Source organism: Manihot esculenta, chromosome 3 (genome assembly GCF_001659605.2).
Source record: "Manihot esculenta cultivar AM560-2 chromosome 3, M.esculenta_v8, whole genome shotgun sequence".
NCBI lineage: Eukaryota > Viridiplantae > Streptophyta > Magnoliopsida > Malpighiales > Euphorbiaceae > Manihot > Manihot esculenta.
The window spans coordinates 26,257,380-26,395,461 of record NC_035163.2 but is presented as its reverse complement, the minus strand read 5'-3'; the positions used below and the strand labels follow the sequence as shown (position 1 = coordinate 26,395,461).

At 33.4% G+C, this 138,082-nt stretch overlaps 22 protein-coding genes, 1 long non-coding RNA gene, 1 other non-coding gene and 1 pseudogene across 31 annotated transcripts; 18 read left to right on the top strand and 7 right to left on the bottom strand.

Moving 5' to 3' along the window:
• Nucleotides 1-167: 167 nt before the first annotated feature.
• Nucleotides 168-2,966, top strand: LOC122723345 (scarecrow-like protein 21). The gene is made up of 2 exons (XM_043955370.1): nt 168-298; nt 1,007-2,966. The coding sequence occupies exon 2, from the start codon at nt 1,208-1,210 to the stop codon at nt 2,816-2,818; it is 1,611 nt and encodes a 536-aa protein (XP_043811305.1). The 5' UTR covers nt 168-298; nt 1,007-1,207; the 3' UTR covers nt 2,819-2,966.
• A 77-nt stretch (nt 2,967-3,043) lies between these two features.
• On the bottom strand, nt 3,044-4,806 carry LOC122723346. The gene is made up of 2 exons (XM_043955371.1): nt 4,472-4,806; nt 3,044-3,789 (listed from the first exon to the last, which is right to left on the bottom strand). The coding sequence occupies exons 1-2, from the start codon at nt 4,674-4,676 to the stop codon at nt 3,188-3,190; spliced, it is 807 nt and encodes a 268-aa protein (XP_043811306.1). The 5' UTR covers nt 4,677-4,806; the 3' UTR covers nt 3,044-3,187.
• Nucleotides 4,807-6,578: 1,772 nt separating this feature from the next.
• Nucleotides 6,579-12,137, bottom strand: LOC110611799 (probable WRKY transcription factor 20). The gene is made up of 6 exons (XM_021752284.2): nt 11,858-12,137; nt 10,354-10,509; nt 9,238-9,772; nt 8,999-9,134; nt 8,758-8,916; nt 6,579-7,431 (listed from the first exon to the last, which is right to left on the bottom strand). Exons 1-6 carry the CDS (start codon nt 12,098-12,100, stop codon nt 6,936-6,938), a joined length of 1,725 nt encoding a protein of 574 aa, XP_021607976.2. The 5' UTR covers nt 12,101-12,137; the 3' UTR covers nt 6,579-6,935.
• Nucleotides 12,138-23,716: 11,579 nt separating this feature from the next.
• LOC110610488 (probable serine/threonine-protein kinase WNK11) lies at nt 23,717-25,506 on the top strand. The gene is made up of 3 exons (XM_021750422.2): nt 23,717-23,968; nt 24,446-24,949; nt 25,029-25,506. The coding sequence occupies exons 2-3, from the start codon at nt 24,446-24,448 to the stop codon at nt 25,422-25,424; spliced, it is 900 nt and encodes a 299-aa protein (XP_021606114.1). The 5' UTR covers nt 23,717-23,968; the 3' UTR covers nt 25,425-25,506.
• Nucleotides 25,507-25,662: 156 nt separating this feature from the next.
• On the top strand, nt 25,663-29,648 carry LOC110611642 (putative inactive receptor-like protein kinase At1g64210). Its single transcript, XM_021752031.2, has 2 exons — nt 25,663-28,711; nt 28,808-29,648. Exons 1-2 carry the CDS (start codon nt 27,511-27,513, stop codon nt 29,458-29,460), a joined length of 1,854 nt encoding a protein of 617 aa, XP_021607723.2. The 5' UTR covers nt 25,663-27,510; the 3' UTR covers nt 29,461-29,648.
• A 6,051-nt stretch (nt 29,649-35,699) lies between these two features.
• On the top strand, nt 35,700-39,923 carry LOC110608293 (heterogeneous nuclear ribonucleoprotein 1). Its single transcript, XM_021747513.2, has 5 exons — nt 35,700-35,862; nt 35,974-36,097; nt 36,392-36,619; nt 37,084-38,287; nt 39,225-39,923. The coding sequence occupies exons 3-5, from the start codon at nt 36,398-36,400 to the stop codon at nt 39,236-39,238; spliced, it is 1,440 nt and encodes a 479-aa protein (XP_021603205.2). The 5' UTR covers nt 35,700-35,862; nt 35,974-36,097; nt 36,392-36,397; the 3' UTR covers nt 39,239-39,923.
• A 3,255-nt stretch (nt 39,924-43,178) lies between these two features.
• LOC110608294 lies at nt 43,179-46,254 on the bottom strand. Of its 4 annotated transcripts, XM_043955320.1 has the most exons (4): nt 46,105-46,254; nt 45,921-45,982; nt 45,731-45,833; nt 43,179-44,693 (listed from the first exon to the last, which is right to left on the bottom strand). In XM_043955320.1, the coding sequence occupies exon 4, from the start codon at nt 44,669-44,671 to the stop codon at nt 43,406-43,408; it is 1,266 nt and encodes a 421-aa protein (XP_043811255.1). In that variant the 5' UTR covers nt 44,672-44,693; nt 45,731-45,833; nt 45,921-45,982; nt 46,105-46,254; the 3' UTR covers nt 43,179-43,405. The 4 variants fall into 4 exon arrangements, with proteins under 4 accessions (XP_043811255.1, XP_021603207.1, XP_021603209.1 ...); XM_021747515.2 differs by lacking the exons at nt 45,731-45,833; nt 45,921-45,982; nt 46,105-46,254 and adding an exon at nt 45,303-45,468; XM_021747517.2 differs by lacking the exons at nt 45,731-45,833; nt 45,921-45,982; nt 46,105-46,254 and adding an exon at nt 45,122-45,296.
• Nucleotides 46,255-53,166: 6,912 nt separating this feature from the next.
• Nucleotides 53,167-59,718, top strand: LOC110610420 (kinesin-like protein KIN-12F). Its single transcript, XM_021750334.2, has 17 exons — nt 53,167-53,621; nt 53,704-53,766; nt 53,872-54,009; nt 54,625-54,708; nt 54,822-54,947; nt 55,038-55,097; nt 55,194-55,247; nt 55,362-55,454; nt 55,628-55,723; nt 56,022-56,170; nt 56,436-56,585; nt 56,775-56,904; nt 57,011-58,021; nt 58,125-58,223; nt 58,307-58,429; nt 58,549-59,265; nt 59,363-59,718. The coding sequence occupies exons 1-17, from the start codon at nt 53,331-53,333 to the stop codon at nt 59,600-59,602; spliced, it is 3,624 nt and encodes a 1,207-aa protein (XP_021606026.2). The 5' UTR covers nt 53,167-53,330; the 3' UTR covers nt 59,603-59,718.
• Nucleotides 59,719-68,632: 8,914 nt separating this feature from the next.
• Nucleotides 68,633-72,380, top strand: LOC110612348 (chloroplastic import inner membrane translocase subunit TIM22-2). 2 transcript variants are annotated; one of them, XM_021753114.2, is made up of 5 exons: nt 68,633-68,892; nt 70,726-70,790; nt 71,081-71,153; nt 71,237-71,290; nt 71,909-72,380. In XM_021753114.2, the coding sequence occupies exons 1-5, from the start codon at nt 68,712-68,714 to the stop codon at nt 72,214-72,216; spliced, it is 681 nt and encodes a 226-aa protein (XP_021608806.2). In that variant the 5' UTR covers nt 68,633-68,711; the 3' UTR covers nt 72,217-72,380. The 2 variants fall into 2 exon arrangements, with proteins under 2 accessions (XP_021608806.2, XP_021608807.2); XM_021753115.2 differs by lacking the exon at nt 68,633-68,892 and adding an exon at nt 68,908-70,569.
• Nucleotides 72,381-72,516: 136 nt separating this feature from the next.
• LOC122723243 lies at nt 72,517-73,784 on the top strand (annotated as a pseudogene).
• An 836-nt stretch (nt 73,785-74,620) lies between these two features.
• LOC110611076 (probable cytokinin riboside 5'-monophosphate phosphoribohydrolase LOGL10) lies at nt 74,621-77,288 on the bottom strand. 3 transcript variants are annotated; one of them, XM_021751186.2, is made up of 5 exons: nt 77,139-77,288; nt 76,807-77,061; nt 75,663-75,791; nt 75,305-75,489; nt 74,621-75,220 (listed from the first exon to the last, which is right to left on the bottom strand). In XM_021751186.2, exons 2-5 carry the CDS (start codon nt 77,008-77,010, stop codon nt 74,875-74,877), a joined length of 864 nt encoding a protein of 287 aa, XP_021606878.2. In that variant the 5' UTR covers nt 77,011-77,061; nt 77,139-77,288; the 3' UTR covers nt 74,621-74,874. The 3 variants fall into 3 exon arrangements, with proteins under 3 accessions (XP_021606878.2, XP_021606879.2, XP_043810892.1); XM_021751187.2 differs by having other exon boundaries at nt 76,807-77,037; nt 77,139-77,268; XM_043954957.1 differs by lacking the exon at nt 76,807-77,061 and having other exon boundaries at nt 75,663-75,786; nt 77,139-77,281.
• A 200-nt stretch (nt 77,289-77,488) lies between these two features.
• LOC110611077 (40S ribosomal protein S8) lies at nt 77,489-81,153 on the top strand. The gene is made up of 5 exons (XM_021751188.2): nt 77,489-77,634; nt 77,742-77,814; nt 78,244-78,574; nt 80,093-80,262; nt 80,904-81,153. The coding sequence occupies exons 1-5, from the start codon at nt 77,631-77,633 to the stop codon at nt 80,983-80,985; spliced, it is 660 nt and encodes a 219-aa protein (XP_021606880.2). The 5' UTR covers nt 77,489-77,630; the 3' UTR covers nt 80,986-81,153.
• Nucleotides 81,154-81,342: 189 nt separating this feature from the next.
• Nucleotides 81,343-82,529, bottom strand: LOC110611078. 2 transcript variants are annotated; one of them, XR_002487312.2, is made up of 3 exons: nt 82,253-82,529; nt 81,972-82,018; nt 81,343-81,857 (listed from the first exon to the last, which is right to left on the bottom strand). It is a non-coding gene; the product is annotated as an uncharacterized LOC110611078 (long non-coding RNA). The 2 variants fall into 2 exon arrangements; XR_002487313.2 differs by having other exon boundaries at nt 81,343-81,851; nt 82,253-82,496.
• Nucleotides 82,530-82,863: 334 nt separating this feature from the next.
• Nucleotides 82,864-82,936, top strand: TRNAA-AGC. The gene has a single exon. It is a non-coding gene; the product is annotated as a tRNA-Ala (tRNA).
• Nucleotides 82,912-86,211, top strand: LOC110611638 (phosphoribosylglycinamide formyltransferase, chloroplastic). The gene is made up of 6 exons (XM_043955392.1): nt 82,912-83,444; nt 83,646-83,757; nt 84,576-84,752; nt 84,938-85,064; nt 85,449-85,573; nt 85,680-86,211. The coding sequence occupies exons 1-5, from the start codon at nt 83,060-83,062 to the stop codon at nt 85,560-85,562; spliced, it is 915 nt and encodes a 304-aa protein (XP_043811327.1). The 5' UTR covers nt 82,912-83,059; the 3' UTR covers nt 85,563-85,573; nt 85,680-86,211.
• Nucleotides 86,212-86,268: 57 nt separating this feature from the next.
• On the bottom strand, nt 86,269-88,586 carry LOC110612321 (pirin-like protein). The gene is made up of 6 exons (XM_021753075.2): nt 88,243-88,586; nt 88,108-88,157; nt 87,939-87,977; nt 87,810-87,838; nt 86,998-87,164; nt 86,269-86,913 (listed from the first exon to the last, which is right to left on the bottom strand). Exons 1-6 carry the CDS (start codon nt 88,356-88,358, stop codon nt 86,409-86,411), a joined length of 906 nt encoding a protein of 301 aa, XP_021608767.1. The 5' UTR covers nt 88,359-88,586; the 3' UTR covers nt 86,269-86,408.
• A 3,657-nt stretch (nt 88,587-92,243) lies between these two features.
• Nucleotides 92,244-101,582, bottom strand: LOC110612049 (glycerophosphodiester phosphodiesterase GDPDL3). The gene is made up of 9 exons (XM_021752689.2): nt 101,309-101,582; nt 99,525-99,821; nt 97,396-97,508; nt 96,722-97,223; nt 96,103-96,141; nt 95,716-96,000; nt 95,020-95,162; nt 93,737-94,211; nt 92,244-92,857 (listed from the first exon to the last, which is right to left on the bottom strand). The coding sequence occupies exons 1-9, from the start codon at nt 101,448-101,450 to the stop codon at nt 92,550-92,552; spliced, it is 2,304 nt and encodes a 767-aa protein (XP_021608381.1). The 5' UTR covers nt 101,451-101,582; the 3' UTR covers nt 92,244-92,549.
• Nucleotides 101,583-105,367: 3,785 nt separating this feature from the next.
• Nucleotides 105,368-108,651, top strand: LOC110611149 (sodium/hydrogen exchanger 4). The gene is made up of 14 exons (XM_021751296.2): nt 105,368-105,623; nt 105,795-105,913; nt 106,004-106,101; nt 106,198-106,257; nt 106,352-106,398; nt 106,479-106,673; nt 106,844-106,890; nt 107,004-107,070; nt 107,163-107,263; nt 107,341-107,442; nt 107,636-107,774; nt 107,884-107,946; nt 108,052-108,135; nt 108,235-108,651. The coding sequence occupies exons 1-14, from the start codon at nt 105,465-105,467 to the stop codon at nt 108,514-108,516; spliced, it is 1,563 nt and encodes a 520-aa protein (XP_021606988.2). The 5' UTR covers nt 105,368-105,464; the 3' UTR covers nt 108,517-108,651.
• Nucleotides 108,652-110,167: 1,516 nt separating this feature from the next.
• LOC122721232 (fimbrin-1-like) lies at nt 110,168-116,330 on the top strand. The gene is made up of 15 exons (XM_021751266.2): nt 110,168-110,373; nt 110,814-110,988; nt 111,111-111,281; nt 111,450-111,688; nt 111,772-111,943; nt 112,036-112,074; nt 112,276-112,344; nt 112,452-112,568; nt 112,996-113,207; nt 113,867-114,022; nt 114,336-114,535; nt 114,936-115,093; nt 115,189-115,285; nt 115,426-115,517; nt 115,725-116,330. Exons 2-15 carry the CDS (start codon nt 110,902-110,904, stop codon nt 116,031-116,033), a joined length of 2,118 nt encoding a protein of 705 aa, XP_021606958.1. The 5' UTR covers nt 110,168-110,373; nt 110,814-110,901; the 3' UTR covers nt 116,034-116,330.
• A 419-nt stretch (nt 116,331-116,749) lies between these two features.
• Nucleotides 116,750-117,920, top strand: LOC122723194 (probable long-chain-alcohol O-fatty-acyltransferase 1). Its single transcript, XM_043954661.1, has one exon. The coding sequence runs from the start codon at nt 116,798-116,800 to the stop codon at nt 117,896-117,898; it is 1,101 nt and encodes a 366-aa protein (XP_043810596.1). The 5' UTR covers nt 116,750-116,797; the 3' UTR covers nt 117,899-117,920.
• A 32-nt stretch (nt 117,921-117,952) lies between these two features.
• Nucleotides 117,953-119,301, top strand: LOC122723193 (probable long-chain-alcohol O-fatty-acyltransferase 1). Its single transcript, XM_043954660.1, has one exon. It carries the CDS (start codon nt 118,101-118,103, stop codon nt 119,211-119,213), a length of 1,113 nt encoding a protein of 370 aa, XP_043810595.1. The 5' UTR covers nt 117,953-118,100; the 3' UTR covers nt 119,214-119,301.
• A 2,716-nt stretch (nt 119,302-122,017) lies between these two features.
• Nucleotides 122,018-123,100, top strand: LOC122723360 (probable long-chain-alcohol O-fatty-acyltransferase 1). The gene has a single exon (XM_043955430.1). It carries the CDS (start codon nt 122,019-122,021, stop codon nt 123,057-123,059), a length of 1,041 nt encoding a protein of 346 aa, XP_043811365.1. The 5' UTR covers nt 122,018; the 3' UTR covers nt 123,060-123,100.
• Nucleotides 123,101-123,445: 345 nt separating this feature from the next.
• LOC122723311 (probable long-chain-alcohol O-fatty-acyltransferase 1) lies at nt 123,446-124,565 on the top strand. The gene has a single exon (XM_043955107.1). It carries the CDS (start codon nt 123,534-123,536, stop codon nt 124,563-124,565), a length of 1,032 nt encoding a protein of 343 aa, XP_043811042.1. The 5' UTR covers nt 123,446-123,533.
• Nucleotides 124,566-125,964: 1,399 nt separating this feature from the next.
• Nucleotides 125,965-126,981, top strand: LOC122723310 (probable long-chain-alcohol O-fatty-acyltransferase 1). Its single transcript, XM_043955106.1, has one exon. The coding sequence runs from the start codon at nt 125,965-125,967 to the stop codon at nt 126,979-126,981; it is 1,017 nt and encodes a 338-aa protein (XP_043811041.1).
• Nucleotides 126,982-131,063: 4,082 nt separating this feature from the next.
• Nucleotides 131,064-137,770, top strand: LOC122723336 (DNA topoisomerase 1 alpha-like). The gene is made up of 16 exons (XM_043955302.1): nt 131,064-131,308; nt 131,653-132,802; nt 132,963-133,157; nt 133,550-133,630; nt 133,829-133,888; nt 134,038-134,132; nt 134,235-134,391; nt 134,476-134,601; nt 135,448-135,531; nt 135,785-135,875; nt 135,949-136,082; nt 136,484-136,552; nt 136,644-136,733; nt 137,013-137,116; nt 137,203-137,371; nt 137,501-137,770. Exons 1-16 carry the CDS (start codon nt 131,250-131,252, stop codon nt 137,567-137,569), a joined length of 2,733 nt encoding a protein of 910 aa, XP_043811237.1. The 5' UTR covers nt 131,064-131,249; the 3' UTR covers nt 137,570-137,770.
• The last annotated feature ends 312 nt before the right edge of the window (nt 137,771-138,082 follow it).

Sequence of the window (138,082 nt, the reverse complement as noted above, 5' to 3'; positions counted from 1 at the left end):
ATAATTCTTAAATATCTGACATTCAAAAACATATACATAGTTTAATTACCAGTAGTTAATATGTGTAATTTTATTATGTATAATTTCTCAATTTATTCCATATCCAGTGGCAGAATTGTAATTCCTGTTCATAGAAAGGTCAATGGTGAGAATCAATTGCTATAAAAGTATAATTTATTCTGGTAAAAGGAGACCATGTACTTGCTGGGAATCAAGATCTTTGGCTTCAATCACTGCTTCTGAGGTTAAGGCAAAGCAAACCCAAGAAACCAAACCAAAGAAGAGTTCAAGTAACACGGTATGTAAAAGATAGAACTCCATTAAAATTGATGGTGAAGTTGATAAGTGGGTCTATTCTGCTGTCACCCTTTGATTCTGAATCTTGGCTTGGTCCAGAAAAAAGGATACTTGTAGTCTTCTTTTTCTCTTTATGGATAAAGTTATGGCTTTAGATTCATGTACCTCTCTCTCTCTCTGTCTGTTCCTGGCTTTGATCCTTTTGGGGTTTCCCAATTCACAATGGAAATTTCCCTTCTGTAAATTTTTGGTGGGAGAGAAGAATTTAAATTCTTGGAGGTTCAAAATTCAATATTACTGGGCAAAACCCAATTCAACTTAATTTCTCCTTTAAGGCCTTCACCTCCACACATCTCTCTCCCTCTCTCTGAGTTTTAGCCTGAAGCTAGATGTGGTGATTTGATTTCCTTTATGAGATTGACTTTAAGACCATATTGTTGTTGTTTTATGTTTAATTTGAGGATAAGAGACTAACAAAAGTGATTTTTCATTCAAGTTCCAAGCTAATGATGTTTGTCTCCAAATAAATGATCCAACTTCCTGGGTGTGCCAACTCAAATTTATTCCATCTGCTTAGTGCTGCCCATGGATAAATTTTTGTACAAGTCTTCATGTTTGCAATCTGCTGCAATAATCTATACACCATGAATTGCCTTGTTTTTCATCACACTCACTCTAATGATCATGTTACTCTTCTCTTTTATGTCAGCTCTGCAGTTTATCATCTGTTTCAAGCAGGATATGTTCATAAGATAGCAAAAGCTTATGGATTCTCATGCTTCACTTGAAACAAGTTTTGTAGTTCATCCTGTCATTTGGGTTTGAGAAAATCTCTGCCATAAAGCTTTCCTGGTGTTACTACTGCGAGTCACCAAAAGTTGTGCCAAATCAAAGAATTAGCTATTGTTCAATGCAATCATCTAAGAAAACTACAATTATGGATGGATCTCAGAGGTTCTATGACCAAACTATGCGAGATCAGGAGTCATATTGCTGGCATCCGAATCAGAATGTAGGCCACTACCCATTTTCTGATGATCGCAGCCAAGAGATGCACCTTTCAGTGGAGACTTTTGAACAGCAGTGCACTCTAGAATCTTCATCTGGAACTAGTAGTTACCCTGTTCACAATTCTCCATCTACCGGTAGTTTCTCCCCAAATGAAAGTGCAATATCTCAGCTAAATTCTCAATCATGCCTGTTGGATCTGCATGATTCCTCTGAGAATACCAGTTGTTCACCAGATAGGGACTCTTATGTTACCCACAAGCTTAGAGAACTGGAAACTGCAATGCTGGGTCCTATAGATGATCTTGACATATATAATATAACGACTCCGGCGAGCCAAATCACATCCGAGGAAGAGAAGTTTAAATTTTTGGTAGAGATGATGTCCAGAGGAGACTTAAAAGCAGCACTTTGTGCTTGTGCTCAAGCAGTTGCAAACAATGATATGCTTACATTTGAATGGCTAATGACAGAGTTACGCCAGAAGGTATCAGTTTCCGGTGAGCCAATTCAACGTTTGGGAGCCTACATGGTGGAAGGTCTTGTTGCAAGGTTGGCATCTTCAGGAAGTAGCATCTACAAAGCGCTAAGATGCAAGGAGCCTGCAAGTGCTGAGCTTTTCTCTTACATGCACATACTCTATGAAGTTTGCCCATACTTCAAGTTTGGGTATATGTCAGCAAATGGAGCAATTGCTGAAGCAATGAAAGATGAAAGAAAAGTTCACATAATTGATTTTCAAATTTCACAGGGCAGCCAGTGGGTCACCTTAATCCAGGCTCTTGCTGCTCAACCTGGAGGGCCTCCACATATTCGACTTACAGGCATTGATGATTCAACATCAGCATATGCTCGTGGAGGAGGACTTGATATAGTGGGGCAAAGACTATCGAGGCTTGCCAAGTCATGTAAAGTACCCTTCGAGTTCCATGCTGCTGCAGTTTCTGCTTCTGAAATTCAACTGGAGAATCTTGGAATTCGACCTGGTGAAGCTCTTGCAGTTAATTTTGCATTAACACTTCATCATTTGCCCGATGAAAGTGTGGGTACTCAAAATCACCGAGACAGGCTGTTGAGGTTGGTTAAGAGCTTATCTCCCAAGGTGGTAACTCTCGTTGAGCAAGAATCAAATACTAATACTGCCCCTTTTCTTCTCCGTTTCACCGAGGCATTAAACTATTATTTGGCTGTATTTGAATCAATTGATGTTACTCTACCAAGGGAGCACAAGGAGAGGATCAATGTTGAGCAGCACTGTCTTGCTCGGGAGGTTGTCAACATTATAGCATGTGAGGGTGCTGAGAGAGTGGAACGACATGAACCTCTGGGTAAGTGGAGATCACGGTTCACCATGGCTGGGTTTACACCATACCCATTAAGCACTTATGTGAATGCTACTATCAAAACTTTGCTCGAGAGCTACTCCAATAAGTACACACTTGAAGAACGAGACGGAGCTTTATATCTTGGCTGGATGAACCGGCCTTTGGTTGCTTCTTGTGCATGGAGGTGATAAGCAGAATACTCGAGAGACTTGTATGCTTCAGACAGCTTTTGAGGCAAGATCATTTCATCATGTTCTTTGTAGTCTAAATAGCATAACAATGTTGAAACATTAACGGATTATCTAGCAATAATGAATTCGCTAATTTGCAATATAAGCGCTCTGATCAAGCATGTGATCTTTCTGAAGTGTATCTGCAGTACAATTATCGCTTAGTCAATTTCAAACCACTTGTTAGGCTGATCTTCCGAAGAATTTAACTGAAAGCTTATTTAGCAGAAACACGTTTAGCTTAGCTAATGTAGGAATATTACAATGTTCCCAGCCCCGGTTTTGATTTAACTACAAAAAGAACACATTTACAGATATCAGAAAATCTCATGAGAAAACTATGACAAAGCAGGGAAGTACAGCACTGGGATTTCTTACAATCAAAGATTCTGACTCAGAATACTGGGCTTCACTCACTATAGAATCACACTCTTCTTTTAACCCATTGTTAACCTTATTATCAACTGTGCCTGCAATTATCCTGCATACTATTGCAGCCCTTTCCATTTTCAACATTGACAAGGTAATCATGTTTTCACTTAGTTCCTCACTATTTGTACTTAATCGAATCCCATTCTTCTTGGTATACTCTGTGTCGAAATTAGATTGAATCATTCTGCAGACTCTGCAAGTGGGATCTTTACACAGCTCTGAAACTCGCATCGATTTTTCACTGCAGCAGGACATTGTCGTGCCATAGAATCGCAGAAGCTCATTTCCGTCTACAATGCTTCTTGGATGTGTCTTTTGTTGCTTATAGGCACTCTCCTTTACTTTCTCTCTATATTTCTCAAACCTTTCAAGAATTTCAATGGAGTTCTTCACCCTTAAGACCTTTTGGATCTTCCTTGACGGCTTTGATGGGTATGTTGATGCCCTCTGGAAGATCATCTCAGTGATATTTCTTGCTGGGTCACCCATTTTGAGCTCTGCTCAAAATGCAAGAAAATAATCCAGAATCAGAAACAGAAATTTCATTTTCATAAGCTCCAGAAATAATCAAGCTTGTATCACGTTACTGATATTTTATTCCTTTTCTATATTTGCATTTCATTTTTTTTTTCCATATTTTATCAATATTGCAACCAAATTCACAAATCATCACACATTAAAGGGACCAGTATGCATACCTTTGAGCTGGAAGCTTACAAAAACGTCCCTATGTCCCTTCAATTAGAGGGTCTCCTGTAATCATATGGTAGGCCAGCCACGTTTTGTTCGCTAGCTGACCTTTCAGTGAATTGGACTGTGTGATGTATTACTAGGAAGGACATTAGTCATTTGAGTCTAATTAAGTCTCTCATTTCACTTAATTCCATGTTTAAACACACAGTAAGTAGACCCTTGGTGATTAAATTTCCTCAACTCTGTTGATTATCAGTTGAAAGCCATTGAACTAGAAGCATTGCCATTTCTATGACAATGCTCGATTCCCCAATTAGCGAGGCTCAAGAGAACCTCTGAAATAGCATCTTAATATTAGATGCTAAGTCTTATGTTTGATGCAGCATGAAGAAGTTAGCTATGAATACGAAGAACAACCCAAATAGCGCAGTAACCAGCAAGAAGACAAATGCAAAATGCAACAGAGGAGGAATAATGGAGACTTACCCAAGTACCTTGTTCGTGTGTGGTATCCCTTGATAATCACATCTCCAAATGATTTTCTCGTATGACGAATGAGTTTCCTGTCAAAATTTTCCTTTTCATAACTGCTGCTCCTTCTCCCATTGCATTTTTCTGGGTGGGCAACCACGTTAATTAGCTTGCTCCCACAGTTGGCATTCTCCTTCAAGGACAGCCACAGAGCCTGCATCTTTGCTTCTTCCTCCGTGCTAAGTAGATGAGAGTAGAGAGAGGTGTTTTTGTGAATTTGGCGCGTTGGCTCCGGTGGAGATATACGCCATAACGTGGCTGCATAATTTCACCAGTTGGTGCTAAAGCAAGGACAAAAATGGTGAATTTAAGGGCTTTTGTATGCTATCTACAGCGCATTTATAATCTGAGCCCCACCCAGCAGTCACAAGAAGTGTTCAACGATCCTTCAAGAGAAACTTTTAACCAAAAAACGCAGAGGCATTTTCCAAATCCAATTTTTTGATATCTCATAGCTTGCTTTTTTTTGCTTTTTACCGAATCCAACCTTCTGGGCTGGAACAACGTCCCATCACCTCAGTCCCCACTTGGATGACAAGCTCGCGCTACTGAGCTCGGCATATCTCATAGCTTTCTTTTTCTCCATTATGAGTTTCCGTAATTTTCAATAGCATAAATATATATATATATATATACGTGAGATAGAATCCAATTTGACAATGTCAACCAATCATTTGATGGTCACAACTGGAAGTCTTCGATATTTCTGATTGAAATTATCTTGAAACATTAATTCATAGTTATTTTTGGGAAAACAAAATTTCCCTTCATTTCTTTTTTTTTTTAAATCATTTTTTATTTTTCATAAAATAAGGGAAAATATGTAAAATGTGTTCATTTATTAATAACAAAAATAATTTTGTGATTCAAAAACTTTTCCAAAAAAAAATCATATTTTTCATTGTATAAAAAATAAATCATTATAGTGTATATTTTAAAATATAATTTAATTCATAGAAATATCAATATTTTTCATTTGCAAAACATCATTTTATTATAAAGAAAAACAATGGAGAACTACTTATGACTATTTCTAAATTGTGGTCAAAATCTTGAATAAAAAATAGTACAAATAAAAATAAAAATCTATTCTAAATTTTTTAAAATCTTTTTTAAATAACTACTCTATTCTACTCTACATCAATTATGCTAACAAATAAGTTCATCCATGGAGCATTAACTTCTGAAAAAATATTTCAAATACTATGCTTATTGATCCCAATGGATTGAGCTCAAGGATTTTGATTCATAACTAAATAGAACTGAAATTAAAACTTTTAAATTAATTTAGATAAAAGAATATAAAATCTCGATAATTATAAAATGAAATTGAATATATAATAAAAAATTAAAAAGAAATCTGGAGTTAAAAGTTCAAAAGTTAATATTGATAGAACTCGAGTTCTCCGGGGCCCTAGCCTCTACCATAGAATTTATGGTGCGGTTACCTTGCATGTCACCTTTTACCTTCCCTCCCTAGACCTGCAAAATCCAAGAATTCCCTATTTGCCATTTGTTGGGTACTTTTCATTTTAGATTTGTACTTTGTGATTTGCATATTGCACAGCCGCAATAAATTACTATCAATACAAAATTGATAATTGTTAAAGGGAGCCAATAACATTGCCAAAGGCATGGGAAAAAAAAAAAAAAAAAAAGACAATTATAAAAATAATAAATAATTTTTAAAAAAATTGTTAATTAATTATTATATTTTTAAGTTCACTATTATATAATTATTTATTTTTTATTAGAATTATCCCCAAAAGACCCTCCTGACTCCTATACACCAAAAGTCAAATTAACTTATGGCTGGATCCCACTTCGACAATGATAACTGTTGTTTGCTCCTCCAAACAGATTTCAAGATTCCATTTTCTCTCTAGAATTAAGGCCAAATGTTTATTTCCACTTAGAGATGTTCTAAGCCAAAATTTTTCATTCAAAGATAATGAAATATCAAAATCCAGAAAAAATAATAATCATTAAGCCCTACATCAACCCAAGTAGAGTACGATTACGTATAAAAAGAAAATGAAAAGAAAAGATTTAAAAGGAAAAGGAAAGAAAAAGAAATTAAATTTCATTTCAAAACACCAAGGGAAACCAAAATGAACCCCGTTTCAAGCACTCATTTTACAGTAGAGTTTCTTTCAGGAAATAAATACCTGTGTTACTTTCATATTTGTACAATGCTTTGTGCTCAGCAAAGTTGATTGATACAGTAATTGGCGACAGCAGAATTTGCAACAAGTTAATACGGATATCAGCCCCAACAGTCGCAACAATTCAAATTTTCAGTACAGATTCTAACCTTTTTGGCATGTAACAGCTCAAATGGAAGGACAAATGAAATATCTCCACAGGATGATTTCTTTTTTTTATTTTTTTCAATTTCCAGACTTCATTTGAAAGAAATTTATGGACCCGTTAATAATCTTCCCATGTTCTGAGGATATGGGTAAGAAGAATGGCTTAAAGCTGGAATTTCAACACTTCGGCCTTCATTAGGATTTTGTCTAGATCCATACTGATTCACCCCACCATTTAGAACACTATAGGAAGGTGCAATCGGGATTCTTGGAACTATTCTGAAACCGGAACCACTTGTTTGGGTTTGGCTTTTGGTAAGCTCAGCATGTGGCCCATGTTGCTGGTCGGTAGATCTATTTTCAGCAGTTGAACTGATCCCAACCCCAAGATCAAGGCTAATCGTCTCATTTTCGTCTGATCTAATCCTTGATGACCCATTCACAAGTGTTGGTCCTACTGTATCGTGACTACTGCTCCTTGCTGTAGGTACATCATGATTGTGTTTCCCCTCGTAAGTGGTTATGACTGCTTTAGGATCATGAGATGCCCTCTCCACATGTTTCCTAACTGGGCATCCAGCATTTGTGCATTTGTAGTAACTCCTGCACAATAACGTATCCATGAATTATCAGGAAGTCCTTGTGAACACATCTGTTGTATGGTGTTACTATTAAATTGAGTCTAGAGCTTAATTCAGTTATATCAAGTAGGTCTAAAATCATAGATACCAAAGAATAAAGGTATATATACATATATTAAAGCCCCACAAGAGTCCAAACAAGATGTTAACTGTCTTGTAGCACAGTTGTCACTAACATTTAACATAAGGGTCCAAAAATAGCAGCTGCACGGCAGCCAGCAACAACAAAATGTGTATTTTACTCCAAAAGCCAGAAATACCACCAATAAAATTGATATGCTCGCTTTTTATAGAAATTTAAGACATGTTTTCCATCCTTTTTCCCTTACAAATAACTAGTTGCTATTTTGTTAGTGCTTTACTTAATTTGTTTGGTCTTTATGATTTTATACTTAAGAGTGTTTTTTCTTACTTCTATAAGAAAATGTAGTTTATTTTATTTAGAAGTTTTAATTGATTGGTACTCAGTACTCACTAATTACAGGTGGAATTAGGGTCGTAATCCTAATGTAACTAGTGTTACAAAATTCTATAAATAGGACTTAGGATCTCTACATATTTACAGATTTGATTATTATGATACTACTGTCAATTGAAATTTAAATTAGATTTTGCAAATTAATTCTCCGTAGAATTTGTTTTCTCTTTTAAAAATTGATTCCTTGGTTCTCCTGTTCCATATCAAAAACGTTATTGTGTGCTCAAACCAATGGATTAAACTTGCACCTTACACAAATAGAGATGCCCGCACCAAAACATAAAACTCAATGTAAGTGACAGGATTGAGAAAATAAAGAGAGATTAAACTTTCCTAATTAACTTTTTTCCTTGCAGGCTCCAACTTCATAGAACAATATGGATTGCCCAACGGGGTGAATAACGTTATCCTCAAAGATTGCAAGCAAATAAGTTTAACTAGAGTCTATAGTTTGGGTGGGGTGATCTACTTATACTTCATTGAGCATCCTTTCTTAGTACTATTTCACATTTAAAACTATCTTTATGATATTTCAATCAACAAAGTAATTCATAAATCATGGTGATTTCATAGCATCAGATTCCTAAGAAGAAATGTATTGGTCATATGCATGAGAAATTTTATCAGGTCATTCCATCACAGGACCCATTGTTCATACGATGAAGCAAAGGTCAAGTTTAATTCTCATCATCAATATTGGTCAAATGTTTGCCAAATAATGAAACAAACAAGAATAAAAGAAGAAGCAGAACAGCAAGAGAATCTGAAAGCATTTAATTCTCATCATCGATATTGAAAACTGTAGCATACCTTGGATTAGGATTACCTCTCACTACCTTCTGCCCATATTTGCGCCACCGGTACCCATCATCCAATATGTCAACCTCACTGAGAGTTTGGACAACAACACGTGGTTCCCGTATAGGCTTAATCACTGGAGTAACATCAAAACCCCCGGTATCCATTTTCCTGTTGGATATAAGTACATTGTCTGTTGGTCAGTACATGTGTTTACCACTCAGTAATAAGTTAAGACTCTGCTCAACAATACCTCCTTTTTGAGAAGGAATCATCCTCGTCTTCAGCACCTTCAATGCTATCATCATTTGTCATAACAGGAGACAGTTCAGGAGCGTTATTTGGCTCAATAGTGTTCGGCACTTGGCCAAATGCACTAGATGACTTGTCTAAAATGTGAATAACCCAAAAGAAAGGAAGAATATTAGTTAATCCTCCAAAAATTTAATAAAAAAAGGAAGAGAACAAATTAGACCATAAAGTTTTGCCTACCATCTCCTCCAGGTAAAGATGAAATTTTGTCAGATCTATCTTCTTGCATGGACAAAACAGCACCAGCAGCATATCGGCGGCTGGGTTGAGGCTTAGGATGATCATGTGTACCCTTATATACAATCTCTGTTATCTGTCCATCATGAGAGCGCTCAAATAACTTTTTCACTTCACAGTTAGGATGTGTACATTTGTAATAGCTGCGTGGGAATTCACTTCCTTTAACATGTTTCTGACCATATTTCCTCCAGTTATATCCATCATCAGATGGCATTGAAATACCATTTCCGCCTTTATGATCAGATTGTGATGCCTGAAGCCCACTATTGGAGATCCCCATCTGGTTTAGTTCATCTGAATCAATTTCAGTAGGAGCACTAACCCCTGATGTAACCGTGGGAAGTGGTGCTGTCAAGCTGAATTCATTTGAGGGGACGGCCATCTCATTTTTTACTGCAGGTGATGGTGGATGTGACTGAGACTGGCACTGACCTTGAACGCATTCACTTCTTTGGTGGTTCATATCTGCAGGAACCTTGAAATTAATGAAACATGTTAGGAAAACAATACTTTCCGACCAGCAAAAGCCATATACAGTAATATGATGAACTCAAATGTGAAAATCAGTTGATAGGAACTCCGAAAGTGGGGAAACAGACAGTTTAGGTCAAATAGATGTTTCATCATCTATCTACTCCTTATGGCATCCTTGTGCAAGTATTGTCAGAACAAGCAAACACAGATAAAACTCATGGCGTGAAGGTTAATGTGAAAAAAAAAAAAAACAATTAATTGGTCCTCAAATAGTCTACAAAATCAGTATGGCATTTGATAGTTTGAGCTTGCAGGCATATGCTAACAATAATCAAACTCAATTGTAACTGCTTGTGCTTCCACTGGATAACTGTTATGTCAACTGGCTGAAGTTAGGAATGAATGTAAAATTTGTTTAATTATAAAATTGGGTAAGGCTTCATTGGATATGCATCAAAGAGAAACCTGATTTTAGCTATCTAGCATGCTGTTTCAGTCAAGGAAAAATCAGGTTGAATCTCTCGGTTGCTAAGTATATAAAGACAATTAGTAACACCATTTCATATTTCATTAGGAATTTACCAAGTTTGATCTAGCATGGGGTCTAAACTCAAAGCAGCTGTATTTTCTTTCTTCTAAGGCATTTGAGGGAACTTTCATTGAATATGTGTTCGAGCCAAGAAAGCCATGTTCCATTTGAGGTTTAGTTAAGGAACCAGTAGTTGGAGAAGGCTCTACCTGCAAAACCAAGAAAATATTAAAAACTTGCTCATTTGAAGCTTTTTCAATTATTCACAACTGAAATACAGAAAAAAATATCAAGTAACAGCATACTTAGCAAACAAAAGAAAAAAGAAAGGGAACATAGATGATGAATCAACAGATAATTCTGATATCATTTCACACCATTATCCCCATTTTTTGCCCACATCGGCTGAGCTTTTTGAAATCTCTTCTTATCAGCATCAGTAAGTAGACAAGCTGACAAAGATCGGCTCATCTAATAAGGTAACATACACACGCATACACACTTACAGCAGGAGGCACGGTATCATTCAATCTCGAAAAGAGACTATGAATACTTTGACAGGAGACGCCTCAATCACCAAACGCTTGACCAAATACATATTTTTGTTATCATATTCAGCTTTGTGTAGTTCATAATCGAATAAAGTTATAGCCTTTGAATTTCTAGAAAATTGAAATTATTCTCACTCCGCTTAACCCACACTTGCTTTCTAGCTCTTGTTCCTCTCATTATATGTGGCACCTTTAATTTTTCTTCTTTTTTTTTAAATATCGACCTCCTTGTTAATGCATTTATTCTATATTCTAAGCATACAATGATAAAAGTGCATCTTTTCTGCAGCCAATACAACCGTTAAAACATTGAAAAGAAAAAGCACCAAGAAATGGGCAGAGATTCATTATGTGAAAAAACAACACTGACATTAAAAAATAGCTCTCATACTTCTACTGAAAAGATATATTCTCCAAACAAATTCCAATAGAACAATCTATGCGGACAGAACGCCAATACAGAGTTTTATATCATCAAGAATCAGAATCTAACCTCAGGTTCCAATACGAGCACTCCAAATATATATTACTATTTTTTAACAGCAGGGAGAAGAAGACAAACAGAACAAATGTAGTAAATAGAATTTCGAATTTTAAGATATTAAGGCAAAACAAAGAGCATATGATTAACTAAAACTTTAAGTCAACATCACACAATGAATTAATTCATTCACGTCCCTTCAAATTGTCCACTTAAAAGCTGAAAAACTACCGTTATTTCGATGACTGTGAAATGGTTAAAGGGGATTTTTGGGAACTTTAAAACAGAAAAAAGACAAAGAAAGTACAAGTCTGCGCTTGGCTGCGAAAAGAACTATATTCTCAAAAATTACAAAAATTAGCAGTCCTTTTACTTTGCTCTACTTCCCTTAGCTGACAAAAAAGATCATCAAGTCTCTAAGAAGTCGCTTTTAGTCCCAATTTCAGATAGCACAGCCAGCCAAGCCAAACAACAATTTACTATCATTTTCTAAGCAACCAAAAACTTGATCCAAGCTACACTGACCTTAACATTTGAGAGCAGAACAGGAGACTCAAGAAACGACGTCGGACTAAGACCCGGAGGGATCGTGATGCAGGGTGACCTTGAGATCGGGAGCTTCGCCGGTGACATCAGCTTGTACCTGGCACCACCAGAGCCAGCAACACCAGCGGCGTCAGATTCATGCCGCATCGGATCGCCGGAGTCGGACACTCCGTGGGAAGGTCCGCAAAGTTGAAGCTCAGACTCAGAGCTACTATTGTCCATTGCAAGAGAGGCGTTGGCGTGGAGAGTCAAATAGAAGAGGAGAGAAGAGGATTGCTAAAAAGGGATGTGGAGGGGTAGTTTGGTAAATCCGAGAAGGGTAGTGTTCGTGTAGGTGAGAGCTTGTTTGCGACTGTGGTGTGTTTGTGAAGTAAAAGTTATGTCTGTCAGGGAAAGACGTAGTTGACTTGTTACATTGGATCTGGAGGTGTGTCATTGGCCTGTCATTTTAATTTGGTCCCAATCAGTGGTTCAAACGCGTTTCACTCTGCCTTTTTTTTAACCTTGTACATTATAAGCTTATTTTATTTTTAAATATTTTATATAATAATTATTAAAATGAATTAATAAATAATAATAAGAAGAAGAAAAAGAAAAAGAATAGTTGATAGATCTGTTTTTATGAAAGTCTAAATTTTTTTTATTTTGTAATTTAATTTAAAATTTTAAAATTGATAAAGTTGTTTAAATTTATTAATTTTATTATAATTATATTTAATTTTAAAATTTAAATTTATGAGAGTATTTTGTTAACATGATAATATAACATCAATTATTTTATTATATTCATTTGTAATATAAATAAATCTTATTAATTTAAAAAAAATTTAAATTTTAAATTATTTTATAATTTAATCTAAAATTTTAAAAATTAATATAATATAACACAAATTTCTTTTTTTTTAAATCAATTTAACACAAATTTCTTAAATTTATACTCTAAATTTTTAAAATCTTATTATTATACTTCATTCTCATTTATTTAATTTAAAAAATTATAATATGATATTTTTTAATTTTTTTTAATTTTGATCGTTCTAATTCTTTTAGGTTTTAATTATATTTATTCTTAATATAATATTTGTATTATATTTTTAAGTGTTAGTTTATAACTATTCAGTAATAATAGAAGTTTAATAGCACAATGGCTAGATAGTAAGATTAAAATTTTTATTTTTTATACATTAATATAATTTATTATAACAAATATAATAAAATTTATTGTAAAAAATACCTGATAAAAATATTTATAGAATAATAAGTTAATAAATATAAAATTTATTGTAATTTCTGTTGAAATTAATATAAAATAAAAAAAAATAAAATTATTATTTTCTATGTCAAATTATACGGAAATGAAAAAAAAATTAGAGATTTTGAGTTAAATTATATAAATTTTTAAAAATTTAAATTAAATTACAAAATAATATAAAATTTTAATTTTTTATATCAATAGTCTTTATCTATCTCTCGTAATATTACATTAAAATAATATATATGATATTGTCACGTTAATAAATTATATTATTTCTAATTTAAATTTTAAATTTAAATATAATTATTATAAAAGTTATAATTTTAGATAATTTTATAAAATTTTAAAATTTTAGTTTAAATTATAAAGTAGTGAAAATTTTAATATAAAATTACTTGTTAAATTCACATTTATTATAAAAAAAATTAGTATTTTTATTAACACGTAAATAAATTAAATTGCATCGAAATGGCCCCGAAAACATGCCTTATTTACACCGGAGCAAAGAAGATCCAACCTAACCCATATATTAATAGAAACTCAACCCATAAACGAAATTAGCCATATAGCAAACCCAACCGAAACACAGCACAGCTGTTCAGATGCACCGATTTTCAAGCCTCATCGATACGGTAACGTTCTGATGGTACAACCAAACGTACAAGCATACAACACGAGAAGAATTGAACATATTTAATATGACACGGTTTTATTAGTGTGATGATAATTTTTAAATGACAGAGCATAATTAAAAAAAATTGTAATTTAATTAATAATTTTTAAAAAAAATTACAAAAGTTTAAAAAATATAGAATTATTTATACTATTCATAACCACTGGATTTCTCTATTCTGGTCTGGAACCAAACCCACGACACCAGCCCATCATCTGGAGGCCCTCAAGCCTCATCACATGTATCAAGTCCGGTCCACTCAGTCTGGAGATCGGACTCCCATCAATCCCCTCAGTCAAGCCGGCCTAGCCCTTTGGGTCCGATGAATAAGATTCTCTCTGGATTCAGCCCACATCATATCTTCCGGTCCGGTCCAGAATCAGGAAGAAGACCTACCCATCCTTCACTTGGGACCACCCGTACGCGCGTCCGGGAGAATCAAGAGCCGTTACGTATGGGGCAGCGATCTGATTTCCTCGTACGTCCATATCAACGTGATAGGGACAGGTGGCCCAATGACATGCATTCTGTTACACGTCACTAGCGGAAAAAAAAAAAACATATAAAAGAAGAAATATTCTCCTCCTCCAGGTCTAAACTTTTTCCAATTTTACAAAACTCTTGTAAAATTCTATTTTTCTGAATCTCGGATCATCAACTATCATCCCTTAATACTAAGAATGTCCTATTCTATTTGTAATTTAATTTTAATTTTTTTGATTAAATCAAAATCTGCTATCCTCTAATTATAGAAGCAACAAATTCCCAAAATGACAATATTACAAAATGTTTATTTAGCTGTTCAAAATGAAAATGGATCGCTTATATTCAAAAAAAAAAAATGTATATATTCTTCTTTACACATATCAACTATAAATAAGTATTTTTATTAAAAGATATTTCGCTTATATTTACTCATTTTTTATTTAAGATGCTTAAAATCATAATTTTTTTTATATATTTTTCATATATATATATTATAATAATATATTAATTTTAGTAATCAGTTAACAAAATTTTTAAATGATATTATTAATTTAATTAAGAAAAAGAAGATGGTTTTTAAAAGTATAATTTACTTTATGTAGAAAAAATAAATTAAATATATAAAAATTTAAAAATATTTATAAATAGAGAACATTATAATAAATATATTATATTAATATGGCTAAGAGAAAAAGTAAGTGGTTGTCATTATAAGTATTAATTTTCACGCTTAATAATGAATATATAGAAATGTGTACCTTATTCTGAGTATGTTTATTTTTATAAGATAAAGTTAGTTATTAAATTTTTTAAAAATTCATCTGATAATGGTTAAAAAATAAAAAATTCTACGATTATAAATTCAATAAAAATCTATTAGATTATATCCGGTAATTATAATTTTGTTCAATGAAAAATTCAATATGTTTGAGAGAGAGCGAGTCCTGACGGAATATCAAATATTACTATACTTTAATTTTTTTTCGTATATATGAAATTTCTACGATGGCGTGTCAACTTATCAAATATTTCTATTATATGGTAATAACTCATAATTTATTTTAAATTTAGATTTAGATTTTTTATTTAGGACAAACGGAGCAAGAATTATTATGAGCATTACAAACCCACATAAATACTACATTTTTTAAAGGACACAACCATATTTATTTATAAAATTTAAAATTTTAAACTCATATAAACTTTAAAATTAATTTATTTAAATAATAAAATCTATAATTCTAAATAATATAAAGGATTAAGAATAACAAAAAATTCATAAATTACTGTGCAAAGATGGATCAAGTTTATCTATTAACACATCTAAACTCATATTAATAATGTAAACTATTCATAATTATATATTATAAGTACAATTATGACTAATTTTTATTGTAATTATCATTGATTAAACAAAATGATTAATCCAAGCAATTTCTTCTAAACCAATCCTAAATCTAATTGGACTATCACAATTATTTTGATAATTATGAAATTAATAAGATGGGTAATTAGGGCAAAATTACAAAATTTTACTAGTTGAAAAATGGATGATGTACCTAATTAATAAATCCACCAAATAAAAATTAATTGGGTTTATCAAGTGGTAGAGAGTAGTGTAATATACTACTTCTACAACTTGCTTATCAATTTGATTGATAGGGTTTATCAACATGACCTTGTTACATTGAATTTAGATATACTTGTGTCTATTTATATTTATCATATACCAAAATCCTCCTAATTTCTTTTTATTGTTTATTTAATTTTCTTTGTTAGTAAAATAAATTATAATTTTTATGGCTTTAAATATTATATTAGCTTTTGTTTCTTGTGAGTAATTATTAATTTATTTTTTATAAATAATTAATTTTAACCTTATAGTTATAATCAATATTAATTACTTTGAAAATGTCTCTTAAACTATGATGCATGTATATGTGTATATATCATCTTTTTAATTTTTTTTAATTAAGTAATTTTATATATTTTTTAATAATAATAACAATAATAATGTGTTTGACATTATAGTAAATTTTTAATCATTGAATTATCAGCATCAGAAATAATATGATTGATTGGATTTAGAAACCATGAAAATGAGATTGGAGCTAGAAGATCATACAGTACCACATGAGAGTTTACTATAAGTTTCAAATAATATTGGAAAGAAACATCACCTCTTAAAAAAGGGACACATATATAAAATGGGTATTGTTGAGCACATAACTACTAAGTTGTCAATGTATATTGATGATCGCTGGATTTCACTATCCTAAACAGTTATTTACCTGAAGGCTTTTACGCACCTCACATGAATTAGGTCCAGTTCACTTGGTTTTTAGACCGGACTCCTTCTTAAAACTCTCAAATCGGGCCGGCCCAGTCTTTTTGGCCAGCATCTCATACCTCCCCTAGGCTTCAGGAATCAGTCATAATCTCGCCTTTCAGCCCGATCCGGAGGAAAAAAGGTGGCCAGCCCATTCACCTTGTAGGTTCATCCGCATGCGTAGTCGTTACGCATAAAGCAGAGATCTGATATTCTCATATGTCCGTATTCGTATGGCTGAGACATGTGGTCCAATAGTAGTGAGGCTGTTACACGTCACTAAAAGACAAATGAAAAGAATAAAAGGGAGAAGTATTCTCCTATCGGATCAAGCTTATACAACTCTTATAAAACCGTATTTTATGAATTTCAGATCATCATGTATTATATATATATATATATTATGGAATTAATTTGAATTCGCATAATACAAATTTATTCAAATCATTTAAAAATACTTCATACTTAAAATTTAAATTCAAAATTTTTAATGAAAAACAATTCGTATTTTTTTAATAAATATATTTAATAATAGAATAGGAGATTATGAAGCATCTATCTAAGTGATGAGATAATAAATGAATTAGATATTGTACCCATTACTTTAGGGTTGACATTACAACTTGGATGAAAAGCACAATAGGCTCTCCACATCATGTAACCATGATGAAATAGGATTAGGACATTATTATTATGTATAGGTGAACAGCTTAAGTCACATTTTCTACCCTTTATATTAGGATCCTTTGAGTTGAAATCACAACCTCAAGAAAACAATTCCAAAAAGGCTTAATCTTCAAACCTCAATTAATGCTAAATATCTAATCATCTAATTTCATATATTGTGTTTTTTTCTCATTTAATTATTTTTGCACAAACTTTGATTAATCTATTTATTTAATAAAGTCGTTTCACATTAAAAAAATATAAAAAAATTATGAAATTTATATAATTAGTTAAAAACTATTAAATATTTGGAGTTAATTATATTGGACTAAATGAATTTAAAAAATTATTTAGATTAATTTTAATCTTGGCCATTATAATTAATATTAGAGTCACATGAAATTAGACAAATTCTCAAATAAAAACCCTATTCTTAATTTGCATAAAATCTCAGATTCTCCAAATATCACATTTCTCTGTAATCCCTTAATTCCCAATCACACCCTCAACCTGTTGGCACTCAAAAGCAAAACAAGAGATAGAATCAATCATCTAAAACCCTAGAGTGGAGACCAAAGAAAACATCAACCCTTCCCACTTCGCTGCACAACCTGGCTTTTTCTGTTTTTTTGTTGCTGAACGGCATGTCGTGGAGCTGTAATTTTCAATAATTAGGTTAACGCTCAGAGTCAGTAGACCCACTTTGATAAAATAAAATTCTGGTTGGATATTTTGGGTTTTTTGTTTAAATTGATTTATATTTTTTTATGTGATAAATAGATTTATTATTTTAAAAAAGAGATATATAGTTTGGCAAACGCTTTCTTAGTCTAGGCCTCTAGGGGGTTGGGCTTAATAAGGCTAATTTGTGGTATGCCCATTCCAAGTTCAGATGGGTTGGATGAAACTTCTCTCTCCATTGAGACCTAGACATGTTTTGCAAGCCAATAAAATTCAAAATATAAATAAATTATTATGGTATTAAATAATATAATTTGAAAGAAAGTGACACATACATGTATGGTAGTGCCCCAACTGTATTCCACGCTATATATGCTTGTAAGTTGTAAATAGCAGGGGCAGGTGCCCTTCCTGCTGGCTGCTGGCTGCTCCTCAGCCTCGTACGCTTTATCAAGCCATCCCCAAGTGGGATACAAGCAATCACTTTCCGCCCCTCCCTCTACACTTTAAAATGTCCACCCACCTTCTCTACTTTCTTAATTGTTAAATCAACTGTTCCGAATGAGGCCACTTCTATAATATTATAATTTTTATTAGTAATTCAAATGATATTTTATTTCATTAATTTTCATATAATTTTAATTTCGAAATATCACAATAAATAAATATAATATAATAAATACTTTTTCTTATACATATATATGAACTTAGAGAAGAATAAGTAATTCCTGTGAATAAAAAAGTAATGAGCAAATAATTTTTATTTTATGCATTTATATTATAAAAATTAATTCATCCATTTTTATCTGTAACGTCTTTAAAAATTACTTTGTTTAAATTATTTATCAAATTAGAGATACTAAAAGGTATTAATTAAATTTATTTTCAATTTTACCTTTATTTTTATTGAATACAGAAACTATTTTTATAAATTTTTATTAATAATATGTTATTATTAAAGAAGAATTATTGAAATTTGAATAATTAGATTGTAACGACCCGAGAACCGAATCGGTACCAGCGCTAGGAACCCGTAGCAAGCCTAAGATACATCATGTCATACCTGATAAATCTCATATGTAATACCCGGCTAGATTCCGGCATCGTAATCCCTACCTTCCGGCGGAATCTCCGTTGGAATTGGGAGTTCTGAAGATGTCAGAGGCTTCTAGAGGGGTAAAATGTGTTTTCTAAAATGTTTTTACTGATTTCATGGTTTTTAAATGGAAAAGAATTTAGTTTTTGAAAAGAAAAGACCAGGTTCGGCCGCCGAAAGTGAGGTTCGACCGCCGAACCTTGACTCGTTCAAACAAGACTTTCTGAGGCCAAAGGCGCTCCCGAAACAAACTGAGATAATGAATTGTAATGTAATGCAAGTATTGTAGAGTTTTGTTATGGATTAGTACTGTACTTGACCCTAAGACTTAGTTAGTCCCTGTTTAATACATGATGTATGTAATGTTTTAGATGTTGAGTTGTGTTTGAACTAAACTGGTGGCATGTGTTGTTTACCACGCTAGTGTTTGATGAGGACCCTAGTAGTGGTCTTATGTTTGTGGTTTTTAATGCATGCACAGGTTAGTTTTGGTTCATTGGATGTGACTCCGGCTTGATGTATGTTATGTTGACCCAGCTAGAGTCTTGATGAGGGCTCTAGTAGGGGGGTTCTTTATGTTTCCAGTTATGTCGCATGCAGGTCAAGCTCGGTCTATACATCTTATGTTTAAGTTTTTATGTTAAAGTTTTGATCATGTATGGGATTTGAAGGTGATAGGAGGTATGTTTGGCTTGCTACGAGTCCCGGCGGCCTTAAGCTGATCTGGATCCTAGCGCCGGTGGCGGTTCGAGCCGTTACAGAGGGGTATCGATTTTCGGATCGTTACATCATACATGATCATATATTTGCATAAAAATTTTAAACTTTTCATACACCAAACTTAACCTGTGCATGCACCATAACTATAAACATAAAACCCCATACTAGAGCCCTCATCAAATGCTCTAATTGGGTCCACATTTTATATATCAAGCTTGATTCATCAGATAACATCATTAAAAACATTACATATAGATCATGTACAAAAAGGATTACCACTACTATTAAGGCCAAACACAATACTAATCCATAAAACATCACTCTACTTTACATTACGTTACATTATTTTACATTACATGCCCACTACTAATCTATTACATATACATAGCCTTTACCCTTACTGACTTCCTGAGCTATCTATGGCCCTGCAACCTGGGGGTTAGGGGAAAGAGGTGAGCTACTAAAGGCCAGTGAGCAGAACCGTAAAAACAGATTATTGAACACATGCTTTCATGAAATGCATCACATCACAAATAAATCACATCAAGGATGGACTTGTCACCAATGACCCTCTACATAATCCAATGTGCACGGCTCTTGACGGAACTCCTCAGGACTTTCGCTTAAACATAACATAACATATCCATAATGCCAGGGGCGTAGAATGGGTCTCAACCTCGACTTTCTCTTACTCTATGCCAGGGGCGTAGAATGGGTCTCGACCTGGACTTCCATACCATATCATATCATATCATATCATTTCAAGGGTCAATGAGTCATCCAACATCCATCCACATCAATATCATATTATGCAATGCGTCATATTCGTGAGTTCTAATGCAATACAACCTATTACATACATGGCATTTATGATGCATGAACATGCTTAAAAGTTTGAGTGCTTTTGAAAGTAAAAGAGTTAGGTTCTACTCACCTCTGGCTGACGCTGGACTGACTCTGATACAGCTAACACTGCGGGCCTTCTCGGTTCCTCGGGTCCGATCCTACAAAGGTGGACTCAAATGAGGGACTAAATATACTCTAACATGACTCTAAACATCTCCCCAAAAATCCCCTAAAACATGCATGCAAAACAAGCAAATGAAGGCTGGGCAGGGGACTTTCGGCGGCAGGTTCGGCGGCCGAAGGTCCCTACAGATCCGAAAGTCAGGCACTTTCGGGGGCAGGTTCGACGGCCGAAACTCCCCTCCAGAGCCGAAAGTCCAACTTTCGGGGGCGAGTTTAGGCGGCCTAAAGCTGTCTCCACAGGCAGGTTCGGCGGCCGAACCTTGCTTCGGCTGCCGAACCTTACTTCGGCGGCCGAACCTGGGTTCTCCAGAATCGCAGAATCCGATTCTGCCTCTCTCATCCAGCCACCCAAAACCCTTACAACTCATACTCAACTTCTCAAAACATGGATAAACACATATTCAAGCATATAGGGGTATAAAACTAGTCTAAACCCCAACAAACAACAACATATCAACACATAAACATACATTTATCATTTAACTAATATAAACCCTAACATTTAACAACTAACCTAAACATGCATTAAACACCCTTAAAACCCCTTAAAACTTACTTAAACCATAAAAGAATGCGAGGATCTGCACTTATCTCTTGAAGATCGAGATGAGATGTGATCCAAACTTGGAGATTAGGAGGATAGGTCTCTGGAGGTCTCCAAACTTCTAAAACCTTGATTTTAGCTCAAAAATCTTCAAAATAGAGTAAAAACTCATCAAAACTTGAAGGGATTGAAGAAAAACACAAAATCAACTATGGGAGGGCGAAATCTCACCTATGCCTGAAAATAGAGACAGAAAACTCGCTCATTTTCGGATAAGGGGCCTTTTATAGGTGGCTGGCCAAATAACCTTCGGGGGCCAAAAGAGCTTCCGCAAGCTCCCCATGTTCAGCGGCCGAACCTGAGTTTTTCCTCCATGACTTTTTCTTTCAAAACTCAATTTTCTTTCTTCATTAAAACTATAAAAACATATAAAAACATTTTATAAAAACATATTTTACCCTTCTAGAGGGTCCCGACATTCGAGATTCCACCGGAAAGTAGAAATTCCGATGCCGGGATCTAGCCGGATATTACATAGATTAAATGAAAGAATAAGTTAATTATGTTGAATATTATTTTATTATAATTTAAGTGATTCGTAATTTTTTCTTTAAAAAAAGAATTTTAGAGGCATAGAGTCGAACAAGTTGCAAACAAATTTTTTTTTATAATTTTTGTCGAAGATAATAGATGGTTTTAAGATTAAAACTAACAGAATCTCCTGGCAAATATAGAAAAAATCCGATTGATTTAGAGTTTTTTTAGCCAAATAATGCGTTTTAGAGTTTCCTTTTATTTTGATGAAATCGAAGGAGATAAGACTTGAAAAGTTCCGAACAATTGATTATTTGAGAAGCATGCTTCACAATCCACGTCACATGTCTAACATAAACATATTACGGCAAAGAGTGGCGGAAGCCAACTTCTATAATCACATGTTCCTTACCCTTTTCATAATTATTCATACCAAATACTTACGTATATTTATTACAAGAAAATGTTTTTTTTTTCGTTATATTTTCAGTTATTTTTAATTGAATAAAATTTGATGTTAACTCACTATTGAATTGAATTATTTTGATAATTCGATCATTAAATTAAAATTAAAGATAAATTCGATAATTTTAATCTCATTCAAAATGATTATTCACCTCGTTCAAAATGATTATTCACCTCGTATAGTTAAGATTTCGATATTAAGAGAAGAATTTCTTCTCAATCGGTTAAGGTTTTGGTACTAATTGAAATATTGAAATGATTAAAAAAAATAATAATAAATAATATAAATATTAATTGGTTTGAATTTAATCATATTATCAATGATTATAAAATTATTACGCTAATATCTGCTCGTCTTATGTTATGGGTTGCTATATATTATACTCGCATTGATATTTAGTTTATTTAACCAGACTTTTTTTTTTATAAAATTTATAATTTTATAATTTAATTTTATGCTTAATATATTAATTTTTTTTAAAATTATTCTAATACTATTGAATTAAAATTATTCATTAATTTTTTAATTATAATAAATTTCATGATATTTGATGGTAAAATTAAAATTTCAGAGTAATATATTTTGAGAATCTAATATTGTTGGCATTCTAATTGCAATACTGTAATTTAAATAATAATATGAATTGGTATGATAATCCAGTGTCAGAATTAAAAAAAATAAAAATTAAATAAAATATATACTCTTTTTATTTTTTTTTAAATTATTATTATTATTTTTAAATTATAATAACATATAAATTAATTATTATAATTTTATTTAATATTATCTTATTTTTTAAAAAAAATTTAAAATATTTTTTAACATTTAATAAAATTTAATATTTTCAAATGAATATAATTAAAAAATAATAAAAAATTATATTTTTAATATATATAAAAAATAAAATAAATAAAATTATAGAATAAAATAAATATTTTATTAATAATATAACAATTTCTCAATCTGAAAAAGTTTTATTTATTTATTTTTAAACTTTTCGATTAAAAAAATTAAAATAAAAACTACCATGAAAAAGATTTTCGAGACTCCGTGAGAATACCCAGTCAAGCTCCAGCTGTTGTTGCTTGTTGACTTGTTCAAGTCTTCCATATTTGCTGGAACGCTCTAACGAAATCTGGACCGTTCATGCTATTTAGGACCCACCATCACCTCGGCACATGCTGACATGTACGACCCAGATCGTAAAACAACCACATCTGGCAAAAAAATTGTATTTTGTTTATTAAGCCCAATACACAATGACACAAAGAAAAAACCGCGAAAGTACCATAAACTCCCCGAAGACTTTTTGGAAAAACAAGTATCCTCCACGACAACTACTTTCTCCAAGACTTCAGCAGGGAATCGGATTTTACTGCCATTAATCCAATCCTGAAACGCTTCGGATTTTTGTCAATCAAGCAGTTAACTGTGGTTGAAATTCACCTAATCCATCTCCCTATAAATACCCATATCTCAAATCCTCGTGAGCTTTTCCATGCTTCCTGCTGTGGCCGCCTTGCTTTTTCAAACACAAGTTTCTGCTTAACGCAGAGCTTTATCTTCCTCGACAAGAGCTTTGTTAGCTCTTCCGTCGGAATTTTTCTAAAGGTAAATACTTTTCTCTTCTCTATCTCTCTCCCTCTCTCTCTTTTTTTCTTTTCTTTTTGGAATGAAAATTTCCTTTTCTTTTGTTGTTAGTTTGAGCAAATCAATATATGGTGTTTATTCAATTGCTTTATATAAACTTTTAATGGGTTCTCGTTTAGGTTTTCCGCGTTTGATCCTTTTTTCTAGAAAAAAAATTATATTGACGGTTTTCTTTCTTGTTTCCGTTCAGTTGGTCTTAGAACTTAATTAGATTAATTTAAGCTTTGTTTCAGTTTTCTTCTCTGGATTGATCAACTTGTCTGGTGTTATTGTGTGAGAAATTAATTATGAGTAATTGGGTTTGTGTGAGATTCTACGTTAATTTCTTGATGAAAGTTGGTAATTTAAGCTTAAGAATTGCGTTTAAATTTTTATTTCTTGACGAGAAGTAGAGTGCATGCTGTTTTGACTAATATTCTCGTGTGCTTTTCCATGAAGATGCCTAGCGTCATCCCTGATCCATCCGATAAGGATTCAGAGCCCTTTGTTGAGGTCGATCCCACCGGACGCTACGGCCGTTATGCTGAACTGCTAGGCTCCGGCGCGGTGAAAAAAGTTTACCGGGCATTTGATCAAGAAGAAGGAATAGAGGTTGCATGGAATCAAGTCAAGTTAAGAAACTTCTCTAACGATCCAACGATGATCGATAGACTTTATTCAGAAGTCCGATTGTTGAGAAGCTTAACCAACAAGAACATTATTTCTTTCTATAATGTATGGCGTGACGAAGATCATAATACTTTGAATTTCATAACTGAAGTTTGTACTTCTGGGAATTTGAGGGAATATAGAAAGAAACACAGGCATGTTTCAATGAAGGCACTCAAGAAATGGTCCAAACAAATCCTGAAAGGTTTGAATTATTTGCATACACATGAGCCTTGCATCATACACAGAGATCTCAACTGCAGCAACTTGTTTGTCAATGGCAATATAGGCCAGGTACTGATAGTAAGGCAGTGTCTGATTCATATGTTCTCATCTTTTTAAAGAAAGTTTATTGATTTTTTTGTTTTAATAGGTTAAGATTGGTGATCTTGGTCTGGCTGCTACAGTGGGGAAGAGTCATGCAGCACATACAATTCTTGGGACACCAGAATATATGGCACCAGAGCTGTATGAGGAAGATTACACAGAAATGGTGGACATATATTCATTCGGTATGTGTGTGTTAGAGATGGTGACTTTGCAAATTCCATATAGTGAGTGTGAAAATGTTGCAAGAATATACAAGAAGGTTTCCTCTGGAATTAGGCCTCAGGCTTTAAACAAGGTTAGGGACCCTGAAGTTAGAGCATTCATTGAGAAATGCCTTGCTCAGCCTAAAGCAAGACCTTCTGCTGCAGATCTCCTCAAAGATCCATTCTTTGATGGAATTGTTGATGATGACGATAATGATGATAATTCTTGTTCGTGATACATATTATTATTAATATTGATTATTGTATTTTGTTAATGATACCAATCAATTTTAGAAGTGTATGCCTCAATAAGCTTTAGATAATTCTTCTTATTTCTTGTTTCTTTTTCATTTCTGATGATTGGAGGCACATGCGGAGGATAGATTGTGCTTTGAAATTTCTTTCCTTTTATCTTTGTATTCTTTGAAAAGAGAAAATTGGGTAGAGAATAAATTTGATGAAAAGAGAAAATGTGAGGGAGCAATCATCATTCAGAGATGGATGATAATGTTTGTAAAAAGTTGAAGCATGTAAAGCAATTAATCATGAGATAAGCTTGTGGGTATTTTATTTTTCTTTAAATTTTGTAATGCAGTTTTTCATGGTGAAGGCTAATTAAAGTCTATAGCTTTCAAGATTTGAGTTGGTTGGGGCGCCATTGAAGTAATGTCCAACCAACGGAAAGTGCAAGTCAAATGGTTGAACAACAAGGTAATGAATGTAGCCAAGCTGTGGAGATTGTGGCCCACAAGCAAATGACCTTTCAAACTTCGCAAAGCCGCAACTAGGCATGGAGCCTGTTCAGACTAATAATTATTAATAACAGTAATGGCAAGTGGGTTGATAAAGAAGCCTTCTTGTCTTTCTGTCACCCAAAGTTGTTTGCCTAATAGGCTCCCATTTCCACAAGGAAAAACGTTGCAGAAATTTAGGTAATGGTATTTAATTATATAAGTAAATATTGTTATCAAATAAAAGACTTTGGAAGAATAAATTCAATAGATATTGTTATATCATGGTGGTGGGGGTAGGTATAGCTTGTGAACACGTTTTGGCTCTTAAGAAGATAATAGAGGATTTATTTATTTAGAATGTGATGAACGAGGAACAAAAGGAGATTTGACAACATTAGTTGAGGAGTTGGAATTTGACTTCCAATTTTCATAGTTTCAGTTGCATTCGTTGCCTTGCAGTACAAGATATCAGAATTGAGTTCAAATTCAGACAATCAGAACTAAGTTCTATTTACCCCATATAATAATTAAAAAAAATTGTAATTGATGATCCGTTAGAACAAAGCAGAAGACTTATGAAGGGATTGAATAGTTGACAATTGTTCTGGTTTACTTGGCAGCTAATAATTTAGACTTTAAATATAAAAGACAAGTCAAAATTCTAATATTCCAGCTAAATAGTGAAAATTTAAGATTTTTCTTCATAATTTTTTCTTCCTTTATCAATTTTAATCATTTGTTTAAATTTCAAAGCTGCCAAACTGTACTAATTAATGCACGTTGATATCTCACATGAGAACAGGAAAAGCTGTGTATATGGTATTTCTTTATGATCTCTTTCTAATGGCAAAGTTATAGAAAACAGAAAATGAATTTGACGATCACAGCAGAAGAACTAATTATACTTTATTCTTAATTTTCTGTTTATTATTATATTATATTTTCAATTTTTATCAGTACTTTAATAATCAAAAGTGTTCATATGCTTGGCTCTGCTTCAACTTCTCATATATGTCCATTTTCCCACCTGGGTTTTGTCGAGATAAGCTTCTCTTGCAATGCGATTTTTTTTTTTTTTTTGAGAGCTGAGAAGCTCCAAAATACACTTGCTTTGGTTTCTCCGAAGACCTGTCTGTAATTCTTCTATACGATAATGATTTTCTGCAATAATTAAGGTTTTTCCAACTGCAATATTCTCAAGCTTAACTTTGAACTGTTATCATTAGCCAGGTTCAAAACCTTATATAGATAATGACTCAATTTCTATACTACTTTTAACTGAACCCTGGAATCATCCTCTACATATGCCTCGGTGTGAATTGACGATAACGAGGTATTGAACATCTGAAACATAGGTTGTGTCTATGATGAATAGGCACAAAACTTAGGAAACTGTGAAAGAAATGTCGGCTTCTGATCAACCAAAACAAAATGAGTCAATACTGTAAGATGATTCTGTGCCTGTGACTTGACACACTCTTTAAAGAACTTAGCAAAAAAAAAAAAAAAAAAAACTTATCAAACGATTCATTTTGATCAAGTTATAGTCAGTTTCTGAAGATCCAACAAAGAAATCCAGGATACCGACATGCGGATAAGGAAGTTTGAACTGTTCTTGAAGGCACTGACACATATTACTGTGTTTCTCCTGATCACAGAATGTCTTGGGAAAGAGTTGTCTGAAACTGAAGCTTTTTTCAAGTTCATCAGAGCTGTTGATCCCCAAAATGTGCTACAAGAAAGCTGGAATGGGACAGTGCCGCATCCCTGCTCAAATAAGTGGAAGGGCGTCAACTGCAATTTGCAGACTAATACTATAGCAGAAATCAGGCTTGAAAATTTGTATCTTAGTGGGATAATTGATGCAGATTCCCTTTGCAAGCTCCAAAATCTTCAGGTTCTAAGCTTAGCAAAGAATCTCATCCATGGAAATATTCCTCATTCAATTTCAAAATGCAGAAGCATCACGTATTTGAATTTAAGCAGCAATCTTTTGACTGGGAGAGTGTTTGTGGATCTAACCAAGTTGAAACATCTCCAGACTTTGGACATCTCTCGCAATCATTTTACAGGTGCTATCCCTCTTTCCAGACAGGGATTCAAGGATCCAGATGAAGATGTCATGAAACAAAGTGCAACTCAGACATATAATCTTCGAAAATTGTTAAGGGCCGTGGATCATGAAGCTGTGGGTGATAGCAGCACGGATTATGGTGATTCGGAGCCTCCAATTGGTAGTGAACCTGCAGATTCTGGCAAAAACCCATGGTACAAGCAACTCTTTGAATTGATGCCATTTATTCTTGGCATTGCTATTGTCATCTTGTTCTTCGTGGTGGTCTACTTTGTGACTAGGAATGTTTCAGAAGCGGCCAAAGAGAAGGAGATCCTGAAATCTCTAGCACATTCTCCTAAGAATAGTCCTCCACCTGTGCACAAAGAAGATATAATAAAGCCTGATGAAGAAGGACGTTCAGAGCTTGTGTTCTTTGTTGAAGAGCAAGAAACTTTCAAATTGGATGATCTCTTTGAAGCCACAGCTGACTTACGGAGCCAGACCCTTTACAGCAGCCTTTATAAGGTGACACTCAAGAACAATGCTGTTTACGCTGTCAAAAGATTGAAGAAACTGCAGGTTTCCTTCGACGAGTTTGGCCAAATCATGAAGCAAATAGGGAACTTGAAACATCCAAACATTCTACCTCTGGTTGGCTACAATTCTACCAGTGAAGAAAAACTTCTAATCTACAAGTATCAAAGCAACGGAAGCCTTCTAAATCTGCTAGAGGGTAAGTTCGCAGCATTAACAAACTCCCATTTCTGAAATCTTATCTTCTTACCTATATGTCTGAGAAACCAGGTTGTTTGCTGATAATAATCTGCAGACTACATCGAGGGCAAGAAGGTGTTCCCATGGAAACTTCGTCTGTCTATAGCAAGCGGCATTGCAAAGGCCTTGGATTTCATCTACCAGAATAAATTTCACAACAAGGGGACAATTTCTCATGGAAATATCAAGTCTTCAAACATACTCCTGGGCGAAAACGACGAACCTCTAATCAGCGAGTACGGCTTTACAAAATTTCTAGACCCGACGAAAGCTTCCTTGTTTTCATCCAACGGCTACACAGCACCTGAGAAAACATCATCAGAGCAAGGAGATATATTCAGCTTTGGGATAATTCTTCTCGAGCTACTAACAGGAAAAACAGTGGAGAAAAGTGGAATTGATCTTCCTAAATGGGTGAGGTCCATGGTGAGAGAAGAATGGACAGGAGAAGTTTTTGACAAGGAGGTTAACAATGCTGCAAGAGAATCTGCATTTCCTCTGTTGAATATTGCCCTGAAATGTGTATCAAATAAAGCCGAAGATCGACCATCTATGGCAGAAGTGATGGAGAAGATAGAAGAAATAGTGAATGTACATGATGATGTGTCTATTTCATCCATGGCTTCTCTAGAATCCAGCCCACAGGATTGCTGTTTACTTCACACTGTCATCCCTGAAACCTGGGACACTCCAGGCTCAAATTATTAATGTATTGGTGCAGTGTTTTTGTTTGGTGTAGTTTTTTTGTTATGCATGAAGGCCTTGAATGCTAGAATCTAATAAACTTACTTGTTTCTGTATAAGCCTTTACGCAAAGGCTGAACCAATGTGCATAGTTTTTCTTTTCTTTTCTTTTCTTTTCTTTTCTTTTCTTTTTGTAACTTGTAAAAGCTTAAAATGTTGTATGTCTTCAAAATCCGAGTAGTTTTCTGAAAGAATATTTTTAAACAAATTTTTTAAAAAATGGAATTTTGTGTTTACATATGCTAATTTTCTAAATGAAAAACATTTTTCTGCTTTTCAAAATTTTATTAAGAGTTGTGAAATAAATTTAAATTATTTTCTTTTATTTTTTATTTATTGTCTAAAAAAACAAAGTTTTAATTTGTTGAGGCTACCAACCAAGATGCCCTTCCATATTTACTACATGAAAATTAGGGTTACACAACTAAACTTAATTTACAAGCCAAAAACATCATATCCCACTTGGCTTCCCTTCATCCACTTGATCTTGACAATTAAACTTCAATGTTTGGGACATTTCTCATCTCTCTACTCACTTGACAATTTGTCAATTCCATTGAAACCCTATCTAATTTATAATAATAATAATAATTAATATTTTCTGTACTTGTTTATTTCTAATTTTAAACCTACTCCATTATTGTTGATTCATTTGAAGAGGTTGCTTAGTTTATGCCCTAATTAAGTATTAAAGCATCATCCTAGCTAATACACTTGTGTTTAATTATACTATAAACAATCACCTAATTCTTGTAGTACCAAAACACTCATTTCTCCTCATTAAATACCTGAAATAATGCTTTTTCAACAATATAAAGCCAACCTCATACAGATCAAAACAGCCCATTTGTCATTCTCATTGCCAAACCATCAATTAGGGCAAACCCAAAAAATAAATTATTATAATAAAGAATTAAAAAAACTTTATTTTTAAATTATATAACGGAAACTAAAAATTTAAATTTCATATTTCAATTCAAATAATTTACTTCTTATTTATTATTAAACGGGTTAAATAAAATTAAATAATTTTAATCTTGCTATTTAATTCAATTTGATCGGTGAATATTTTTTAATAAATTTTTTATTTTTTTATTATTTTTAGTATTTTAAAATTCAATTAAAATATTTTAATTTTGATTATAATATAATCTCTTTATATTATCAAAAATATTATATTATTATCAGATTTATTTTTTTTATATTAAAATTAAATTAAATTAAATTAAAATTTTAAAAATTAAAAATTAAATTAAAATAAATAAAAATTAAACTAAAATTTTAAATTAAATTAATTTAATTAATTTTTTCAATTTAAATCGAATACGATGAATCCTAAATTAAACTCCACATTATATTAATTTGTTTGATATTTTAGAAAGAAGAGAACTACCCGCAATAATCACCCTCCAATATTCTCTATTTTATTAAATAAAAATATTTATTATATTTTTAAATTATTTATAAATTTTTTTTAAAGAATAAATTATTTTATAAATTTTAATAATCTTATTAATATCATTAGTTTTTTTATACATATATTTTATTAATATCACGTATTTTTTAATATTATAAAAAACTATTTAAAAATAATATTTTTTTAAAAAAATATTTGACACATATAAATTATTTTTCACTAAATAAATGGAGCTTAGCTAAAAATTATTTTAGTTAACCATTGAAATTTACTATATTATGTTTATATTTTACTTAATAGTTTAGTTAATCATAAGCTTTTATTTCCAATTTTATATCATAATTGCAATACAGCAAAGAGGAAACAAATTTATTTAATCTTAATTTTTAATCTTATTTAAGAGAAAAACTTAATTTACTATTTAAAATTACAATAAAAAGAAAAACTTAATTTACTATATAAAATTAATTTATTTTAAATAATATTAGAATAAAAATTATCAATTTTAAAATTCTTATTATATTAGAATTTTAATTGAGTTATGATAATTTTTATTAAAAGAATTAATAAATTTAAAAAAAATAATAAGAAGAAAACGTACATGTACTTAATTATTAATTATGACCTGAAATTTAACAAGCTAAAATAAAATAATAAAAAACAAATCAAATATATTAAATATTACAAACTTTTAAAAATATTATTTCATAAATATAAAATGGAAAAACTGTGACTTAATTTTTAATTGAGTGATCTTTAGCAGGTGTGCATCCATAGTTTACTTTAAAATCAAATCGAATTAAATAAATTGAAAATTAAAATTTTAGTATTTATAAAAATTGAATCGAATCAATTTTAATCAGAAATTAAATTAATTTGAATCAATCTGATTCAATTTGATTTGAATTTTTAATAATTTTTTTACTTTATTTATCGTATTTTAAATTTTAATTATAATATTTTAATTTTAATATGATTTAATCTCCCTATATTATTGAAAATAATATATTATTATCATTAATCGAATCAATTCGATTTTTAAAACTGAACTGAATCAAAATAACTGAAATTTTTAAAATTAAAAATCGAATCGAACTGAAATAAATAAAAAATAAATAAAAATTAAACTGAATTTTAAATTAATTCGATTAAATTTATTTTTTCGATTTAAACGGGATACTGCTAGCCACTAATCTTTAATAATATAAATAAAATAATTTTAATTCAGTTATGATATGAAAAGGTCATATGTAGCTAATAATTAAATATAGTGAGAATTTTAATTCTATTTTGAGTGATATGAAAATTCTTAATATTATAATATAACATTATATTATAAAAATTTCTACAACTGTCTTAGTTTTTATTTTAAATTAAAATTACCAGAATAATTGAATTAAAATATAAATATATATGACTATATTATTTATATTAATAACAATTAAAGAACTTTTCAGCCATATGTTTTGATTTAAAGAAAAAAAATATTTTCAATAATTATAAAACAATTAAAGGTGTATGCATATATACAAATTCTAAAAATTATGCTACTATAAGTATTAAATTTGATGCTTTAAAAATTCTTAAATTAGTTTGATTATTTTTTATATTAAAAATTAATTATTTTGACATGGTTATTTTATGTATTTATAATTTGAAACATGTTTTCATGTTTATAATGAGCTTAATTATTATAATATATAAAAACAAATTTTCATTTAAATTACTTTTAAAATAAATAAAAAGAAAAGTCTAGAGGAGACTTGAAGATTGTGCATTTATTAATAAACAAAATACAAATTATAGCCATTTTTATATAAATACTCCAGCTACTAGTTATAGTATTCTACCCATTTTTAAAATTATTTATCATATTAGTATAAATATAATATAGAAAAATATGATAATAATATTATATTATATAAAAATAATTACAAATTATACTATATAAATATATAATATGAATATAAATAACATGTAGCACATCATAAAAAATTAATATAAATAAAAATATAAACAAAAAAATCATAATTAAGATGAACTATTACCATAATGCAATTTTATTAAATTATTAACCACAGCGTTAAAAAATAATAAAACAGTTGTTTTTTTTTTTCAGGATAAAATTATTGTATTCATTTTGATATGTGATAATTGATATAATATAATAATCGTTTATAGTAGATTATATACTGACATTTGAAAATAAAATCACATAAGAGTTTGATAAGTGATATTCGGTACCACAAAAGAAAAAGAAAATTCGGACGCTTCAGATCTTAACTTTTCATCAAGATTTGCTCTTTCAATCATAGGACGAAACTTCATGAGAAATTACTATTAGAGAACGCAATCTAATAGATTTTTATTATACCTATAATCAGAGAATTTCATATCCACTAATCGGTGTTAATCAGATTTCCAATAAATGTAATAACTAATTTTATCATCTAACAGTATAAATGTAAATGAATATATAAATCAAGAGACACAATTCTTATATAATTACTATTAAATTTAAAATATTACATTACACTCCCTTTTATTTTAAATTTATTAATTTAAATATTACAGTGACTGTTACAGACCGATTATTTTACGCTGTTTTAGATTCACCAATTATAATATAATTTTATTTCAGTAATATTAGTATGAGATGAGAAATAATATAGTTCAGATAATAATTCTTATAATTTTTTACTATGTTATTAACAATGTGACGAATTAAACTATTATTAGGAATTATGAAAATATATATTATTTTTATGTTGTTTGCTTGGGACAGTAGTTTTTCTTCTCTGAAACAATTCTAGCAGCTCCCACCAAGAGGCACTTTAAAGTTTATTTGTCATGATGCCCGGTTGCTGCCTTGTATAATGCGTTGAGTTTCTGCTAGCTGCTGTGGATAAGAAGCCAGAAATCCCTCAATTTCAAGGAGAAAAAATATATTTAGAAAAAAAAAAACTATTTAGCTTCCGAAAATTTTATTTATTTATCTTTAAAAAATATATTAAAATAGTTTTAGATTTTAAGAAAAATATCTTTTATTCTCCTCTGCCAATTTCCACTTGAATATAATTGGGATTTTGTTTTGTATATCTTTTAAAAGTTGTTTATTTATTATTTTTTAAATAATTTGTTTCAAGTATTTCTTTATTTGTAATTTTTTTATTTTTTAAAAGTAATTGTTATCTACTTGGAAAGAAAATCATTAAAATCTTTTGTTTTATTTATTTTTTAATTTTTTTTTGAAAAACGTTTCTAAACTAGGTTTTCTTTGTATTTGTTTTTTTGAGCCCTTGGGACTTTTATGAGGAATAGTTATTTTTTCTGAAATTTTTAATTGAATCTACAAAATAATTTTTAAATAAGAATTATTTATCAGTATAAAAAAATAAAAAAATAATTTAAATTGTTATAAAACAATAAACGTAGTGTTCTTATATAAGACAATAAAATTTGTATATTCTTTTTTATATAATATAATAAATAAATAAGAATTATTTAGAACAAATAAAACTAACATTTATTAATTATTAATTTCATAAAATTTTATTTTATTGAAATTTTAATATATAATTCAAATACTATTTTATAAAATGTTAGGGAGTAAAGAGATAAGTTTTAAAAATATAAAAAATATAAATATAAATTTCACAGAATAATATTGTAATTTTTTTCATTATTGTTTTGAAATTTTAATTATAAAAATATAAAATTACCCTTTACTTGGTTAGTAAAACGGGTTAATATTTTAATTTCCAAAATTTGAAATTTAATTCTTATAAATAAAAAAATCCATTTTTAAATCAATAAAAAATATTCCTGGAAAACATTTTTTCAATAAATTAAAAAGTAAGAGAAAAAAAAAAAAAGATTGTATGTGATTCTAACATGCAATCCAAGCAAAGAATAGTATGCAAAATTTTTCCACCATCCTTTTGATTCATTCTAAGAGAGTGGCAAATAAAATAAGTAAATTAATAATTAAATAATCAAATAATATGCAAATAAAATATTGTTAAATATATTTATATTTTTATTAATATAATTAAAAATATTAAATAAATAAATTTTACAAAAAAGATATATTTTTTTTATCATCATTCATTGGCTACTCCAAATATTCTTGCACAAGAGCATTACCAATCTCTCTCCTTTCTTTTTATTTATATTCTCTCACTTTCTCTTTAAATTTGTTTTAGATAAAATAGTAAAAAAATAAATTCAATTTTTACATTTTATTACCAAATATAAAAATTTTTCTCTTATCAATAAATTAAAGTCTAATGTATAATATTACTCGCTCGGATTTTACGGTTGATATTATCTCTAATAAACAACCACCATTTTTGTAATACTGAATCAAACACTTTTGGTAATTTTAAAATAATAATTTAATAAAAAATAATTATTAAAAATAGTAAAATTTTAATAATACAGAGAAAAAATTACTAAAAAAATAAATAAAATGTAGGTCAAAGTCCATATCCAAAGAATGAATTAACATGTTTTTCATACTTTTTTTTTTCCTAGTGAAATGGTTAATCAAAGTAAATTACTTTTTTTTTAATATATTAATATTTTTTTTAAAAAAATAAAGATATTATTTAGTGATTATGACATTGTCAAGTAATATTTAATATAAAAAAATAAATTAGATCAAAATAAATCATAAGGGCGTCTGTGATATGGGAGATAAAAAAAGGTACTAAAAAGAAATTTTTATTTTCTTTTTTAATTTAATTAAGAGGAGTGGAATAAACAAAGAAAAGATAAAAAAGAACAGAGAAGAGAAGGGGAACAGAGATAAAAGCCTCTCTAATAGACACAGAGAAAGAGAAAGAGAAAGAGAAAGCATAAGCACCTCCTCCTCTGTTACCATTTCCAAAATACTTCGTCTTAGATCTTAGTTTCTCTGAATTTCCTATCTGCTTCTCTCCAAAATGGTAAAATTCTCTATCTTTTTTGCTCTTCCTTTGTCTTGATCTCTCTCAAACATTTTCTGGGTCTTGATCTGTATCAATTCTATGCTTAATTTTCATTGTTTGGATAATCAGGAATGCTGGGTTGAGTTCTGATTGGTGCTAGAAGCATCAGGTGATCCCAGATTGGATTTAACAAACACCCACTTTGGTTTTTTGATTGGGCACCAATCAGATTCTATCTTTATTATCATTTAAGGTATGGTTCTTAGTTTCTCTATTGTTATTCCTAATTTGATCCGTTTCTATGCTCTTTTTGTTTGCTGGAAATCGTGGATTTTCGCTTTTTGTGGCAATCAAGTGCCCATCAGCGATGCAAATTGCATCATATTGGTTGGTTGAATACTAAGGAAGCTAGATATGTTGGCTTATCATTAGATTCTTCATTAACTTACCAATTTCGTTGAATTGGTGTCATGTTCTGAACTTGTGTTATGTTTTGGGATTCGTTTTGGTGTTTGATGTGGCAATTTGTTGGAATGGTTGATTGCAGAAAAAGATGGAATCAGATCTTGGTAAGCTCTTCGTTGGTGGGATTTCTTGGGACACGGATGAGGAACGTCTCAAGGAATACTTTAGCAAGTATGGGGAAGTGGTGGAGGCGGTGATCATGAGAGATAGAACAACGGGCCGTGCTCGTGGCTTTGGTTTCGTGGTCTTCGCGGATCCTGCCGTCGCGGAGAGGGTCATTATTGATAAGCACATGATTGATGGACGCACGGTGAGTAGTTTGATCGCAAACATTTTACATGCATTGTGAATTTTATTGACTTGATGTTGGCTTTCTTCTTCCAGTTCGGTTTTTCAAGTAGTAAAATTTCTAAATCAATTAACTAAGAGATAGTCTCTGTCACTAGTTCAACTCTAAATTCACATTTCACTTTCTGAGATAAAAATTAGAATCTTTTCATGTTTATTTTTGGAATTGACTTGCAAATGTCTTAAACTTTTAACTTGGGAAACATTTTTATTCCTCAATTATCTTGTGAGTTCTGACTTCGTAGAGTGGTTAAAGATTAAAGTTGTTACTCATTCTCCCTCTCTAAAGTACAAAGTCCTGAATTTGAAATGACTTGTACAATCTAATTTAGCTTGGTTTTGTTTAGAATTTGGCTCTCATTGTTTGCTTTGAACTGAGAATCACATGTAATTGATTGATTTAGTTACTGCATTCTCAATTTTCAGGTTGAAGCTAAGAAGGCTGTTCCGAGGGATGATCAACACATTTTGAATAGAAGTACTAGTAGTGTTCATGGTTCTCCTGGACCTGGACGCACCAAGAAGATTTTTGTTGGAGGTCTGGCTTCTACTGTAACAGACAGTGACTTCAAGAAGTACTTTGAGCAGTTTGGCAATATCACTGATGTTGTTGTGATGTATGATCACAACACGCAGAGGCCAAGAGGCTTTGGCTTCATCACTTATGATTCAGAGGACACTGTGGATAGAGTTCTGCATAAAACATTTCATGAACTTAATGGTAAAATGGTTGAGGTCAAGAGAGCAGTCCCTAAGGAGCTATCCCCAGGGCCTAGTCGAAGCCCTTTGATAGGATATAACTATGGTTTAAGTAGGACCAACAACTTCCTTAATGCATATGCTCAGGGATACAATATGAACTCAATTGGAGGTTTTGGAATGAGGATGGATAGTAGGTTTAGTCCTCTTGCCAGTGGTCGAAGTGGATTTCCTCCTTTTGGTACTACTGGTTATGGAATGGGTATGAATTTAGAGCCAGGGTTAAGTCCAAGCTATGGTGGGGGCTCCAATTTTGGCAACAATCCAGCGTATGGGCGAATGTTAAATCCCTATTACAGTGGGAATTCAACCAGGTATAGTACTCCAATAGGTTATGGTGTGGGGAATGCAAGGAATGATTCTGTTATAAGCCCAACTACTCGGAATGTCTGGGGAAATGGGGGTCTCAATACTGCTGCTAATCCTGCCAGCCCTGGTGCTTTCTTGGGCTCTGGAAACGGAAATTTTGGAGTTTCATTTGGGAACAGTGGAGCCAGTTGGGGACCTTCACATGTTTCAGCTCAAGGTGCAGGAAGTGCTTCTGGTTATACCAGTGGAAGCATGGGTTATGGGAGTGGTGGTGATAGCAGCTACGGGTTGGGTGGGGGAGGGTATGGAAGGACCAGTGGTGCTGTTGCAGCACCAACTTCATCATTTGCTGGGTCAACTGGTGTTTATGAAGGGTCCTATGGGGACTTGTACCGCAGTGGTTCAGTTTATGGTGATTCGACTTGGCGGTCTGGCACTCCTGAGCTAGATGGTGCTGGATCATTTGGTTATGGGCTTGGCAATATAGGTTCAGATGTTACTGCAAAAAATTCTGAGGGTTATATTGGAAGTTATGGTGTTACAAGTAGACAAGCTAATAGAGGTAATTTTTTTCTGTGGCTTCATTAAATAATTTTCTTGAATTTTCTTTGAACTTCTACATTATAAACAGTCACTCAGAGAACAAACATATGTATTACAGCTTTATATAGGATTAACTGGTCGGATTACTGAAACTTTAAAGGAAGTTGATATTGAATACTTGTATGCAATTGCATTTCTTTTCTTTTATCTTGATTTTCAAAGGTAAAATTCATTGAGGCTGAGTTAGTAAAGGAAAGAACGCTCATGCCACAACCTCATACAGATGTTACTGACTTCTTGTGTGAATAATTTATTAAAGTTAAAAATATTGGGAAGTTTACACATGGCCCTTAGTCTGGAATTATAATTGAAAGGGTGTTAAGTGCTTCTAGTTACTTGTTTTATGTGTGTTGTGATGTGATGTAGCCGAACGCATCTAATAGATGTTATAATTGCTTAGTCTGACTTCTTTTTGTGTTTTATGCCTGAAATTGCCAAATGATTTGTATCAATCATTTATCAGAACTCCAGTTGTTGGTATTAAATTAGAATTAATTAATTATACAACTCCCATACATTGGAGTACACACTTCACTTCTGCCCCACACCCCACACTTTCCTCCTTCTCTCCCTCTGTAAGAGTTGGCTCAGCAAAAATTTCAACTTTTAATGTGTTTATTGTCTTCATCTCTAACTGCCTGAAGTGAAATTCTAGACTTACAATAACAATTCAAGATTATTCTCTTGTTGCTTTTGACTGTGAGTTCGCCTATTATATATTTGGTGCTTCATGTGTGTGTAATTAGTTTGTCAAGAAGCATGTGCTTGAGTGAATGGTAATCGGTAGCATGAATTGCACCTTATTTGAGCTTTTTTTATTTTTCAATAATAAGTCAATGGTGATTGCTAGCATGGTATACTAATTTTTTTTCCTCTTTAATAATTTTATGCTTCAGGAATTGCTACCTAGGAGATCTGTCATTGGATGTCACAGGATAATTGTAGGAGAAGGGAATCTGGATAAACAGGTGAAGGGTTGTGAATTTCATACATCTCTCTCCTGAACATATTCAGCGTACAAGGAAATTGATCTATAGTGCTAACGAGGGTTCTTGATTTGAATTATACACAATCAGAGTGAAAGCAGTTACAAGGATTTTGTGTAAGGTTTGAGATTTGAATTTCCTTTTTGTCTTTTGTTACTTCTTTTAAATTAGCGATAAACTTAGGTTCCTTCTTGGCATTTGAGTGAGGTGTAAAATCAGATTGCGGAATATATACTCAGGAAGATTGGTTCCCATAGAAGTGTTGTGCATCTCCGGCGCGGCATGCCAGTGGTAGTACACTTTAAAAAAAAAAAAATAGGGTATTAAATTTTTTCTATTTTTTTCTTTTTGAGTAATGCCTGAAGAAGGTGCTGGTTGGTGTTCGTATATTTTTCTTTCTCTTTATTTGGGATTTGTCTGTCTACCAGAGATTGTATGCAAGCTTCTGTTTGATCTACTTGTGTGAAACATTAAGGGATTCTCTTTCATGTTCCCCTGCAAATAAGTTACAAATATTCCGATTCATTTTTTATTCGACGGTGTATCAGAACAATTTAGATGAATATTAGACTTCATTTGTGGTTGCTGCAGTTGATCAGCTGCTATTAATATCTGGATTTTATCACAGTATGTTTATGAACCATGTCTGCATTCTAATGTACTTTATAATGATGATGAAGTTAGCTGTGGTAAGGTTGAGAATCCCAACTGGCTAGAATATTGGGATTTTTTTTTTTTTTTTTTTTTTGCATGCCTACAACTATGCATTTAAAGCCTTTTTGGTAGTATCTATCATGGGTTTCCATCTGCTAATAGCTATTCAATTTCTGATCTTTGAGAGCTATTCTGTGTGGTCATTCCATCTCTTATCCAAACCTCTAATTGGATATGTTTTGCTTCAACTTGAAATCATTTTCTCCTGAATTTTTCATTTTTATAATTACCTCAAAACACATATTATATGCGGTCCTCCTCCTCTCTCTCTCTCTCTTTCTGTCTCTCTCTGACACAGAATTTGTGAATTTGAAACCTGTACTGATGATTTTCAGGACATAATTTTTCTTTGTTACTTCTACTTTTTCCTTGTTATTTTTCTTCCATAATTTTGCCCTTTTTTTTCTTTGAAATCTACTAGGACTCAAATGTAAAACCTTATAATAGATCTTAAACAATTTCAATATTATTGAGCTAAATTTGTTTGAAAATCTGAAAAAAAAAAGAAGGAATTTAAACAATGTTAAATAGTTCAGTTCAATTGGATATACATCTAGTCAAATCAAGGTTCAGCATCATTTTCTAGGATTTAACTTGACATGATAAACTCCAATTGAGGGATTAGAATGTAATTGTCTGTTATAGCATCCACCATAACCCAAACTTTTTGCAGAAATGGACTATTTAGGGGTTTCAATTGTGGCTAAGGCCTAGAGGGACCAAGTCAGGGTCCATTGATGTGGACTTGGGTCCATGAATCTTTGGGTGCAGGAACCATAGCTGAGGTCATTGATTTGATTTTGCCTTTTGAAAGTTGTATGTATTTTGATTCTTAGGAACAATTAATGCCCAAATCTCATCATCTAAAAATCCCTTTTTCCCCCATTTCAAAAAAAAAAACCCTTTTCCCCCTCTTTTTTACAGGAACATCTAAAACTACATTAGCAAACCCACCATTGCCTTTTCTACTTTATGTACTGTAGTATTCTTTTAGGGGACCAAGATGGCAAGAAACACATTTTGGACGGTCCTGATCATCGCTGGGTGGGGACAGGTGGGTCCATCACACCCTTGACAGTTGACCATTACCATTGAGGGCCCCATTATGAGCTGCTGCCAGCAAATCCAGAAGGATGACTGACAGGTGCCATGTCTCATGGGGTGTTTGGTTGGAAGAATATCTTAGATTTGGTGCACATTTTTTTCGTTCTACTACTACTTCTCTCTCAAACTTAATATTATATTCATTAAAAGGGCCACCAGGCCTACAAACAAAGAAATAAGCCCTTGGCCAAACAATACACCAGCCCATGGATCTATAGCCTTAAAAAAAAAAACAATTCGAGATATCCAAACTCTAGACCCAAAAAAGCTACTCGACCCGACACTCAGACTCGAGACCACTCCAAAAAAACGCATTGCACCAACACCTCTGATTCCTCCGGCTGCCATTGTTGGTTGGACCATGGTTAGAAAAGGGTTAACTCTATTAATCGTAGCCAAGGCTATGATAAACAAAAAGGAGAAAACTGGCATCGCCAAACAACCCATAGTCAAGCTTCTAGATTCAAAGGAAAGCAGACACTCACTACAAGAAACACATACACTGCTAGATTAGGTGTTAGCAACGGACACCAAATGCCAAGGAGGAAGTTGAACCTAGACCTTTTGCTTCTTTCATTGTTTACCTTCACCTACTCTCTCAGTTTTGAGTGAAATTTAATTACACTATAATTAAATTTTATTTACAATAAATTTCACTGTGATATTAATTCAAAATACACAATTTAATTAAGTCCATATAATTCATATTTAGAATAGTTTCTAATTTTAGTTTATTTACTTTTATTTCCTTAATTATCATGAGAGTAAAATTAAAAAGTTATAATTTTCCATTCTATAAAAAATAGTATACGTAATAAATAAATTTTTAACAATTAATAAGTATCATATGTTAATAAATATAAAATAAACCAATATAGGAGACATACAATAACTTAACTTGTCATGAACTTAGAAAAATAAAATATTTTAAATTGTTGTTTGCATGCCATATAAAAATAATTCAATATGGTATTTTAATTTAAAAAAATATTATTATATAAATTTAATAGAATTCAAAATTAATATTTAATTCTCACTAGCTAAATTTCAATTCCGTTTGAATCCAGACATCTTCATATAGAATAACGAATATGAAGCTACCCAAAAAGCCAAAAAAAGAAAAAAAAAGCCATCTCGAAATAAGCATCAATGGCGTCTCTCCATCAGGATAGAACTTGGAGGGCAGTTGGGATACTACATTGATGTTCTTGCCTGCTCCACCAAGAATTTGATGGATAACCCATTCATCAGCGCTCGTAATTCCTGCAATCCAATTATCCAAACTCAGCGTCAGGGTGTTGCTGAATGTAACTTATGCAGGTTGATAACAAAAGGCAGTGAAAAGTTTGGCTCCACATATGGATAAAAACAAAAATCATGGCATTTGCTGTCAAGATAGGAGCTCGTCTAGCATCCGGAATGGGAGAAATAGTACTAGATTTTAGCAGAGAAGTTGCTAATCTGATTGGCTCTTCCCTTGTGTATGGGCCTGCAGGAGCAGTTGCCGCTGGAGATGCGGGGGGCTGCAGCTATGGGAATGGAACAAGTGAACAGAATCCAGAGCAGAAGCAAGAATGTAAAAAGCTCGAGGGACATCAAGAAGATGCAAAGAGCAAACAAATTGCAGAGAAGTTCGGATTGTGAAGAGTGAGGTACGAGGATGATGAACAAATTGCATGGCTCGAAGGAGCAAACAAAACAATTTAAGTACCCATCGAAACTGTGAATGTGCCAGGAGCATGAAAAAGTTTAAATTTTTTAGCACTTCTCGTTGTTATTTATGCCTTTTCTTTTATGGGAATTCTTGTAATGCTCCTAAAACTTCTTGTAATTGGTTCAACTTAAGGAAGCAAAAGCTTCGTTTATCAGAATCTCACAAAAGCGAATCGTGGATTCTCCAGCCTTGTCTATCTTGTGCCTTAAATAGCCATGTGAATGTGAGTCCTTCTAATGTATTCATCATTCTTATGTAAAAAGAAAGAATTTTGATCTCGTAATCACTGAAAGTTGATGAAACAAGCAAGAACAGAGTGAAGCGAGTAAAAATTGAAAAGGAAATTTCCATGTACACTAACAGCAGTTGTTATAAAACGAAGTTGATGATAACACATGGAATTCATGATTTCCCGTCCTAACTCATCTAAACATCTGAAAATACAAAAGGAAAACACCACACTACATGATTCATTATTAGATTTCACTATTAGTATTAGTCTCCGTGCTACAAACTAAAGTCACCTGTGTGTTCTCCTCTGAACCAGTGGAACAAAGGCTCAGAAGAAAGCCCTGCTCCCATAAAACACTCGGGAGCCACTGTTCTTTGATGACTGCATTTTCTGATCAGAAGTTGAACTTCCTGAACTTGTTGGTCCACTATCAATGTCCAGTGGAAGCTTCATCTTTGCCAATGACTCCGTGAATTGCTGCATGCTCTTCATGTACATATCCACTATGTCCTGTTGTACAACATTCTGCTCTGGTTCAATATTAACCGTAATAACTGGCTTTGCAATTTTCTCACTTTGTTCCCCACCAGAGGAATCAGTCTCACCATCTCCAGCATCTCCACCCTTCTTCTCTTTTTGAGCAGATTCTTTCTCCTGGTTTGCTGGTTTTGGAGCTGGAGCATCAGATGTATCAGAGCTTGCAGCAACAGACGGAGAAGAAACCCCGTTTGTTGACACACTGCTAGGAGGAGAATCAGGCTTTGGAACTTTAATGGAGTCCACGGTAGCAGCCGAGGAACTTTCCATGGCGTGAACACCCATGTCTGAACTAACATGATTTTCAACATCACAGGTGTCCAAACTCTCAGACTTTTCAGAATCCACACTCGTACATGAGATCCCAAAATACTCTGAAACCATCATCTGGTTTTCATTCACAATTTTTGGATCTGGGAACTCAATCTTTTCAAATTCACAAGGCAGTGATTCCTGTATTTCTACATCTGAAGCAGTACGCATGGCAGGAATTGCCATAACATCTGGTGAAGCTCCACTGTACGACAGAGATAACTGAACAAACCCTGCAGGAGAGTGGAATAAATCAGTTGAAGAAAGAGAGAACTCTTTCTCCAGCTTCCCATTCTTGATTAGAACATCAGACAGGGGCACCAAGGCAAATCCCAGCAACTGATCCTCAAGATAATTCTTCACCCTGCTCATCATGAATATCTCACATTTAAGAGAGCAATCAATAGTCTTAACATTGAGCCGGAGATTATCATTGAAGACTGGGTTCCTCCCACCACCATTGATAATTTTGGTGGAGACCGTGTTTTCAGGATCACTGGTCAGACAAAGCTTAGCATAAACATCTTGCTTGTGGTAAATGCATATGTTATGGATGTCCCTAGCCTGATGTACGTAGACCTCAAGGGTACCAATAAAATCTTCCATGTTGCCTACCGTTGCTTCCTTCCTCTGGAACCCAGTTCCCTTGGATAAACCACCAGAAGTCCGAACTCCATAATCAGATTCTGGTTCAACAACAATAGAACTCTTGAATGGTGATACAACAGATTGAGGGGAATCCATTATCACGCTCAGAAAAATGTACCTGCCACAGAAAAAGACAAGATCTATTAACAAAATAAGTAAACTGGATGGAAATCCTATAGAGAAACGTCCTCTTTCCCTGTCTGACCTTAAAAGAACCAAAGCCCAGGAATTTAAGCTAAATTGATAAGAATTATGACACTCTTCCTCCAGTAAAACCGCAAGTTTTTTAATACCCTAAAGTGAAGCACAATTCTCAAAAATGTTATGAAACTAGCTGCTTTAAAACTCGGCACAAAAAACCAAAGTTGCAGGTTTCTGAGCCGAAACAAGTACAACTGAATTCAAGAGAAAGATGAAGCCAACAGGTCAAACTGAGAATCAAACTCAAACCTAGCTTAAGCTGAAGTGCAGCACAAAATTCTGAGAACCTGGAAACGAGAGCTTTAGCAACCAAAACCTGAACTTAAAACTAAAACAGAATCTAACCTGAGAGACAACAGCTAGATCCAAAGTAAAAGCTGAAAACCCCCGAAAACCCAGAAACTGTTGAGACGTGGGACAAGAACTACAAAATCCAGACTCCCAACTCAAAAAACAGCGAGAAACTGAACCCGTGAATTGTAACCAAACCTACAGCCCAAAATAAAGAAAATAGCAGAAGCCAAACCCTTTCCGGTGAGCCACTCCCAGGCTGCCCAAACTTAAAGCCCGTCAACAGTTATACCACAAGATCAGGTTCCAATAAAGCTATCAACTTTTCCACAAGGAAACCGGAATCCAAGGAGAGTTAAAACGAGTAAAGCACACGGCACAGTAATCAAGATTACGATACAAAATTCAAAACAAACCTCCAGAAAAAACATCTCCTATGAACCCCACAACACCAGACTTACAAACGCGGGAAGTGGCTAAAAGCCAAAGATGGCACAATAACCCAGGTTCATCACTCAAAAATAAAAGAGAAACCCACTAAAATTCTCCTCAAAAGCACAAAGAAATGAACTCACCAATTATTTCAGAACAAAAAAAAAAATCAAGAAATTGACAAAAAAAACAAGAAAACAAAATATGGGTGTTGTTTAATCCCGCCTTTACCTCCAAAGTCAAAGTGATTTGAGTAGAATCTGTGGCTCTAATCCAAGATCCGGCCAAACCCAGTTCGTAAACCGAGGTCCTATTTTTTGCTTTTCAGCTTTCTCTGTTGAACTTAAAAGAAAGACAGCAAGTAAGTGAAGTGCTCTGAAAAGCAAGAAATAAAATCCTATATGATGATAATTGATAATACTCTGCTGAGAGAGGGAGAGAGTTGAAGATGCCCGTATGGATAACTGTCGCTTGTCGGGTAGGCTGCGGATAATACATATATGATATATCAGTGAACACGCATAGTACAAAAAAGGGATTGATAATTTCTCGTAATAGGGATTTTATCTACAAGAAAATTACAAACAAAGAAAGAAAGGCCTTACTCTTTACAGACACAGGAGAGACGCCACCCCACGCGATTGCGAGGAAGGAACCGATTACCAATGAGAGGAGAGATTGGTGCGTTTTTGTAGGTGGGGACATTGAAACATCTCAGCCTGCCAATTCTTTATATACTGTTCCCACCCTGGAATTTGTCCTGTTCCGAGCTGTGCCTCAAGCTTTTGATATTTTCTTTCTTGGGGTCCGCTTAATTTTCTTCTTCCTTTACGAGAAAAGAAAATTCAATTTGAATCCCATTATGGATATTTTATCTTTCTTTCTTACACTACTTTTTTCGACAATTTTTGTTTAGTCCTTTAGTCGGTAATGAATTCAATAAATAAATAAAAGAAGGAAAAAAAGGAAATTATTGATTGGTTGAAAAATCATAAAGACAGTCATCATAGCATTATGCATGTTGCTTGCTCAGTTCATAAAGGACAATGGCAAATTTAGGGCAAACATTTTACCAAAGCTCCCATTGTTTCTTAGAGAATATTTTTATATTTTTTGATATTTAAAGTACTTCAAAATTTTAATTAAAAAATATTTTTTATTAAATAATTAATTTTTTATTATTTTAAATGTTAAAAAATAATTTTTAAAAAGAAAAAAAAAAAGGAGTATAAAATGGATGATCCATTTCAATAAACAAGTTGGGATTCTCTTGTGTGTTGATGACAATAAATGCTATTACGATTTTGGGTTTGAAATATTTAATATGAATCTCCATAAAGAGTCAATTGTTAGGTAGATGTTAGACAATTCAACCTTCTTTCAGCCTAATTAATTAAGACAGCATTTGAAGGGAACAATAACAATTATAGGTAAACAACAAACACATCAATATATGTTAATGTTATTGTTGTCTTGTCTGTTTATTTCTCTATGTCTAATTTCAAACCCACGGTTAGATTTCCATTAAAGACCTATTATTATTATTTGGTATTTCCATAAGAAATATTAATTGCGAAAGTAGTATTCTCTCTACGATTCTAGAGTGATAAATTTCTCTTTGAACTCTCCTTCACCTTTGTGCTCTTGATGTTGGAAGACGCCGAGCTTTTTTCTCAGAGCTTGCATAGGTTCCTTTTGTCTTCTTCAGCCGATGGTGGTCTTTTCTCTTCTCGACGTGGTGTTGTTTTGCGGCTCTATTTTTTTTTCTTTACTTTACTTTATTTTTATATCTGAATTGTATATAGTAGGAATTAGATTGTAGATCTAATGTCTCTGTTTATGGCGAAGGCTTAATTTATTTTTTTAAAGGATTTTTTTTCAATTAAATTATAATACGATTATAACCGTAAGATTATTATTATATTTAAAAAATATTTTTAAATATTTATAATTAATATTTTTATCATCCAATTAATGATTAGACCCATTGAATTATATTATTTTATTTCCGTATCAATTATATTATTTTCTTTTAGGAACAGCTACGTAATTTCAGTACAATTTAGATTTTATTTTTAAAAACTATATTTTTAAGTAAATTTTGGTATAATTCTAAAACTTTTAGTACGGTTTGGTTTATTTTTAATTTTTATTTTAATTTTTTTAACTTTAATTTTTATTTTAATTTCAATTTAAATATTAATTTTTATAAATAAATTATAATATTATTACATTTATTTTAAAATAGTATATATCAATATCGAACTAATAATATAAATAATAATATTAATATTAAATAATAATATTATTAATATTAATACATATTTTATATAATTTTCAATAAAAATATTATATTATTTTACATATAATTATTAATTATATATTTTTATTTAAAAATATATGTGTAATTAATATATAAAGATATATTATATTATTATATGATTCAATATTAATTATGCTAAAATTCATGAATTGAATTGTAATTTATACGATATAAAATATTTTAGTCACGTTAGCAAAAATTTATAAATATTTATAAAATTGTTTTAGTTATTTGAAATATTTTTTTTTGACTTATTTACTAATGAAATTATAGATTAAAATACATATTATTTGAATAGACTGATTATAAAATATCAATTGAAATGTTCAATTTTAAAAATATAAAAATCGATTCATTAATTATTCTAAAATTTAAAAATTAAAATATAATTTATCTTGAAATATATTACTAAAATTATTTAAAAATATATGTATAATATCAATTTTTTAATATAATATTAATACAATTCTTAATAAAAAATTTGAAATTAAAATTAAATAACTAAATAAATTCTATTTAATTTTTGTTTTTTTTAAGTTTTAAGACTCTTATAAATTTAAATTTTGTGAATTTTTGAAGGAAAAAAAAAAAGTTCACCAAGGTAAAAATTTCTGAATTCGTAAAAGGAAGACAGCCCATAGAAAAGAAAAAAGCTGAAATGGTATTCCGGTGCACCCTCTTTTGAAGACAACAGTTTATAAGTGTATTAAGGTTGGGAAATCTCGAATTTGCAGGAAAAAGAGGAGTTGAATTAAATTTGTAAACAAATATAAAAATTAAAAATCAAAATTTAAAACCTAAAATAACTTGAAATTGAAATAATTTACACTTCTTTCAAATACTTTTTTTTTTTATTGTGCTTTAAACATCACATCATTGATTTTTGTCTTTTTCTTCTTTTGCCTTTTAATTAATGATAAAAAGCAAAAGAAAATTAAGTTAAAAAAAACAGATGCTAAATCAATCAATAATTACCTAAAAGTTACAAGAATTTATAGAATTAAATTCCTACTTTAATAGCAAAAATTAGCGAGAATTAGGTGACCATTCGGTCGGTTCAATTTAAAATCGAATCGAACTGAATAAACTGAAAATTGAAATTTTTGTGTTTATGAAAATCAAATCGAATCGATTTTAATTAAAAACCGAATCGAATCGAACCGTTCTGATTCGATTCGATTTAATCGATTTCGATTTTTAATAAATTTTTTATTTTTTACTTTATTTTTAATATTTTAAAATTTAATTAAAATATTTTAATTTTAATATTTTAATTTTAATATGATTTAATTTCTCAATATTATTGAAAAAACATATTATTATCACTAATCGGTTCGATTCGATTTTTTCAGTTTTTTTCAGATTAAAATCGAACCGAATCGAAATAATCGAAAATTTTAAAATTAAAAATTGAATCAAACTAAAATATATAAAAAACCAAACCAAATTTTCAAATCGATTCAGTTCGATCGATTTTTTTAATTTGAACCGAATACTGCTCACCCCTTGCCAGAACGATTGACCTATAGCATTTTCAATACTTGTTAGCCATAGAATTACCTTGAGAAGCCAATCAACTCCGGTTTCGAAGACCATCGATCCATGCCCGTCTGACATCGCGCAACAGCTTGCAGGCAAGATAAAATTTAGACGAGCAGAAATTAAAACAGTTCAGATTCATAAAAATTCTCCCAAAAAACCGAAAAGACATTTCAAAACAAATAGACTGCTGCCGTCAAAGAGTAACAGAGCCATCGAAAATTCACTCACCTTGTCTATTTCTCTCTCTCCTTAAACAAACTGATATTCTCTACGCTTTAAAAAAAAAATATTAAAAATGAAACGCATTTTCAATAATATTAAACTTACAGTAATCATCATCCCTTGTTTTTTCCCATAAGAAATCGGTTAACTATGGAAGGGATTTTTGCTTTTTTTTTTTTTTAAAGTTCAATTTAAAAATTGATTTTTCCTAGGGGAATAATTCAAATGGACATGAATAGGGACCACTCTTCAATGATCCCAACTATCTGTTTGAAAATCATATAATCCATCCAAATTAGACTTTTGAGGAGTTGTAAACTAAATATGTGTCCTTTTCCCCATCTCCCTCTCTTGGGTGATGCAATTGCTTAGACATAAAAAGAATCTCTCCATCGTAGACATGTACATGAAATTTTCTTTGTACAAAATGCGCCTTGTTCATTTTATTTTTGAAAAAATTAATGATATACAAAAATTGATTTTTTAATTTTTTAAAAAATATTAAAACACTTTCAATATTTTAAAAAATCTTTTAATTAATTTATCTATTAATTTTAATTGTTAAATATTTTATTATTTATAATTTTAAAAAATTTATTAATTGATTTTTTCAATTTTTAAAAAATTTATTAATTAATCCTTTTATATTAAAATATTTTAATATTTTTATAATATTTAATCGTTTAAATTAATGAAAATATTTATTAATAAACTTTTAAAAATGTTTTTAATTAATTTTTTTTAAATAAAGGAAATCAATCAGTTTTTCATACCATAAAAATTATAGTAAATTTTATTTTGCTTTCTTTTTATTTGATATAATTTATTTTAAAAAATTAAAGAAATTTTTATAAAATTATGAAAATATTTAATTTATCAAAATAAAAATATATAAATTTAAAAATAAAAAATTATTATAAATCAAATCACTTAAATTAATTTTTTATAAAATTATTAATTCCAAATAAATAATGATGATGATGTATGAGACAACTTGTATCATGAATTTATGAATTTCAAATGATTTTTTTGTCAAATTATTTTTGACCTTTATTTAACTTGCCCTTGTTCACATGGCATTTCCTTTTCTCACTCATCAAAATTTTCTCTTGTTGAAACTGAAGTTTTTCTGAATTATTAATCATTCATATTAAAAAACAAAAATGAGATGATATGAAAGATAATAATAATAATATTTTTTTTAAAAAAAAAGTTAAAATTCCTAACATAATAATTATGAAACTACCCAATAAAAGAAAATTTCCTTTTAAACAAGTTGCTAAGGTGCTTTTGCTGATTTGTCAATTGTGAGATTGGAAAATTAGACTCCCAAGTAATTAAATATGGACATATATATAAATATTATTTCTAATATGGAGTGCATAAGGAACTGTCAGCAAATCTAGACTTTTCTTGAAATTATATTGTTGAATAAATAAGATAAATAAATAAACTAAATAAAGTAATTTGAATTGGAATCCCAATGGGCTAAGGGTTTTCTAGATTTATATAAAGGTCATTTGAAAAATGAGGCATCTCCCCATGGCCTTTGACATTTCAGTCTTGAGCCTTGTTATTTACTTACCCAATACCATTTTCATCATTAAACAAACATAGAATAATGTATTACAACATTCCTGACTTCCCTTCCACTTGCTATTGCTGAATATTATTTTATGGTCTGCCAATATATATAGGAAAAATTACTTTTTAGTTCTTGAGATTTAACGTAATTAATACTTTTATCTCTCTATTTTGGCAATCCAACACTTAAGTTCCTCACTTTTTTTCTGTCCAAATTCGTAGTCCTTTCATCTAAAATAGCCATTTGGAATACGTGAATTGACAAAATTAACCCTCATTAAAAATCTCGCTATTTCAAAATCACAAAACCCAAACTCAAATTATTATTATTATTATTATTCTTCTTACCCTTTCTGCAACTTTTTATTTTTCTTTCTTCTTCTTTTTCCTACCCTTTCTGCAACTTCTTCTTCTTCTTACCCTTTCTGCAACTTCTTCTTCTTCTTTCTTCTTCTTTTCCTACCCTTTCTGCAACTTCTTCTTCTTCTTCTGCAATTGGAGAAAACATGAAAGAGAAAAAAAATAGAAATTTCACATTGAGAGAAAGGGTATTTTTGGAAAAATTTATCACCTCTCACCTTTGACTCTTTGACCAAACGGTTTAAATGGACGGAAGGACTACGAATTTGGACGGAAGAGAAAGTGAGGGACTTAAGTGCTGGGTCGTCAAAATAGAGAAACAGAAGTGTTAATTACGTTAAATCTCAGAGACTAAAAAATAATTTTCTCAAATATATATACACCAGGAAAATTAATATTAATTTAATTAAATTAAAATTAAAAAATATATATTATTTACTTTGTAAATTAAAATTAATTCAGTAGACTCCTAACCCCTAAAAAAACAAATCGTATACATGGATAGAAACGGTTTGTTTCGGGTCCGATCCAAGTTCATATGAGGAGTTCTAACTCGCGGCCGAGTTGGGTTAAAGGTCCAACACAATGTTTAAACTAGGGCCTGACCCGTGTATAGCCCTAAACAGTTTTTGGTGGTGCTGTCTGTTATGGTTGAAAATAGCACCGGCTGTTACGTTAACGTTTGTCTTTTGATGATGCCTTTGCCTGCCCAGCCTGTTCACAACGGCTAGTTCATTCAAATATTTTTCGATTGACAAAATTGTCCCCATATTTTCAAAGGGAGGAGCGGGAGCTTTTGCGTTAAATATGGGTCCACCGTCCACAACCTTTCCCATGTTAGATGAAATTATTTATTTTTTTATTATTTGATTTTAATTTTAAAATATAAAAATTAATAAATTTATAAACAGTATAAATTAATAAATATAAATTTTCCTTTAATTAACGGTATAATCTTTATTTTCTTTTTTTAGTACACCAAACGAAAAAAATTATGAAAAATATTTTTCTCAAAAGCATTTTTTTTATAAACAAATCGATGTTAAATATTATTTTTAATGGTTCTCAAAAAATCGTTTTAATAAATGATTTATTTTTGTTTTCTTAAATTAATCAAACTGTGTGTAACAAATATATAATTTATATACAAATATTTAGTCTAATAATTATTAATTTTAATTTTATATAAAAGTGAACTTTAAATAGCCGCATCTATAAAATGATAACTTTATTTTAATGGAATAAAGTCTAAAATTTTTTATTTTATATTTATTCAGATATTTATATTAAAATTTTTATACATAATTAATTAAATGCTTATTAACTATAATAATTAAAATTTAAATATTTAATTTATCAATAGTTAAATTAATCTTTATATTAAGTGGAGTTTATGAAGAGAAATCCATTAATATTAGTTAAACATCAAATAATATTACATTTAAGGATTGAAGTATCAGTTAAATAATTCTCATTAGATTAATTATTTTGTTATTATATATATATATTTTAAATAAGCTTCTTAAACATCATCATCATCATCTCGCATGATTTGATTTATACGGAAGATTAGTGGCACTAATGTCATTTCAAAAACAACAAAGTTTTTCAATTTAAAACATAAATCTCACTTCCCAACGGTCATCACCCTCTCAACAAAACGTCCTCTCTCCTTTCCCTCTCTGCCCAACATTTGAACTCTTCTCTTCTCTCTCTCTACAGTACGCACTCAGTACTCTCTCTTTTTGCTGTTGAACAGAAGAAGAAGTCAAGAGAAGGAATCAACAGGAAAAAGAAACCATGAAATCAACTACAGACAGCAGCGATAATCGTTTCGTGGGAAGGATATCAACATCTTCCCTTCGTAATTTGCTTCCCAGATCCATCTCCTCCAAGCATAAGTCCACCTCCAACTCTAAATTCTCCAAACTTTTCAACTCCGAGAATACCCCTCCGCGGGATCCAAACGTCCAATTCAACGATCCTCCGCTCTCACCTTGTATCCTCAAACCATCGCTTTCCAAATCCTTTACTTCCATCAATGACGCTGCCAGATCCGACGCTTCTTCCTTCCAAGACCCGCCGCTCAAGGTATTTCTCTTTTGGTTTAGTTATCTTTTTATTATTGTCCATTAGTAGTCTGGAGTTGGTGTTCGAACTGTTAAATTTGTAGGGTGATGTTTCCGTATCGGACGGTCAGAGTGAACCACCAGTAAGTTTCGATCCGCCGGTGAAGGTATGTTTCGCGATTTTGTTTTTCTTATTCTGATTTTAGTTTATTTGAAGTTAATGTTAGTTCACTGATGCAAGTTTTTGTAATTTTAATAATTTTATGACATAGGTTGTGGTGAGAGTTAGGCCTGTAAATGATCACGAAAGAGAGGGTGGAGTGACAGTAGGCAAGGTCTCTTCCAATTCATTATCCGTTGGTGACAGAAAATTTACCTTTGATTCGGTTCTCGACTCCAATTCAAACCAGGTTCAAGATTCTCTCTGTGTATTCTTTTATAATTTGCGCACGACTTCGTTTAAAATTCATTGTTTGTATTAACCCTCTTCTTTGGCTGATGAGAGAAAGACGTGAAGATATTGACATTATTTAAAATATTTGTTTGGCTTTTAGTTAGTGAATACCGCAGAAAAGAAGGATTCATCTAATGATATCTGTTTAAAAGCTAGAAGAAAAAAAAAGGCATTAGAAACATGTTTGTGCTCTCCCTCTTGATTGTTTTTCTCAGAGGACAAAAGCTGGCTTTACACACACACATATATATATCTGGGTTCATAAGGAGGAGGGCCCGTGTCGCACTCCAGTGAAGTGTCTTAAGTAGCTTCTGTTATTTGGCAAATTTGTTTTCTTTTGTTCGTGAGAAAGTGCTAGAAGAAAACTTGAATCACACTTCTCACACCCTTCTCTATTCGATTTAATAGTGTTACAATAACTTGGAAGTAATATAGGTGAATGTTTTTACATCAAAGTTGAATTCAGAAACCATTCTGCAGTCCTTTTTGTAATCTCTCTCTCTCCTGCACAAATTCTCCGTGACCAAACATTAAAGGAATCTGATTTGTTAGCTGTTGAACTGTGTACCAGGAAGAAGTCTTCCAGTTAGTTGGTATACCTTTGGTTAAAAGCGCGTTAGCAGGTTATAATACTTCAATCTTGTCATATGGACAGGTAAATGATTCTTGTTCTACTTGTTCTAAGTTTAACTTGTTTATAAAGCTAAAGATCTATTACTTGGTATATGTTTGTATTCATTTCGAATGAATTTCACGCATTCTCATTAGACTGGAAGTGGAAAGACGTACACAATGTGGGGTCCACCGAGTGCAATGGTTGACGATACCTCACCCAATAGTCAGCAGGGTATCGTTCCTCGCATCTTCCAAATGCTATTCTCAGAAATTCAAAGAGTACGTTTTGCTCTCTAATGTTATAAAATTAATTCTGGTGATGTGATGTCCATCTTTTTATTTCTCTTGACTGTCATATATCCTATGTAGGAGCAAGAGAGCTCTGAAGGGAAGCAGATACATTATCAGTGTAGATGTTCTTTCCTTGAGGTTTGTATTTTCTGAGAAATGAATGAGTCAGGACCATTATATGTGCCTTTGCAAGTTGGAAAATGTGTCCTGATCAATTCAGCTATGATTGCACAGATATACAATGATCAAATTGCGGACTTGCTGGATCCCGTGCAAAGAAATCTTGAGGTGGATATGTCCTACAGATTTTCCTTTTTTGTTGTCAATGATAGCTTTTGTACTGTCCCTCCTCCTTATTCTTCACTTCCTAGTTTGTAAAGTGGTCTATAAAAATTGTTGCAGATAAGAGATGATCCTAAAAATGGATTGCATGTTGAGAACTTGACTGAGGAGTATGTGAGTAGCTATGAGGATGTAACACAAATATTGATCAAGGTAGGCAGGGAACGATTATTGCTCGTTATTGTCATTCTCATGGGATGGGATCTTTATGAGAATTCGTTTAGCCACCTCTTTTTTTTGTAAGAAAAATAAAATTGTTGCTATACGAGTAATTGTGGATTTCCTTGTGTGTTTGACATGGTGAAAATTTGCATATATGATGCCAGGGGCTTTCAAGTAGAAAAGTTGGAGCAACAAGCATAAATTCTAAGAGCTCTCGATCCCACGTTATGTTTACTTTCATCATTGAGTCCTGGTGCAAGGTATCATTTGAATTGCTGGTTTGCACCATAATTACTGCTGAACATGACCAAAAGATTTTCCTTCTTTTCCTTTTCGGGTTCAGTCATTGTATGCTCGTTACTCATTGAGAATATTCTCTTAGCATATATGTTTTTTCTTGCTGAATGACTTGTACATGTACTAAATGCATATCTTGTATGTTATGCTGATTAGGATGATGTTATAATTGATTTGGTATGAGCTTATGGGAGATCAGCCTTGCCATAGTTATAAGCAGGTTTTTGTAAGTTCTTATTGGTTCGATAATTCACATGACAGGGAAGCTCATCAAAATGTTTCAGTAGTTCAAAGATTAGCAGAATCAGCCTTGTTGATCTTGCCGGACTGGATAGAAGTAAACCAGATGATGCGGGTAGACAATATTTAAGGGAAGGAAAAAATATCAAGAAGTCCCTATCACACCTCGGGTATGTAATTGCTTAAAATGGACGCCTTCCAAAAATTTTACAACAAAACAGGAAATAAATAATTTATAATTCAAGTGTTGCCATGGTTATAGATTTCTTCTGTGCACGATTTTTATTATCCCCAAATGTGTCTTCAACACTTTTCTTTTTCCACAAATGAGATAGGTAAAATAAGAGTTTGTTAATCAGCTGCCACATTACTCAGAGAAAAGCCTGGTTATAATTACAGCACTTTGGTAATCATATTTTTATTCCACTGATGCAGGAAATTGGTTAATGCTCTTGCAAAAGGAGCTGAACCAGTGAAATTTGAAGTTGCGCCATATAGGGGATCTTGTTTAACACATTTGCTACAAGAATCACTTGGTGGCAATGCAAAACTCACAGTTATATGCAACATCTCTCCAGATAATAGGTAAAACTGAAACAAAGGATGCAATTTGCTTGTTATTTGAGAGTTAAAGAGGTCCTCCTCTTGGTTTGACCACTGTTCTATCCTCCTCTAGTTTGACCATTGTTCTATCATATTTTGACTTGATTAATTTACTTGGTCCCATTGTCGTCAGTTGATACATTAGTGATGTATTGTGCTTTCTGGATACAGACATAATGGTGAGACATTGAGGACGCTCAGATTTGGGCAGCGAGTTAAAGTCATACAAAATCAGCCAGTAATAAATGAAATATCTGAGGATGATGTCAATGATTTGAGTGATCAGATTCGCCAATTAAAGGTAAATCGTTTCCTTGGGTAGTTTTTCTTCTTTTTTCAGTTTTCACTCTTTAAGACACCAAACTCAGGATTCAATTATTAAATATGCATCATATCCCCATTCACAGGAAGAACTTATAAGAGCAAAATCAGATGTGCATAAATCAGTTGGGAATAAAAACGGATACTTTAAAGGACGGAATCCGCGTGAAAGCTTGAACCACTTGAGAGTAAGCCTTAATCGCTCTTTGATGTTACCCAACATCGATAATGATTCTGACAATGAAGTGAATTTTAACGAGGATGATGTGAAAGAATTACATGATCAGCTCAATAAATTGAATAATTCTTACGAGGAGGACTCAAAAGGTCTATCTGACACAAGAAACTCTAGTCGCTTTTCTTCTTTAGATGAGAATTTTGAGACAGATTTGATGAGTGAAGAAGAAGAAGTAAATGGTCCAAATGAAATTCAAACTGAAGAACTTAACTTGGAGAAGCATGAGAAGGACATTGTTGCGTTAGAAGATAACCTTTCAAGTACAAATAATACCTCAAAGCCAACTGAGCCATCAGTTAGAAATAGCATATCTATCAGTTTATGCCGTCTTTCTCCAGTTCTCCAAGAGCCAACATTGTCCGAGTCTCCTAAAATTGGAAATACTAGGAAAAGTGTGGCCATTTCTTCGTCAGCATTTTCAACAAGTCAGAGCAATGTGTCGCCGACTGACAAGTCAGATGTATTGTTCCAGTCACTTAGGCGAAGTGAGAACACTCGATCATCTTTGCGTTCAAGCAAGGTGTTTCCAGGCCCTACTGAGTCCTTGGCTGCTAGCCTTCAAAGAGGCTTACAGATTATTGACCAGCATCAGCGGAACTCAGCATTGAACAGATCTTCAGTTGCCTTCTCCTTTGAGCACTTGGCACTCAAACCCTGTCCAGAAGTTGATGCAACATGCTGTTCTCCTCAAAAGCTAGCAGAAGAAGCACCATCATCTGGTGGATCATCTACTGCTTTGCTATGTGCATCTTGTCAACAAAAGATCAATGACAATCCGAATGAGCTTCAAGATAGCCTGAATGCATGGAGTTTAGCCGTCAATGAAGCAAGAAATCCTAACGAACTGTCAGATCAGGAGGTTAATGAAAGTTTTCCTTGTTTGCTTTTTATATTTCAGCTGAGTTCCATAGCCTACGTTCTACTCATTTGTTTTTTCTTTTTCCCCTTCTTAAAATTCTCAGGTGGAAGGCAATGGTTTGGTAGAAACCCATAAGAGAGAACAGGAACTTGAAAATATATGCAAGGATCAAGCAGCTAAAATTGAGCAGCTAAATCACCTGGTAATAATTCTATTTAACCCCACTAGATTTGATAACTTCACCACTCCTATTTTATATTTTATCGACAACCTGAATTACTGCAGGTAGAGCAGTACAAACTCAAGATCCATGATCTAGAAGGTGATGGACTTTGTCTTGAGGGCTCAAAGAATCAAATAATACTGTTTGAGGAATCCAAAAATGAAGCATCGAAAGATCAAAACAAGGTTGGTTGTTGATTTCATTATGGAAGCATCACTGATTGTGAATTTCATTTTCAACTTTTTATTTGTTCCTATTGAAATGTGTCGCCCCCAAAAATTACAAGGAAAAATGTGAAATGCAGGAAGTTCAGGAAGTACTGGATCATGAGAATACACATTTTGATATAAAGGAGAAGGAAACACTTCTTCAAGAAATTCAAAGTTTAAGGAACCAGTTGAAGTCATATACTGATGCTTCTGCAAAAAGATCCATTGGGAAACTGAGATCTTCTTTATTAGCACAATCCATTCAACTATACAAAAGTACAGATGCTTTAAGTGGCAACGAGGAAGAACTTGAGAAAGAAAGGCAGAGATGGACAGAAATGGAGAGTGAGTGGATTTCTATAACTGACGACCTAAGGATTGATCTTGAATCCAGTCGTCGGCGCACAGAGAAGGTAGAGATGGAGTTGAAATTAGAAAAGAAGTGTACTGAGGAGTTGGATGATGCACTTAGCAGGGCTGTCCTTGGCCATGCTAGAATGGTTGAACACTATGCTGAACTACAAGAGAAATATAATGATTTGGTTGGAAAACACCGCGCAATCATGGAGGGAATAGCAGAAGTCAAAAGGGCAGCAGCAAAGGCAGGAACCAAAGGTGGCGCTCGCTTTGCCAAATCACTTGCAGCTGAGCTCTCTGTCTTAAGAGTGGAGAGGGAAAAGGAGAGAGAATTCTTGAAGAAAGAGAACAAGAATCTCAAAATACAGCTTAGAGACACTGCAGAAGCTGTTCATGCTGCTGGAGAACTCCTTGTTAGACTCAGAGAAGCTGAGCATGCCGCCTCAGTTGCAGAGGTAACAAGTATTACATTGTTATAACTCTAATGTGGATTGTTAGATAGCTCTCAGATTTTTCCTTTTCTGGTTCCTGATTTAGTCATCCAATACACAGGAAAATTTCAACGAGGTGCAGCAAGAAAATGAGAAATTAAAGAAGCAAATAGAGAAAGCAAAAAGAAAACACAAGATGGAGATGATCACCATGAAACAGTATTTAGCAGAAAGCAAATTACCAGAATCTGCACTGCAGCCATTGTACCGGGAAGATTCTGAGATAACCCATAACACAGTTACTTATGATGATCAGGCATGGAGGGCAGAATTTGGAGCAATATATCAGGAGCATTACTGAGTCGTTCTAAAACTTTATTTCCCCATTATTGAGAATTTGGCCGACTGGATCCTACTTGGATCCAAGCTATACGCACTGAATACATTATTTATTTATTTGTTTGTTTTTATCTTAAATTCTGTGTCCTGTGCCATATTATGATCTTGCATTTTGTTTTTATTATTTTATTAATAAATATTTGTGTTGGTTATTCATTAAATATTTAAAGTTCATTTGAAGGCAACGAGATAAAATGGAACTCCGTATCTCAATATTTAATGTATAAGTTGATTTGTATATTAATTTTTATTAACTTAAATTTCATAATATATTAAAGGGAGATTTACAATTTAGTCATTGGGTATTGCCATTATTAACAAGTCAATTCCTGTATTTTTAAAAATTTATTAAAACGTCTTTATATTTTCTTTCCGTAAAAGAAATAATCCTTCCGTTTCTTTTCCGTTAAAATTAGATAAAAGAGGATAGAGAAAATTGTTAAATTTCAATTTTAATCTCAAATAAAATCCTTTATTTAGTCCTTACATTTTGTTATTATTAACAATTTAGTCCTTACATTTTCAAAAATATATTAAAACGTTTTTATCTTTTTTCATATATATTAAAACGTTCTTATCGTTTCTTTTCGCCAATAAAATAGTCCCTATCTTTTCTCATATCTATTAAAACGATTTTATCATTTTTTTCCATCAACAAAATAATTCTTCCTCGTCGTTTCTTTCCGTCAACGAAATCGTCCCTCCCTATATTTTTAGAAATTTATTAAAACGTCATTATTGTTTCTTTTTGTCAATAAAATAGTCTCTATCTTTTCTTACATCTATTAAAACGTTCTTATCGTTTCTTTTTATCAATGAAATAGTCCCTATCTTTTCTCTCTCTCTCCTCCTCCTCCTCCTCCTCCTCATCAAAAGAAGAAAAAGAAGAAGGAGAAGAAGAAGAAGGAGAAGAAGAGAAAGAAGAAAAAGAAGAAAAAAACAGAAAAAGGAGAAGAAGGAGAAGAAGGAGAAGGAGAAGAAGAAGAAAAAGAAGTAAAAGAAGAAGAAGAAGAAGGAGAAAAAGAAGCAGAAGGAGAAGCAGAAGTAGAAGAAGGAGGAAGAATTGACGAAGAAGAAAATGAAGGAGGAGGAATGCTTGTTCATTTGAATTTGATTCTGATGGATTTGTTGTGAAGCACAAGCCAAGTAAACAAGTGTTGTTTCAAGGGCCGGCTGAGGATGGTGTGTACAAGCTTGTTTTGCCTTCCCATGAATCACGAAAGCAAGCTTTCTATTCTGCTCGCAGTACAACTCCAGATTGGCACTCACGCCTTGGTCATCCTCAACAAACCATAGTGTCATTTGTTATTTCCACGTTTAATTTGTCTAGTTCGTCAATAACACAACAGCATAGTCTTTGTGAAGCCTGCTGTTTAGGAAAGCATAGTCAAATTCATTTGTCTCTTACTGGTTCTGTTTCAAACAAACCTTTGGAATTAATTCATGGTGATGTTTGGGGTCCTGCTCCCGCATTATCTTTTACTGGTGATCGCTATTTTGCAATCTTTGTTGATGATTTTTCTCGCTTCTGTTGGTTATTTCCACTTAAGAGGAAAAGTGATGTGTGTTCGGTATTTGTTAATTTTCATAAAGCAGTGGAACGGCAGTTTAATGCAAAAATACTGAATTTTCAATCAGACTGGGGTGGGGAATTTAGAGCTGTTCATACCTATCTCAAAGAACATGGTATACATCATCGAATTACATGTCCACACACCCATCAGCAAAATGGAACTGTCGAAAGGAAAATTAGACATGTTGTGGATACTTGTTTAACTATGCTAGCTCATTCTTCTGTTCCCAGGCGGTTTTGGAATTTTGGAGTAACTACTGCTGCTTATTTGGTGAATCGACTTCCTTCTCCTGTACTCCAACAGTCTTCACCTTATGAGAAATTATTCGGCACATCACCAGATTATAATTTCTTACGGGTTTTTGGATGCACAATGTATCGTTTACTTCGTCCTTTCAATCGGAATAAATTCTCATATAGAAGTGCTGCCTGTGTTTTTCTTGGCTATTCTAATCATCATCTTGGGTATATATGTTTTAATCCTACAGATCAAAAGATATATCTTAGCCGACATGTTCGTGTGGATGAATCTCGGTTTCTTTATAAAGAATGTGATAATGTTGCTGATTCTCTTTTGGGAAAACCTCCATCTGAACATTCAGTGCCGTGGCTTACATGTACTGCTGCAGCTCCTTCTTTTTCTCCCCAATCATCATCTCCAACACTTGTTTCTGCTCCTTCTAGTGATGAACATACAGCCCCAGCTGTTACCGATTCTGCTACTGATATATCACTTTCAGTCCCGCATCACTCTGAACCTTCTATTATTGCTGCAGAAATTGAATCCGCAGAACCACTACAAGTTGCTCTCCCATCTGCTACTTCTGCTCCTCCAATTCGTACTCATCCAATGCTGTTACGACCGAATCCAAAGAAGAAGAAATTTTTTGGTTTACAAACAAAGGTGGATATTTTACAGGAATCAATTACAGAACCTTCTTGTTACTCCAAAGCTATTAAAATACCAATTTGGCGAGAGGCTATGCGTAAGGAAATTTCAGCTTTACTTCAACATCAAACTTGGACGTTGGTTCCAAAGCCTTTACATACAAATATTGTTGGCAACAAGTGGGTCTTCAAAGTGAAACGCAATCCGGATGGTACTATTGAACGATGTAAAGCGCGATTAGTAGCGAAGGGTTATAATCAAGTCGAGGGGATTGATTATGAAGCTACTTTTAGTCCGGTAATTAAATCGCAAACTATTCGTATTATTCTTTCACTTGCTGTTTCACATAAATGGGAAATGCGACAGCTTGACATATCTAATGCGTTTCTCCATGGTTATTTGGAAGAGACTGTGTACATGTCGCAGCCACCTGGATTTACAGATCCTAGATGTCCATCCTATGTTTGTAAGCTCAACAAATCTATATATGGGTTAAAACAAGCTCCGCGAGCTTGGTTCCAACGGCTGAGTGCTTATTTAGTCAGTATTGGGTTTGAAGGTTCTCACACGGATTCCTCTCTTTTATTTACAAGAGTGATGCAGTAGTTCTCTATATTCTTCTCTATGTGGATGACATAGTTATTACTGGGAATAGTTCAGTTGCAATTACTACTTGTCTCAAACAGCTCTCTACTGAATTTAAACTCCGTGATCTAGGACGGCTGCATTATTTTTTGGGTATTGAGGTACTTCATCTTCCGAAAGGAATCTTGCTTTCTCAACAGAAATATCTTCAAGATTTGCTCAAAGAGACGACAATGGATCAAGTGACTGCTGTTAAGACACCTATGGCTCCTTCTTGTCAGTTACATATCAGTGATGGTGAGCCTATGGACAATCCAACTTTGTATCGAAAGACTGTGGGTGCATTACAATACGCTTGTTTAACGCGGCCAGATCTTGCGTTTGCAGTGAATAAGCTATGTCAATTTTTATCTGCCCCTACCACAATACATTGGGCAGCCTGTAAAAGAGTCCTTCGGTATGTCAAAGGTACCATTCGACATGGGTTGTTTGATACACCATCACCTGCAGCTACTTTACAAGCATTCTGTGATGCTGACTGGGCAGGGAATGCTATTGATCGTCGTTCAACAGGTGGTTTTGCAATTTATTTGGGACCAAACTTAATTTCATGGTCAACTAAGAAGCAACCAACCGTTGCAAGGTCTTCGACAGAGGCTGAATATCGTTCAGTCGCCAATACAGTTGCTGAATTAATTTGGATCCGGTCACTGCTTACAGAATTGAAACAGCCACTACGCAACCCAACTGTAGTTTGGTGTGATAATATAGGAGCCTCTTATCTTGCAATAAACCCTTGTTTTAAAGCACGAACAAAGCACATTGAGGTAGACTTCCATTTTGTTCGTGAGCAAGTTAAAGAGGGTCATATAAGTGTTCACTATATTTCTTCACTAGATCAGTTGGCTGATATTTTCACAAAACCATTGAGTTCAACCAGATTCTTGCAACACAAAAACAAGCTGCGAATTCTTGACAGAGATTCTTAGCTTGAGAGGGGGGTATTGGAGATAATAACAAACAAAGATAATGTTAGTTAGATGTGTATATTTAAAGTATATTTGTATTTTGTAATTCCTAAGATATAGGGACTCAACTGTGTATTTATACCTCTGTATTCTTTATGAAGTGATATACAAAACCACTTCTCTCATCTTATTAACATGGTATCAGAGCCACGATGAGTACCTCTCCTCAAATTTCTGAAACAAACATTCCAGTTCTTCCTGTATCTCCTTCTCTTTCATCTCTTACATCACCCATTCTTCCTATTCAAACATCAAATTTATTCACCACACCACCTCATGCTCAACTCTCTTTCTCATTAAAATTGAAAGAGACAAACTATTTAGCCTGGAAAACCCAGTTCCTACCTATCATCAAATGCTATAATCTCAATCAGCATATTGATGGAACACCAGCCCCTCTTCCTATTGTTACCGATTCAACAACAAATCTACCTTCTCCAAATCCGGAGTATATCAAATGGGTTCAAGAAGATCAACTTCTACTCAGTTGGATTTGTTCGTCATTAACTGAGGAGGTTATGCCCTATGTCACTGGAATTGAGAATGCTCGTGACGCTTGGGTATCTCTTTCAGATGCGTTTGGAACTAGCAATAGTGCCGTACGGGTTCAGCTCCATATCGCCTTGCAGAATCTGTCCTTTGGTGATAAATCGGTTGCTAAATTTTTGCGCGAAGCTAAGGTGATTTCAGATGCGCTAGCTGCTGCAGGGACACCCATCTCCACAGATGAGTTTAATGCTACTATTTTTCGTTTATTGCCCTCTGAATATCATCCTGTTATTGCTACACTGTCTGCTAGTAAAACACAAATAACTTTTTCCGAGTTGTCTAGTCAGTTGATGTCGCATGAGATTTTGATTCAAAATTCCAATCGGGCTTCTCCTATTCTTGCTAATTTTGCAAGACAAAACACTTCTGGGTCTCACTCTGGCAGTAAGAATTATCAACGTGGCAGTAATAATCGCAATTCTGGGGCGCATTCTGGAACTAATTCAAAGAGTTCCAAACGATGGTACCCTAATCCCTGTCAAATTTGTGGTCTCAACAACCATCAGGCCAAGTGGTGTCGAAAACGGTACGATCAGGATTCCAATCAGATTACTGCTAATATTGCTAATGTTTCAGATTCTTCTGATTCACAGAATTGGTTTGCCGACACTGGTGCCTCTCACCATATGACACCAGACTTGTCAGCTTTGGATATTACTGATAAATACAAAGGAACTGACAAAGTTACCATAGGTAATGGTTTTGGCTTATCTATTGCACTTGTTGGAAAACGCCTTGTTCCCACTTCCACTGCACATATTAAACTCAATAATATTCTTCATGTGCCATCTCTGCAACATCAACTTTTGTCTGTTTATCGATTTGCCAAAGATAATGCTTGTTCATTTGAATTTGATTCTGATGGATTTGTTGTGAAGCACAAGCCAAGTAAACAAGTGTTGTTTCAAGGGCCGGCTGAGGATGGTGTGTACAAGCTTGTTTTGCCTTCACATGAATCACGAAAGCAAGCTTTCTATTCTGCTCGCAGTACAACTCCAGATTGGCACTCACGCCTTGGTCATCCTCAACAAACAACAGTGTCATTTGTTATTTCCACGTTTAATTTGTCTAGTTCGTCAATAAAACAACAACATAGTCTTTGTGAAGCCTGCTGTTTAGGAAAGCATAGTCAAATTCATTTGTCTCTTACTGGTTCTGTTTCAAACAAACCTTTGGAATTAATTCATGGTGATGTTTGGGGTCCTGCTCCCGAATTATCTTTTACTGGTGATCGCTATTTTGCAATATTTGTTGATGATTTTTCTCGCTTCTGTTGGTTATTTCCACTTAAGAGGAAAAGTGATGTGTGTTCGGTATTTGTTAATTTTCATAAAGCAGTGGAACGGCAGTTTAATGCAAAAATACTGAATTTTCAATCAGACTGGGGTGGGGAATTTAGAGCTGTTCATACCTATCTCAAAGAACATGGTATACATCATCGAATTACATGTCCACACACCCATCAGCAAAATGGAACTGTCGAAAGGAAAATTAGACATGTTGTGGATACTTGTTTAACTATGCTAGCTCATTCTTCTGTTCCCAGGCGGTTTTGGAATTTTGGAGTAACTACTGCTGCTTATTTGGTGAATCGACTTCCTTCTCCTGTACTCCAACAGTCTTCACCTTATGAGAAATTATTCGGCACATCACCAGATTATAATTTCTTACGGGTTTTTGGATGCACAATGTATCGTTTACTTCGTCCTTTCAATCGGAATAAATTCTCATATAGAAGTGCTGCCTGTGTTTTTCTTGGCTATTCTAATCATCATCTTGGGTATATATGTTTTAATCCTACAGATCAAAAGATATATCTTAGCCGACATGTTCGTGTGGATGAATCTCGGTTTCTTTATAAAGAATGTGATAATGTTGCTGATTCTCTTTTGGGAAAACCTCCATCTGAACATTCAGTGCCGTGGCTTACATGTACTGCTGCAGCTCCTTCTTTTTCTCCCCAATCATCATCTCCAACACTTGTTTCTGCTCCTTCTAGTGATGAACATACAGCCCCAGCTGTTACCGATTCTGCTACTGATATATCACTTTCAGTCCCGCATCACTCTGAACCTTCTATTATTGCTGCAGAAATTGAATCCGCAGAACCACTACAAGTTGCTCTCCCATCTGCTACTTCTGCTCCTCCAATTCGTACTCATCCAATGCTGTTACGACCGAATCCAAAGAAGAAGAAATTTTTTGGTTTACAAACAAAGGTGGATATTTTACAGGAATCAATTACAGAACCTTCTTGTTACTCCAAAGCTATTAAAATACCAATTTGGCGAGAGGCTATGCGTAAGGAAATTTCAGCTTTACTTCAACATCAAACTTGGACGTTGGTTCCAAAGCCTTTACATACAAATATTGTTGGCAACAAGTGGGTCTTCAAAGTGAAACGCAATCCGGATGGTACTATTGAACGATGTAAAGCGCGATTAGTAGCGAAGGGTTATAATCAAGTCGAGGGGATTGATTATGAAGCTACTTTTAGTCCGGTAATTAAATCGCAAACTATTCGTATTATTCTTTCACTTGCTGTTTCACATAAATGGGAAATGCGACAGCTTGACATATCTAATGCGTTTCTCCATGGTTATTTGGAAGAGACTGTGTACATGTCGCAGCCACCTGGATTTACAGATCCTAGATGTCCATCCTATGTTTGTAAGCTCAACAAATCTATATATGGGTTAAAACAAGCTCCGCGAGCTTGGTTCCAACGGCTGAGTGCTTATTTAGTCAGTATTGGGTTTGAAGGTTCTCACACGGATTCCTCTCTTTTTATTTACAAGAGTGATGCAGTAGTTCTCTATATTCTTCTCTATGTGGATGACATAGTTATTACTGGGAATAGTTCAGTTGCAATTACTACTTGTCTCAAACAGCTCTCTACTGAATTTAAACTCCGTGATCTAGGACGGCTGCATTATTTTTTGGGTATTGAGGTACTTCATCTTCCGAAAGGAATCTTGCTTTCTCAACAGAAATATCTTCAAGATTTGCTCAAAGAGACGACAATGGATCAAGCGACTGCTGTTAAGACACCTATGGCTCCTTCTTGTCAGTTACATATCAGTGATGGTGAGCCTATGGACAATCCAACTTTGTATCGAAAGACTGTGGGTGCATTACAATACGCTTGTTTAACGCGGCCAGATCTTGCGTTTGCAGTGAATAAGCTATGTCAATTTTTATCTGCCCCTACCACAATACATTGGGCAGCCTGTAAAAGAGTCCTTCGGTATGTCAAAGGTACCATTCGACATGGGTTGTTTGTTACACCATCACCTGCAGCTACTTTACAAGCATTCTGTGATGCTGACTGGGCAGGGAATGCTATTGATCGTCGTTCAACAGGTGGTTTTGCAATTTATTTGGGACCAAACTTAATTTCATGGTCAACTAAGAAGCAACCAACCGTTGCAAGGTCTTCGACAGAGGCTGAATATCGTTCAGTCGCCAATACAGTTGCTGAATTAATTTGGATCCGGTCACTGCTTACAGAATTGAAACAGCCACTACGCAACCCAACTGTAGTTTGGTGTGATAATATAGGAGCCTCTTATCTTGCACTCAACCCTTGTTTTAAAGCACGAACAAAGCACATTGAGGTAGACTTCCATTTTGTTCGTGAGCAAGTTAAAGAGGGTCATATAAGTGTTCACTATATTTCTTCACTAGATCAGTTGGCTGATATTTTCACAAAACCATTGAGTTCAACCAGATTCTTGCAACACAAAAACAAGCTGCGAATTCTTGACAGAGATTCTTAGCTTGAGAAGGGGTATTGGAGATAATAACAAACAAAGATAATGTTAGTTAGATGTGTATATTTAAAATATATTTGTATTTTGTAATTCCTAAGATATAGAGACTCAACTGTGTATTTATACCTCTGTATTTTTTATGAAGTGATATACAAAACCACTTCTCTCATCTTATTCACATTTACTATATATTTTTAACGGCAAAAATAGACGGAATGACTATTTTGTTGACGGAAAGAAAATATAAGGATGTTTTAATAGATTTCTAAAAATATAGAGACTAACTCGTTTACTCAGAGACTAAATTATAAATCTTCTTATATTAAATTCCATTCTGTTTTAAATACTATTTTTTTAACTTTAAATTATATATATAATTCCTGAATGAATATATACATTCAAATAAGTGGTAGAATTTTTCAAATGAAACACCTTTAACCAAGCGGACGATGCGATTTAGGCCAAAAGTATTAATTACCAAATGAATGCAACTTGTAAAAATGGCACTATTTGGGCTTGGTTTTGGATAAACAGTGAGGATGGGCCCTAAAACTGCCTTTGGAAGAGAAAAACGTTACCGTATAAAAAAACCACGAAGATACAAAGCGAGAGAGACATGACGGCAGATCCTTCTTATTTGGATATTTGATAGAACGACATTGTCAGCAAGAGAGATGGCAACGGCGGATTCTCCAAACGTTAACACTGATACCGATCTTGTACATACCAATCAGAATCCTAACCCTAATTCCTCAAATGCGTTAGCTCCTGAGTCTAGCTCTCCCGCTGTTTGCCTTCTTCGCTTTGCTGGCGACTCCGCTGGTGGCGCCTTCATGGGCTCTATCTTCGGCTACGGTCTTCCCTGACATCCTTGTTATATATACACAAAAGCACACATACACACGCCTATTGACCTTTAATTTTGTTTATTGGGATTTTGATGAAATTATTGGAAGTTCAATGTCATAGATTTATTCTGTATGATGATTAGCCTTATAACTTCGTATGTGTTTAGTTATGGTTGTATGTAACAGCTGAAATTTGCGTATTTAGGCTAGAAGTGATGTTTAAATCACCTGTAATTTGAGTTTCAAATGATTTCACAGTTTGAGAAGTCTGGTAGTTGAGATGCGCCTTCAGTCTATTATCTTATAATGCCTCTATGGGCTTTGGTTTGCAATAGGTATTCTGATGTTTACATAAGTGATGTTGTTATTCTATAATAAATAGCCCACTCTAAGTTAGGGTTTAGTTTACTTGAGCTGTGGTGATTTGAATAAAGCAATAAGCGGTTGGTACTTGAAAATGGGGGTTGTAACAATAGTTTTAAGATTGAAAATATTCCCGTGAGCATAAGTGAATTGGAAGGAAAACTAAGGTCATTCAGCGTATGAGGGAATATTACGCAAATAAATAATACTGGATCCCAGCTTAAGCTTTTATGCCCTTGTAAATACGGGCCATTTTTTACTTTAGGCACTACTTACCTTTTTAATGTGAACTATATATTCTATACGGACATTCTAGTGTCTTTTGGAGATAGAGATGGCACTGAAATTATACCATTATATTAATCATTTTATTTGATTGAGCAGGATAAGTGAAAACCTATTCATCATTGCATCTCTATGCCAATATTTTCTCAGCAAGTGAGGTTTGTTTGAAATGATGCCTAAACACAATCAAAATCAAGGCTTTAGATGAGGATGTAACCTAAGGATCAATACATGATGGATTAAATGGAAAAGTATGATAGGTGTATTTATGATCGTAAGATCCCTAACAAAGTGAAGAGTAAGAGTAAAGTCAAACCCGCTATGTTATATGGGAGTGGGTGGTGTCTAAGGTACAATCCACAAGATGAGTGTGAACATGAATAAGATTATGAATAGCCACATCTTTCAGGCAATATATGTTGTACATATTGACGATAAAATGAGAGCGAGTTGATTAAGATTATTTGGTCATGTCCAACATAGAGTTTCAAATGCTTAAGTACATAAATGTGATTAGTTAATAGAGGAATGAGTGAGAAGGGGAAGGAGGAGGCTTAAGTTGACATGGAGGGAAGTGGCATCAAAGGATTTACAAGTTCTGAATATTGATGCAGACTTGGTGTCTAATAGATCTGAATGGTGAAAGATAATCTATATAGCGGACTCTAAACTAGATTGTGATTAAAGCTTAGTTTTTGTTATTGTTTTGTAATTGAGTCCACTGCTTTTTGTTGCTGAGAACTTGCTATATGAGAACCCAGGGAAAGCAGAGAGGAGGCATGGAAATTTTGACATTATTGTACATCTTGATTTTTATTGATTTCAGTTGTATAATTCATTTCTGTTAGTTCCTTGGGCAGATCAAGAAGTAGGACTCTACCCTTCTTGAATATTGCTGTAATAATATTTAAGAAGATGTTGCTAGGAAATAGCTGTTCTGGAATATTACATTCTTGTCATTGTAGGTTCTTGATTATCTATTATGATCAAAGGATAGCCAGCTGGAAGCTGTATGTAGAAGTCAATTATTTATGTGGTAGGACCATGCTAACATGAAAATTTCTCTCTCTCTCTCTCTCTTTATCTCTTTCTTTTTTACTATTTCACATTCCACTTGATAATCAATCTTCTGTATGGATTATTAGGTTATGTCCAATGTCCTAATATGACTCTGCTTGATGTGAATTTCCAGGTTCAGGATTGATTAAAAAGCAAGGCTTTAAAGGATCCTTTGTGGAGGCAGGATCTTATGCGAAGGTGCAAAATATGGAAATTTCCTTAAATCTTATTCATTGATAATAATTTTTTTTGCTTTATGTGGTGTTTTAAGAAGTTGTAGAAGAGTTATACCAATTGACTGTTTGATCATAGTTATCTAACTATACATACTGATTTCGACCAAGTGGTGATGAAGGTTACAATTAGCTTTGACATTATTGCACTTTTTAATTGAGTTATGAACCCATTTCCTAGCTACTATCATATCCTCCTCTCACCTCTTTGTGTTGGTAAAAGAAAAAACCTTTAATGTGTCATGCCTGCAACAGACATTTGCAGTCTTGTCTGGAGTGCACAGTTTGGTTGTCTGCTTTTTGAAGAGGTTGCGAGGGAAAGATGATGGTATGGCATATTTGCTATGAAGCTGGTTCTTTGGCATCCCTCATATGCTTATATCTTTAACTATTCTTTCTTTCTTGCTGCAGTTATCAATGCTGGAGTTGCAGGATGTTGCACTGGTCTTGCTTTAAGTTTTCCAGGTATTTGAATCTTTGCTCACCTGCAAGACAAAGAATCCCGCTTTGATTTGAAAAATGGAAATAAAGAGTTAGAAAACCCAAAGCCCAAGGTTGAAATTTTGGGCAAATTGTTTTGGTTCTATTTTCCTTAGTGTTATGAGGCAGCAGGGCTCATTGGGCCTGGGTCATTTTATTTAATTTCTTATTAATGCATTAATCATAAGAATCTAATTTTCTGTTAACGGGTAAAAGTAGAGTGGGACGTATTTTGCTTTGGACTTATTTATGGTGTTTCTGATGACACATTTGCGGTGTCTTCAGCACATGGCAGACCATTTCTGTTTAAGTGAACCATTGCTGCTACTGAAGAAATTTTCTTTAATATTTCAAATTTCATGTTTGTGTAATTACCAAACTTTCTATGCCTTTCTCATGTATTACCATTTCCAAATATAGTTGTTCTGTTTTTATTTTATATAACATGAATGGGTGAGTTCTTCAAGTAACTTCCTGTTTAGCTTTAAAGTTATTTAACTGTGGCTTGAGGTATGCAAATTTAGAGCATGCATTGCAAAGTCTATGCAATATTACAATTTTGCTATTTGTTATTTATATGATTGTTTGAATATGGTAATGCAGGGGCACCTCAGGCTCTTCTTCAGAGCTGCCTGACTTTTGGGGCATTCTCTTTTATTATTGAAGGGCTTAACAAGCAGCAACCAGCACTGGCACATTCGTTTTCTGTGAAACACAGGTGCCGCCACTGTGATGCACCTGGTGCCTTGGCTCTCCCTGGTGACTACCATAACGCACCTCACCCCTTGGCTCTTCCTCTTTCTGTCCCTCTTCCAAATGAACTAAAAGTGGCCTTCTCTTTTTTCTGCAAGTCCTTGGGAAATCCCAGTATCAATTTTCCTACTGCTTCCGATAAAAGAATGGAAGCATGATCAATCATGTTTGGTTTAACATTTTGTAGATTTTTGTTGTCGTGACATTGTAACCCTGTAAATTTGTAGTTCAAATTTCGAAGCTTACTGGAAGCTTTAATGATAAAACGGTTCCTTCCACGTATGAAAATGCTTTTCTTATATTCTTTTATTTAACTCAGCTATATGGATGCAACGTGCTATTTGCAATCTGAAATTATTTCCACGCATAATGGATGTCCTGTGGTGTGCCTCAGCTTCTGTGTGCTCCACACTCAGAAACTAAGGCCATAGTGGAAAGACAGTTTTTATTAATGCTATGAGCAAGTGTACCTCTTAATATAGTTTTTTTCTACCTAGTTTAACAGAGCCTGCATATTGGTAATGAGGTCACAGGGTGGTGTTATAAATTATTACCATAAATATATTATGAATCTTAAGAAATAACTAATCCTGCAGGGGGGAAAGAGATCTTTCCTTGTGAGCCATGAGGGGATAAGGGCTCTGGAGTTTTAAGGCCACTGAAGCTGATCCTGCTGAATTGTGTGTGGTTACTTCTAAAGCAGATCGCCTATGAGGGGGAGGCTGTGAGAATGGGAGATGAGAAGAAGCTAGATGATGTTATGATAATGTTGATGGTATCAGGAAACAATCCACACAGATTCGAAAGCTGGCTGAATATCCATCAAGGCATCTGAAATTGTTTAAGGCCATTAGTGTGAAGCCACCAAGAGGGATATCGCTGTATGTTCCTCATGGTACAGGTAAAAGACTGATAGCTATGTGCTAATGAAACTGGGTTTCTTTATCTGAATCTGTGGACAAGAAAACTTGTCCAAGATTGCCGGAGAAATTGAACAAAATCTGAGGAATGTATTTGGAGAAGCTGAGAAGAATGCTACTTCAATTATATGTATTGATATTACTGCTTCAATTGCCCTCAAGCGTGAGAAAACTGGTGGAGAGAGGAGAATTATTTCACAGCTCGATTCTTAGGGATGGTCTAAAATCTTGATGCAATATTATTGGCATAGGAGAAACAAACCGGCTTCCAGTTGGTCGCCTGGAGGTGTTTCATGTCCATACTAAGAAGATGAGGCTGTCTAAGATATTAACTTGCAAAAAGTAGCAAGGGAAACTCAAGTGTTTGCTGGTGCTGAGCTTGCAGCTCTTTGCACTCCAATGCACGAAGGAAAATATGGACATTGTCGTTGATGAGACACTGAATTCTATGGTTGACACAAAAGAGCACTTCAATACTGGTCTTGGTGAAATCGTTGTGCAATATTAGCTGGGAAAACGTCTGTGGGCTTGAGCATGTTAAGAGGGGCTTCAGGACACTGTTGAATGCCCAATGGAGAATCCTAAGATGTTTTGAGAAGTTTGTTATGTCTCCTTCACGAGGAATTCTTTTCTACGGTCCTCCTGGTTGTGGTAAAACTTTGTTGGCCAAGGCTATTGCTAATGAATGTCAAGCAAATTTCATCAGTAAACAGTCGTGAACTACTCATCTTTAGGTAACATTTTATAATTGCACGCCAGTCTGCACCTCGTGTCCTGCTCTTTGATGAGCTTGATTCAATTGCCATTTGCAGGTGAACAGCGTTGGGGGATGCTGGTGGTGCACCTGACATCGTTCTTACTCTACTACTAACTAAGATGGATAGATCCATCATCATCATCAGCTAAGAAAACAATCTTAAATAATTAGGGTTACTAATAGGCCTGATGTAATTGAACCTGCAATTTTGAGGCCAGGCTGCCTTGATCTCCAGATGAGAGTCCTTGCTAGCAGATTTTAAGGCATGCCTAAGAAAATCCCCCGCCTTAAAAGATATATACCTTCAAATGCTGCTAAGCATACTAAAAGTTCTAGTGGTTCTGAATTCATATATGTGTATGCGTGCATGTCAGCTTGCAAATGTGCAATAAGAGTATGCAAAGGGATTAAAGGAAGGATGCTGAGGGTGAACAGGATGGTAACGAGGAAGGAGCGTCTGAGATTAAGGCTACTAATTTGAGGCTTCCATGAAGCATGCCAGAAGAGCGACAAAAAAAATGGAGGCTGTAATGCTATAAGAAGTAATATTGGAATTTGTTTTCTTCTGAAAGTTGGAGATTCGAAGATGAACATTTGGATTTAGAGGTGGTGTAAGCAACTATAAACTCATGCTATAGCTTCCTTTGGCACTCAGAAATCGAGATCTAAGCAAGTACATCTGATTAAATAAATAAAAAAAGATTGAGCAAGTACAACAATCCAACAATTCAATGCTAAAGACCACCAAGATGATTAGCGAGATCCATTTAATTAAATAAGTCAATTCATAATGTAAAATGTTGTTGTTATTTATATTGGCAGTTGAATAATTATTCAAATCTTACTTAGTAGTTAGTAGTTAGTACCATGCATGAACATAAAAAGTAAAAACCAAATTCTACATTGCAAAGTAATACGTCCAAACCTTCATTTTCTGAATAATGCATGACATGCATTTCTGAATTCTACAATAGCTTCGACCACTCAGGGTGTACCATATTCCATTTTTATTTCGGTATTTTGCACATGCAATTGCATAATATTGAAAATAATATTATGAAAATTTAATTCTTTTTGAACTTTTTAAGGAATTATTCAATGAGCAATTGAAAAATTCTTATCTTGCTTGCCTTATCTCACTAGCTAGAAGAATGGAGATTGTAGAAATCTGTCAAGTAGGCCAATGCTTCCGAGTTACTGTTGCATATCTTCCATAGTGATGTAACCTCTCCTCTGGAGACAGTACCCCAATCCTCACAATTTTGAATGAAGTCTAAGAGCTTCTGGTAGAATGAGTCATAATTCATCACAATAAAGGGGACTGGAAGCTTTGATCCAATCCTTTCTAGCTGAATCAGGGCTAAAATCTCGAACATCTCGTCTAGAGTTCCGATTCCACCAGGGAGAGCAACTACCGCAGTCCTCTCAGAACTAAAATTCCTAACTGCAGCATCCACCAAACCATGCTTTCTTGCAGAGAAAAACCTACATTACATTCAAAATGGCTCACACAGTTGTTATGCTACAAAGCTATATTGGTAAAAAGTGTGTACCAATTGCAATATTTACCTGCATGTAAGATAAGTTTTGGATGACAGGAAAGGATGAAAATTTGAGGCTGTCCATTCACCAGCTTCTCTGTCAATCTTAAATCCACCAACAGGTTTTCCTGCTTCCAACGCGCCTTTAGTAGCTGCATCCATTAGGCCTGGACCAGCTCCCGTCCATGAAGTACAGTCCAAAAGCTTAGCAACCTGCTGTCCAAGAATTTAAAATGCACAAGATCCACAACTAATGTTTCACCTACTACAAAACTTATATTTCATTTTGAAATTTGCTGTGCTCTTCTTGGAAAAATTTTCAATCCAATGCATGTTGAAAAAGAAAACTTGGAAGATAGTGTAAGAATTGAGATGAATATAATTACCTCTCTGCCCAACTCCCATGCTTTCAAGTAATGTGGATGATCTGGTCCCATTCTTGAAGAACCCAGATACACAACTCCCCTTCCAAGTCTCTGTATGAGTTCATAGCATTGCCCTATTTCTTTTCTGATCTTCAAACATTAAAAATACATTACATTTATTAAGAATTTTATGAACTCACAATGAATAAACTATCTGTCAATAAAAGAAAAAAAAAAGATGGCATTATGGCAACCAGAAGAGAACAAACAATGCTTGCAAGGTGAATCTACATATTATGTTTGAATGGACAGTAATATTGCACTGCATTAAAGCTAAAAGGCTAAACTATAAAGCCAGACAAGACTGTTACCTGATATTATAGCCATAAGATACACAACACAAATCATGCTTTCCATACCTGCCTTGATTAATGAACTAAGGTTTCATCTGGTCTAAGAGGAAATCCAAAATGAAAAAACAAGATGCTCTCAAGAAAACAAGTGTGCTACGTTATTCTTATAAGGTGGCATTCACAAATTAAAATATTAGCCCATTCAGTTGTTGTGAGAATAACACAATATGATAAATTAAATTGGAACAAAAAACAAAGTAAAATTCAAACAAGGAGTTTCATCTGTTAATTGCTTGCCCAAGACCCTTCCCTCTTTGCAGTTCCACAATAGATTTTAAAAAAGCTTGTAACATTAGCATGCTGACAATTGCCCAGCTGAAACACATGCTACAGAGTACAGAGTAGGAATTAGAAAACCGAATCTTTAGACGTTGCTGGACAACAACCTGTGTCTCCAAATTTTTGTAGAATGAAATTGATCCAAATGATCTCTAATTCTTTTCCTCTGTCCTAAACTGTTCATCAATCTTCTATTACATCTCTTCTCTATAATGAACTGCCCCACTCTCATAAATTATGAGATGAGTTTTTAATTTGGGTTTACTTACTTTAGAATCAACAAACTCAACATTATCAAAACACACACACACACACATGAAGAAGAAGCAGCTGGGACAAAAAAAAACAGAAACAGTCATGAAGAACAAACAGATGGAACACAAAAGAGAATTTAGAACCGCAAGAATCAAAAGAAATCAGCCAAAAAAAGGTAGAATAATGAGGAATATAGACGATAAAGAAGCTGAAATTACTTCATCTGGGCTTGTTCTCTCATCAAAGTCGACCAATTCACTCTTACACAGCGAAATCCTTCTTGGGTAAGGCTTAAACTTTGAACATCCGACACTAACGCCTAACCTCTCATTTCCACTAAAAGAGCGAAACTTTATACTCTTGTCATCAAAATTCCTCGTCAGAAAATGAGAAACACGCGAACCCACCAACGGAAACCCCATTTTTGAATCTCCAATAAGTGTCAGATACTGTTGTTTTTTAGCATTAATTGTCTGATATGAAGAGAAGAGAACCGTAACTGAAATAAATACAGTAAAGAAAGAGAATGAATTGAAAGCTAGCTACAAACTTGCAAGTTGTGCTTGGATTCTGTGGAAGGTTTGCAGAGATAAGGGTGTGGGTTCCCAACTTGCTTGATGCCATTGTTGCACAAAGTGATGCCTCGTCGATCGCAAAGAGACAAGGGGTGGAAAGAAAATTGTGATCTAATTAGGGGTATATAAGTCTTTTTAAGAAGGGCTCGCTTTATGCAATACTAAATCACCACCGTAGTTTCTGCTCCTCGGTCTAGGATAGATAAATCAAAACCGCTGAAAGTATAGACAAGGTTGATGAATTAAACGCTGTCGTTCCACTGCATTTCCCGCTTGTGTCGGTTGACCTTTTTGCCCGCGTTTTATGAAGAAACAGAGGATAATTTAGTAATTTTACGAACTAGGGTTTTTCATGTAACTACAAAGCCCCCGCCTGACTTCCGCTTTTCTTTCTCTGAAACCCTAGCGTCTGTGTGGAAGGTTGGACTTGTGAGGCGGATAGAAGCTAAGAACTTTCCTCTGCAAAAATGGGTATTCCTTACGTGTCTCTAATTCTTTTTCTCTACATGATATTGTTTCAACTTCAATAATGGCATTTTAGTTATGCTAATTTCTAAAATTTCTGTATGGACTGATAGGGATTTCTCGTGATTCGATGCACAAGAGGCGTGCCACTGGTGGCAAGAAGAAGGCTTGGAGGAAGAAGAGAAAGTAAGCTTTTCATTTTTTATTTGATTTTTTTTTATATATATCTGCTTTGTTGCTGAGAAGCTCCAAAGATGGACAAAAGTAGGTCGAATAGTCTCTTGATATTGCTGCAGCTCGATAAACATTTGTGTATATATCAATTTTTTTTTTCAATTGGTCCCTTTAGAAGCTTCAAACGGGTCAATTCATTTTGAGCTGAGTTTTGATTCCACTTGTTGCTTTTATCTATGGGTTTACCGTTTAATTTAAATCTCTTTAACCTGATTATGTATATCTGTTTCTATTGAAGAAAAGTCATTTAAAGTTCAGCTCACGTTGTATGCTGCCTGAGTTTAGTGGTGTTATTTTGCAATGTTTGTAATTTCATCAGCTCATATTTTATTCTGTCCCCCTAATTAATGAATAATTCCCTTTTCACCTTCTCATTTGAAGGTATGAGCTTGGAAGGCAGCCTGCAAACACAAAACTGTCAAGCAACAAGACAGTCAGGAGAATTAGGGTCAGAGGTGGAAATGTCAAGTGGCGTGCTTTGAGGCTTGATACCGGAAACTATTCATGGGGTAGTGAGGCTGTTACTCGGAAGACCAGAATTCTTGATGTGGTGTACAATGCATCTAACAATGAGCTTGTCCGTACTCAAACATTGGTGAAGAGTGCAATTATTCAGGTTGATGCTGCACCATTCAAGCAGTGGTATCTTCAGCATTATGGAGTTGACATAGGTCGCAAGAAGAAAACTGCAGCTGCCAAGAAAGAAGGAGAGGTATGACCTTCATTTGAGTTCTCATCAAAAGGAAAAAAAACTGATGAATACTGATTTTTATGTATTCATTGTTTAATGGCCATTGCATTCTACTCTCTTGGGATATTCTTTAGTGTCTTTGCTGTTTGTTTAGACAAGGACTGGCCCAGTCATTGTGTCTATAAAGACAGATGGTTTAAGTTCGTAATTTTCAACCCTAGCTAAATCAGGGTATCTAATATAAATATTAAATAGATATTGATTATGAATTATAAAATTGATAATCTCGTAAAAACAAGATAGTTCATTATTACAAACAATCACTAAGCTGATATATTTTATAAACAATGGTTAAAGTAAATTTTAAATTTTAATATGTACTTTGAAAAAAATTGAGAATCTTTTAGAATCTAGGTCTAAGTAATAATGTTTTTAATAAATAATTCATGTTAAAGTAGTTATTTATATCAATAATGAATAAATTTTGATATGTTGGAATTTATAACACAAGAATAAAGAAAAATATACTTTATGATGTAGAAGATTATGAAATATATAAAAAAAAATTAATTAAATAATTCAAGTAATACACATAATAAAAATAAACTGCTGATGTAATTACTTCTTCATGTCAAAATTTGATAAAAAAAGATAAACCTTAATGTTTCGTTGCAATTGTGATGTGGAAATCATTCTTAATTATTTTAGTTTAGCTAATTTTAATTCATTTTTATATACTAATTTAGTGTAAGTGTGTGTGTGTGGAGAAGATTGTACTAAGTTGGCTTGTGCAATTGGAAACTAATGCTAAAAGCATTAGATGTACCCAAGTCTGAGTCCTTTCCTAAGCAACCGTCAAATTTTTTGAAGGTGATCTGCTTGTCTAAATCCAAGCAGGCTAATTGATTCACCGGATACTGGACTGGTTAATGGTCAATCCCGGTTTTCTAAAAAAGAGGCTCTTGCACTTTAACTGGATTGGTTGTTGGTCTGATTCCTTGTGAAACCAGTCCAACTGGACAGTTTGGTCCGGTTCAGACATCAATGGTTTCAGATATTTGTAAATTATTTTTTTCATGGTTCATTTTTTTTTTTTCAAAGTATTGATATATGCTTTATGGCTGAGGCTAATCTTGTATATTCATTATTATTTTTACTTGAGCATTTGTGATGTTTCACTTTAATTTGCTTGTGCCATTTCCAATTGATGGTTTGTTGTCCACATGTGTAATGATCTATTTGTGATATCATGTTCGACTCCTCCAACTGCTTGTTTTCTGAGGTGAAAATATCATCAATTAAAATCCATGAGCAGGGTTGGGACGTTTTCATTTTAGGCTATGTTGTTTTCAGATACTAGGATTTCTTGAAGAAAAGTTTATGGAAATGAACACCTGTGCACCTTTTATTTATTTCAGACCTTTCTATATGCTTGTGAATATTTTTAGCTCAGCTCTTTCTAGTATTTCTATTTTCAAACGAGTTGGAGCGTCTCATTGACAGAAGTCTTCCTGTTATGTTCATTTTGTTGGTTTATAGGAAGGTGAAGCTGCCACTGAGGAAGTGAAGAAGAGTAACCATGTCTTAAGAAAGCTGGAGAAGAGACAGCAGACTCGCAAACTTGACCCTCATATTGAAGAACAATTTGGTAGTGGTCGTCTATTAGCTTGCATCTCATCCCGCCCTGGTCAGTGTGGCCGTGCTGATGGGTATGTATTTCATTTAGTTGCTATTTGTTGACAGTGAATGGTTTCATTTTGTTCTTCTATGTTTATATCATCCATCAGTCTTTGTTTGCATTGCAAGCTTCTCCAATATGTTAGTTTCTTATAATGAAAAAGCTGGGTCATAGATCTCTTGTTCTTGCCTCTCTACGCTCTTTGTTACATGGTCATTTGTAGTTTGCATGGCAATTAAAGAAGGGACCTGTATAATGTCACAAAATAGCAGTGATAGTTATGGCCAAGACAAGTCACAAATCTCACAAGGCTAATGCTCCCTTGGAAGTGTGTATTTTTTCAATGAGAGCTAATTTGTTCAGATTGGTTACGGTCCAATTTTAATATACATAAAGAGTTGGATTTTTAAAAGGAGTTGAGAACCTTGTTAACGAAATCCAAGTATGTGTGTGAAATTTTACATTTTTATTGTGTTTTTTAAGTTTACGTTGAAAAAATTCTTCCTTCCATATTCATGAATCTACCCGTTCATAGAAAGATTATGCATCACAAATCTCATGCAAGTCTTTATATTCTTTCGTTTTAATTCCCCAACTATCCAAATGCAAGCACATTGTAAAATGAACATCAGTAATTACATTTAACGTTATTTTTTATACTTTTTCTGACAGGTACATCTTGGAGGGTAAAGAGTTGGAGTTCTACATGAAGAAACTTCAGAGGAAGAAGGGTAAGGGAGCTGGTGCTGCCTAAAATTTTTGTTGTCAGAACCTCATATTATGATCGGACTTGTGTTCCCACCTTATTATTTCCCTTATAATTGGACCATGTATTTTTATGAGATGAGCAACTAAGCTTGTTTTACCAACTAGTTTTTATTGTGGAATTAATAGAATCGTTTACCAGTCGTGTTCATACAAACCCAATCTCATGGTAGTTTATCTAATTTATTTTATGTCCTTTGTGTAATCTGTTCACATTCTACTATTCTCAAATAGTTGCCATGGACCAACGTTTTGAATTAGGGAATCTAGCATGCCTCTTCCCCACCATTCTAAAATAACTTGCGATGTAAACAAAAATTCAATTGATAGATAGAAAATAATTAAATTGAATTGAACAGTGAAATTTTTTATTCCAATTGAAGGTGTTAATGAATAGCCTGCTCAAACTGTTTACTAAACGGTGTAAAGATCGGATACGAACCCGACTAGTTCAGAAAACTAGCCGAGTCATCAACACACAAAATGTAGTCGAAAACCAGTCATGTTCACATCGCTGAATCAAGAAACAGCCAACGACATTACCCGTTTACCGTATAGGCATTTAAACGCAAAACTCTTTTATAACAAAAGTAAACAGCAGAGAATAGGCATTATACGAGTCCCAATAGCACAGACTAGAGCAGCAAGCATCAACCATGGTTCTATCCATTGCTCCGTTTCTTTCTCAATCGTTCTTTCACAAAATCATTCCGAGCTTTGATGCGGGCTTGTTGAGGAGCAATGTAGACGTAGGAGAGATGTGAGCCAATAGCAAAAAGGGCTGTTCCAGCAACGAAGCATCCCACTGTCATTGCCAATTTCTTTGGCGTTGAAGGATAGCATAACACCATTTCTCTGCAACTAAGAACATGTATTATTTTTAGTGAAAGATTTCATCAGGAAAAATGCAAATTTTACGTAAAAGGCATCTAGAACATTGCAAATCGATTAAATCAAATATCTTTAAGTAGGTACCTCAAATACAGCAAAAGGTAGAAGTGAACTCGTCGGTAGTTCTGTTTCTACACAGAGAGATTAGAAATTTAGCTCAATAAATGCACAAAGTATATGCTGTAATTTGTTTGCAATGGGAAAATCCAATCAAACCCTTTGAGAATTTGCCAAGGAAGAAACACAGTTATCAGCGGCAATTCAGCAAACACGTAGCAGGCATTCGTAAGACATCATAAATTATGTAAACGGCCGATCAAATTAAGCTAGAAACATTACATGAAATGAGCAACTAAGACAGATACCTGAAACTACTCTGCCTCGAGGGAATAAGAGCACCAAATTGAGCAGGCTTGTTAACAGATAGATAGATGAGTTGAGATGGGCGCTCGGCTATTTCCACCAGCGATGTGCAGATTCTTGTTTTATATGTGTGGAGTTCACGGCGGCGTGCGTGTATTGCCGCTTGGTGGCAGGAGAAATTAATTTAAGGACAAATCATTATTTAAACTTTAATATTTAAGAATTCCTTTTTTTTTTTTACATTTGAAAATATAGATATAGTTTTCATCAAATATAATATTTAGTCCTCAGTCCATTTTTTATTAGGATATGCATTATTCAGTTGTAAGTGTGCTGATAAAATTTAAATTATTTTTGGAGAATAAATTTAATTTGATTTAATTTTTCATTTTTTCTCATTATATTGATTTAGTAAATTAACTAAACTTTTAGAATTTAAGAGTAGATATAAACTTTTATTTCTAATTATTATATTTTTCTATTTGTTCTCTCTTATTTTTTTGTAATTAATAATCTTTTGGCAAGTGCAGAAGCTCCCATCGTATATTCACTTTCTTTTACTTATCTCTTACTCATCTGATAAATAAAAATAATAGACCATTTGCTCACGACAGGGGATGTAGCTCAGATGGTAGAGCGCTCGCTTAGCATGCGAGAGGTACGGGGATCGATACCCCGCATCTCCAAATTCTATATTTTTTCTTTCATCAAAAAATTTGCTCATTCGCCAAGCATCCGGTTAAACCTCTTTTGGGTTTTTGCCCATTCTGACGCTTGAGTTCTGAGCTTTTCTTGCTCCTGCCGCTTCAATGGAATCTAGAGCCTTGCTTTCTGGGTTGTGCTCTAACTCCACCATTCCAGCAATCAAAGCCCCCCCAAAACAACTCTTTTTAACATTACATCCTTCTTCTTCTTCTTCTTCTTCTTCTTCTTCCGCTGTCTGCTTCAAAACCCCCCTATTAGTGTCTAGGACAAGTGCAAAAGCATATTTTAAGAGATTGGAATGTGTGAACAGTACTGAGAAATTGGGGAATGTTGTTTTTGACAAGGAAGATTACAAAAACCCTGATATCAAGAGGAAAAAGCTTGCTGTTTTCGTCTCCGGCGGAGGTTCAAACTTCAAGTCAATTCATCAAGCTTGCCTTCAGGGAACAGCAAATGGTGACGTTGTCGTCTTGGTCACAAATAAAAACGGTAGATTTCCTTTTTTTTTTTTTCTCTTCGCCTTAATTGTCTTTGTCCACTCATGTAATTTGGGAATTCGATGCCTTGAAGTTATTTGAGTTCTATCCTAACAGAATCATCAATTCATTAAGATAAGAAAGTTGGAGATTTTAAAAAGCCACAATAGATGAAGCTTTTGTAAAAATGTGTTGCTTTTTGTCTGTCTTGCAGGTTGTGGAGGTGCAGAGTATGCAAGAAATAAGAAAATCCCACTTATTTTGCTCCCTAGAACCAAAGAGGAACCTGATGGACTATCCCCGAGTGACCTTGTAACTGCTCTGAGGTAAGCTTGTTTTTTGAATTACTCATCATAGGCTACCTTTCTTCTTGTTGTTTTAAATTTTCATTTTTTCTTATAATAGTGAGATGTTTCTTTCCTATCCTTGTTCTAGCATCACAGAATCACCAGCTTCATGAGGTCTTAGTGATCTTCATTGCGCATTGTGATTTTATGAAAAGTTAACCATTTAGTCTTTATTTTTAGTGATTGATGTCATAGAGATCGTGTCAGCAATCACTTCTCATGAAGCTTAAGGTCTCTTTATTGCCCCTCATTTCCCACTTGAGGCAACGTCGTTCAATATGTGTTCATGCTAATGAAGGAGCTTCATTGACTGTTTCTTGTAATACACGGGGGAACGTTGACAAACCATTTGATATGGAGTTCATTTTCTTTTTGTCTTGATGAGTACTTAGAGAAAGTGTTGTTATTTTGAAGTATTAGTGGCAGGTTGATCTGATTCCTCAGAATGAGCAATTTCCATGAGATTATGGTGTGTTCACATTATGTTTATATTTTTAGGTCTTAGATTGAGCCTCTATGAATTTGAAAGAATAACAGAGCAACGGGCATAACTTTTCACCACAGATGTTAAGAATAACATGCTGCTGCTTTATACATATCCTCTCTTACTCATTTGTAGATCTAGAAATTATACCAAATGAAAATAACATATAGTTTACCATTCTCGATTCAAGAAAATGCAAAATGCCTTTTTTGCTTGTAGTCTCTCTTTCTCTCTATTTTAAATTGAGTGGCATACAGAGGTTACCTGGTTATACCTTTCCATATGTGTGTATTTGACATTTGTTCTTAATCAGGGAATTTGATGTTGACTTCATTCTTCTAGCTGGATATCTCAAACTTATACCAGTAGAATTGATCCAAGCTTATCCCAAATGCATATTAAATATCCATCCATCACTTCTTCCAGCCTTTGGAGGCAAAGGCTACTATGGTATGAAGGTTCATAAAGCAGTCATTGCTTCTGGAGCAAGGTATATGGCAATGTTGTTACTCCTTTATATCTTGAATTTTGAAATGCTTGATTTTGGAACTAATAACCAAAGTTGATTCATTATTTTAGCTTAGCCATCTTTAATTTCTTTTTTTCTTAGCTTATTGAGAAAATTCCTAATCTCATGTTCTTGCTGGTTTAACCTGTGTTTTTGTGCCTTGCTAGATACTCGGGGGCAACTATACATTTTGTTGATGAGCATTATGACACAGGGCGTATCCTTGCTCAAAGAGTTGTTCCTGTGCTTGCAAATGACACTGCAGAGGAGCTGGCTGCAAGGGTTCTCAGAGAAGTAATTATATTATATCACATTCTTGTTTCAATTTGTGAAAACAGCCATGTCTTTTACTTTGCTAGTGCCTTTCTTTTATTGAGTTTTTATTCACAAAGGGTTGCAAAAAGAAACATAAAAATGTCCATGACATTCACCATTACCAAATTACTATAGTTCGTGGCAGTGGTAAACCAACTTTTCATAAATTGGTTGACAAGATGATCCCTACTAGATAGTGGGAGTTTTGAGTTTAGGAGTGAAATGGCATTATGAAATCAACCCTATATTGGATCAAAACATGATTATTTTGTTTTCCATTGCACGGAAGATTTCATTCTAGCTTATATTTATCTGATAAGGTTTGTTTTTGGGATCATTTCTTCTCTTCTTCCTGAATTACAGGAGCATCAGTTATATGTTGAGGTCACGACAGCATTATGTGAAGAGCGTATAATTTGGAGGGAAGATGGTGTCCCTCTCATTGTAAGTAGGGAAAACCCAAATGAATACAGCTAGCATTGCATATGGTAAGTGTAAGCATTTTTCCGATCTGAACTCTTTTTCCGCAGCTACAAGCCTTAAGATCCATGGTTCTTAACAATCAATTTGACTTGATTTCCTGTCCTATTGTAGGTTGTATCCTGCAGGAGGTGTAACGCATGCAATTGTTATATCGGGGTCTTTATTGTGATGCGGATGAAATTGAGATTAAATCTGCACTAAGCAAAATCACTTCATCTACACAGAAGTTGTTCAGTTGAGCATATAGATTGCAAGCTTACCTTATCCTATCCTTTGCTGAAGGCTAATTCTAGCTTAAATTAAAAAAAATTTTCCATTAGAGCTTCTTCAATGAAGCTGAATTAAATTGGTTTTTATGCCTTAGGTATCGTAATCTCTAATCTCTGGTCAGTTTTAGATATACTTGGCCAACTTGAGTTGCGTATTACAGTCATTATATATTCAGTTTGATCTTTAATACAAACTTTTGGAAATCAGCTTACACAAGAGAATGTGAAGAAGTTGTTGAGCTGGAAAACTATGAGCAGGAGCACTGTTCTCTTCTTATGTCGAATTTTGGAAAACATTGTATTAGTTGAAATGGGGAACCGATTTATACCAATGATGTAGAATGCTATTATAAGAAAGGAACGTTTTAATGAGATGTTTGCGTGAGAGCAGAAACTTGCATTTTCATTTAGAATTTGGCGCTGCATCAACTTAATGTATAACAAAAAATTCCATTTCAAGGCATAAACAGTATAATAATATACAGCTTTTGAGATTGATAAATTTTATTTTTTTTATTTTCTTCTACTGAAAACCAACCTAAATAATTTCTCAATCAAATAACTACGAAACCTAAAAACCAAGGCTAACAGCAGCTTCAGATCTCCAATACCTGGCATTCTCAAACCCATTAACAAAATTCTCAAAATCATCAATTGTTTGATCAATCTCTTCTTGGGTATTCATAACAAATGGCCCCCATTGCACCAAGGGCTCACCAAGTGGTTCTCCTCCAACCAAAATGAACCTTAGGGTTTTAGATGACTTGTTCCATGCTTCCAGCCCATCTCCATTCCCTAAAAGAAGAAGGTGGTGAGCTGATACTGGCAGAGATTTTGAATTCCCAAAGATGCCTTCACCTTCCAAGACATAAACAAAAGCATTCCAAGTTATGGGTATGGGCTGTTGAAGATGAGCTCCTGGCTTCAGACTGAAATCCAAGTACATGGTAGGGGTCCTTGTGTAGATTGGTGATTTTGTCCCCAAGGCCTCTCCTGCTATGACCCTAACCTTCACCCCATCTCTTGATACTTCTGCAATTTCCCTGCTGGGTATTTCTTGATATCTAGGCTCAATCCTGTCATTAAAAACAAAACTGAACAACTGTTAAACAAGCTTGAAAATGGTCAAGATTATTTTTTAGTTAATAGAGTGTACTTACATCTTATGTTTTGAGGAGAGGTTGATCCACAACTGCAGACCCTTTTGAGTTCCTTGAGCAGCAGGCATCTCAGAGTGAACAATCCCTCTTCCAGCAGTCATCCATTGCAAGTCACCAGTAGCTATGGTCCCTTTGTGCCCTTCAAAATCTTCATGCGTCACAGCTCCCTGCTCATTTGACAAGCAGCAGTTGCCGTTCAAGCAAGGCAAAGTCTCCCCCACATAATTTATAAATGACAAGAATTAACCACTAAATACCTAAAGAAAGAATCCTATTCCCTAACCCACAAGGTCAACTTTTGTTTTGCTTGGCTGGGTTCTTTTTTTTTCTTCGCTTTTGGTGCAAGTGAATGGAATTTTGGTCCCTCTCCATATTTTCCATTTCTTCCAATACTTGCCAACTTAGATAATAGTGACATTTTTATTTATTTATTTATTTATTTTAATGCCATAGTCTCAACCTCAATCTATCCAAAATAATTTTTTATTTAATATAATTATTGTTGAAACTCAATATCATAGTTATAAAGGCAACTTCCAAGTCAATACTCATTAAATTAAAGCAAATTAATAATTAAATTTTGTTAGATGTTAGAAAATCGCGTGGAATTGACTGAATTAACAGAAACCACATATAATCAAGTAATTAATTAGTTTGACAAGTTAACAAGTGTGCTGAATCTGCTTCACCCATTAATTAAACATTATAAGGTATTTTAGCTTTTTATTTAAGGGGAAACAGAGCAAGTAAAGTTTATAATGCCAGAAAATCAATGATTTTAAATGAAGTTGGTGGATTATCAATTTCTTTACCTGCAACATGTAGGTAACTGTCTCGAATCCTGTTGAGAGAAAATAGAAGAATCAGAATCAGCTCAATTTCCTTGTGAAAAGACAGGGTTAATTTTCTCGGGAAAATAAAATATCATCAAGAATTCAAACCTCTGTGGGGATGATCAGGGAAACCAGCTGGGGCAGTAACTGCAAAATCAAAAGCAAAAGAAGAAAAAAGAAAAAAAAAACAAAGCTAAGCGATGACCATTGCAGAAAGAATCCATTACGTTTTTCAAGCAAAGAAACAGAGTGAAACAGAGTAAAACAGAGCACCTACCAGAGAACTCATCCAATGCAAGAAAAGGATCAAAGTACTTCAATTCAAACCTATAAAAAAAGAAAAATCAAAACCCATTAATCCATACACGTCGAAATTACTTTTTGATCCTTTCTTTTTCTCTATATAGCTTACCTTCCTATGCTCCTTCTAACAATGGCTCCAAGTCCTTCATGCTGAGGCCTAGCCAAGAACTTCCTCACCACTTGACGTGGTTCTTCAAGAACACAAGAATCCTCTCTTATGGGCATTTCTTTCTTTCTTTCTTTCTTTAAAAATCAATAAATAAATCTGTAACAGTAACTAGAGATTTCAAAGGTGAGAAACAAAGAGAAAAGATTCAAACGTATATATAGATTAAATTGCAGACTGATGAGTTGCACTGTTTGGAAGGTCAAAGGAAAAGTTTTAGGCGGCCAATAAAACCCCACATGGAGAGTTTTCCTTGAGCTCAAGGTGGTGCTTTCTTTTTCTTTCTTTACTGGTTTTAGTTTTGTCAGATTCTATTACGTCAGCCTAGCGTGGTGATGATGTGTTTAATGGAACCCTTGGATCATACCGTTGATAGATTGACACGTGTGCGATCAAGGTTCATTGGTCATGGTACGATCCTAGGTGGACACAAACATCAGCATGATAGTATTGGTCCACCTATGTGAAATGTGATTTTGTGTTGGGATATTCTTTTGCTTTTTTCATATGAAGCTTTGACATCCTCTTTGGCCTTTTCTCAATTCAAAAATCCAGCTTCTCCAGGTTGTTTTTTTTCTAAAACAATGCATGTCTCGCATTTTTCAAAGCTAAGCAGGACTAGTACAAGCTACAAAGGGCTCATATTTAAAATTTTTTAATTTGAAATCTTTTTTTATGGAGATGAGATTATAAATAATTTTATAAAAATTTATTTAAAATTTTTTTTATAGTTAAGAATTAATATAAAATACATTCACAATCTTAATCTGGTGATAAAGATATCTAAGTAAATCTGCGAGATATCATATTCTAACGAAAAATTAAGGATTAGTATAAAATGCACTCATAGATTTAGTTTAGTGGTAACATCTAAATAAATCTGTGAAATTTCATAATTTTTAATTATAATTTTAAAAAAAAATTAATATAAAATAAAATTATTTATAAATTTGATAATAAATTTTGAAATATGTTACTGAATTAGTATAATAACAAAGGTAAATTAAAAATGTTAATAATAGATTTTTCATAAATTAATAATAAAAAAAAGAGTCCGCTGTTAATTGAAAAAATCTTGCAGTATATGGATTGGCCTCTCTCAAACTTATATGAGTAGTAATTAAAACGTAAAGGGAAAGGAAAAGAAAATATATAATGACAGAGTTGAATTAATGATTCATTTCATGTTTGGTTGATGGGAAAAGCTGGAAGAAAATTCCCAGGTATGATAATGCCACAACCATCCACTTTCTGTTTAACCTCCTTTTCTTTAAAAGACAAAATCATATCCAACTTTCTAATTCTCTCACACAACTCATGAAGACAACAACAATTTCTTTTGTCCACATTGCTCCCTAATTATTTCAATTAATTTTCAACTACTTCAATAATTTTACAAGTTTTTATTCATCTCATTTAATATCATATACTAATTATTCGTATTTCTTTCATTTTACAAAAAGAAAATTTATATTATTTTTATGTGAATTAAAAAATATAATCGAGACAGTTAAAACAATAAAATTTTTATGTATTCTTTTAAGATAATCTCCAATTATATTGCTTTGTTATTAAATTATTCTTATTAAAGTTAATAGATTTTACTTTTTCAATATATATTAATTAAGATACATTGAAAACCTACTTAATAAATTATTATCCAAAAATATTTATACATTCCCTCTATTTTATAATTTTTATTCATTTTATTTTTTTAAATATATTAAAAAATATAATTTTTTTATTATATTTATTTTAAATATATTAAATTTTAATATAAAACAGAGAAATTTAAAAAATAGAAAGAGTAATTTATATAGACAGACACAAACATCAATGTTGTAATGAAAAAGATGGCCCTTTGGAATTTTCGTTTTAATTATGGTTTACATTTTCCCCCAAAAATCATGTAATTAATGTTTTAGATTTTTTTTTTCTTGAGAAATCATGTTGTTAATGTTAAAAGGATTGTCAATTTGGGGAAAGAAAAATCCATATTGATTTAGAGTTAGGGTGGGCCATCTCGTGACATTATAGACAGCACAGCATGATGCAAGGAGCGCCGTTGGATTAATAGCAAGTGTGATTTAAAATTTAAGATGATTTTTTTCTTCCAATATTATTTAAATTTAATATGATCATGTTTTGAGATTAAAAAAAAAAATTTTAGAGTGATTCCCTAAGTTTAAATGGAAAAAGTCAATTCTTTCCTCTTAATTCTTTTTTCGGCTAGTAATGTTGAATCGCATTTTTTTTATAGTGTTATCTGCTTTTATTACTTAAATTTATATATAGATGTGTCAGAATTTTTTTTTCATGTCAACTAATTATTTAATTTTTTTTAGCATGTATGCGGACAGACTTGTAAAGTGATTAGACTGGTTACTCTTCTTCACGTTATATCATTGGACTGAATTATTTTCCACTAAATCTAAATTCATGATCGATCCCGATTTACTCCACGTGTTCAGATGAAAGTTTAAAATGTTGGACTGATCAGCTAAAGAGAGATTTCATGAGTTTTAGATCAATATTATTATTTTGAGTCGGTATTTAGAATAGAGAAAATTTAATGGTCTATCACATATATTTGTTAATTTTTAAATATATATATATTGAATTAGTAAAAATAAAGATTTCCCAATTCAATTTTTCTATTAATTGCAAAATTATGAAAATATATTTAAATAAATTATTTTTTATTTTTAAATTATATTGAAATAAATACATATAGATGGATAAATTTTAAAATTTTTAGTCTAAACTATAAAAATTAAATAATTAAAGATGAAAAAATATATATTACTTTTAATATATATCAATAACGAAAATTGATGTAAATATTTAGTTTAACATTATATAAAATTAAATTATTATTTTTATTAAAAAATTCAAAATTAATATGAAATACACCCTGCTTTATAAGAGTCGCGTCATTGTCAAAATCAAGTAGTTATAAGCAAAGCTTGCAAAAGTTTAAACACTTCGATACAGCTGTAACTGGAACTGGATCACACTTTTGCTAACAGGAGTTGCTTATCTTTCCATTACCAAATTATGATGTTATCATTTTTTTTTTCCCTTAATCACATGCTTGCTGCTAAGTTTTATCAATTTCTTAATTACACAGTATTATTATAAATTGACTTCGCTATATTATTATAAATTATTTTTTATTTTAATTTAATAAAAAAAAATTCACAGTATTGATAGTTGAGTAATTTAAAGAAGAATCCAACACGAGTCACGACTAAGATAATAATAAAAATAAAATTAAGCTTTGTTTATTTCGCAGAAACATTTTTTTTATATTTTTAATGTTTTAATACATTTATAACTTATTTTTTAAAATAAAAAGTTATTTTTTGCAATCTTATTAAAACATTTAAATATAATTTTATTAATAATTTTTATTTTTAAATTAAAATTAAATAATATAAAATAAATTATTTATTGAAAAATATTTTACAGAAAATATTGGAAATAAATGGAGGGTAAATGATAAAATATGAAATAATCTTAATGATGGCCTTTTTTTTCCCCAATGGAAACACTTCCGCCTCTTGTTTGCTTGTTTTGTAGTTTTCCACTTTCTTGTCTGATTATAAATGTTGCGACTTACATGTTATGGTTCCTTACTAAAATATATACATATATATGTTGCAACTTTGAGACTAAATTTGTGCAATCACATAATATTTTCACTAAATACATTATCTGAAAATTGGTATCTCCATTTTTATTTGGTTAATATTGTAAAGTTCCTTTACATGAGTTGGTGGGGTGTGCTTGTATTTTTCTTAGACGGTCAGTGAATCGAGTTGCTTATGACAAACTCATTCCTGTCCCTTTTTTTAAGATTAAAAAGGTAAAATTATTCAGTTATAAATAATATTTCACTTGTTTGTTCGAGAGAAATAAACTGTGATCCATATAACAAATGATACACACCAAAGAATATATCCTGTCTTACACAAGTAAAGAATTGTGGGTTGACATGCACTTTTAAGAACGTTTTTTTTTCTCTCGTATTACAAGGCGAAGAATGAACGCTCCTACAGCAATCAAGCAAAATAAAAAATAAATAAATAAAAAATCACCGCTCTTCAGTAAATACCCAAAAAGAAGGGGGAGAAAAAGCATCTATAGCGACCCATTATGCAGCAGAAAGCTCCAAGCCAGTTGATCCTATAAGACTCGCACTGGAAATAGTAATGATGATCTTGAGCAGAGTGAACAATTTCTCCATTTCAAAGCAACATGAAACCAGTGACGAGAATAGCCAGATTTGTTAGGAAGAGGCACGCAGCTATCCTAGGCTGTCTATTTGGTGGTGTTGGAGCCAATGCTCCTTTAGTTCCATCATCTGGGCTGGGAGGTGGAACTCGGGCACCAACCGGGGGCAAAGGTGGCTCTGCCACATCACTCTCTGTTAGCACTGGGTCGGGAGCCTCAGCTGGTGGCAAGTCGCCTGGTGTAATTAGTTCCAGAAGAGCGCCTGGCTTAGCAGGCCTCATGTATGGAGGCGTGTTCTCGCCTAAATTTAAACAATGGTTCTCTGCAATTGATAGGATTAAAATCAAAATCAGTAAAAACCACCCGGATTATGTGCTCAAAAGATTTCCCTGAAGATTAAGTGAGACAAGTCGAAACTGAATGGCTGTTTTAAGTATGGATTCATATCCATATTATCATCCAGCGATATCAAATAATCTCCAGACTATAAATGAAAATTCTACTATGCATTTGCTGCATCCCAGTATATTTAAGCTAACTTCTGCCTTAACCCAGTAATAGGGTCCTTAACTAGGGTTCAAATGTCATCAAGGATAAGTTCCCTCCTTAATGCTGAAAGAAAAGTGCTAGAAAAAGCTGAAACTTCACCAAGAATTTAATCATATACTTAGCTCTGTAAATAGATAACTGAAACCCAAGTATCCAGATTGAGATCCTAGTTTAAATAGCATAACAAAGTTCAAAAATAAATTCCACGCAAGCTTTTTGAGAATATAATTGAAAAGCACCTTATAATTAGGTACTTCAAATCCATCCAAGAACCAAGTTTTCCATCTCATCCATTTGATTTTATAGAGACTAATAAAAGTTAAACTGACCAATTTAAGCCTCATCCAAGTTATACAAATAAAAGAATGAAGCCAAATCCATGATGCCTAATGCAACATTAAGGAATTTGGTTAAAAAGTTTTAAAATTTTTCCAGAAACCCACAATTGATGAAGAATTCACCCTATATTGTTAAACTCCCAAGGAATATATTGGCCAGACTAATAAAATGCAATGGGATAAACAATACAATGGGATAAACAATGCAACAGAATGAAAAATAAGAACTCTTTCTTTTATGGTCTATGAAACATATCCTAAATGTATTTTAAAGTCAAATAAATGGAAAGAAGCTGGATAGAACTCTCACTTACTTCTGTATCTAGCTGATGTTAGAGGAAAGTCTGTGATAACACCACTAATGTTGGCACCCATGACAAAAGAGTTAACCTCCACATTTGCATCCGAGAAGAAGTCCCATGCTTGAGATACAAATTCATTGCTGAAGGTCTCTACATAAACAGGGAGCCCAGCAGAGTTTAGCTTTGGCACAACATCCGTAACACCAGTGAGGAATAGTGAATTCTCAGGAAAGACAGAACTCTTGCTAATGACCACAGAATGAGCAAATTTCTTGATGTCTTCAATGGTTGCATCAAGAGCATCTCGAATATTCTCATCTACCTTGTAAACAAGCTTGTAGTTATTTTTGTCCTTAAACTTCATCAGAACAGAACTATTTGTGGACTGAATCATAACTTCCTGCTTCTCATAACCAGATTTGCTCAAAGCATCAAGTACTGCATCAATTACAGGCAATTGCTGCTTCTCTATCAGATAGGGTGCATTCTGAAAGGAACAGAAGATTTATAAAAAAAGAAATAGAAATACTGGATTTATTTTATTTTATTTTATTTTATTTTTTTTAATTTCTTATTGAATTTGGTGCTGGCATTAAAAGTAAAACTGAAAAGTAGATCCATTCTTCAAAGTTTAGCAAAACAGATCCCAGCAATGAAACCATATTACTCTTGATTGTGCAAAGCAAATCATGATGTATATTCCCAGCAGATGAGAGATTGCATAATGCAACTTCTGGAATAGGATGTTTCATAGAGTTTTATCAAACCAACAGCAATTCTCAATCACACATGAGATACGAAAGACAGTTATACCACATTCACATAGTAGGTTAGCCAAGGAAAAAAGCATTTTGCGATGACATATTCATTTCAACTGGAGGGACCTGGAATCTGTAAGATGTTAGGAAAAGTAGATCATAGTACAAAAATCAGGCAGGACAGCTCACCTTCTGAATGGGCTTCTGCAAACATTTTCAGTGCTTGAAAGCTAACAAATGTATAATTATGGACAGGGGATAGAAAGCACAGCAAGAATGCATATTTCCAAGAGAGAGCACAGAGCAAATTTATTGATTGGTTACTGTACCAAGAGCAATAATCCAAGGATATCATGTTTTCCTGACCTTTTTTTTCCAAATTTTGGGCAACAAAACCACACGCATAATGGTTGCCATTTAGAGGGAAGAAACAAAAGGAGGCAAGCTTCATCACCATAATTAACCAACAAGCCAAAAATAACTAGAGTACATGAATAAGGAGCATGAACAGCTAATATAAGCATAAGAAAATCTCACCTCAATACTTATTAAGACACCAGAAAGAGAGCTAGTGTTCTTTGCCAAGGCCAAGAAATCAGACAAGCTTAAGATCTTCCCATCATTTCTGAACTTTGGATTCCGGAACATAACATATTTAGTATAGGGGTTAGCTATTGCCGCTGCAATAAATAAGAAGCATATTTAAATATTAATACGAGGGTAGTAAATATTTTAAAGACAAGCAATTTCAGTATGAAAATACCTAATTAAATCACCTAAGAAACAGAACAAAATTCAACAGTAAAAAAACTGCTGAATTTTTAAGGAATAGACACTGTTATGGAATATAAGAACTTAAAGGATACCAAAGCAGAGCCTCATTCATGATCCTACCCTCATTACTACATTAATAATTTCCACTATAACAGAACCATATAACAAATCTTACATATTCAAATAAAGCATAGAGAATAATCATCCTATAATGCTAGCAGAGAGAATATTTTTCTCCAATTTTATCCTGAAATTTTCCAATTTCCCTTTATATGCTTGAATAGATAATCTCAAGTAGCATAACTGACTGGTCATGAAGTCTTGATTTGCTGCCCCCATAGCCAACATGTTATTGTCTTGAGTTTCACATAAGCAGAACCAATTTATACATTTCACTTGGTGAGAGGAAGTCAGAAGATTAAAGATCCCTAAAGTAAACAAGGACCAAGTTTAACTTACAAGTCAAACCCTGAATCTGACTCCATGTCAAGCTAAAGGTAAATATTCCACTGCCTTTATTGAGCTCTGGAATTGTTTCTACAAGGTTGCTATAGTTTGACTGAACAACTGTTGTACTGTCAATAAGATTTATGGAGCCTAAGCAAAATGGTACTCCATCCTTAGACATTTGAACAGGACAATCAATAAAATCTGCACCATCTGAAATAGCTTTCTGGTATGCCTTGTCAGTACAGCCGGGGTAATCTCCACTTGCACCATTCTTTGAGATGACCAAAACTTTTGCTGCACCACGAACAAGGTGAATGAAATAGGTAAAGATAATGTTCCAAAAGATGTGGAGTCACTAAAAGTAAAATCTGGTAATAACAAGCAATAATGCCTTACCTCGTTCTGAAGCATTTTTGCCTATATGAGAAAAGCAATCTGCAGTACAAAGGATAAATTAGCATCTCAAAATATTTGTTCCTTTATAAATTAGGACAACACACCAGCTTTGAGGTATACATTCCCCAAGCAAAGTAATTGCTTAGCAGTGGTCAGTATCACACCCAATGTAATTCAGTGTCAATCTATTAGGCTTCATCAATTCACATACCGGGAATACAATAAGAGCAAGTCAAGAATGGTAACAATTAAATGTAAAGTTTGGTACTCAACCTATTAAGATTGGTCATACATATAATCAGGGAACAGATAAGGGCACGCAAAAAGTGGAAACAATAAAAAGCTAAATGATCTCCAGGTGAGCCAGCAAAGGCACCAATAAGAGAATTACTGCCAAATAACTGGTTTACTATTCAAGCCAACAATCTCAGTAGATACAATGTTGAGAAAGATATTAATGCACTTTCCTTAATCTCAAAACAAATTACTTGGATTCACTCAATGTGAGGTTGTAAAGAATGTACAGATGACATTAGATGCAAAGAAAAGGTAACTAATTCACAGTGTGTACTGATGCATAAGAAATAGGGGATGGACGAAGAAGAAGAAAACAGCTCACCTATTGCTGCTGATGGAGTTATTGGGAAGTCAGATAGCACACCATCAACAGAGAAGTCACCATTATTGATGAAATATAAATATTCAGTTACTGGATTATAACTGTAGTTGAAACTAAATGGGACATCATTGTAAAATTCCGATGCAAAAACTTCTAGCCCTGCCTTGTGTGCATCCAAGACAACAGAAGTATGAGGTAGCAAGTAAAGATTTGTGTCAACAGGCCATATGTAACCTTTAGGGATAAGAATTCCAGATGCAAATGTCTTGATAAATGTCAAATTCTTCAACAGAGAACTGTAAGTCTGGTTAGTTGAAGGCTCAAAATCATCAGGTCCCAGGAATCGGAAGACCAGTTTTGTTATTTTAGGGTTCACTCTTGCAGCAATACTTCTCAAGAAACCCAGCTCTGGTGAAGAGATATAATTGACAACCACTTTTCTAGATAATGCAAGTACATAACTTCTCATGCTCAAATTGTGTTGCATGAAGAAGGCATCATGCTGCAAAAGAATAAAAAATGAAAAAGGTTGGAGAAAGTAATAGCTTCCATTAATTTGAAGGGAAAGGAATAATAACATCGACAGGAAGAATAAAACAGAAACAAAAATAAAAACTTTATGTTTAAATAGGGCACTGTCTAACATAAAAGGTAACTTTTATTTTCTTGTCTACCTGAACATTCAACCACATGCCCGGTGGTTTTAGTGCAGTCACATTTTCCACAGTCTGAATTGGAAACAAATTGCCATCAAACCTGGGAGTTCGAGAATAAACACCCTGGGTATCTGTCACATAATAAAGTTATGTTAGAGTCATAGCATTACAGCCTAAATAAGCAAAAGCTAACCTTCAGAGTGTCACAGCTCAGAAAACACAACTCAGATCTTCAGAATTAAGTAAATATAAGTATTAATTGGTTAGATGGTACGCATAATTTTCTTTCCTAGGTATGAGAAGCACAATAGTTAGTTCCATACAAGTACCTGATAATTATAAGTATTTAATTGGTAGACCAGTAAGTAGGCCCGGCTTAGGTTAATTTGACAATCAATGCAGGTGAATCCAAATTCAAAGGCAAAACATAAAAGCAACCAGAGAGCCAATCTATATCCGTATCTGTATTTATACCTATATATCTACCTTCTATATAAATATAATAAATCTGGTCTCTGAAATAAGTTTACTCAAGAGTGACAAGTGGCACTCTATTATATTTCTTTTTCCATTTGTCCATTTAGCCCCTATCTTATTATTATCACATTGTAACTTTTCTTATGGGTGAAAGAATGTACCTTTTAATATCTAAATAATAATAATGTAACTTTTTAATTTCTAAATAACAATAATAATAATAATAATAATAAATGTGTCCATTTTATCATTAATAGCAATATATATGTGCGTATTAAATAACATGTTAATCTTATTATTACTACTAATTAATATATGACTTTCTAATTTATTACACTTAACATGAAAAATTTAAACAAAATTAATACACATATATATTTATGAATTATAATTGCAAAAATTTCTTAAATTATGAAACTAATAAAGTATAAATAATTAAAGATACAATCATATAACTAAGTGATTGCCCATAATTTAATGCATCTTATTCCTCTTCTTTTAGCTATGCATATTTTATCATTAATTGTTGATAAGTAGTATGCCTATGTGAAATAAAATTTATTGGTCTTACTAAATTTACTGTCGTATTTTTATCACTAATCACTCATTAGTATAGTAATTCAATTTCTTAATTCTTAACCTAGCATCAATATAAATCAATATCTGTATAAATAATGTAAAACTGAATTGTTAAATAAGGCCACAATATAAAAATGAGTAATAATAGGAAGATAAATAGCTAACGAAGAGTAAAATGAAAAATAATTAATAAATATAATAGTGACATAAAAAAGCCACATTTAGAAGTATATAAACATGGATGAATACTACGTAAAATTAATATTGAAAAATAACTCAACTAAATATTTAGTGGAAAAGAAAAGCCAACATAAATCTAAAAATCATTACAAAGCTCTATCACCAAATTTAAAAATTATAATTAAAAAGAATTTGGTAAAGATGCACAAGAGTGTTCACAAGCCATTAACGCAAAGAAACCTAGATGAGGCAACTTACTCACTCGAATTATCATAAGTCATAACAAGAAACAACGGGTAAATTAGTCATTCACTAAAGGCCCATTTGGCATTGCATTTCAATTGACAAAGAAGCGCTGTATATGTATGTATGTGTGTGTGTGTGTGTGTATATATAGATGCTATTGGAAAAAAGTTTTTGTTTTTTCAATATTCTTATGATTAAAACTTGTGAACTTAATTATCAAATAAAATATTTAAGTAAGTGTTTTTTTTTTCAATACAGCTCTAACAACAACATCAAATAGACTCTAATAGCATTTGAAAGTGACGAGGAAAACATCTATCCTGCAAGCCAAAGAACCTTGTCCTTATTATAGTCAGTTATAGGATATGAGCATATAATATCCCTATAACCAGGTGTTTGGAAACTGGAATCATAGGAAAGAAAAGGTTGATAGTTTTACTTAGTCAAAATCATCACTGACAGTAAAAGGCGAGTCTTTTCACTTCTATCAATCCTTCCCACCAAAATCCATAAGTATGGCTTGTTGCCTATGAACTTCCGAATGCAGATAAAAAAATAACAGCATCAAGATTACTATAATAATTAACTAAACACACAAAAGTAAACAAGTCAAAATTTGACAAGTAATGATGCACAGAAACTTGTTTAAGATAAGATAAACTCACAAATGACAGATGATACTAAGTCATTGAAAGTGAAATCCACGGTAAACCATCCTTGATAAGGGACACCATTAACTAGGTAGGTCTTGTCCTTATTTTTGAAAACTTGTGCAATGTCGGTAGAATTTTCCAGCCTGAGATCAGGAGCACAAATCCCCACTCCATCTTTGGTTAACTGCACATCACACCATAGAATTACATCGGGTACACTGGTTTGCAATGCCAACTGATAAGCAAATGCGCTTGAATCTGGAAATAACCCTGAAAAACCTCCACGTGCGACAACTAAAGGTGGCTTTCCTGCAAAAGAAATTGAATCAGTGAGGTTATCCAACTTATAACCAAAAAAGTCCTCAAAATAATGGCTGAAACCCTTCCTTTAGGAATTAATTATGCTGAATCTTGCTTCCAGAACAAAATAGTTTCATATTCTCTTTTTCTGAATCCAAAATGTTCTATTTCTGTTGCATTTTGCACGCTCAAACTTGAAGGACATAATCATAATGTCTAGACCATTCTCCGTTCAGATAATTGGTTTAGCTGATTGCATAAATATTCTAGACATCAGGAGGATCAAATTTTTGCTAGCTAATGACAAAATAACGTATGTTTAGGAAAAACAACCTTATTAAAGAAAAGTTCAGTTGGAAACCATTTGAGACCGTGTAAAGGAATGGTTCATCCAGAAAACATAGAGAAATCCTATTGAAGATAGTATAGCACATTACAACTTCAGAATACAATTGTCTGAATGGAATCAACCAATTTGTTTATCAAAAGAACTGAATTATCACCAGGGTAGTAAGGAATCTACTTTGAGTAGCCAAATAATTTTTTTGTCCTTGAAAATAACGTCTATCGTCATTTGTCAGGGAAACGAACCGAAATATGTTAAAAGAAATTCATTACTAGAATATCTAGATAATAAACAGATCGTTCAATCACAAAATAATAATAATAATAATAATAATAATAACAATAATAATAATAATAAATAAATAAAACCTTTTCGTGAAATTTTAATTTCATTCAATTGTTTGGATTTTGATAATGTGCACTAAGTTGGGAAAATCAGATATAACTTTATCTATCTATCAAGAATTGTAATTATCAACCTCCTATATATATATTGGGAAAAAATGGTTAGAATAATCGAAATGGAAGCCTCGTTCCAGTAAATGGCATAAAATTACAATGAATGTGCTAAATTGGCCTAAATTGCTAAAATTAGAACGATTATGTCAAAGTAGAATTTCACAAAAAAGATCTGTATCTCTTTTATGTATGATTAAGCCTAAAAAGAAATCAATAAATTAGAATTTTTAATACCAAAACGCTGAAAAGTAAAAATAAATAAATATGTCTATACTGAGGCTAATGAAACTACCAAATACCTATCAAATGGTAAAATAACTCCTTCAATATTTAAAAGAACCAGAACGTCGAAATGACAAATTAGCATTGTTGTTCTCACTAATTTCCCTGAGCTTTCTCAGGAACCAAGCAAAGAAACTTTTTAAAAAGAAAAGATGATTAAAATTGCAAACAGAAATAATTTCCCTGAGTTCTCACTCTACAACTGCTAAGTTCCAAGGCCGACAGGCGACAGGTGCTAAAATTTAATAAAAGATTTTCAAAAAGAAATAATAAAAAAGCCTTAGTAGCAGCGATGAAGGATCAAAATTGCATGCATTTTCTAGAAAAGGAATAGCAAGCTCGGATGCTAAATCCTAGATGGAGAAAGAAGATGGAAAATGAGGAAGAAGCCAAAAGAAAAAGAGCCTTACCGCTAAGTGTCTGCCAGCGACTAGTAGATCCTTGAGCAGAAACCAGAGTTACTAATGAGTTAAGTAGCAGAAATACAGCCGTTAGAGAAGTAAAAGCCCATGGACTAGTCATCGCAGCCGGTGAAGCTCTCCGGCAACCCATAGACGGAGCGAAACAGCTTCCGGTCAAGTTATCTTGTGGAAATTGCGAGATTTGATAAAATTGAGAGGAAGACACAAGGAAAGAGAGGGAGAGAGGTGACGCACTGGACCTTTTCAGGCTGGCCTTCTCTCGACTTCTATATATATATATATTGGGATTTTTTTAATAATTTAATTATTGAATTATTAATATAATAATACAAATAAAAAAGTATATTAAAAATTATTGCATTCATATAAAACTAGAAATAAATCTCTTAAAGAAAGCAGGTATTAGTCAATGTTTTAACGGGAGTTATAAAAATTAGACGCTACACGTTTCGTCTGGGAATTATGATTGGGAGAGCCGGACGATGAGGCTCGCTGCACGATCGGCTCCAGCGAGTTGATATTTTCTTTCTTTTTTGCAAAAATTTTATAATTATTTATGTCGTTTTAGGATTTGATGGATTTTGTGGTTGGTGAGGTCTCTTACAACTTGGGTTTTGTTGACATTATGCAATTTGATATTGAAATTGACATTCATAAATTTTAATTAATTATTCACGGGTTAAGGGATGCAACTAAAAATCATGACTCTCGTTTTCTTTATATCTTTATAGACCATTATTTCCTTCACATATTTTATTCTTAAATATATAATCCTCCTTTCACACTTTAAAATACTAATTTTTTTTATTATTTATTTTCTTTATATGTATATTTTTAAAAATAAGGTAAGTAGCTAATAAATAAATTTTATATTAGAGCAAATATAGTAAAATAATAATACTAGAAAAACTAAAATAAAGGTCTATCGAAAAACTATAACAATGTAGTTTGAAAAAAAAAATAGCAACGTTTAAAAAATATTAGGGTTTTATTTGTTTTAATAATTTTTTTATATTTTTTGATATTTAAAATATTTAAAAAATTAGTTAATATAAAATATTTTCTTAATAAAATATTAAATTATTTTTTTAAATAATTTTTTATATTTTAAAAATTTTATTAACACTTTTATATATAAATTTATTAATATATTTTTATTTTTTCTCAATATATTTTTTATATAAAACATTTTTCATATAAAATATTATGTTTTCAATAAAAATAATTATTTTTTGTTTAATTTTAATTAAAAAATAAAATATATTAATTACAGAAACTTATTAAATTATATAAAATGATTTTCTCTTAAAAAAGTCATTTTTTATAAAATAAATTAATTTTTTAATAAAAAATATTTTTCATTAATTAATTTTATTTAATACTATGCTGAATAATATAGAATTTAGAATTGATTTTTTTTCTTATTTAAAATCATAATAAGAATTCAATTTTAAATTTTAAAATTCATTTTAAAAATATAATATATGCAAATTAACTTTATTTATATATATGTACATATAGTAAATAGTCTTCAAAAATAATATGATAATCGTAACTTAATTGTCGTTTTCATAATAAAAAATAATTTATTGATTTTTAAATAATAATAATTAATAAATTGATTTTTTAAAATATAAAAAATGATGCTTCGACTTTAATACACTATATAAATTTAATATTAATTTACCAAAATATAAGTGAAAGTGATTGATAGCTGCGTGCCCTCCTATTCCTGTAGTCGTCTGCACGAACCGCACCAAAGAACTAGTCAATGGGTCAAATCAAATACTCCCGCTCGCTCCCTTTCTTTCAAAAATTTTTAGCATTCGAACACATATTATTAATGAAAAATTAAAACTTTAGATTAATATACTATTTTTATTATATTTACGATAATGTTTTTTCAATTATATATTAAAATTATATTAAATAAATATATATATGTATATATGTACACGGAATAATTTTTTCCTTGTGGGCTGCCCGCCACCTGATCGAGCGCTGCACGCACACTGTCGAACAAAAAGGTGGTGATTGGACGACAGCAAGACAGACAGAATGGACAATCTGGCAAATTACTGACATGGCATTAGTTTGCAGGCAGTTGACGATGATACAAGCCGAACGCGCAATGTGGGTCAGGAAGAAGTGGGCTCCCACAAAGAAACAAACATTTTTAATTTTAGGCAAATGCCCTTTTTAAAAAATGATTTAAATTTTGATAAATAAATTGTTGCATTTCACTTCTTAAATTAATATATAATAATTATTTAAATTTATAATTTTTTTAAAAAATAATCACTTAATAAGATTATTAATTTTTCATTTACAAATTAAGAAATTAAATATTTAAACTCTTAAAAATAACTTAATAGTCAATGAAATTTTTATTAAATAAAAAATTTTAATATCTAATTTATTTATATTTATATTGTTAATAGATAAAAATAATAATTTTATAAAATTATTCTATTCATTTATAATGATATAAATTAACATAAATTATTTATAAATTAAATTATTAAAATATTGATTATCATAATATTTATTAAAGATTTTATTATTTTTTTATAAAAATTTAATAATATTGTTAGATTTTTATGTTATTTTTAATAGTTCAACGACTTAAATAAACTATTTTTTTAACCGGATCGTTTTGACAAAATTTTGAATGAACTAAACAGGCCATTTACCTTAATTTTATGTCCCATCCGGATTTGCAGTAAACCATTCGGCAAAGCTCATTTACATCTTAATTAATTTAATTATTGAAAATTATAAATTAAAGAAATATTATTAATAATTATTTTTTCGTGGATAATATAATGAATGATTTCATTGAGCGTAGAAGCGAGGGGGATATAAACAATTGGCAGCAAGCAAAATCAATTGCATGAGCAATTTGACAAGTGTGGACAATGATACTGATACAAGAGAAACCCACGTATTTCAGCTATATAAAAAGCATCATAGTTGCTGAAAATTTTGCAGCCAGTGCCTCCTTATTATTCTTTGTGCAGGTGGGCACACCTAAAAATTAATAATATGTCCCCACTAAGCGCAAAACGGTAAATAATAAACAAAAACGACATACGCATATTTGGATGATTGAGGCGCACTCAAGGCCGCATCTCGAGGGTTTTAAGATTCCAAGAACGGTTCGGAAGAAAAAGGGGGAAGACTTTTCTCGTGCCCACCTTCTAATATTCTTTACACATATATCATACTAATATTTATATTTATATTTATTCATATTGGCTCTTGAAATAATTTTAAAAATATACTCTTTAAAAAATAAATTATTTAAACAAAATAAAATCTTAATTTACAAATTTTTCAAGCTAGAGTTTAAGACCCGTGGGCATTAACTTGCAATAAAGCTACAGCTAAGAAAAGCGTGGAAAATTAATTGATTGACAATAACACACAACCACTCCAAAGGCTATACCATTACAAACTTAGGAAGGAGGTCACTTTTAAATTTACTTTTTCAAAAAATAGCTATTAAAAAAAGTTTTTAGAATATAACTATATTATTTTAGAAACTTTCTAATTAAGATATACTAACTTTAAATTAAAATTTTTAAAAATTTAAGTAATATAGTCTTAATTTAATGTATATGTATTATTTCAACTAAAATTTATTTTACTAAGAAAATTAGTGAAATAGAAAATTGAATTTAAATTATACCAAATTCGTGATAAACTTTCGTCAATTGAATTAAATCAAACCATTATCTTTTGAATCCATATTTAAAAAAAAAATTATACTGAATTAATATTAATAAAAGGCATAAAATTATGAGAGAAATAGGACCGACTGTCAAATGCGTAAAAGTTGATCAATTGCTAATATAATTTTGTATTAATCAAAATCTTCCGTTTTGGGCTACGATCAAGATAAGAAATGAGGCCCACATAAGCAAAGCAATCTCAATCCCCATTGAGGCCGAATATGGTGGGTAACCGGAATCATAAACGGATGAGCTCGTCACGTGTCAACAAAAGATGCACTGGTTGCCACGTGTGAACCTTACGGCTAACACCAGTTCTCGTAAGTAGCAACACAACAGTTCGGACATGAATTGAAAGATGACGAGAGATGAAGATGCATGGTGATGATTAGGAAGGAAAAAAGTGAAAAATGGAGAGCATAGTAGAGTTTATGAGAAACTTAGCGCAGCAGCACGCCCAGGTGGTTCCTTTAACACTCTTCGTCGCTGTTCTGTGTCTCTGTTTAATCATCGGCCATTTGTTGGAGGAAAACAGATGGGTTAACGAATCCATCACCGCCATCATCATCGTACATATTATATCTTCCCTTCTTTACTGCCAGTTCTTAATCTAACAGCAACACTAAAAGAAGAGTACTCTGGCTGCAGTTTGTGATGAAATTCTGAATAAACGTTTGACCTATTTATGTACTGATCTTATGGTCGTAATCATTTACTGTCTTTGTGTTTTCTTTTATTAGGGATGCATCTCTGGAACGTTTATCTTGGTTCTAAGCAATGGCAAAAACTCCCATATATTAAGATTCAATGAAGAGATCTTCTTTATATATCTCCTTCCTCCTATAATATTCAATGCAGGGTATGAAGACAAGCTTTAATTCCCACATCGATCACCATTCTCTTGAAACTTTTACTTCAGTCTGTAACTTGTCTGGCTCACTTGCATCAGATTTCAGGTCAAGAAAAAGCAGTTCTTCCAGAACTTCATAACCATTATGCTGTTCGGGGTGGTTGGTGTTTTCATTTCAGCCTTCATTATTGTTGCTGGTAAGTTGAATCAGTTCAGAACTTCTTGCTTTTCCATGGCCGATGATTAATTCTGGTGCTTTCTGAGTTCCAATATTTTTAATGATACTAGAGTAGGCTGCAGGTGGCTGTTTCCGAGATTAGGATTTTATGGTCTGAAAGCACGTGACTATCTTGGTTAGATCCTGCTGTTCCTAATCCTGTTCTCTGTTAAGTTCCATTTCCAAGTTTCTTTATTGCAAATCTAATGTCTGAAGCCTCATCACTTCAGCTGTAGGTGCAATATTTTCATCAACCGACACAGTGTGCACACTGCAGGTTGGTTGAGTTTGAAACGTCTCTTTTGTCATCCAGCTTCTTTAATGTGGATGTTTTCAGATAATGTATTCTGTTTGCAGGTTCTTCATCAAGATGAGACTCCTTTACTATACAGCTTAGTATTTGGGGAAGGAGTGGTTAATGATGCAACATCAGTTGTTCTCTTCAATGCAATACAAAAGATGGATGTCACAAGGCTTAATTCGATGACTACCCTTCACGTTATTGGAGATTTCGTGTACTTGTTCTTGACAAGCACTGCTCTGGGAGTCACTGTGAGTTTTGAATGTCTGAATCACTTAAAGCAGCTCTATGACAATATTAGCGGTTTCTAATACGAGGGATCCTAAGTTTTTGTTACATGTTTTTGACAATTTCTTATGTTGTTTAGCCATATGTCTACACTCTAGATGATTGTGGCTTAATTTTTCGCTTTTTATGCCAGACTGGGCTTGTGACAGCTTATATACTGAAAACCTTATACTTTGGAAGGTAAATGCCTTTTCAATTTGCCCCACGAGTATTTTCTGTATTCTTCTTTCCAAATTGTGGAGGCCCACTATAAAATACAGAGATCTGAGCTAAATTTGAACTATAAAATACAGGCATTCGAGCATTCGTGAAATTTCCCTGATGGTTTTAATGGCGTATCTGTCTTACATGTTAGCTGAGGTATCATCTGCTTGAAATTCATATAATATGTTAATTAAATGACTGTTCGTGATTTTTGTACGATGAATCTAAGCTGCAGTTTCATTTTGTAGCTGCTGGACTTGAGTGGGATTCTTACTGTTTTCTTTTGTGGGATTCTCATGTCACATTATGCTTGGCATAATGTGACCGAAAGTTCGAGAATCACAACCAGGTATGTAGGTTTGATTATAATGATTTTGATTTTGTAATCCGAATATTCACACTCTTCACTTATCTACCTTTCTTCAGGCATGTATTTGCAATGATGTCATATGTTGCAGAGACATTCATATTTCTCTATGTGGGCATGGATGCACTTGATATTGAGAAATGGAAGACAAGTAAATTAAGGTACCAAATTTCCTATCTATTTATTTAGCTTAGTCTTACATAGGAATCGAGCATTCAAAATTCAAACACCTTGGAAATTCCAATGTGACCTTCGGAGGTTGTCGAGTAGTTAATCCAAACAGCTCGGAAGTTCAAACCAGTATATTTGTGGGCATATAAGTGCATTGAAAATTGTGTGCTGTCTGATTTTCAGTTTTGGAAATTCAATGAGCATCTGCAGCATGTTAATGTTGCTAATATTGCTGGGACGAGCTGCATTCGTGTTTCCTCTCTCAGCTCTTTCCAATTGCATGAACAGAGGAAGAGTATCACTGATTACGTTCAGACACCAGGTTAGTATATGATAAACTTTAATTTTCATAGACCTCATGTTTGAAATCAAGAAATTTGCGGAGAATTCAATTTAACAGTTGATGAATTTGGAACTTGTTATATCTTTAGATAATTATTTGGTGGGCTGGACTAATGAGAGGAGCAGTCTCAATTGCTTTGGCTTATAAGCAGGTGTGCTTTTGTTCAATAGGAATTATTGTATTGTTCAAAATAAAATTCTATAGTAAGATCTATGAGTAATATTTTTCCCTATCTTGTCTTTCTTGGCTTGAGAAGTTCACAAATGCTGGGGTTACATGGGAGCCAATCTTTGCTACAATGGTCACTAACACCATCATTGTCGTCCTGTTCTCCACAATGGTATCAATGTTCAACACGAACTGGCTTTACTTTTGGGAAGTGTTAGTCCATGAGTTCATTATCAAAGTTTAGTTAATAACATAGTTTTTTTTATTACAGGTGTTTGGTTTTCTGACAAAACCATTAATAGTCTATATGCTTCCGCAAAATGCAAATAACCAAGACAATCATCAAGAAGAAAAGATGCCTAAAGAAGATGCGCGTCTACCTTTGCTATCGTTCGAAGAGTCTGCGACAACCAACCTGCAACGAGCATCAGAGAGTTTTTCCATGCTAATGGAAAGCCCTGTGTATACTATACATTACTACTGGAGGAAATTTGACAATGCCTACATGAGACCTGTATTTGGGGGTCCTGGAAGCAGTCACCCAGAATGCTAGGCATATGCGAATGAAATGATCTCGTGTCGATGCTGGCCAGGATACTGGTATTGGAGGTGCATCATTTCTTGGCCAATTTTGCTGAATGTAGATTGATTGATTTGATGATTTGGTTGAGTTTTGAAAGTGTGACTGTTGCTAAACAAGTTTTTTTTTATTTTTTTTTTATATATATATATTTATGTAAATGATTATCGTTTAAAGATATGAAATTTAATAAGGCTCCAGCCAATTCTGCACATACCCAAATTAATTCATGATTTTGGTATATATGGAGCTTTCATGTTGGGCATTGACAATGATAAATGGGAGATTCATTTAATTAAATTTTTTATATTTTTTAATTGATTTGAATTCAATTATAATTTAAATTCCAGAATCTATAAAGGTTAAAAAAATTATTTCTAAAGTAACTTTATTATTTTTAAATTTAATTTTTATGTGAACATAAAATTTAATATTGATTATTAACAAAAATTACTAAACCAGTTAATTATAGAATATATTTTAAAAATTATTAAATTTTTAGGCATTTGGGAATAATTATTACTTATTAGTCGCTTTACTTTAATAAATTCATTAATTAATAATTATATAATTAATTTATATATTTTTGCTATATCTATGTTTTTCCTTCTGCACGAAGTTTAAAATAATTTTTTTACTCGTTAATGCATCTAAAGGAAAGAAAATATAATATCATGAGAAATAAATAATTTTAATTTTTAAAAATATAAGTTATATATTTGAAATTGAAATATTAAATAAAATTTTGATCCGAACAAGATAATAAGAAAGAATGAATGGAAGTAGCTGATGAGATCTTTTGTCCTATGTGGAAGGACTTGATGGTGATCAGTGTTTGGTCGGTGGATGAGAGTTAAGAGGAGATTAGAACAGAGTAATTCTTTTTCTAATTGCACTAATGTTTGTTTCTTTATAGGTATATAAAAATTAAAAATTTTAAAAATTTAGTATATTTTGTAAAATTAAAAAATTATTTTATGAAATTTTTTTGTATTATAAAAATTAAATAATAATTTTTTATGTATTAATTATTATGATTATATGATGTCGCACCATCCCCTAACATTTATTTATCTATTTAGTTTATAAATTAAATATTTCATAATGAGAAGTTTTTTTTTTTTTAAATATAGAATTGTTGCAATTTTTAAATTTAATATATATATTTTTATAATTTATCAATTTGTATCTCAAATGAGACAGAAATCACATTAATTTTTCCCCATTATTGTTGTGAATGTGAAATTTAATTTAATATTTTAAACTGGAAGAAAAATATGATTGAGATAATTATACTAGCCTTGTCATGTTCAGACATATTTAGAATTTTAAAACAGCTTTCGAGTTTTATGGGAAAAAAAACACTTTTAGCAATTATTTGCTTAATTTATTATTACTATTTATTTTTCATTAAAAATTAGGAATTAAATGAACGATGAAATTCCATATGGGAACAAAATTAGTTACAGAAAAGGCCGATAATAAGAAGTACGTGTCCGCAAATTTGATGAGCTGGCACTCAAACACAGCGAGTCTATGGAATTATCGTACGCTTGAGAGTACCAAAACGAGCATCAATCGGTTTCAAGTTTCAAGGTCAGTTGTGGCATTCGCTGTTCTCTTGGTGAAAACCGTTCTCTCGTTCTCTTTCTCTATCTGGCTTCGCTCTCCTACGAAGAAAATTTGATCCATTCTGTCTCTCTAACATCTTCCTTTTTCTTCGTCTTTCCCTGTTTAGACATGGATATTAATACATACATGTTTATGTATAAATGGTTCATGAATGCGGCTGACAAGGTGAATCTGTTGTTTTTGGACAGCTTCCCATAGGTATGCAATGCTGGGTTCTCTTTGTTTTTACGTTTTGTTTATCGGGATTTTGCTCTTTTTTCGCATTATATGATAAAAACTTCGTGCCCATTGCCTTCTTTTTGCTTCTCCCCTGAGCCTAATTTAGTTTTTTTTTTTTTTTTTTTATTGGGTTGTCTTATTTTCTCTGTTTTGTTCATGGGTTTTGATTCATTTTTCACAATGATTAAACATTATTTGGTTATACGTTTTTCGGTTCGTTTATTTGCATTATAGGCATTCTTTAAATGAACTGTTAAATGTTTGTTTTATGTTCAGTGATAGAGAATTGAATTTTGGTAATTCATGCAAGCTAAGTGACCTGCAGGATAATTTAATTACGGGTTATGGTTATTTGTATACAAGCAGAATCTGCATTTGAGTCATTGATTCTGGATTAGTTTTTTGAACTCTTATTTCAGACTTTTGAGGCATTTCTGTTCACTTTGTCTACCCTCAAAGATCATTTTTGAGAATTGTTAGTGTTCTCCGCGTTGGCAATTCTCGGAGATGTCGAGTTATGTGGGCGTTCATGTCTCTGATCAATCGCTTCAGAGTCAGTTCACACAGGTTGAGCTTCGCGGCCTCAAATCGAAAGTAAGTTTATGTTATTGCAGTTTTTGGTTGCCTGCTTGAATTATTGCACATTTGCATAATTTTCTTTCAATGTACAATAAGAATGTTAATGAACTTACGCTAATATTTTTGGTGGGTCCTAGTTTACATCTGTGAAGACTCAAAATGACAAAGTAACTGTCGAAGATTTGCCTCCTTTGATGGTGAAATTAAAAGCTTTTAATTCAATGTTCAATGAGGAGGAGATTAAAGGGATCCTGAGTGAGTCGTTCTCTGACATGAGCAATGAGATTGATTTTGAAGACTTCCTCAGGGTGAGTCATTAATGTCAGTTTCCTTTGTTCAGTGCCTTGTTACAAGCAAAACATCAACATTCGAATGCTTCAACTTTAACTATTTTGGAGTTGTCAGTGTGAGAAATTATATTCTAATGACTACCCAGAGCTGAGAGTGGAAGATAACATGATTTTTGGAATGGGCAGGCATATCTAGATTTGCAAGGTCGAGCTACTGCAAAATCAGGGAAACCAAAGCTTGCTTCAGCGTTTCTCAAGGCCATGACAAGCACTCTTCTTCACAACATTAATGAATCGGAGAAAGCATCTTATGTTGTTCATATAAACACCTTTCTTGGAGATGACCCATTTCTGAAGCAGTTTCTTCCCTTGGATCCAAACTCAAATGATTTATTCAATCTTGTGAGAGATGGAGTACTCCTATGGTATTTAAGCATATTATGCTTTTGTTGTGTTCATGAAAATGATAACTGCTGGGCCTGTAATTTTATCTTGTATTTGGATTCAGCAAGCTCATCAATGTTGCTGTGCCGGGGACAATAGATGAACGAGCTATCAACACAAAGCGGGTTCTTAACCCATGGGAGAGGAATGAAAATCACACTCTCTGCCTCAACTCTGCTAAAGCTATTGGCTGCACTGTAGTAAACATTGGCACTCAGGACATGGTGGAAGGAAGAGTAAGTAATTTCTTGTTCAGATTCGCATGTGCATTATATTCTGATCTAAAGGATTTCCCTTTTGTTTGTCCGTCTGCTGGTTTGTTTTGCAGCATCACCTGATTCTGGGTTTGATTTCTCAAATTATAAAGGTATGTATTCCATGTGATGTTTATTTCCTGAGTTTAATTTCCTATTAATCAAGTATGATGAGTTAGAAAATTATAGTATTTTCAAAATAACACTATTGATTTGACCTTCTAGTAAGAAATGACCTTGTGTGTAAGAAATTGGATGCTTTCTTATCTTGTAATTGATTTTGTCTTAACGTCAACTCTCTGTGGTATTATCAGATTCAATTGCTAGCAGATCTTAGCCTTAAGAAGACACCTCAACTTGTGGAATTACTGGATGATAACAATGTAATGAAATGTTTGTTTTTGAAATGTCAAAATTTTCAATATTTTTTTATTAGTTTTTTTAGTGCTTTGAACAAAATGGGTAATTGCTACAACAATGTGTCCTTCAGGACATTGAGGAGCTTATGGGCTTGGCCCCTGAAAAGATTTTGTTAAAATGGATGAATTTCCATTTGAAGAAAGGAGGCTATGAGAAAACTGTCTCAAATTTTTCATCTGATTTGAAGGTATTGCTTCTTCAGTTGTATATCTGGTACCTATTACAATTTACAATATAAGTTGTGTTATGAGATGAATGTCTCTCGAGGCTTGAATTTAAGGCATGTACACAGTAAATAGAATCATGGCTGAAGTCTTACATTAGAATTATACCTTCTATGGAGCATGTGGGCAATTGGGATGTTCTGGTTTTCATCTGGAAAGGGATCATAAATTAGAGACTTCATTGAGGTTTAATTATTATGGGATTTTTCTTTAGAGCATAAGCATAGTAAGAATCCATCTCTATATGACTACATGAATGTTCAGAACTTATAATTAATGGTCATCCCTGTACCAGTTCTCTTTAAATACTTCTCGAGTGATTGTGAGCTTAAAATGTGAAATAGTGCACATTAAGATGCTTGTAATAATGTCCTTTGCTCATACGTATAGGATGCCAAGGCTTATGCCTATCTACTTAATGTCCTCGCCCCAGAATTCTGCAATCCTGCTACATTGGATGTCACTGATGCCAGGGAAAGGGCTAAGCTGGTACTTGACCATGCGGAGAGAATGGAGTGCAAAAGATATTTAAGACCAGAAGATATTACTGAAGGTTCATCAAATCTGAATCTTGCATTTGTTGCACAAATATTTCATCAAAGGTGAGAAATGAATAATTATGTTGCATTTCCTTCTTTTCTGTTGCAACTTTGGATCAAATTCTTTCCTTTCTTCCCTTCAGTTTGGTAGGTAAAAATTGCACAATTTCTTTAACATTGAAATTGCCTAGGTTTACACTTTAAAGAAGTTATTAGCATGTCATTTAGACAATCTGTTTTAAATATCAGCTAGGTGCAGCTCCTGTTCAGTGTTGATTCTGCAACTCTTTTGAGCCTACCCTTTATAAGAGTGAAGACTTCAAGTGTATCACAGCGTTGCTATGTTTTTATTTATTAGTGTCCCATAGGAGATAATTTTGCAAAAATTCTTGTCATGGGATAGGCAAAACAATAATTATTGTAAAATGCTCCATCAGCTGTTTAAGATATGCCACATTTGTGATGGCACACTTAAAAAATGAACAACTAGATTAAAGTCTGATGGCAGGATTATAAGTTCGTTTAATTGGTCTCCTTGTAACACCTCGATTATACTTCCTTTTTTCTCCTCCTTCAAACTTTGGTAACAAGCTACTCTGATGTGTTTCTTTCCTTTGTCTTTTTCCCTCTCAATTTCTCCCTTCAAGTGGAAATCATTCTGTTCTTCACTCTCTGATCATAATTTAATTTTTCAATTGATAGCAAAGGATGTCTTCTTGCAGGAGTGGCCTTTCTACAGACAGTAAAAAGCATTCATTTGCAGAGATGATGAAGGATGATATCCAGATATCTAGAGAAGAGAGATGCTTTCGGTTGTGGATCAACAGTCTTGGGATTCCTACTTATATTAACAATGTATTTGAGGATGTAAGAACTGGGTATGTGTTCTTTTTCTTAGCAAATAACTTGAAACCAAATTTGATTATGAAGCCTGTGCTCTCAATCAGAAAATAATATTATGAATGAGTTTCAAGTTAATTGGATAATATTAGTTTGTAAAGTCTTAATGGAGTAGAAATCTTACATTTCTACTTTCAATTCATCTATGATGCTTTTTACGTATGGTTTCTGTTCTTTGTTTGCTATGTTAGTGCACTATTCCTTTGTTGGTTATGTCAGAAAATAGTCATAATTTTTTAATACAGAAATTATTGAATCATAAACTTGACTGTTAAATGATTATGCATGCAGATGGGTACTTTTAGAAGTGCTTGACAAGATTTCTCCTGGATCAGTTAACTGGAAGCAGGCAACTAGACCTCCAATCAAAATGCCCTTCAGAAAAGTAGAGAACTGCAATCAAGTGATCGATATCGGGAGCCAATTGAAATTTTCCCTTGTTAATGTAGGTGGAAATGACATTGTCCAAGGAAATAAGAAGCTCATTCTTGGTAATGTCCTCAATGTAGACCTTGTTATGTAGGGTATTGATTTCTGTTTCTACAGAATCTGCATTTATTTTATTTTTACTGAATTATATGTTTCATGTTGAAAATGTATAGTAGAAATCTGAAGCACCAGAGATATGGGTAGCGAAACTTTCATGTCCTCCGTGCTACCTCGACAACCTAGAACTTCCCTTATTTTTCATTTGCTGATAATTCCTTAGAATTGGACCTGAAAAGAAAAAGCACCTTTATCATTATTAGACATAAATTTACTCCAAGTGACTACAGTATATTCTTTGTCTTTTCTCTTGTGATTTTTCACTCTGTAAAAAACCTTTTTCCTCAACTATAATGGCTGTGTGCACTGGTCCAAATATGCGTTAAACTGACAGGATCATTTCAGCTTTCTTATGGCAGTTGATGAGATATAATATGCTTCAGCTCCTGAAGAACTTGAGATCTCACTCGCAAGGGAAAGAAATAACTGATACTGATATTCTAAGATGGACAAACTGGAAGGTTAGAAGTACGGGCAGAACTTCTCGAATTGAAAGCTTCAAGGTTAGCAAATGTTGTTATTTTACGCCAACCATCATATCCTGAACCTGTGGATCACAAATATTACAACGTATTTGCTTGTTCTAAAACTTTTTCAGGATAAGAATCTGTCAACGGGGTTATTCTTCCTTGAGCTTCTTAGTGCTGCGGAGCCTAGGGTGGTCAATTGGAACCTTGTTACCAAGGGTGAAAATGGTATGCAAGTTTGCTAGTGCCATTATTTTGGTCCAACAACAAAATTGCTTCTTTTTTTTTTTTTTTTTTTTTTTTATGTTTTCATTTCTGAAAGATACTGATGGTAATTTTTTTGTCTTCCCGTCTTCCTTGATATCAAGATGATCAGAAGAGATTAAATGCTACATACATAATCAGTGTGGCAAGGAAACTTGGCTGTTCCATCTTCTTGTTGCCTGAGGATATCATAGAGGTAGGAATGCTAGTGTGATGTACTGCTAAATTTTCCATTTTCAAATTGCAACTTTGGCAAGCCTAATGTGGTTGTGAAGACTGTACATTTTCTTGAGAGTTTAACCAATTCAAGGGTTCACCAAAATTTGCAGACTTGCAATTTATTTCTAGTCTACAATAGATGTGAAAACTAATGCAATTTGAGTTGATGTTGTTGTGGTGGCAGGTAAATCAGAAGATGATTCTCACACTTGCTGCCAGCATAATGTACTGGAGCCTGCAAAAGGCAATGGAAGAGGGAGACACGTTTCTCTTTACTCCGGATGCATCTCCGGCACCCTCTGTTTGCGGTGAAGATGAGAGCACCAGAGCCTCTGTTTGCGGTGAAGATGAGAGCACCAGAGCCTCTGTTTTTGGTGAAGATGAGAGCTCAACTCTGGCGGGCGAGCTCTCAAATTTAAATATCGACGACACAGCCTCCGATACCACCATCACCTCACAGATGGAGAGTGAGGAAGCTCCCGGAGGAGAATGAGCGATTAACAAGGAGGTTTTCCACGACAGTGTACTGGGTGGAAGTAGACGAAAGTGAATGTACAGTGTGCAGCTAAGTCTACTTATCTCTTCCTTTGAAGCAAAAGCAAAAGCAAAAGCAAATGTGAAAAGGAGAGCCAGAGAATTCGCGTCTTGTAAATTTGGTTTTTATGAATGAAAATAGAAGCTCGATTTCAACAAGTGTATTTTATTCGGTCGGTTTCTTTACCGGGTCAAATCCAACCCGGATCTAATAATACTGAATTAAAGGAAAGTAAAGAAGGATTTTATATTTTATTATTTGAAAAGGGAAAAAATGTGGAAAATAACCACTAGTTTATGGGAGAAAATTGTTATGTATATAAAAATAGTGGGTATCCAATTTTTGTATGTAGTTAATTTTTAATACATAATTTTGTATAAAATATTATTATTTAACCCATATATATTGATTTAAGTACACACTAATTTTAAAAAGTTACATAATTAAATTTATTTTTATAAAGTTTATGAATTAAATAATTATATTTATAAAAAATTATTATTAAAAATTAATAACGAAAAAGTCTTAAGTAAAATAATATTTAACAAAAAAATTACCTAGAATTGAACTATTTGTTAATAATAATACCTGATTTTTTTTTTCCCAAAGAAGTTAGATATGAAATCATGGTCAGGAGACTCGGGACCCATTCAACTAAAAAATTAATAGTTCACCAACCCACCATGTTCTGTTGACAAAAAGGACAAAAAGACGATTGTAGAATGAAAAACAAGAAAGGGAGAGCCACCAGGAAGACCAGAAACAAAGAGATGGACATGGATATGGAGTTGAAGAGCTTCATCAAGGTCTGGGTTTTAGCCATAACATGCTTATGCTACTGTTACTATGTAGCCGCAAGGTTACCAAAGGGTACGTTAAGGCTCCTCTCAATTCTCCCTGTCATCTACATCTTCATCGTTCTCCCCACCAACCTCACCTCACCCAATCTCTGTGGCCCTACTGCTTTCTTTCTGGCTTGGCTTGCTAACTTCAAGCTCCTCCTCTTCTCCTTTGATCAAGCTCCCTTATCACCACTCCCTCCCAAGCTTTTTCACTTCATCTCCTTGGCTTGTCTTCCCATTCAACTCAAGCAAAAAACACATAATCACACCAACCGATCTCCCCATTTCATGCCCAGGTCGTTGCTTCTGGCGATCAAGACCTTCGTTCTTGTTCTTCTCTTTCATATTTATAGCTACAGGCAATTTATGCATCCTTATGTCATCTTAGTTCTCTATTGCTTGCACGTTTACCTTCACGTAGAACTCGTCCTAGCCATATCTGCAGTCCCGGCTCGAGCCCTTTTTGGGTTCGAAATCGAGCCACAGTTCAACGAGCCTTACCTTGCCACGTCTCTGCAGGACTTTTGGGGTCGTAGATGGAACCTTATGGTCACTAGTATTCTGCGGCCGACCGTATATTATCCCGTACACCAGTTTTCAAAACGATTATTTGGGCCGACATGGGCATCGTTGCCAGCTGTCATAGCGACATTTTGGGTGTCGGGTTTAATGCACGAGGTGATTTACTTTTACTTAACGCGTGTGAGCCCCACGTGGGAAGTGACCTGGTTTTTTATCCTGCATGGAATCTGTGTGGCTATAGAGGTGGTGTTAAAAAAAGTGGTGAAGGACAGGTGGCAGTTGCATCGAGCCATTTCTGGCCCTTTGGCTGTGACTTTTGCAGGTGTGACAGCCTTTTGGTTATTTTTCCCTCAAATCACAAGAAATAGAGTGGATGAACAGGTGATATGGGAGTGCTCCATTTTGTTAAATTTCATAAAGCATAAAGTAAGCTCTTGTTTTTATTGCTTGATGCTGTGAATGGATTTAACCAAATTCTTTATTTGGAAAATGTAAATAAAAAATTAATTTATGAGATCTCGATTGCATATTTTCTTTTTATTTATTTTAAATCATAAATATCGTATAAAAATATTACATTAAAATATGTTGAGGGCCCATTCAACTGAAATATTAATATTTCACCAACCCATAATGTCATAATAAACAAATAATTAAATGAATGCGTATAGAAAGAAACAGAAAGCCACCAAGACAACCAGAGGCCACACAGATCAGCTCAAAGATGGAGATGGACATGGGCATGGAGTTGAAAAGTTTCATCAAGGTCTGGGTTTTAGCGACGACATGCTTAAGCTACTGTTACTATATAACAGCAAGGTTACCAAAGGGCGTGGTGAGGCTCCTCTCAATCCTCCCTGTGATCTACATCTTCATCATTCTCCCCACCAATCTCACCTCCTTCAATCTCTGTGGCCCTACTGCTTTCTTTCTGGTTTGGCTCGCTAACTTCAAGCTCCTCCTCTTCTCCTTTGATCAAGGTCCATTGTCACCACCCCCTCCCAAGCTTTTTCATTTCATCTCCTTGGCCTGTCTCCCCATTAAACTCAAGCAAAAAACAGATAATGACACCAACCCATCTCCCCATTTCATGCCCAGGTCACTTCTTCTGGCGCTTAAGACCTTCGTTCTTGTTCTTCTCTTTCATATATATAGCTACAGGCAATTTATGCATCCTTATGTCATCTTAACTCTCTATTGCTTGCACGTTTACCTGCAACTAGAACTCGTTCTAGTCATATCCGCAATCCCCGCTCGAGCCCTTTTTGGGTTCGAGATCGAGCCACAGTTCAACGAGCCTTACCTCGCCACATCTCTGCAGGACTTTTGGGGTCATAGATGGAACCTTATGGTCACTAGTATTCTGCGACCGACCGTATACCATCCAGTACGCCAGTTTTCAAAGCGATTAATTGGGTCGACATGGGCGTCGTTGCCAGCTATCATAGCGACATTTGTGGCGTCGGGTTTAATGCACGAGGTCATGTACTTTTACTTAACGCGCGTGAGACCCACGTGGGAAGTGACCTGGTTTTTTATCCTACATGGAATCTGCGTGGCTATAGAGGTGGCTTTAAAGAAGGTGGTGAAGGACAGGTGGCAGTTGCACCGAGCTATTTCTGGGCCATTGGCAGTCATTTTTGCGAGTATCACAGCCTTTTGGTTATTTTTTCCTCAGCTTACTAGAAATAAAGTGGATGAGCAGGTGATATGGGAGTGCTCCATTTTGTTAAATTTCATAAAGCAGAAAGTAAGCTCTTGTTTTATTTCATAATTCAAATTTTAGATAGATTGATTGGTTTTGGTCAAATTTGTTATTTGAAAGCTCTAAATAAAAAATAGATTTGGATTTGATTGATTAATTATTAATCATATCACATATTCTATTGAATTAATATTTTTTTTATTTCCACCACAAGTTCAATTTTATAAAAAAAACGAGTAGCACGAGTTACATAGATTTAGCATAATTAATTATTCGGCTTAGTAGTAAGTACATCTTAAAAAATTCAAAAGTTATCAGATTCTATTTCAATCTTTATTTTAAAAAAAATTATTATAATTATATATTATAAAAAAGTATAATAAATGTATATTTAAATAAAAAATTAATATAAATTCAATACAATTTGAACTTTTTAAAATTTATTTAAATAAATTTTAAATTCAAATTTTTTTTTACAATTAATAATATAATTGTCGTGTATATATTATTAAATTTTAATAAAAAATATAATAAATTTTGAATTCAAATACCGATTAATTTTTTTAAATATCAATAAATTTATATATTTTTTTATTTTTCTTAACTAACTTATATAATTAATGTAAATGATAAAAATTCTATCTATTTCAAATTTAAATATGATTGTAAATAACTAAAATATTTCAATGTACAATTGAAAAATCATTATTCACAATTTTTTTTATATAGAGTATATATATATTATTATTTAAAATTTATTAACTCAATTAATTTAAATTTATGTTAAATATATGAGAGATTTATAATTTAGTCTCTGAGTATTATCATTATTAACAAGTCAGTCCCTGTATTTTTAGAAACCTATTAAAATATTTTTATTTTTTATTTCCATCAACGAAACAGTCCTTCCGTCCTTTTTCTGTTAAAATTAGATAAAGGAGGATTGAGAAAATTTTTAAAATTTAATTTTATCCTTAAATAAAATTCCTTATTTAATTTTTGAATATTATTATTATTAATAAGTCAGTCCCTATATTTTTAAAAATTTATTAAAATATTTTTATATTTTTTCATATCTATTAAAACGTCGTTATCGTTTATTTCTATCAATGAAATAGTCCCTATCTTTTCTCATATCTATTAAAACGTCATTATCGTTTCTTTCAGTCAACGAAATAGTCCCTCCACATCGTTTCTTTCTGTCAACGAAATCGTCTCTCCTTATATTTTCAGAAATTTATTAAAACGTCCTTATCTTTTCTCATATCTATTAAAATGTTCTTATTGTTTCTTTCCGTCAACGAAATAGTCCCTCCTCCTCCTCCTCAAAAAAGAAGAAGAAGATGATGATGATGATGAAGAAGAAGAAGAGGAAGAAGAAAAAAAAGAAGAAGGAGAAGAAGAAGGAGAAGAAGAAGAAGAAGAAGAAGAAGTAGAAGAAGAAGAAGCAGAAAAAGAAGAAGAAGAAGCAGAAGAAGAAAAAAGAGGAAGAATTGATGAAGAATAAAAAGGAGGAGGAGGAAAAGAAGGGTGGTAATTTGGTCTTTTATTATATTTTTAATGGCAAAAATAAACGGAATGACTATTTCGTTGACGAAGATAAAAGATAAGGACGTTTTAATAGATTTTTAAAAATACAGAGACTGACTTGTTAATAATGGCAATACTCAGAGACTAAATTATAAATCTCCCTAAATATATTTATTGAAAGGTAGAAAGATATTTCTATATATATTCAAAGCTAAAAGTTGAGATATTTAGTTAAGGAATAAACAAAAGCAATCTGTACTATTTCATCAATTTTTTGAGTGTGACATTTTTTTTAGTTTAAGTTATGTGCCAAACACTGGATGAATGGAATAATGATTAATTACCGTAAAGTAATACTTCTTCTACTGTTTTTTAATTATTTTAAAATTATTATCTATTTTTTTTATATTATAATAATATTTAAATTAATTATTATAATTTTATTTAATTTTATTTTTTTAAAAAAATATTTTTTAATATTTAATAAAATTTAATATATTTAAGACGAGTATAATTAAAAAGTTAATAAAAAAATTATATTTTTTAATAAGTGTAAAAAGTTAAAGTAAATAAAAGTCATGAAGCCAAAAAAATATATAATTGATACTTGATGGTGTAATAGTTATAAATAAATTTGTATAGTTACATGTATTAGTTATTATAATTAAGCTTTATACTTAAATGTATTGGTTATATATATACATATAAATAAAATAAAAATTAATTTTATAATTTGGTTGAATTGTATATTCATAAAAATAATTTTTATTACAATAACTATTTATAAAAATATAAATATTTGAATACTAATATAATTATTTATTTATTATAGTTATAAGCGTAATATATTTTTAAGAAAGTCTATATGCTAAAATGAAAATATAAATTAATTATTTGAAAAAAATGTTTCATTTTACATAAATTTATAAAATGAAAATAATATAACTTTAAAATTAAAATTAAAATTAATTTTAACATAAATCAGTTTCAATAAAAAAAATAACCTAGAGTATTATTATTTCTTACCTAATCTGAGGTATTTCTAATAAATTTTGTTCCTATCAAATTTGAAAATCGAGTATTCAATATTAAAAGGGAGAACAAAACCCAATCACTCCCAACAATGGTCGGTTTAAACTATTTATTATTAAAATTGACCATTCAAAATGCGGTTTAAATATGTGTCAAGATCAGGGCCATTCAAAATTTATACTTTACCAAACCCATCATATCATGATAAACCAATAACATGAACACATGATGAGAGAAAGAAATAGAGAGCCACCAGGAAAACCAGAGACTAAACAGATCAGCTAAAAGGTGGAGATGGAGATGGAGATGGACATGGACATGGAGATGGAGTTGAAGAGGTACGTCAAGGTCTGGGTTTTAGCTACAACATGCTTATGCTACTGTTACTATGTAGCAGCAAGGTTACCAAAGGGTGCGTTAAGACTCCTTTCAATCCTCCCTGTCATCTACATCTTCATCATTCTCCCCATCACCCTCACCTCTGTCAGTCTCTGTGGCCCTACTGCTTTCTTTCTGGTTTGGCTTGCTAACTTCAAGCTCCTCCTCTTCTCATTTGGTCAAGCTCCTTTATCACCACCACCTCCCAAGCTTTTCCATTTCATCTCCTTAGCTTGTCTTCCCATTAAACTCGTGCAAAGAACAGATAATGACAACAACCCATCTCCCAGTTTCATGCCCAGGTTACTTCTGGTGATTAAAACCTTTGTTCTTCTTCTTCTTCTTCATGTCCATAATTACAGGCAGTTCATTCACCCTTACGTCTTCTTATCTCTGTATTGCTTGGAAATGTACCTACAGATAGAACTCGTCTTAGCCATATCTGCAATCCCGGCTCGAGCCCTTTTTAGGTTCGAGATCGAGCCACAGTTCAACGAGCCTTACCTTGCCACATCTCTGCAAGACTTTTGGGGGCATAGATGGAACCTTATGGTCACTAGTATTCTGCGACCGACGGTATACTATCCTGTAAGCGAGTTTTCAAAGCGATTAATTGGGCCGAAATGGGCCTCGTTGCCAGGTGTCGTAGCGACATTTGTTGTGTCGGGTTTAATGCACGAGGTTATTTTCTTTTATTTAACGCGTGTGAGTCCCACGTGGGAAGTCACTTGGTTTTTTATCCTGCATGGGATCTGTGTGGCTATGGAGGTAGCGTTAAAGAAGATGGTGAAGGACAGGTGGCAGTTGCACCGGGCTATTTCTGGGCCTTTGGCTGTGAGTTTTGCAGGTGTCACGGGCTTTTGGTTATTCTTCCCTCAGCTTACTAGAAATAGAGTGGATGACCAGGTGGTGTGGGAATGCTACATTTTATTAAATTTCATAAAGCATAAAGTAAGCTCTTTTTTTATTGGTTGATGCTGTGTTTAGACCGATGGATTTGAGATAAATCTCTTGTTTGGAAACTCTACATTCTAGAATATATTCTCTTTATATTTTAATTTTTTAAATGTTTTTTATTAAATTGATTTGATATAAAACATTTTTTTTTTAAATATGAATTGAAATCTACAGCTTCAAATATTTGAAATTAACTTGGATCACCTATATACATTATTTTTCAATATTTAACTCTATTTTAGACTTGTTATACCTCATGCATTAATTAAAATTTTATATTGAAAGAATTTTAAACTTAACATTAATAATTAATTAATAAACTTGGATCACCTAAATAATGCATGACCCAGTTGGTATTTCTTAAAAAAAAAAAAAAAACTAATTTGCAGAATTGAAGCGTAAAATTTTGAGAGCAAAGTCTCATGACTGCTTTCCTTTAAATAATATATATATAAAGAGAGAAACAGCGAGAGAAATTTGCCAGGAAAGTGAATGAAAGAAACAATGGAGGGAGAAGCCGAGAGGTTCATCAAGGCATGGATTATAGCCATAATATGTCTATGTTATTGTTACTACGCAGCAGCGAAAATCCCCAAGGGAATCCTCAGACTTCTCTCGCTTCTCCCCGTCGTCTACATCTTCATCATCCTTCCCCTTAATCTCACCTCAGCCCATCTCTGCTGCATCACCACATACCTCCTCCTTTGGCTTGCCAATTTCAAGCTCCTCCTCTTCGCCTTCGATCATGGCCCCTTGTCTCCACTCCCACCAAAACTTTTCCACTTCATCACTCTAGCTTCTCTTCCCATTAAACTCAAGACCAAGAATAACAGCAACCCATCTCCACAAACAAGCTTATTTACAAGGTCAATTCTACTGGTAGTTAAAATATTGCTCATGGCTATCATCCTCCATAGCTACAAATACAAACATTTGATGCACTCCTACGTCGTTTTCGCTTTATATTTCTCCCTCACTTACCTTCTAGTAGAAATTTCTCAAGCCATGTATTCAATCCCTGCTCGTGCTCTTTTCGGGTTCGAGCTTGACCCGCAATTCAACGAGCCTTATCTTTCTACCACACTTCAAGATTTTTGGAGCCGTAGGTGGAATATCATGGTGAGAAATATTTTACACCCAACTGTATATTTTCCTACACGATGTTTCTTTATGCCTATAATTGGTTCGTCGGGGGCCACGTTGATAGCTATCATGGCGACATTCTTAGTGTCGGGTTTAATGCATGAGATCTTATTTTATTATGTGATACGAGTGAATCCCACATGGGAGGTAACATGTTTCTTTATTTTACATGGTGTCTGCTCGGCCATTGAGGTGGCGGTGAAGAAAGTGGCGAAGGATAGATGGAGGGTGCCGGTGGTTGTTTCAAGGCCATTTACAATTGCTTTCGTTGCTGTTACGAGCTATTGGTTATTTTTCCCTCAGATATTAAGAAATGGGATAGATGATAAGGTTAGAAGAGAACTCTTAAATATTGTAGACTTCGTCAAAGGCACAAATTAAATGCTTAATCATCCTTTTTCTTTAATTAGGATATAATCAATATCTTGTAATGATTTTATATATAATCAATATATTTAGAGAGTTCTTATTATAATAAAAAAGAATTATAAAAATATAGGACTTATTATAATTTTTCAATAAAAATAATTCAGAGTATATAATAAATGTTGAATGCAGCGCAAATGAAATCTAGCGATCTTTAAAGAAAAATTCAAATTTGATTTTCAGAGAAAATTGTTGGATTGATAATCATGAATTCTGAATTCCCTAAGAGGGCATCAAAATCAAACAAAATGAAAGCTTCCCTTCTTCCGAAAAGCAACCAAAGCCAATAAAAGATGCATCTTTAAATTTTAACTATTAAAATTTTGTCACGCCCAAAGGGGTAGCAACTCAGAGCTCGATTGGATGATAATGGCTGCTCCAGCATACGTGAAACAAGGCGCCTATGATTTCGATGACGATGATGATGCGACCTTAGTCTTTAAAAGGATTAGCAACTCAACTTCTAAGCAAAATCAATTAAACCCCGCCTCTAGTTGTCATCTCTGAACTCCAATAGTCAAAGCTCATATGTCCAAAATGGTAAAACCACCAGTCCATCTTCCAAGGCTTCACCAGTGAAATCTCCATTCGGAAACCCTAAAGCATCAACTTCACCTGTGATTGCATCTTCAATGAAGTGACGGGTGGCAAATCAAAAGCATCAAGTTCTTTAGATGAACATAGAAACAGGCATCCAGACATGGTGCATCTAATGTTGTTAAGGAGGATATCAATTCTGTTAAACGTGAAACTAAATCAAATACTGCTGAAGATGATCCTGAGGATGTCGTGATTTGCCATTGAAACTTATAGATAAGGTTAACTCATCAGATCAGTCTTTTTCTGAAAAGCCTAGGCTTTCTGATATATCTACAACAACAAAAATTAAGCAAATGACAATCAAGGAAGATGATGATGCCTGTGACAATGTTGTACTTAGTCAGAGAAAGAAGATGGGCTCTTCATATTAGGTGAAGCCTACTTGTTTTTAATTTTATTTGTCAATCTACAGGTTGCAACAATGTTTTTTTTCTTTAATATTTGGAAAAATTAGTATTTTAGTCCCTTATGTTATAGTAAAAATAACTAGTTAGTCACTATTTTTTTGTCACTATTTTTTTTTAAAAAAAAACACCAAATAGAACAAAAACTCTCTTTTTTTTAGTCACTAAATAATGCCAGGCTAGACCTAAATGCATGACCTAGATGGTAGTTTTTAGAAAAACTAATTTGCATAATAAAAGCATAAAATTTGGAGAGCAAAGGCTCATGACTGCTTTCCTTTAAATTATTAACATATATAAAAAGAGTGAGAAATTTGGCAGGGAAGAAAGAAAAGTGAATGAATGAAATAATGGAAGAAGTCGCGAGGTTCATCAAGGCATGGATTATAGCCATAATATGCCTATGCTATTGTTACTACACAACAGCCAAAATTCCCAAAGGCATTCTCAGGCTTCTCTCACTCCTCCCTGTCGTCTACATCTTCATCATCCTCCCCTTCAATCTCACCTCCGTCCATCTCTGCTCAGCCACTACATTCCCTCTAGTTTGGCTTGCCAACTTCAAGCTCCTCCTCTTCTCCTTGGACCATGGCCCCTTATCTCCACCCCCACCAAAACTTCTCCAGTTCATCCTTCTAGCTTGTCTTCCCATTCAACTCAAGACCAAAAATAACAGCAACCCATCTCCACAAATAAGCTTATTTACAAGGTCAATTCTACTGGTAGTTAAAATATTGCTCATGGCTATCATCCTTCATAGCTACTATTACATACATCTGATGCACCCCTACGTCGTTTTCGCTTTATATTGCGCCCACACTTACCTTGAATTAGAATTTGTGCTAGCCATATTTGGAGTTCTGGCTCGTGCGCTTTTTGGGTTCGAGCTTGACCGGCAATTCGACGAGCCTTACCTTTCTTCCTCACTTCAAGACTTTTGGAGCCGTAGGTGGAATCTCGCGGTGACAAGTATTTTACGCTCAACTGTATATTTTCCTACACGATATTTCTTTAAGCGTATAATTGGTTCAACAGGAGCCACGTTGGTAGCTGTCATGGCATCATTCTTAGTATCGGGTTTAATGCACGAGATCTTGATTTGTTATGTGACACATGTAAGTCCTACATGGGAGGTAACGTGTTTCTTTGTCTTGCATGGATTCTGCTTGGCAATCGAGGTGGCGGTGAAGAAGGTGGTGAGGGATAGATGGAGGATGCCGGTGATTGTTTCAATGCCATTTACAATGGGTTTCATTGCTACTACGAGCTTTTGGTTATTTTTTCCTCAGATATTAAAAAATGGAATAGATGACAAGATTATAAGAGAACTCTTAAATACTGTAGACTTCATTAAAGGCACAAATTAAATGGTTAATTATATATATATTGTTGATATTTTGGTCCCCTTTGGTTATTTAAATTTTCTGACTAAATATTAGGCAAGAATATGGTCCACGTGTATTAAAGTAATTGGCCCTAGAAACAATTGAAAATGGCACTGAATCAAGATAATTATAAAGTAAAAATGAGTGAGTTTCATAGAAAAAAAAATCAAATATTTATGTTTTGAAATTGATTTGAATCATAATAAAGAAAGTTCATTTAAGAATTTCTAATAAATAATACCATAAAATTTTCTTGCTTATGTTACTAGAATATTTATAATCTGAGAAAGTTTTATTAATAATAAATTAACAGGGTATTCTCACATGAGGTGTTCTTCAGCAACAAAGAACGATGAGATTGCCTCCCTCGAAAAGAGACTAAACAAGATCGCAAGGTAGTATCAGCTAGACCATTCAGGCGTTAAGTCCCACTAAATAAGGTCATAAGGTAATTTTCGCTAGGTCATACCATAAGACAATTTTCGCCAGGTTATTTAGGCATTGATCCTACTAAACAAGGTCACAAGACAGTATCAACCAAACCATTTGGGCGTTGGCCCCACTAAGAAAGGTCATAAGGGAATTTTCGCCAGGCTAAACTACAAGATAGTTTTCGCCACGCTATTTGGGCGTTGGTTCTACTAAACAAGGTCATAAGACAATTTTCACCAGACCAGACCATAAGGCAATTTTCACCAGGCCATTCGGGCATTGACCCCACTAAACAAGGTCGCAAGGTAGTATTAGTCAGACTATTCGGGCATTAAGTCCCACTAAGCAAGGTCATAAGGTAATTTTCACCAGACTAAGCTATAAGACAGTTTTTTCAGGCCATTTAAGTGTTAGTCCCACTAAACAAGGTCACAAGGTAGTATCAGCTAGATCATTCGAGTGAGGTCCCACTAAAGAAAGGCCATAAGATAGTTTTCACCAGGTCAAGTCATAAGCCAGTTTTCGCTAGGCCATTCGGGCATTGGTTCTATTAAACAAGGTTATAAGTCAATTTTCACCAGGCCAGACTATAAGGCAGTTTTTGCCAGACCCTTCGACCGCTAATTCCACTAAACAAGATTGCAAGGCAGTATCAGCCAGACCATTCAGGCGTTGGTCCCACTAAGAAATGCCATAAGTCAATTTTTACCAGGTCAGGTCATAGGACAATTTTTACTAGACCATTCGAGCGTTGATCCTACTAAGCAAGGCCACAAGGCAAGCCAAACAACGAGGCAACTCTCGCCAGACCATGGATTTAGACGTTGATTCCATTAATCGAGTCGTCTACGCCAGACAGCTAGAAAGGTGAATATACCAGCCCCCTAAAAAGACAAAGGATGAAGGTGTCAGACAAAGAACTAGATCGAGTGAAAGATCCTCATTAACAAAGCCCCCTAAGGCATTCTACGATGGGAAGACAACAATCCGCTGGGTCATAGCCCCTGGTATTAATCAAATTCTTCAGTAAATTTTTCAAAAACTATTTTATAACTAAATAAGTGTTAAAAAAGATACGCTTTAATCTCCTTTCTTTTGCAAAAATGGTAGCAACAAAGGAAACACACAAAAGTATATGAAACATATATTACAAAAGATTACAAAGAGTCAAAAAAGGACTTGGATAAAGTCTCTAAGTCCCTATTATATCAAAACTCTCTATTACATCAGAATCCTTAAAATCTATCCCACCCTATAGGAGGAAGTTGTCTGAAAGGCCAAGAGAAGAGTTGTTTCTTCAACTACCTTCCTGGCCTTACCTTCGAAATAAATCTTATACAAACTAGTCCCTATTCCAAGGGTCATAGCGCCGAAGAGCCGCTATAGCCGGACTGGTTACAATCCACATAGCTAAACAATATGTTTGCACCTCTATAAAGACCTACTTTTAGTTGCTCTTTAAAGACCATGATAATATCCTCCACGTAAATTTGGTTACCCTTAGGAATAAAAGAAGAAGAAGGGTCTCCACTCCTCTCTCCCATGAGAAACTGTTGTGAGTCAAAAAGAAGAAAGAAGAGTTCTTATACAGTGAAATAGCCAATAAAGTTTCGAATGCGGCACAAAAAAAAAGGCTATCACAGGCAAGCAAAACAACGCTTACGACCTAGGTCATGCCACATGTCCTAAACCGAAAAGGTGCACAACCACCTTCGAACCTAAAGAATCGAAGATCAGCGGAGGGATTTATGATGTTATATATTATCCACCCAAAGTAAGCTATGAGTTGTCACTACAGAACATGGGCCACGTAGCAATGATCTAACAAGTGGAAAATGCGGTCCGCCATAGGAAAGTGAGACCGGACACTTTAACACTCAGATTATCATTGCGACTCGTCCTTCCCTGATAGGCCGAGTCTTGGCACAAAATTACTGTTATTAGGTGCAATCCAGTATATCCCCATTTCGCTTATGATCGTAGAATTACCAACCTATCAGCCGGCGGTTATCAAGCAGCTAGCCACATTATTGTCTGATTTTCAGAAAACACTATATTTGTCTCCATTTTCTTTTAATATAAAAAGGAAACAATCACAGAGACAAATGTACACTATCTCTAATACTACTTAAATTTTAAATAATCAATTACATTCTCTCTATTTTTCAAAATATTGACTTGAGTTTTGGAGTAGCTGCCCTAAGCACTCATCACTGTCTCACATTTCTTCTCTTATAGAATCCAGTCAATCACAATACGGTTTCATTCCGACCACGTCATGAATATAATATCAGAAATATTAATTTTAAAATTTTATTTCAAATAAAATTTTTTTATAAATTAAAATAAAATAAATTCCATTAATATAATTTATTTTTTTATATATAAAAAATATCTTCCAAACAAGGGCTATAAAAAAGTTACATATTATGAAAAATAACCTTTGTTAATTTATTTCCTCAACCTTTAATTAGCAGCATCTTGATTGAACATTATCTTCAAAATTAATTATCGAATATGCATAATATTTAATAAATTAATATGTAGCATAATTTTTTTCATTCTTATTTTTGTATATTTTTATATTATGTAAAAAATGAACTAATACGTTTAATTAAATATTTTAAATTTTAAATATTAAAATTTTATCTCATCTAACTTTAAGCTTTACACTTAAAATTCCAGATCAAATGAATAATTGAAAAGCTTATAAATGAGAAAAAGAAATTATTTTCATTATCAAACTCGTGGTTTGTTTTTTTTTTAATTTTTTTTTGAATTATATAAAATAACAATTTATTAGAAAATAATGGTTCAACCGAAAATGTCTTATACAATACAAGATCTATTGATGGGCTCAGAAAACGTACCAGGTGGAGCCCAAACAATAAGGCCCAGCAGCAAGAATGGAGAGCTGATGCCTGTCCCAGCTCTAAGCATACCGTAGAAATTTTAGGACATTATCTTAATATGATATATTTATGACATCATTAATTGCTATATCCATGCATTGGAAATTTGGATTTTTGAAAATCTACAAAATCAAGTAATTGAAGAAATAGATGCACTACATAAATTCAATTCCTCTTTCATTTCTTATCATAATTTTTTGTTTATTTATTTCTACCTAATAACAATACCCATTTCAATTGATGTTTCAGAAATTATTTTTAACCCACTTTATTTGTCATTAAAATAAATTAAAAAATATTAATTAATTTTTCAAATTTACCCTAATATAAATATTTATAATAATATATATTTTCAAAATATAAAAAACTGGATTTAATGGCGAAAAAGAGAAGAAATAGTGAGCCCGTGGTATTGGCCCAAAAACAACTTGGCAAGGGCACAAACACAAAATCAATTAATCAAACACTCGGGCTTTATCGGTATCGGTTCCTAAATTCAATACCTTGTTAAAAGATACAGAAATAAAAGAATACCCATTAAGAAAGGATTCGATCTGCTTCATCACCGCCTTGATCGTCTCCGGCGACGAAAGGTAGGTTTGTTTTGTCTGTATGTTTCTCGACACAGTTATTTCCGATTGAGCTTATTCAATTTTTATATATGTGTATATTTGTATATATGTTTTGTCTGCTTCTCACTAGAATTCTTATCTGGGGCTCTAATTGTGTGCTCAGTATGTCCCATTATCCCCTTCTTGCTCTGTGGTCTTGGCTTCTTATTTTGTTTCAATTTTTTCCTTGTTCCCAGCTCACTGAATGCCTCTGCTATATCAGCAGTGCATAAAATTGTTTTGTCTTAGCTTGAGAGCTACCTAACCCGAACCTGAACATGACCCTTTTCATTAAATGGGCTCAAAATTGATAGCCCTAATTCTGGCACCTATATTTGATGATCCAGTAATCGGGTAGCTTAGCTTAATTGGTTCAATCTGGAAGTTACTTTGTTATCTATATATTATTTGTTTGGTGGGGGGTGGTTTCTGGTGGATTGCCTTCGTTTTGGATTTAGCTAAGTTCTGAACTTGCATGCTCAATGTTATTTTTTTTTAGCTCTTTTTGTTTTTTTAGTTCATAGATGATTTCTGGTAAAGTTCAATTCAATCAATGTACCTGCTTAATGAATTGATTTAGATTTACCTTTTCCTTCTTTTCTTTTAGTTCGTAATTTTAACCTAGGTGTTCGCCTTGTAAATTGTTATTATTTTGACATTACTTCATTTTGGTTCTGAATACTTTGTATTTTCATTAGATATTTGATACATGCCAACACAGAGCTCGATTGGATGATAATGGCTGCTCCTGCATATGTGAAACAAGGCACCTATGACTTCAATGATGATGATGATGATGATGGGCCCCTAGTTTTTAAAAGGGGTAGCAACTCAACTTCTAAGCAAAATCAGTTAAACCTCGAAACAAGGAAGCCTCTATTGTCATCTCAGAACTCTAATGGTCAAAGCTCAAATGTCCAAAAGGGTAAAAACGCTGTTCCATCTTCCAAGGCATCACCAGTGAAATCTCCAATTGGAAGCCCTAAAGCATCAACTTCATCTGTGATGGCATCTTCAGTGAAGTCACTGGTGCCAAATTCAAAAGCCTCAAGTTCTTTAGATGAACACATGAAACAGGCATCCAAACATAATACATCTAATGTTGTCAAGGAGGATATCAATTCTGTTAAACGTGAATCAAATGATGCTGAAGATGATTCTGAGGATGATCTGCCATTGAGTTCTAGAATTAAGGGAACCAACAGAAGTGCACCTAATGTTGTCAAAGATGAAGATTCAGATGATGATAATACCCCTTTATCCAAGAAGTACATAATGAAGTCGAGTACAGGGACATTGGATAGTAAGCCCAACAACTCTAGCTTAAAGAAACCTTTGGCTTCGAAAATTCTAGAGAATGGTTCCATTATGAGGGACAAACAACAGAAAACATCTCAGCTGCCAACTAAGAGACCTATAGATAAGCCTAATTCATCCGATCAGTCTTCTTCTAAAAAGCCTAAGCTTTCTGATGTATCTACAACAACAAAAATTAAGCAAGTGACAGTCAAGCCAGAACAGAAGGCAGATGATGATGCCTGTGACAATGTTGTGCTTAGTCAGAGAAAGAAGATGGGCTCTTCGGATAATAAATTACCATCTTCCAAGCAAAATGCAACAAAAGTTGCTTCTTCTTCAGTTCAAAAGAAGAATATTAAGAACAAGAAACAAATTAAAAATGCAAAATATTCCAAGTCAACAAAAATGCAACCTAGTTCCACAGATGGGCAGAAAAAGTGGACTACCTTGGTTCACAATGGTGTCATTTTTCCACCTCCATACCAGCCTCACAGCATTAAGATTCTCTACAAGGGGCAGCCAGTTAATTTGACTCCTGAACAAGAGGAGGTATCTCTTCCCCTTTGTATTAGAGCGTTTCATTTGCAATTTTGCATGTTTGGATGGCCTTCATTCCTCTATTTCTGTGTCAACCACTTCAATTTCTCCAAGTCCTTTCTTCATATTAAGTGAAAGCTATTTGTTTTACATTGATTTTGCCAATCTGCAGGTTGCAACAATGTTTGCAGTTATGAAAGATACAGATTACATGCAAAAACCAAAATTTCTTGAGAACTTCTGGACTGATTGGCGAAAATTATTGGGGAAGAACCATGTGATACAGAAGTTGGAAGACTGTGATTTCACCCCAATATATGAATGGCATCAGCAGGAGAAGGAGAAGAAAAAACAAATGAGTACAGAAGTATGTTGCTGCAATTAGCACTCTTTGGAATTGACACTCAAAAACATGATAAATTTTGTCATTAAGCAAAGACTCTCATTACACTTCCCAAGCAACTTGATCAGACCATTCATGGTGTATGCTATTATTTTTGTTATGGCTAGAATGGATTTCTCCAGCTTCAATCTGTAATGAAGCATTATTTTACATTTTTTAGGACTTTCTACTGCTTTCAAAATTGTCAATCAATGAATTATGCTGTTTTGGTTATAAGCTCTAGATTCCCAGGAGTGCACAGTTTTTGGGCTTTATCACATTAGTATTGACAAATCAATATGTTTGTTTCTGTCTTCTTCTAGTAGAGAATCTTTCATATTATATATCTTTGATAATCAATATTACTGTTCATATAGGAGAAGAAGGCCTTGAAAGAAGAGAAGTTGAAGCAAGAGGAGAAGTACATGTGGGCTATTGTTGATGGTGTCAAAGAGAAGGTGATTAACTTATTATTATTCTTGTAAAAGAACCGCTGTTGCTGTTTCTACATGTCAAGGGTGTGTGTGTGTGTGTGTGATTGTATTTTCTGGTCAGATATCCTAGCAAGCTGTGGTTTTTATTGTGAACGTTTTTGTTTTTATATATTCTTTACTTGCCTAGATTCATCTCATTTCCTAGTCATTTCTGAATCCCAGGTAGGAAATTTCAGAGTTGAACCACCTGGGCTGTTCCGAGGCCGGGGAGAGCATCCAAAGGTACATCTTTCCCACCAACAACAATAATAAAGAGATTTTGCAATATTTTATTTGATGTTATTGCTTTAACTGAATTATACTTGTTTCTGAGTACAAGTTTTTTTAAGAAAAAAGGTGTGCATCACTTGTTAAATCTTGATACTTGTCAGATGGGAAAGCTGAAAAAGCGCATCCGTCCAAGTGATATTACCATAAATATTGGAAAGGATGCCCCAATTCCTGACTGCCCTATTCCTGGTGAAAGGTGATGTTTCATTTTCTTTCATCCAAATATGGGAGGCATACTATTTTAACATAAGCTGAAAAATTATAATTTCTTTGCTAAGCTGAAGTCTTTGCATTGCAGTTGGAAAGAAGTGAAGCATGATAATACTGTTACATGGTTGGCTTTCTGGAATGATCCAATCAATCCAAAAGAATTCAAATATGTCTTTTTGGCAGCCAGCAGTTCCTTGAAGGGGCAAAGTGACAAGGAGAAATATGAGAAGGCAAGAAAGTTGAAGGTGGTGACCTAAAGCTTCTGGCAGTTACCATTTGTGTATCTAAACTTAAGTCAACTGTTAACAATGAGTTTTGTTTGAGTGCAGGACTACATATGGAACATCAGAGCAGCCTACCAAAAGGATTTTAAGAGTAAAGATCTTACAAAGAAGCAAATAGCAGTTGCTACATATCTTATTGATAAGCTAGCTCTTAGGGCGGGTAATGAGAAGGTATAACATATTTAATCTTGCTTGATATGTGTTTATTTCTTTCTTCCTATAATTTCTTTTAGTGTTTGCACTCCTTTTCTAATAAGTGTGGTGCCTTTTGTGGCTTTAGTTAAATCCCTAGAGATTATTGTTAATTTGTATTGAAATTGTTCTGATGCAGTAGATTCCTTTTGAATAAATTTCATGCTTCCTTGTTGAGAGAACTAATTTTCAATTTACTTCTGGCCTTGAAATAGATTCCAGCTGCTTCATGGTATTTGAACAAAACAATAGGATTTTTTTTAAAAAAAATATTGGCCTCAATTTTTCATGGAATTCATGAAGACTTAGTTTATCAAGTATCAAATTCTGCATCAGATCACTAGCCATTGTTGCCTCCTAAGATTTCGATTCCTTTTTGTCTTCTTATCTTTGTGTCACTTTAGCTTGAGTTGGCAGAAGAATTTTCGGTTTCTATTGTGATAGTCCACAGGTGAATAAAGCTAATGGCTATTTATTTTTCTTTTATCAATATGTAGCAATTGTAGAATAATTGAGATCTTATGATCAAGATTGGGAAATTCTCAATTCCAGGCAACTGATTCAGAAATTTGCATCTTCTGAGATAATTGAGACCTGTTAAATATTTTCTACAACTAATTGGTGGTGATCACTAAATATTTTTGCGTTCTATGTTGGTTCTTAAGACTTGCCAAGTTATCATAACATGTTTGCTTTGGTTAGTTGTGGCGCTTGATATTATTGGGTTAACTTCCAAGCTGTCTAAAATATTCTCAGTGGCAATACAACCTGTTTGCATTTTCGGTCAATATAGATTCATGTTTTTCTCATATTGGGGTTATGCAGGATGATGATGAAGCCGATACTGTTGGTTGTTGTACATTAAAAGTAGCAAATGTAGAGTGTATTCCTGGAAGTTCTAATTTGAAGGTACTTTTTATGTCTCTGGAAAACCTATCCTTGCTTTTTATTGGATAACTGTGTAAATGAGCCTATTTTTGTTTTTGAAAATTCCTTTAGAAGATTTATATGTATCTTGGTTCAACTAAATTTTAAATGGATTATTTTGTTGATTTTTTATCCTTTGCAGCAACTATTAGTAATTCTACAATTTGAATATAAAAATGCAAACCTTCCAGTCAAGTATTAGCCTTGACACTTGCACTTTTGTTGTATTGTTTAGTTTGACTTCCTTGGAAAAGATTCCATTCGATACGAAAACACAGTTGAGGTTAAGCATGAGGTGTATGAAGCTATTGGAACTTTCCAGAAGGGTGAGAATATTATCCCAATATCAGGTTTCTTTTGGTTAATGGTTAGGCCTGATGGACTTGTTGTTTATCTCAGGGAAAAAGCAAACGGATGATCTTTTTGACAAGCTGGATACAACTAAACTGAATGCTCACCTGAAGGAACTTATGCCTGGCCTTACAGCAAAAGTTTTTCGTACATACAATGCATCAATCACATTGGATGAAAAGGTGAATTGCAAAATGGGGCTTGCTATCATTTTTAATAATGCTTATTGAATTTAATGGGTTATGGTAAAGTATGTGAGACAGCTTATACCATATTGTTGTGTTGGTCATAGTGAGATTTAATAAAAGGAATCCAAACATTCATTTGCTGAAGTTATATGGTGATATCTGAATAGAATTTTCATAGTAAGCATTTGTACGTGTTTGGTGATGTATGCATTTTGGCATAACAAAGTAAGATCATGATTGTTTATGCTGATTTTATCCTTCTGACCTATGGAGACCTGATGAAAAAATTTTAGTATTTTGCTGCTTTATGCTCTCTTTTTTCTGCCATCCGTGTGAAGTATATTTGTTGGTTTTGGTCCATCTTGACTTAGAGGCTATTTTTGTTCTGTTGACAGTTGTATGAGGAAACTGAAGATGGGGATGTCGCAGAAAAAGTTGTCATTTATCAACGAGCAAACAAAGAGGTAAAGCAGGCTTGGTGAACAACCTTCACGACTGGTGGCTATCCTTGTTTTATTTGACTTTAAACCCATGATTTTTGTTTCATGTGTGCAGGTTGCGATCATTTGTAATCACCAGCGTACTATCTCAAAATCTCATGGTGCACAAATGTCAAGGTTGACTGAGAAAATTGAGGAACTCAAGGTGATAAACATTTCTAATACTGTTCTCATTGTTGAGGAATTCAGTGATTTTGTACCTTAGACATTGGATCTTTGTTGGGTCACATGGAATTTTCTGGGACAAAACTCACTTTCCACTTCCATTTCATTTGTGTTTGCACCCTTGCTCGTGTATATTCATTGGCCTTGTACTTACCCTATGCTCGTAAACATCCTGGGACATTCAGGTTTCCATGAATTTGACCTGAGGAGCTATTCATGTTCTTGAAGTTCATGCTTCGAGTTGATTTTATTCTTGCAGGCCACCCTTAAAGAGCTGAAAATTGATTTGGACAGGGCAAAGAAGGGGAAACCCCCATTAAAGGATTCTGCTGGAAAGCGAAAGAGGAACCTGAGTCCGGAAGCGTAATATAACTTGAGCCTTTTGTTGAAGTATTTTATGCCTTTTTGTTTTTGTATGCTGTTTGACTGTGGTTCATCTATTGATACAGCATAGAGAAAAAGATAGCATCTACCAATCAGAGGATTGAGAAAATGGAATTGGCTATGAAGACCAAAGAGGATCTGAAAACTGTGGCTTTAGGGACGTCCAAAGTCAATTACCTTGATCCTAGGATCACTGTGGCATGGTGCAAACGACATGAAGTTCCAATTGAAAAGGTGCACAACTTATGCAAACTTTTTCTTGGGGACATTACGGTTCCATTGCTGCTGATCGAAACAAACTAAAAATTTCTTGCTTTCTAACTAGGGGGGGATGATGTTAAATGCTTGTTTTTGTTTTTGCAGATATTCAACAAATCTCTTCTGGCAAAGTTTGCCTGGGCAATGGATGTGGATCCCCAATTCAGATTCTGATCCTCCACTGCGACCACCTCCCAAAAAGGAAAAAGAAAACCAACCTAAAAAAGTCATAAAAAAGAGTACAATTCCTGTTCTTTCATCACCCTCATTACAGTTTATTTGAACATATATATTCTTTTCCTCATGTTCAAGCAGAAAAATTAATGTTGTATGTTCAATCTAATCTAATCATGTGGCGATTTGCCCTCTTCTTTATACTGTCTTTATTTGAGATCATTCAGTGATGGTAAAGAGTTGCAAAAAAGAATTATTTGCTTAGACTTTGAGGTACCTTGAGCTAACAATATGATAAAAAATAAACATCAAATTAATCAGACAAGTAATTTTTTGCTGGTTTTCCTGTTGATCTTCTCAAGATGTCAAATTTGTGATGGTTGCAGAAGTTGCCATCTGTCGATAAGAGTGAAGGTCAGTTGAAATTGTGCGTGTATTTGTGTATTTGGATTCATGGATATGGTTGGAGGTGAAATTTAGAATGAGTTTTGCAGATTAAATTAGATGAATAAG

Excerpts from the sequence above, each read along its gene's own strand:
- LOC122723345 (XM_043955370.1), top strand. The coding sequence starts at position 1,208 with ATGCAATCATCTAAGAAAACTACAATTATGGATGGATCTCAGAGGTTC.
- LOC122723346 (XM_043955371.1), bottom strand. The coding sequence starts at position 4,676 with ATGCAGGCTCTGTGGCTGTCCTTGAAGGAGAATGCCAACTGTGGGAGC. Across the intron at positions 3,790-4,471 it reads CACACGAACAAGGTACTTGG|AGCTCAAAATGGGTGACCCA; the intron begins GTAAGTCTCCAT and ends CATTTTGAGCAG.
- LOC110611799 (XM_021752284.2), bottom strand. The coding sequence starts at position 12,100 with ATGGACAATAGTAGCTCTGAGTCTGAGCTTCAACTTTGCGGACCTTCC. Across the intron at positions 9,135-9,237 it reads ATCTTTACCTGGAGGAGATG|ACAAGTCATCTAGTGCATTT; the intron begins GTAGGCAAAACT and ends TTCACATTTTAG. Across the intron at positions 7,432-8,757 it reads AGAGGTAATCCTAATCCAAG|GAGTTACTACAAATGCACAA; the intron begins GTATGCTACAGT and ends GTTATTGTGCAG.
- LOC110610488 (XM_021750422.2), top strand. The coding sequence starts at position 24,446 with ATGCCTAGCGTCATCCCTGATCCATCCGATAAGGATTCAGAGCCCTTT. Across the intron at positions 24,950-25,028 it reads TCAATGGCAATATAGGCCAG|GTTAAGATTGGTGATCTTGG; the intron begins GTACTGATAGTA and ends TTGTTTTAATAG.
- LOC110611642 (XM_021752031.2), top strand. The coding sequence starts at position 27,511 with ATGCGGATAAGGAAGTTTGAACTGTTCTTGAAGGCACTGACACATATT. Across the intron at positions 28,712-28,807 it reads CCTTCTAAATCTGCTAGAGG|ACTACATCGAGGGCAAGAAG; the intron begins GTAAGTTCGCAG and ends AATAATCTGCAG.
- LOC110608293 (XM_021747513.2), top strand. The coding sequence starts at position 36,398 with ATGGAATCAGATCTTGGTAAGCTCTTCGTTGGTGGGATTTCTTGGGAC. Across the intron at positions 36,620-37,083 it reads ACATGATTGATGGACGCACG|GTTGAAGCTAAGAAGGCTGT; the intron begins GTGAGTAGTTTG and ends CTCAATTTTCAG.
- LOC110608294 (XM_043955320.1), bottom strand. The coding sequence starts at position 44,671 with ATGGATTCCCCTCAATCTGTTGTATCACCATTCAAGAGTTCTATTGTT.
- LOC110610420 (XM_021750334.2), top strand. The coding sequence starts at position 53,331 with ATGAAATCAACTACAGACAGCAGCGATAATCGTTTCGTGGGAAGGATA. Across the intron at positions 54,709-54,821 it reads CAATCTTGTCATATGGACAG|ACTGGAAGTGGAAAGACGTA; the intron begins GTAAATGATTCT and ends CATTCTCATTAG. Across the intron at positions 56,171-56,435 it reads AAGTCCCTATCACACCTCGG|GAAATTGGTTAATGCTCTTG; the intron begins GTATGTAATTGC and ends CCACTGATGCAG.
- LOC110612348 (XM_021753114.2), top strand. The coding sequence starts at position 68,712 with ATGGCAACGGCGGATTCTCCAAACGTTAACACTGATACCGATCTTGTA. Across the intron at positions 68,893-70,725 it reads GGGCTCTATCTTCGGCTACG|GTTCAGGATTGATTAAAAAG; the intron begins GTCTTCCCTGAC and ends GTGAATTTCCAG. Across the intron at positions 71,154-71,236 it reads GTTGCGAGGGAAAGATGATG|TTATCAATGCTGGAGTTGCA; the intron begins GTATGGCATATT and ends TTCTTGCTGCAG.
- LOC110611076 (XM_021751186.2), bottom strand. The coding sequence starts at position 77,010 with ATGGGGTTTCCGTTGGTGGGTTCGCGTGTTTCTCATTTTCTGACGAGG. Across the intron at positions 75,490-75,662 it reads CATGGGAGTTGGGCAGAGAG|GTTGCTAAGCTTTTGGACTG; the intron begins GTAATTATATTC and ends CTTGGACAGCAG. Across the intron at positions 75,221-75,304 it reads AAAACTTATCTTACATGCAG|GTTTTTCTCTGCAAGAAAGC; the intron begins GTAAATATTGCA and ends AATGTAATGTAG.
- LOC110611077 (XM_021751188.2), top strand. Across the intron at positions 77,815-78,243 it reads GCTTGGAGGAAGAAGAGAAA|GTATGAGCTTGGAAGGCAGC; the intron begins GTAAGCTTTTCA and ends TCTCATTTGAAG. Across the intron at positions 80,263-80,903 it reads CAGTGTGGCCGTGCTGATGG|GTACATCTTGGAGGGTAAAG; the intron begins GTATGTATTTCA and ends TTTTTCTGACAG.
- LOC110611638 (XM_043955392.1), top strand. The coding sequence starts at position 83,060 with ATGGAATCTAGAGCCTTGCTTTCTGGGTTGTGCTCTAACTCCACCATT. Across the intron at positions 84,753-84,937 it reads GTCATTGCTTCTGGAGCAAG|ATACTCGGGGGCAACTATAC; the intron begins GTATATGGCAAT and ends GTGCCTTGCTAG. Across the intron at positions 85,065-85,448 it reads CTGCAAGGGTTCTCAGAGAA|GAGCATCAGTTATATGTTGA; the intron begins GTAATTATATTA and ends CCTGAATTACAG.
- LOC110612321 (XM_021753075.2), bottom strand. The coding sequence starts at position 88,358 with ATGCCCATAAGAGAGGATTCTTGTGTTCTTGAAGAACCACGTCAAGTG. Across the intron at positions 87,165-87,809 it reads CAGTTACCTACATGTTGCAG|GGAGCTGTGACGCATGAAGA; the intron begins GTAAAGAAATTG and ends TCAAATGAGCAG. Across the intron at positions 86,914-86,997 it reads CTCTCCTCAAAACATAAGAT|GATTGAGCCTAGATATCAAG; the intron begins GTAAGTACACTC and ends TTTTAATGACAG.
- LOC110612049 (XM_021752689.2), bottom strand. The coding sequence starts at position 101,450 with ATGGGTTGCCGGAGAGCTTCACCGGCTGCGATGACTAGTCCATGGGCT. Across the intron at positions 99,822-101,308 it reads TCGCTGGCAGACACTTAGCG|GAAAGCCACCTTTAGTTGTC; the intron begins GTAAGGCTCTTT and ends TTTCTTTTGCAG. Across the intron at positions 96,001-96,102 it reads CAAAAATGCTTCAGAACGAG|CAAAAGTTTTGGTCATCTCA; the intron begins GTAAGGCATTAT and ends TTCGTGGTGCAG.
- LOC110611149 (XM_021751296.2), top strand. The coding sequence starts at position 105,465 with ATGGAGAGCATAGTAGAGTTTATGAGAAACTTAGCGCAGCAGCACGCC. Across the intron at positions 106,674-106,843 it reads GCACTGCTCTGGGAGTCACT|ACTGGGCTTGTGACAGCTTA; the intron begins GTGAGTTTTGAA and ends TTTTTATGCCAG. Across the intron at positions 106,891-107,003 it reads AAAACCTTATACTTTGGAAG|GCATTCGAGCATTCGTGAAA; the intron begins GTAAATGCCTTT and ends TATAAAATACAG.
- LOC122721232 (XM_021751266.2), top strand. The coding sequence starts at position 110,902 with ATGTCGAGTTATGTGGGCGTTCATGTCTCTGATCAATCGCTTCAGAGT. Across the intron at positions 111,944-112,035 it reads AGGACATGGTGGAAGGAAGA|CATCACCTGATTCTGGGTTT; the intron begins GTAAGTAATTTC and ends TTTGTTTTGCAG. Across the intron at positions 115,518-115,724 it reads TGCCTGAGGATATCATAGAG|GTAAATCAGAAGATGATTCT; the intron begins GTAGGAATGCTA and ends TTGTGGTGGCAG.
- LOC122723194 (XM_043954661.1), top strand. The coding sequence starts at position 116,798 with ATGAAAAACAAGAAAGGGAGAGCCACCAGGAAGACCAGAAACAAAGAG.
- LOC122723193 (XM_043954660.1), top strand. The coding sequence starts at position 118,101 with ATGCGTATAGAAAGAAACAGAAAGCCACCAAGACAACCAGAGGCCACA.
- LOC122723360 (XM_043955430.1), top strand. The coding sequence starts at position 122,019 with ATGGACATGGAGATGGAGTTGAAGAGGTACGTCAAGGTCTGGGTTTTA.
- LOC122723311 (XM_043955107.1), top strand. The coding sequence starts at position 123,534 with ATGAAAGAAACAATGGAGGGAGAAGCCGAGAGGTTCATCAAGGCATGG.
- LOC122723310 (XM_043955106.1), top strand. The coding sequence starts at position 125,965 with ATGGAAGAAGTCGCGAGGTTCATCAAGGCATGGATTATAGCCATAATA.
- LOC122723336 (XM_043955302.1), top strand. The coding sequence starts at position 131,250 with ATGGGCTCAAAATTGATAGCCCTAATTCTGGCACCTATATTTGATGAT. Across the intron at positions 131,309-131,652 it reads TTTGATGATCCAGTAATCGG|ATATTTGATACATGCCAACA; the intron begins GTAGCTTAGCTT and ends TATTTTCATTAG. Across the intron at positions 133,158-133,549 it reads AAAAACAAATGAGTACAGAA|GAGAAGAAGGCCTTGAAAGA; the intron begins GTATGTTGCTGC and ends CTGTTCATATAG.